Raw genomic sequence first — 121,911 nt, forward strand, 5'->3', positions numbered from 1 at the left:
AACCTTTTCAATAAGGTTCCATATAGAACCATCTACAACACATTGTTCTATATAGAACCCTTTTCAATAAGGTTTCAAATAGAACCATCTACAGTACATTGTTCTATAGAGAACCCTTTTCAATAATGTTCCATATAGAATCATCTACAGTACATTGTTCTATACAGAAACATTTTTAATAAGGTTCCATATGGAACCATCTACAGCACATTCTGAAGAACTGTTTCACCATGCAAAGAACACTTTAGTCATGCATAGGGTTCTCTGAGTGTTCATGGTTCTATAAAGAACCACTTTCTTTACTAAAGAACCCTTGAAGAACTTGAAGAATGTATATGTATAGATCCAGTTAGGATGATGCTGGTTGGTGGAGAATGAGCTTCTGATTTACTACATTAGTGGTAAAGTGGGGGGGGCAGCGGGGGTCTATTGTGTATTGTGTAAATGTAATTTTTGGCTGAACTGTGGCTTTAAGTCTACAGCAAACAAGACACAGAGCCCAAAGCCACCAGAACCCCGCCTCCGTCCCACAATGCCTCTGTGCTCCAAATCCCTGGGTACACACGGGGCCGCCCCTGCGCTCCTGGGCTGGGAGCAGCCCTCAGAAAGCCGCTGAGAAGATCTGCGAATGGCTCGGGTTACGGCAGACCTGCTGCTCTGTGCGAGCTGACAAAAGGTGAGCTGGAGTGGAGTAGAGGAATAAAAACAAAGCCTAACTCCACCCCCCCTACACACACACCCCTCCACAGCAGGCCTGTCCATGTGTTCTTCATAAAAACTTAATACACTCTCTGATGAACACATCTGCAGATGGATTCCACGGATTCTTCTCCGTGGCTGTGCGTGATTGGCCTGCCGTAATCAGACGGGGACGCTGCAGCGGCTCAGACCGCAGGGTGGCCAACGAGGCAGATAGCACGAATAATGTCACAGATAGGAATTTACCTTAAAAATGTAACCCGAGATGCTGCATCAGCACCGGAACTCGAACCATATGCCCCCCTTAATCCATTAACCAGCGCGGATCAGTGCGGCTTCGGCCCAGCGCTAATTACGAACAGCATCATTTCCACCAGGAAGATTTCCATGAGTATGATTACAGACGGAGCACGCTACAGTCAAATAACCCCACACACGTGTCCGTGTTTGAGAATTTTTATTATTTTTCTGCCGATGGTAGCAGCCCGGACAGCCTGGTGGATAAGAATCTGGGTCCTTCCACACATAAAATGTGCCATTACTTTTGCACAGGCCAGTTCGAATGTGTTAAATTCAGTAAATAACAGTAATTGTGTATTAAAATGTGCAGAAGTGTGTCTCTGTAGAGGACGTGTAACTTATTTTCACTACAAAACGGGGTTATAATGGATCAAAAGTGCCATAAAATGGATTTTTAGAAGTGAAGACTTTGAACTTGTGCAACAGCTACAAATATTGCGTTCAGAAATATCACTTATTTATCATTTATCATTTATCATTTATCAGTTATTTATCAAAGCCAATCTTATGGTGGGGGTTAAACCAGAAAAATATTTGGTTTTAGGGTTGCATTTATACTCAGTTCAGTCAGTAAAATTCAATATTTAGATGTGATTTAGAACCTGATTAGTGCGGTGTGGGGAGTGAGGAGGGAGTGTGCGGTGTGGAGAGTGAGGAGGAGGGAGTGTGCAGTGTAGGGAGTGAGGAGGGAGTGTGCGGTGTGGGGAGTGAGGAGGAGGGAGTGTGGATGTGGGAAGTGAGGAGGGAGTGTGCGGTGTGGGGAGTGACGAGGGTGTGTGTGGTGTGGGGAGTGAGTAGGAGGGAGTGTGCGGTGTGGGGAGTGAGTGTGCTGTTGCCGAGTGAGGAGGAGGGAGTGTGAAGTGTGGGGAGTGAGGAGGAGGGAGTGTGCAGTGTAGGGAGTGAGGTGGGAGTGTGCAGTGTGAGGAGTGATGAGAAGGGAGTATGCAGTGTGGAAGTGAGGAGGGAGTGTGCGGTGTGGGGAGTGACGAGGGTGTGTGTGGTGTGGGGAGTGAGTAGACGGAAGTGTGCAGTGTGAGGAGTGATGAGAAGGGAGTATGCAGTGTGGAAGTAAGGAGGGAGTGTGCGGTGTGGGGAGTGACTAGGGTGTGTGTGGTGTGGGGAGTGAGTAGAAGGGAGTGTGCGGTGTGGGGAGTGAGGAGGAGGGAGTGTGCATTTGGGGAGTGGGGAGTGAGGAGGAGGGAGTGTGCATGTGGGGAGTGAGGAGGAGGGAGTGTGCATGTGGGGAGGGAGGAGGGAGTGTGCGGTGTGGGGAGTGAGGAGGGTGTGTGTGGTGTGGGGAGTGAGGAGGAGGGAGTGTGCGGTGTGGGGAGTGAGGAGGAGGGAGTGTGGGGAGTGAGGAGGAGGAGGACAAAGTGTGCGGTGTGGGGAGTGAGGAGAGAGTGTGTGGTGTGGGGAGTGAGGAGGAGGGAATGTGCGGTGTGGGGAGTGAAAAGGAGGAAGTGTGTGGTGTGGGGAGTGAGGAGGAGGGAGTGTGCATGTGGGGAGTGAGGAGGGAGTGTGCGGTGTGGGGAGTGAGGAGGAGGGAATGTGTGGTGTGGGGAGTGAGGAGGAGGGAGTGTGCGGTGTGGGTAGTGAGAAGGAGGGAGTGTGCATGTGGGGAGTGAGGAGGAAGTGTGTGGTGTGGGGAGTGAGGAGGAGGGAGTGAGGAGGAGGGAGTGTGCGGTGTGGGGAGTGAGGAGGAGGGAATGTGCGTTGTCAGGAGTGAGGAGGGAGTGTGCAGTGTAGGGAGTGAGGAGGGAGTGTGCGGTGTGGGGAGTGAGGAGGAGGGAGTGTGTGGTGTGGGGAGTGAGGAGGTGGGAGTGAGGAGGAGGGAGTGTGCGGTGTGGGGAGTGAAGAGGGAGTGTGCAGTGTGGGGAGTGAGGAGGAGGGAGTGTGCGGTGTGGGGAGTGAGGAGGGAGTGTGCGGTGTGGGGAGTGAGGAGGAGGGAGTGTGCGGTGTAGGGAGTGAGCAGGAGGGAGTGTGCGGTGTGGGGAGTGAAGAGGGAGTGTGTGGTGTGGGAAGTGAGGAGGAGGGAGTGTGCGCTGTGGGGAGTGAGGAAGAGGGAGTGTGCGGTGTAGGGAGTGAGCAGGAGGGAGTGTGCGGTGTGGGGAGTGAGGAGGGAGTGTGTGGTGTGGCAAGTGAGGAGGAGGGAGTGTGCGCTGTGGGGAGTGAGGAGGAGGGAGTGAGGAGGAGGGAGTGTGCATGTGGGGAGTGAGGAGGAGGGAGTGTGCAGTGTGGGCAGTGAGGAGGAGGGAGTGTGCAGTGTGGGCAGTGAGGAGGAGGGAGTGTGCGGTGTGGGGAGTAAGGAGGAGGGAGTGAGGAGGAGGGAGTGTGCGGTGTGGGAAGTGAGGAGGAGGGAGTGAGGAGGAGGGAGTGTGCGGTGTGGGGAGTGAGGAGGAGGGAGTGTGCGGTGTGGGGAGTGAGGAGGGAGTGTGTGGTGTGGGAAGTGAGGAGGAGGGAGTGTGCGGTGTGGGGAGTGAGGAGGAGGGAGTGTGTGGTGTGGGGAGTGAGGAGGAGGGAGTGAGGAGGAGGGAGTGTGCGGTGTGGGGAGTGAGGAGGAGGGAGTGTGCAGTGTGGGCAGTGAGGAGGAGGGAGTGTGCGGTGTGGGGAGTGAGGAGGAGGGAGTGTGCATGTGGGGAGTGAGGAAGAGGGAGTGTGCGGTGTAGGGAGTGAGCAGGAGGGAGTGTGCGGTGTGGGGAGTGAGGAGGGAGTGTGTGGTGTGGCAAGTGAGGAGGAGGGAGTGTGCGCTGTGGGGAGTGAGGAGGAGGGAGTGTGCGCTGTGGGGAGTGAGGAGGAGGGAGTGAGGAGGAGGGAGTGTGCATGTGGGGAGTGAGGAGGAGGGAGTGTGCAGTGTGGGCAGTGAGGAGGAGGGAGTGTGCGGTGTGGGGAGTGAGGAGGAGGGAGTGTGCGGTGTGGGGAGTAAGGAGGAGGGAGTGAGGAGGAGGGAGTGTGCGGTGTGGGAAGTGAGGAGGAGGGAGTGAGGAGGAGGGAGTGTGCAGTGTGGGGAGTGAGGAGGGAGTGTGCGGTGTGGGGAGTGAGGAGGAGGGAGTGTGCGGTGTGGGGAGTGAGGAAGAGGGGGTGTGCAGTGTAGGGAGTGAGGAGGAGGGAGTGTGCGGTGTGGGGAGTGAGGAGGGAGTGTGTGGTGTGGGAAGTGAGGAGGAGGGAGTGTGCGCTGTGGGGAGTGAGGAGGAGGGAGTGTGTGGTGTGGGGAGTGAGGAGGAGGGAGTGAGGAGGAGGGAGTGTGCGGTGTGGGGAGTGAGGAGGAGGGAGTGTGCAGTGTGGGCAGTGAGGAGGAGGGAGTGTGCAGTGTGGGCAGTGAGGAGGAGAGAGTGTGCGGTGTGGGGAGTGAGGAGGAGGGAGTGTGCTGTGTGGGGAGTGAGGAGTGGGGAGTGAGGAGGAGGGAGTGTGCGGTGTGGGGAGTGAGGAGGAGGGAGTGTGCGGTGTGGGGAGTGAGGAGGAGGGAGTGAGGAGGAGGGAGTGTGCGGTGTGGGGAGTGAGGAGGAGGGAGTGTGCGGTGTGGGGAGTGAGGAGGAGGGAGTGTGCGGTGTGGGAAGTGAGGAGGAGGGAGTGAGGAGGAGGGAGTGAGGAGGAGGGAGTGTGCGGTGTGGGGAGTGAGGAGGAGGGAGTGTGCGGTGTGGGGAGTGAGGAAGAGGGGGTGTGCAGTGTAGGGAGTGAGGAGGAGGGAGTGTGCGGTGTGGGGAGTGAGGAGGGAGTGTGTGGTGTGGGAAGTGAGGAGGAGGGAGTGTGCGCTGTGGGGAGTGAGGAGGAGGGAGTGAGGAGGAGGGAGTGAGGAGGAGGGAGTGTGCGGTGTGGGGAGTGAGGAGGAGGGAGTGAGGAGGAGAGAGTGTGCGGTGTGGGGAGTGAGGAGGAGGGAGTGTGCAGTGTGGGCAGTGAGGAGGAGGGAGTGTGCAGTGTGGGCAGTGAGGAGGAGAGAGTGTGAGGAGGAGGGAGTGAGGAGGAGGGAGTGTGCGGTGTGGGAAGTGAGGAGGAGGGAGTGAGGAGGAGGGAGTGTGCGGTGTGGGGAGTGAGGAGGAGGGAGTGAAGAGGAGGGAGTGAGGAGGAGGGAGTGTGCGGTGTGGGGAGTGAGGAGGAGGGAGTGTGCAGTGTGGGAAGTGAGGAGGAGGGAGTGTGTGGTGTGGGGAGTGAGGAGGAGGGAGTGTGTGGTGTGGGGAGTGAGGAGGAGGGAGTGAGGAGGAGGGAGTGTGCGGTGTGGGGGGTGAGGAGGAGGGAGTGATCCTCCTGCTGTTTAAACCTGACTGCAGGCTAATTTATGTATTTGACCCTCTGCTCACAACTATACATCTCACAGTGTGAACCAAGGAGCTCCGGCAGCTCAGAGAGCACCGACTAGAACCTCTCAGACCAAACCAGCACCGCACACCTAACAATGACGGTTCTTTAAGGGTTCTTTAGTAAAGAAAATAGTTCTATATAGTTCCACGAACACTCAAAGAACCCTCCACATGATTAAATGGTTCTCTGCATGGTGAAATGGATCTTCAGATTGATGGGGTATGTGCTGTATATGGTTCTACATAGAACCTTTTTAAATGATCCTATATAGCACCAAAGAAAGGTTCTTCCCTTTTACAACACATTCTCCCTCAATCTAAAGAACCATTTCACCATGCAGAGAACCATTTAATGATGTGGAGGGTTCTTTGAGTGTTCATGGATCTATATAGAACTATTTTCTTTACTAAAGAACCCTTAAAGAACCGTCATTTTTAGGTGTGTATAGCTTCATCTTACAGCTCAGCAGCTTCATACTTAACTAGATTTTACTGTGTTATAATATATATATATATATATATATATATATATATATATATATATATATATATATATTACAATATACAGTGGGGTCCGAAAGTCTGAGACTATATTAAAAATATGGGATTCTGTTTCTTTTTAAACGTGGAAATAAACAATAAAGAGTTTCCGGATTCTGAAGAAGCGACATTTTGCTGTAGTGTGTAAATGACTGTTTTTATAGTAAAGACAGGCAATTAAATACCTTCACTTGTGAGGAGATGTTCTAGCATGAAGGTGTGAAAGGGTGCCGATAATTATGACAGAAACATGTTTAAACTCTGTTCACTTAAGTGGTGACACACATGACTGAGAGTCATATCAGCACTGCTGCCAAAACTCATCTAATCAACCTGACAGATTAAAACGCTGCTGTCCTGTTCTTCTCCCAATACAGAGCCCCCCCACCCCCATTCTTCAACCCTTACACTGCCTCCCAGTCCGTTCCAGAATAGGCTTTAAGGTGCTGTTACTGCTCTAGAAATGTCTTAATGGTGCAGGAGCAGCATATTTATCCGATCTGCTGCAGCGATATGAGCCGAGCAGAACTCTCAGATCATTAGAAGTTCATTCAGGTGAGCTGTTAGTATTAATATTAGTACTAGTATTGATATTGGTATTAGTATTAGTATTAGTATTAGTATTAGTTTACTTCATTTAAGCTAAAATAAGTGAGAGTGCTTTTAGTTTACTTTTTATTTACTTATCAGAGATACAAGCAACAAAATTATGCTTAAGTAAACTATATACACAGAGAAGCATACAGAAAGTATATTTGGCCGATACTTCATCATGAAATTTATATATAATGTAAAGGGTAACAAGCATTTTCAAATTATGTCAAAAACTGAAAAACATCAAAAATGGAGATACAAGGTTTTCTTCCAACAACAGCAATATTTATATACATATGTATGTATGTATATTTATAATACATATAAATATACATATCACTGTTGTCGGAAGAAAACCTTTTATCCCCGAAATGATAACTGTACAGGAGAAGGAAAAAACATACTTTACTTTCAATGTAAGTCAATGGAACCAGACTTTTTACAAGTCATTTTGGGTCATTTCTTTTAGTCCATTCATCATGAAATTTACACACATACATAAGTATAAAGTATAATTACAAGTACAGGCCACAAGTATATACAACTATATATATGTATTTTGTATATTGTATATTGCTGCCATTTTGGTCATTTTCAGTTTTTGATATAATTTGAAAATAGCTGTGGTCTTACACATTGTGTGCACATTTCATGATGAATGGACCAACAGAAATGACCCAATATTATTTGAAAAAAGTCTGGTTCCATTGACTTACATTGAAAGTAAAGTAGGTTTTTATACATAATTGCTGTCGTCGGAAGAAAACGCTGTAAAGCTCAGAAGAAAATCTCCATTTTTGTCATTTTCAGTTTTTGACATAATTTGAAAATACTTGTTACCCTTTAAATTATATGTAAATTTCATGACGAATGGACTAAAAGAAACAACCCAAAATGAATGGTTCCATTGACTTAGATTAAAAAGTAAAGTAAAGTAGGTTTATTCCTTTTCCTTTTCAATTTGGAGACCAATTTAGTCTCAAGAAGTACTGAAATATTACACTTACAAGTAGACTACTAGTACTCTGTTATTAGTATACATACTACATAAAGTACACTTGGGAAATATACTTGAACATTACTTTGTTAAGCATACTTTGTTTTTGTAAGTGCAGTCAGTCAGTCCTGCCGAAGGTAAAGCTTAAACATGGAGAAGCAGCGTTTCGTTACTGTGCTGCTCTTAAATGGACCCAGTGGACAGAGAGCATTAGAAGAGCCCCGACACTGGAATCAGCCTGAAAACGATCCTGTTAGAACAGCTTTCAGCTCCGTTTAAACACTGTTAGCTCTACTGCACTTCTCTCCCCTAACGCCGCTCTATTATCCACATTTCATCTTTAATTTGATTTTAGATTTGATGTTTATGTCTTCTCTTTGAAATCTGTTGCTTACAATCATGTTTTTAATTCCTATTCTCCTGTATCTTTCATGACCGCAGTGTATGAAGGTCCTGTATAAATAGAGCAGGTTCATAATTCAAACCTGTCAGGAACACATACAGATTTGGGGTAAACAAAACAACATACAGGAGAAACATAGAGCAAAGCCTCCCGTACGGTCTGTTTGTGTTGGCCGTGTTTTTGTATTTCAGGTCTGGACTCTTCACAGACTCTTCACTGTGTAAACTGTGTCCTTTCCACCATTATTGAACTCAACACTGATTCATTTACACATGCAGAACTGCGCAAAAGTCTTAGACCAGCCAAAAAAATATGGTTTAAAAATATTTATCTGGGCAGTGAGTGTGTTTCTGCTTGTAAACATTAGGCTGAATACATTAGAGTAAATACAAATAAACATAAATGCAGAAAAAAGTAACAAGGATGACTAATTTTGAAAATTTTTATTTTTATTAATATGGTTGGTAAGCGTGATTTAGCCTCTAAAACACTGCGTAACATTAGAATAAATACTAACAAACATCAATAGAGTAAAAAGTGAGCTGAGTGTGTTGAAGTTATTGCTATATAGCAAGTAGAACGTGTTGTTTTCGATATGTATTGTACCAAAAGAAAACTATTTGTATAGCATTAGTAAATAAACACTAATACAGTATAAAGTGAGAATGTGCAAGTAAACACTTTGGGGCCTCAGAGCATCACAGCTTCTAGCATTTTCTCAAGGTTTAGTTGTAGCTGAAAACAGCTTGAAAACAGCTTGACCTTAATTTTTTAACCCAAAACATTTTTGTGAATATTTGCATGAGAAATAATAGACAACATATAATCTCAAAACCTTTTATCTCCAAAACTGTAACTTTACAAGAAACTGTTAAAAGCATTCTTAACATTAAACAGAAGTTGATGGAACCAGATTGTATTCTAAGTAATTTGGACTATTTCTGTTGGTTTGTTTATCATGAAATTTTAACACAATATAAAGGCCATCTGGAGTTTTCAAATTCTGGAAAAAAAAATAAATAAATAAAAAGGCTACAAAAATGGAGATACAGTGATTTCACCCAACAGTGATGAAATGCTGAGTTTATTTAACTGAGCAAATCCTCAACCTCGTCCTCATTTGGCATGAAAATAGCTTTTCTCATTAATTTTTAAACTCATTAATAGCTATTAGCTTAATGTAGCGTCACGTTTTGCACTGCTTTGAGCATTAGGCATGGATTTTCTCACAGGCTCGCTGTACACAGCATTTCTATTAGCCTGCACTGCTAATGTTTATAAGCCCAAATCATTAACACTTTCATCTGATACTTAGAATAAAAAGTTACAGAACAAAATAAACCTTTTGTGGCTGGACCAATGGGTCGCTGCTTAAGCTACTGCAAGCTTTCACTTAAGGCTATGATGGCTAACTAAGCTAACTTAGCGACTAGTTTCTAGCTAATGCTAAAGGGATGTGTTAGCATGTTATGGCAAAGTTTTGGGTTCCATAATTTGTTTTGCTATTTAAAAAATAATGAATGTAAGTTGATTCCTTAGATATGACAAAAAAGTTTTGATGTGTTTTTGTTATTTAAAATTGCTTAAATAATAGAAATATTTGGAAAAAAAAATATATATATATATATTATAAATATATATATATATATATATTTTTTTTTTTTTCTAAGGGGGGTTGTTGGTAAATTGTGCAATTGTGGAAAGCACCATAAAATAAAAAAAAAAATCAGCATTAAATCAACTTATCAACTTCCTTTTATTGAAAACAAGACCAAACAAATCCAATCTATACTCAGTGAAATGTACAACCCAATATTTACAAATATTGGAAAGTAATAAAATTGTTATATGGTAATAATAACATTAGAATAAGATTTCCAGGTCATGTGATGTCCTGAATTAGTTGTCCTTTCAAAGAAAAAGATTTTAAATAGCAAAACACAGATTTTTTTATTACTGCCTTTTAGTAAAATTGAGATAAAGTAATTGTTGCCATAGCAACACCATGCAATAGAGGGTTAATAATTAAATTACTTTTTAACAGATCCTTTTAGCATGATTAGCACATACTACCGCCATAAACTTTCAACATCGTGGTTGTATCTCCACATAGTAAGTTTACGGGAGAAGGAAAAACGCTCTTAACTCTCAATGTAAGTGGATGTAAATAGGCTGTATTCTAAGTCACTTTGGAGCATTTATGCTGCTCCATTCGTCTTGAAATAAAAAAAATGTAAAAATTAAAAGACAAAAATGGAGGTTGCTGCAATATACATATTTTATATTTTATACTCCATTGTTTTAGCTGTATATACTGTATTTATGTACTTCAGTTCTTGACTGTGTCTCCAATTGCACATCCTTTATATTACTTGTTGGTGTGTTGTCTGTTTTATGTTTATATAAATAATATATATGTTGCTGTTGTCGGGAAGAAAGCTCCAAAATGGTAACTTTACAGGAGAAGGAAAAAACATACTTTATTTTGAATGTAAGTCAATGGAACCAAATTTTTTTCCAAGCCATTTTGAGTTGTTTCTTTCAGTCCTTTCATCATGAAATTCACATACAATATAAAGGGCAAAAGGTATTTTCAAATTATGCCAAAAACTGAAAAATGACAAAAATGGAGATACAAGGTTTTCTTCCAACAGCAGCGATATATATATATATATATATATATATATATATATATATATATATATAGTATTATATACTATATGTAAATAGTATATATAGTATGGCTTCTTTATGTAATATTTATTTTATTGGATTTTTTGAAGTTTGATACCTCCACCGAGACAAATTCCTCGCACGCCTGGTACTCTGCGAATAAATATTCTGATTCCGATTCTGTGATTGAGCATGTCCTGCAGTGGGCAGCTGCCTACTGGACGTTCTCTAAAACTTCTGTAAAGTGATCTAACTCGGGCCTGTCAGAGGGTCGTCAGCAGAATGGAGATGGAGAAGGCGTAGCAGCAGGAGAACGTCTGCGTATCAGAACGTTCTCATCGGTCTGAGACGCTGGAGTCGGTGTCATGTTCAAAAAAAATAAGAACTGCTGAGGGTTTTAGTCTCACGTGGACAAAGAAGGAGCATCAGCACACTGCAAATGCGCGAGAGCAGCTCAGACGCCATTGTCTAATCAATCCGGGGAAGCCTCTTACACAAGCCGCTCTGCGGGCTCTGCTCGGGTTTCAGATTGATTCAGCCTGATGCTGCTGGATTACGAGCAGCAGCCACTCAGTCTAGACACCATTACTGTTACACTCAGACAGGACAAAGCCCAGACTGACACTGACTGAGATCTGTCTGTGCGTCCTTCTCATCTGTTCACGAGCGTCAAAGAGAGCCTAGATCCTACCCTAGAGGATCGTCGGCCTACGCTGCCTTCAAAACCTTCAGCAGACTCAGTCTAGAGAAGATACCTGTGGATGTGACGGCTTCACGACCTCAGTTTACTCCTGATACCCGAACACGAGCACACATTTCTGATAATGTATGATGTTATGGCTTTATGGTGGGCCTTTATAGCTTAGCTACAAATGCTAAAACTAATCTCAAACCTGTTATGGTGACGCTAAATTTAGGGCTAAGGTTAGAAAAGTCAACATTTTCAGCAGATCATCAAAATAAAGTGTAAAGCTCACACTAATGCAGGGTAAAATATACAGCAGAAGCTACTTGGAAAGCACACCAGTTACTTCACACTGGAAAATGTTGAACTAAAGCAAAGCTACCTTAAGAAATCTGGTCTGGTTAACTAAAGCTACTTAAAGTAGTTCAAACAGTCTCACTTTATTTGGATCGTCCACTTAAGTTCCCTATAGATTCTCTACAGACGTTCAAATTGTTAATAAACTGTCTTGATTGTAAACAGTGGTGGGATTAGGGTTAGGATTTGGACCAGGGTTAGGGCTAGGAGCAGGGTGGGGGTTGGGTTTAGGTTTTAGGTTGAGGTTAAGGTTAGGGTTAGGATTAGAGCAGGTTTAGAGTTTAGTAGATATTTAGCTGGATGTAACTTGAAAGTAAATTAAGTATCTACAAAGCATCTAAAGTGGACGTTCCAAATAAAGGGTTACAGTTTAAACTACTTTGTTAAAAAATGATCATTGATAATGTTCAAGAGATTATAACAAAAAAATATACCATACAATTGAGTTTGTTACAAAAAGTGCCTATTTGTTTACAAGTCTCTTTAATAGCTATTAGCTTTATCTAGCATTATGTTTGGCTCTGCTTTGAGTATTAGCCGTGGATTATCAGACATGCTAGTTGTACACAGCATTTCTTTTAGCCTACATTGCTAAAGCCTACATCATTAACACTTTTATCCAAAAAAGTTACCGAACAAAATGAACCTTTTGTGGCTGGACTTACGGGACGCTGCTTAAGCAACTACAAACTTTCGATTAAGGCTATGATGGCTAACTAAGCTAACTTAGTGACTGGTTTCTAGCTAATGCTATTGGGATGTGTTAGCGTGTTATTGCAAAGTTTTTGCTTCCATAATTTGTTTTGCTATTTAAAAAATACTGAATAGTTTCAATAGATTTCAACAAAAATGTGTGATAATGTAATCTATTAATAATCAAATAACCTTTTAACAGATTTACTTACACTTAGCACATATTATCAGGAGTTCAGCAGCTCAGTCTTATCTCCAAAATAGTAAGTTTACAGGAAAAGAGAAAATTCTGAATGTATAAGTGAATGTATTCAAAGTCATTTTGGAGCATTTCTGTTGCTGCATTTGTCATTAAATTTCGACACACTGTACAAAGCAGCAAGTACAATTTTCCAAATATGTTGACATTTAAAAATATTTATATGTGCTACTCCATTCTTTTATCTGTAAATACTGTACATATATATATATATATATATATATATATATATATATATATATATATATATATATATATATATATATACACTGGTCATACATAAACAAAGACAATCCCACTATTTGTGGGAAGTGCAAGGAATGTCAGATTTTATGGCCCAAAATTGTTTGTAATTTCACATTTAACTACACAACAAGTGGCAAAAAGAAGTAATTAAATTACTATGCAAATGTGAAGGTGGTGGAACTTTCAGCAAGATACTGCAAAAGTAGTTAAACTATTAGTTTGCTCACTCATAGTTCACTACTGCCCAGCAAAATAACATGGATACCCCTGTCAAATTACATGTTTTGTTGATTTTATATGTAGAAATAAGTTAACACTTCTCCTACATGGAGCAAACTTCAATATGGCATTTTTCTGCAAACTTTAGCGCACACTTTGAATATAAAATGTGCCACAACTTTTGCACAGGTCACATTTAGTTTTTTTTCCTAACATGTTCAGTTCGCGAACTGTTCATTAAAGTATGCAGCACTGTGTTCACTGTTGACTTATATTCACATAGAAAGTCGGCAACAACATGGAATTTGACCAGGGGTGCCTAAACATTTGCACATGACTCTATGTACTGTACTGTGCCCTTCATTCATTTAATTTCCAGTCAAAGTGGCCAATAAGTAAAAGTTATACATTTTTCAGCATCAGAGAAAAAAAACAGAAGAATATATTTAACAGAAAAATACTGTAAATTTGACAAAAAAACTCAACAGCTAAATCTAATCTCAGCTGTGTGAGTCAGTGAGTCACTCTTTACCTTCTTTGTTTGATGTGTCCGTCTCCTTTTCTCAGTGAGGTTCTTCTTGACAGCTACACATCCTTTCAGACCCACAGCGCTGAGTCGTCTTCTCACAGTGGAAGGATGGACAGAAACACCTGTGGATGTTTTCAGATCTGAAGCAGCTTGATTTTCTCCTCTCTCTCAGAGATGAAAGCTTTAAGTGCTGTTTATCTGATGGGGGCAGTTTTGGTGTCTACCAGGTCTTCCAGGTGGTTGTTAGGAGGCACATTTTCTCTGTAGTGTTTAACAACTGCTGTTTTGTCACATCTAATCTCTTTAGATACCTCTGCTGAAAAATAAAGAACTTGTTCTTCAAGGCTTTATAGACTTACAATGAAATAAATGAAGCGACTCTGACTGTATAATAACACAAAAGTTATTCTCAGTGCACGAGCACATATTTCTGATTATGTAAGTTTGGTCATGCTATACTGGGATGGTCCCCTATAGTTTATCTACAAATCGCTGCTGTCGGAACAAAACCTTGTATCTCCAAAATGAGAACTTTACAGGAGAAGAAAAAAACCTTCTTGACTTTTAATGTAAGTCAATGGAACCAGACTTTTTTCCCCAAGTCATTTTGGGTTGTTTCTTTTGGTCCATTCATCATGAAATTCACACACAATGTAAAGGACAACATGCATTTTCAGATTATGTCAAAAACTGAAAAATGGAGATACAAGGTTTTCTTCCGTCAGCAGCAAAATGCTCAAATTATTAATAAACTATCTGGTGAAACTTCATAGGTTTAGTTTTTTGGACTAAGATTAAGGTTATGTTCATGGTTAGGGATAGAATTTGGTTGGTATAGTGTAGTGGGTAACACCTCTGCCTCCTACACTGTAGACTAGGGTTCAATGCCCCACCTGGGTAAACACCCTACACTATACCAATAAGGGTCCTTGGGCAAGACTCCTAACACTACCTTCACCCACCTGTGTAAAATGATCAAATTTGGTAAGAACGTCTGCCAAATGCCGTGAATGTAAATGAAACAGTTGACTGTAATTTACATTTAGACAAAGATGAAAAGCTACAAAGCATCGATGGCAGATCAACAAAATAAAGTGTTACTGGGCATTTTGTACTACAGCAGCATTCAAACAGTTGAAGTCATTAGCAAAACTAACAATTTTTGTTATTTTATATCTAATAATGTGGATTTAAATATTACAGTTCAGCAAAAGGCATTTTTCCTAAAATTGTGTGTACAAGAATTTATTAAATGAGAAAACATGTACTGTTATTGTCTATTTGACTTAAATATTGTCAAGTAGTTTTCCTTGATTTTAGATCTACACTGTCAAAATATGATGAATTCTGGATATTGATTTTATTAGAACTTCATTCTTGATGCTCTACAGCTTTTTCAGAGTCTTCTACTGCTCTGTTCATTATTCTTAATGCATTTAACATTTCTACATTTTTATTTAAGGCTTCATACTGATTATCTGAAACCTCTGACGTTGTTCAGGATGTACAGATTACAATAATTGAAACGTTTACCCGCAAAAAGATTCATTTTATATTGTTGAAAACATGGATTCCAATTGGTTCTCCAGTATTTCACTGACATTAGATCTACATGTTTACCATTAACGTGTGCATAAACACTGAGTTCAGAGCAGTTAGTGGCCTCCTGATGACCAGTCAAGTGAAGAGTCTGCTAAAGATTTATTTTTATTTTCAGCCAGTACGGATTATAGCTGACCACCGGCCGACCTGTCTGTGTGTGTTCCTCTGGTCAAATCCATCAGCCGGCGGAGACCCCGGATTCCTCTGGAGCTGCCTAAGCCTCTAAACTGCCTCCATTGTGCCTGCGGACTTTGAACTGTGAGGCAGTGGGTGTCTGAGCCTGTTCAGAGTGTTGGAGACAATAGCAGGGAAAAGCCCCTCGTCATTCTCAGGCTGAGTTAGATCCCTCAAAAAAAAAAAGCCTTCTACAGTCTGCAGAACACACATACAAACACACGCAAGACCCCACGCTCACCTGTCGCCCCACACTGCCAGCTCAGCTTCACCTGTCTATTCTGAGGGACAAGAGCGCTAATACAGTATCGCTAACACATTACCACTAATACAGTGTCACTAACACACTACCACTAATAGTGTCAGTAACACATTACTGCTAATACAGTGTCCTTAACACACTACCACTGATACAGTGTCACTAACACACTACCACTAATACAGTGTCACAAACACACTACCACTAATACAGTGTCACTAACATATTACTGCTAATACAGTGTCACTAACACACTACCACTAATACAGTGTCACAAACACACTACCACTAATACAGTGTCACTAACATATTACCACTAATACAGTGTCACTAACACACTACCACTAATACAGTGTCACTAACACACTACCACTAATACAGTGTCACTAACATATTACCACTAATACAGTGTCACAAACACACTACCACTAATACAGTGTCACTAACATATTACCACTAATACAGTGTCACTAACACACTACCACTAATACAGTCTCACTAACACACTACCACTAATACAGTGTCACAAACACACTACCACTAATACAGTGTCACTAACACACTACCACTAATACAGTGTCACTAACAGACTACCACTAATAGTGTCACTAACATACTACCACTAATACAGTGTCACTAACACATTACCACTAATACAGTGTCAATAACACATTATCACTAATACAGTGTTCTTAACACACTACCGCTAATACAGTGTCCTTAACACACAACCACTAATACAGTGTCACTAACACACTACCACTAATACAGTGTCCTTAACACACTACCACTAATACAGTGTCACTAACACACTACCACTAATACAGTGTCACTAACACACAACCACTAATACAGTGCCACTAACACACTACCACTAATAGTGTCACTAACATACTACCACTAATACATTGTCACTAACACATTACCACTAATACAGTGTCAATAACACACTACCGCTAATACAGTGTCCTTAACACACAACCACTAATACAGTGTCACTAACACACTACCACTAATACAGTGTCGCTAACACACTACCACTAATACAGTGTCACTAACACACTACCACTAATAGTGTCACTAACACACTACCACTAATACAGTGTCACTAACACACTACCACTAATACAGTGTCAATAACACATTATCACTAATACAGTGTCCTTAACACACTACCACTAATAGTGTCACTAACACACTACCACTAATACAGTGTCCTTAACACACAACCACTAATACAGTGTCACTAACACACAACCACTAATACAGTGTCCTTAACACACTACCACTAATACAGTGTCACTAACACACTACCACTAATACAGTGTCACTAACACACTACCACTAATACAGTGTCCTTAACACACTACCACTAATACAGTGTCACTAACACACTACCACTAATACAGTGTCACTAACACACTACCACTAATACAGTGTCACTAACACACTACCACTAATACAGTGTCACTAACACTAATACAGTGTCCTTAACACACTACCACTAATACAGTGTCACTAACACACTACCACTAATACAGTGTCACTAACACACAACCACTAATACAGTGTCACTAACACACTACCACTAATACAGTGTCACTAACACACAACCACTAATACAGTGTCAATAACACACTACCACTAATACAGTGTCACTAACGCACTACCACTAATAGTGTCACTAACACACAACCACTAATACAGTGTCAATAACACACTACCACTAATACAGTGTCACTAACGCACTACCACTAATACAGTGTCACTAACACACAACCACTAATACAGTGTCAATAACACACTACCACTAATACAGTGTCACTAACGCACTACCACTAATAGTGTCACTAACACACAACCACTAATACAGTGTCAATAACACACTACCACTAATACAGTGTCACTAACGCACTACCACTAATAGTGTCACTAACACACTACCACTAATACAGTGTCAATAACACACTACCGCTAATACAGTGTCCTTAACACACAACCACTAATACAGTGTCACTAACACACTACCACTAATACAGTGTCGCTAACACACTACCACTAATACAGTGTCACTAACACACTACCACTAATAGTGTCACTAACACACTACCACTAATACAGTGTCACTAACACACTACCACTAATACAGTGTCAATAACACATTATCACTAATACAGTGTCCTTAACACACTACCACTAATAGTGTCACTAACACACTACCACTAATACAGTGTCCTTAACACACAACCACTAATACAGTGTCACTAACACACAACCACTAATACAGTGTCCTTAACACACTACCACTAATACAGTGTCACTAACACACTACCACTAATACAGTGTCACTAACACACTACCACTAATACAGTGTCCTTAACACACTACCACTAATACAGTGTCACTAACACACTACCACTAATACAGTGTCACTAACACACTACCACTAATACAGTGTCACTAACACACTACCACTAATACAGTGTCACTAACACTAATACAGTGTCCTTAACACACTACCACTAATACAGTGTCACTAACACACTACCACTAATACAGTGTCACTAACACACAACCACTAATACAGTGTCACTAACACACTACCACTAATACAGTGTCACTAACACACAACCACTAATACAGTGTCAATAACACACTACCACTAATACAGTGTCACTAACGCACTACCACTAATAGTGTCACTAACACACAACCACTAATACAGTGTCAATAACACACTACCACTAATACAGTGTCACTAACGCACTACCACTAATAGTGTCACTAACACACTACCACTAATACAGTGTCAATAACACATTATCACTAATACAGTGTCCTTAACACACAACCACTAATACAGTGTCACAAACACACTACCACTAATACAGTGTCACTAACACACTACCACTAATACAGTGTCACTAACACACAACCACTAATACAGTGTCACAAACACATTACCACTAATACAGTGTCCTTAACACACAACCACTAATACAGTGTCACTAACACACTACCACTAATACAGTGCCCTTAACACACTACCACTAATAGTGTCGCTAACACACTACCACTAATACAGTGTCACTAACACACTACCACTAATAGTGTCGCTAACACACTACTACTAATATAGTGTCTCTAACACACTACCACTAATACAGTGTCAATAACACATTATCACTAATACAGTGTCAATAACACATCATCATTAATACAGTGTCAATAACACATTATCATTAATACAGTGTCAATAACACATTATCACTAATACAGTGTCACTAACACACTACCACTAATACAGTGTCAATAACACATTATCACTAATACAGTGTCACTAACACACTACCACTAATATAGTGTCACAAACACACTACCACTAATACAGTGTCAATAACACACTACCACTAATACAGTGTCACTAACACATTATCACTAATACAGTGTCACTAACACACTACCACTAATATAGTGTCACAAACACACTACCACTAATACAGTGTCAATAACACATTATCACTAATACAGTGTCACTAACACACTACCACTAATATAGTGTCACAAACACACTACCACTAATACAGTGTCAATAACACACTACCACTAATACAGTGTCACTAACACACTACCACTAATACAGTGTCACTAACACACTGTTACTCACTTACTATCTACCATAACAAACTAATACAGTGTTGCTAACATACTATGGCTAATACAGTGCATTATCATGTATTACAGTGTGTGGAGTCAATATGGTTCAGTTATGTTCCCTGACTAAAGGTACTGAGATGCACTCTTGAAGGTTCCACGCAGTGACGACGTGGGTGCTGCCCCTTTTTTACTGCCTTTTTCCTCTGAGAGTGTCGTCTGCATTGTTAGCTAACATCATGCTTGTTAGTTAATTGGCCTGAGCTGCGGAGCGTGTGTGATTTTTGGGTTTGGGGGAACTGAAATTGTCTTTTTGTCCCGGTCCTGTAGATTCGATGCGACGGCCCTGATCTAGAAGGACTGATGTGAAGCTTAGCCATAGGAGCTGGGCTGTTTTAAGGGATCAATGAGCTCATGTTCTCAAAGCTCTGCAGACAGCCGTCCACATGTGGCTGATGGATGGAGGGTCCATGGGACATTAGGAGGAGAATCATGGAGAAATTTGTTGCTGGCTCATGTGGACCCACATAATGCTTCCAGATGAGGGGTTGATTTGGCTTCCCATTCAAACGCAGACTGATCTGATCATTTTGTCTGACAGGATCAGTTAAAGGTGTAATTATGTTTGAGAAATGATGAAGCATCAGTATTCAAAGTATAATACATAATTTGCAGAAATGAGTTGAAGGCATTTAAACGTCTCCAACTATCTGAATTACATCCTACACTCTCAGAAATAAAGGTACTAAACTGTCACTGGGTCAGTGCCCCTCTTGTCACTGGGGTGGAACCCTCAAGGGTTCCTCTCAGTACCTTTAGTCAGGGAACATAACTGAACCATAATCCACTGAAATGATATGTTCTAAGCTGTACTGACTCCACACACCCCGTCTCGTCTCCAGGCTTTTATTTTACTGTTCTGTTTAAAACATTCGGTTATGAAAAGGTACAAATACGAACTTTTCACCTGGAAAAACTTATTTAAGGTTCACAATCAGACCTTAAAACCACTGTTGAACCTTGGAGGGAACAGTTACATTGTTTGTACCTTGACGAACGAAAAATGAACCAGCACAGAACCTTTATTTTTAACAGTGTATGAAAATTAGCATCTATATCAAAATCACTGAGGCTCCTCCAAAGCTGATCAGTCCTTCAGCTCCCACCCAGCTTCAACTTTTCCCCTCCACAAACCAGCTGTAACAGTCTAAATCAGAGGTCACTAATAGGCGGACTGCGGTCTGAGTCCGGACCCAGACGCTGTCCCACTCTGGAGAAATCTTTAATTTTGATGGGGTGGTCCTATTTTAACCGGCGTAGCTTTTCTAGCCTTTACAGTAGCTTTAGTGGCCCGGGAAACTCACAGACCAATCGCATGCGTTGTACATATCACACGTGACGCTACTCAGCCAATCAAATCTGTGCACTACGATGAGCACTGAGACTCGAGTGAGTGACCCACACACAGGGGAGGGACGAGGTGAGAAACAGCAGTCGGAGAAGAAAGTGAGTCAGAGGGAACTTATTTCACATGTCGTGATCTAAAAAGAGAAAACTGACAAAAAATGTTGAAATATGACTGAACTGTACTTTATTTGATTTGATATTCAGTTGTTGACTGTATAAGATGTTGATATACCTACTAGACTGCTTCAGTAAACAGTATACGGTACTGAATCATGATGTAAGTTAGACGTTATGATGTTCTGGACCTTCGCTTGAGGAGATTTTCTCTAACTCTTATTGAATTTTAATTAAAGACCCCTGATCTAAATGTACCTGATCCTTCCCAACAGTCAATTAAACCTACGATAACCATGTACATTTATATTTGTGCCTTTTCCAGCAGTTTTGTGGAAACAAAACTTCCAACTAATTAATCAGTCCTTTGGATAACAGTGATAGCATTAAGTTTAAGTTAGCCGGTTATACATACACAACATTCACACCAGGCGCTACACATCAGCATCAGATAAGCATATGAGAATTTAAAATTTAATAACAATTAAAAGACTTTACTGCTGTTTGTGTTGGATAAAAGCTCATAAAAGTTGCTTCCAGACAAAGTTAGTACAGCGCAGGAGCTGCTCAGCGATTCAGGCCTATAAGACCATCACATTTTACACATTTATTTTCTTAAATGGGTCATTCTACAGAAATGTCCATTTTTGTGTCCCTAGTGTTTACAGATATATTACACTTCGAAAACATGTTAGGGTTACAATTGATTTATATTTTAAAATAAAACAATAAGTTATTTTAACAATTACACCTTCTTGAGCCTCAATTTAGCAATATTGGTTCTTAAATCAATCATATAGAATTCCAAGCACCACAGAAGAGCTCGTCCTCACAGTCATGTGTGAAGGCTGAGGCCATATTTTGAAGAAAAACACATGTTTTTCTGCTATTTTAACTGCAATAATCTATGGAATATATAAATTAAATGACATAAAGAAAACAAATGCCAAATAAATATTATAAAATATATAATGAAAGTTGTTGTCCCCAGGAGTCGTGTCACTGGTGTTACCGCGTAACAAAAAATCTCTTATTTTGAAATAAAAGTCACACTGATGACATCACTTGACTTCCTGTTACCTGTTTTCTGAGGATCTATGAAGAAAAGCACATGGTGAGTCCACTGTGTCTTTCAGTTATCAGAGGTTTTCTCATTTAGCTCATGATTTAATATGAAGCTTTTAGCTGAAGTCACTGGTGTGACCAACTTTATTCTAAGGTAACTGAAAAAATAGAATACAAATGGATTAAATTACATATTTTGGTGGATATTCCATGATTGACAACATGTGGTTTGATGCTCTGTAGCAGTCATTTGGTAAGATGCATTGTTCATTAAAATGTCTCTGGTGTTTCCTTTATTATGTGGAACACCAATGAGGATCAGTAACACCAGTGACTCCTATGGAGAGATAGAAAAGTGGACGTTTCTGTAGAATGACCCAAATACTGTTTAGGAAGCTATAGAGAGTTGTGTTTAACTGTTATCTTCAACTGAAAGGAACAGCAGCAATGTTCCTGAGTCTAATTGCATGTTTAACCATCTGAAAGTAGTTAAAAATAATATATTTTTCCCCTTAAACATTATCCTTAGCTCAACTAAAATCACCTCTTACAGATCATGTCTTGCTTATAATAATTAACTAATTTTTCATTAAAAAATAATTTTCAAACTGTTTTTTTCTGTATATTGGTAATAACTAGACATTCAACACATTTGTTGTATTTATTCTTATTTAGACTTTTTCAACATTGTTCATTTTCTGTAATGGGGGCTAAAAAGGTTCCATACACCAAAAATGATTATTTTCCTGTGCATTTAAATTTTGAAACAGGTCAGTTTGACCTGCAACATAACAGGAGAGTGAAACTTTGACCTGATTTCTATGGAGTTATGCTTCACTCATGCACACAGATAAAAAAGAACAGACTTATATGGACATAAATTGTGCATCTAACACAGCCAGAGTGGAAAGAAACACTAATTACAATTGATATGTATCTGTTTCATCACACGGATGACTTTGTAAATTGAATTGGCTGATAGGATAAACAACAGTGTATAGATTGCTGAGACAAACATTTTAACGAACACAGAGAGTAATATGAACAGAGAAAGAGTGATTAAGTGCTTTACAGAGAGTGCAATCGCTTCAGAAAATCAAAAACAATAATCAGAGAAGTGCCAAGTCTAGAAATAAAGAGCTTCAATATCAAAAGCATGAGTGTATCTAGTCTAGTCTGGACGTACAGATGGCCAAATTTGTAGTAGTAGCACAGTAGATCAGACCTGTATTGTGGTCCTCAGCCAGTGAGTGATTTTTAGACAAATAGCAGCACTTTAAAATCAATTCTGGCAGCCAGTGTTTCGGTCCAGAGTGCTGGATTTACACATCAAATTACAGGCTTATTACATCTTATGGCTTATTACTCTGTAACTACACTGGCTACAGTACAAAGTGGCTATTTTTAGGTTAAATAAATGTGTAATAAAACTGGTGAATTCCACCAATTGTGACATATGTCTGTGTAACCAAATGATTAAGATGTAAACAGAGTCATTCAGAGTGGTTTGGTGTGAAACGCTCTGTTCTAGAGAAACTTACAGAGTCAGAACTGTTCACAGTGGTGGTGATAGGAACCAGACGTCCACCTCTAAAAGCTCCCTCACAGAAAGTTACTACATGAAATGGTTATGAATTCACTGCCTGATGACTGAGACACTGTTTTATGATAGTTTAGAGAACTTAAACTCCATTCATGGTGGAGGGATACATGCAGGGCGCTGTGAGGCAAAATAGTCCCCAAAGAAAACTTATTATTTCAGATTTTCCACTATTTTCCATCATCAACATTCCATATAAACTCAGAAGACTCGTGTAGGTTCACTGGTGGTTCTGGATAGTTAATAAAATGTCTATATTGGTGTAGTAGTCATGGCGACCCCTGGTTCCTATCACCACCACTGTAAAGACATCTGAACCATTTCACACTAAACCTCTCTGAATCACTCAGTTTACACCTCACACACTGAATTATGGAGACATTTTGAAAGGTCAGTGTGATCCCCTTTACAGGTTTAGTGTCCCAGTGGTCCACTAAGAGTAAGACTCTGTTAATTGCTGCACTAAAAGTAAATTGTAAAGTCATTAGCTGGCCGTACGCTGTTCTGCTGTTTGTTGGCATTGTGATTTCAGGTTCTCTATGGTTATTTACATTTCATCAGAATGACGATCTTTAGAAACTATTCCACAAATATCTGGACTTTATTAGCGCCAGAGACGTTACCACACTAATGTAATGCCTCAGATGGTGTGTTCAGCATTTATAAGCTACTGTACACAGTAATAACTCCCTCACAGCAGTAATTACCTGAAATCTTCACTTAAGATTACAGAATTAATGAGTGTAATTTAGAAACTCACAGATCAAACGTCTCCCTCGTATTCCCAGCCTTGTGCACAAGACACTGAAGATCCGCTGTGTCAAACCGCTGTTCTTGAAGAAAAGAGCAGGATTGAACTGGCTGTTGGTTTAAGAATTAAATTACCCAACACGTCGCTGAATCAATCTTTCAACAAATCGCCTCCTTAGTCTCTCTGAGTGCAGGAGATTTCTCAAGATCTGCTTTTAATGGGAGAATAAAACTTAAATTAACTCTTATATCAGCCTTAAAATAACATTAAACTATCCTTTAAACCAGCCGTAAAGCTACATGAACCTAACCTCAAAACTAACCTCAAACTAACCCTTACATGGACCCTAAAGTAACTTTAAACCTTAAAATGACCCTTAAACTAGTACTAAAATAACCCTAAACTGACATTGAACTAACCTTAAAACTAACCCTTAACCATTAACACATTAAAATCCCAGGTTTATTACATACTAAGGCTAATTATTCAGTAACTACAAGGACTTCAGTGCAAACTGGTTGAGCTATTCTTAGGTTATAGAAGTGTGTAATAAACTTTGGGCCTGCTGGTGGTCTCTTGCCATTTAGGGGGCTTCAGCAAACTGTTAGGCTACTTCTAACTTAACCAAAAAACAAACCCTAAACCTTAAACCTTAAACTAACATTAAATTTGTCTTTGAAATATTTTAAATATAACCCAAATTTAATTGTTAAACTAAGCCCTAAAACCACCACACAGTAACCCTAAATTAGCATGACCTCTTTACATAAATCTAATCCTAATCTAACTTTAAAGTTAACCGTTAATCCCTAAAGTAACTGTAATGTCCAATTAATAAACCCTAAACTGACCTTAAACTAATCTTAAATTAAACTTCAACCTTATAGTAAACTAGCTCTAATCTAATTACTAAACTAACCCTTAGTCTAATCCTTAAATAAACTGACATTAAACTCATGTTAAACTGAGCTTTAAACTTAAAATAACCCTTAAACCTGACCTTAATTAACCCAAACTAACCGTAATCTAACATCTAAACTAAGCGTTAAACTGTCTAACTCTGAAACTAACCCTTAGACTAATCCTTAACACTAACAAACTAACCCTAAACCGACCTTAAGATGAAGGGATAGTTCAGCCAAATTTCAAATTTACCCAAATGCAGTCAATCAGGCCGAGTCTTTTGGTGTTTTGCTTCTTTAGTTTTAGCGCTGGAGCTACAAGGCTAATGTAGCTAACAAGTACTGGAAGATTATACCCCACTAATTAGCATGGTGCTAACTGCACACCTAAATTATCACATAGATTAAAAAACGTATCCAGTTAAAGCCTAAAGATAACAGCGTAAAGTTAAAGAAGGAAACCTCAGACACCAAACGTGTCTCAGCTGATTGATTTGTGTGCATGTAAATGAGGTGAGTAACTAAATGAAAATGAACTGACGGGAGGTCACGTCCAGGCCCAACTTACACCTCTGATACTGCCTGGACGCCTGAGGCACCGTCCGTCACCAGCAGACGACACAAAGTCTCTGAGAAAAGAGAAAAGAAAAGAGAAAAAAGAAAACCGTCCCAGATTCTTGGGATCCTCCAAACTCCTCCCTTCCTCTGCCTGGGTGGTAAAGACGCACCTGAGCCTGAAGTGCAGCGGGAGAGTGAGGTGTGATTAGCCGGCGGCTAGCCGCTCCCTTCTGAGGGTGAACGGCTCACGTAAACAGCACAGACACACACCTGAATGGAGCTCGCCAACATCATCCGAGAGAGAGAGAGAGAGAGAGAGAGAGAAAGAAAGAGAGAGAGAGGGAGAGGAAGGGAGAGAGATAGAGAGATGGAGAGAAAGGGAGAGAGAGAGGAGAGGGGGAGGGGGGGGAGAGGGTGAGAGAGAGAGAGAGAGAGGGAGGGAGAGAGAGGTCAGGCATGAGTTCACTCAGCGCATCACCGAGGCTCTCCCTTCTCCACACAGGCCTTGTTCAAAGGCTTCGTTCTTTCAGTGATTTCTTTTCATTACAAGCCGCAAAGCTTTGATACCCGTCATTAAACCTGTCAGTGGTGATGACACAGCGGAGCGTTTCTACACTCCTGTCAGGCAGGTAGCAGCAGGTCAGACTCCAACGCTCAGAATAGCAGCTCCAGTTGACCCACTTTAATTCACTGTAACTCTAGATGTCGTGTATCTGCGCACTTCAGAAACCCGCTCACTTCTGAAAGTGCACCAGAACCAGTTAACACTCTTCCATACCTGAGAAAAGGTTCTACACTTCTCAGAGGGCACGTAGAACACAGTTAGTACACACGGGAAAAACAATGGAGGGAAATGACGGATCAAACAACAGAGGGACGTATGAAGGGAGTCATGGAAAGAGCGACAGAGAGAATAACAGAGGGGTGGGATGGAAGGACTTATGCAGGGAATGATAATTCTAATAATAAAGGCAATGATGGAAATTATGAAGGGAAAGATAGAATCAATGGAGAGAATTCTAGGAGATTATAGAGGAATGGTAGAGGAAATGATGGGGAAATGCTGGAGTGAATGATAGAGGGAATGATAGAGGGAGTGATAGAGGGAGTGATAGAGAAATGCTGGAGTGAATGATAGAGGGAATGATAGAGAAATGCTGGAGTGAATGATAGAGGGAGTGATAGAGGGAATAATAGAGAAATGCTGGTGTGAAAGAGGGAGTGATAGAGGGAATGATAGGGGGAATGATAGAGAAATGCTGGAATGAATGATAGAGGGAATGAGAGAGAAATGCTGGAGTGAATGATAGAGGGAATGATAGAGGGAATGAGAGAGAAATGCTGGAGTGAATGATAGAGGGAATGATAGAGGGAATGAGAGAGAAATGCTGGAGTGAATGATAGAGGGAATGAGAGAGGGAATGATAGAGAAATAGTAGAGTGAATAATAGAGGGAATGATAAAGGGAGTGATAGAGTGAATGATAGAGGGAATGATAGAAGGAGTGATAGAGTGAATGATAGAGGGAATGATAGAGGGAATTAGAGAGAAATGCTGGAGTGAATGATAGAGAAATAGTAGAGTAATTAATAGAGGGAATGATAGAGGGAGTGATAGAGTGAATAATAGAGGTAATGATAGAGGGAATGATAGAGAAATGTTGGAGTGAATGATAGCGTGAATGATGGAATGATAGAGGGAATGATAGAGGGAGTGATAGAGTGAATGATAGAGGGAATGATAGAGGGAATTAGAGAGAAATGCTGGAGTGAATGATAGAGGGAGTGATAGAGAAATGCTGGAGTGAATGATAAAGGGAATAATAGAGAAATGCTGGAGTGAATGATAGAGGGAATAATAGAGAAATGTTGGAGTGAATGATAGAGGGAATGAGAGAGAAATGCTGGAGTGAATGATAGAGGGAATGATAGAGGGAATGATAGAGAAATAGTAGAGTGAATAATAGAGGGAATGATAGAGTGAATGATAGAGGGAATGATGGAGAAATAGTAGAGTGAATAATAGAGGGAATGATAGATGGAATGACAGAGAAATAGTAGAGTGAATAATAGAGGGAATGATAGAGGGAATGATAGAGTGAATGATAGAGGGAATGATAGAGAAATAGTAGAGTGAATAATAGAGGGAATGATAGAGGGAATGAGAGAGAAATACTGGAGTGAATGATAGAAGGAATGATAGAGAAATAGTAGAGTGAATAATAGAGGGAGTGATAGAGGGAGTGATAGAGAAATGCTGGAGTGAATGATAGAGGGAATGATAGAGAAATGCTGGAGTGAATGAGAGAGGGAATGATAGAGGGAATGATAGAGAAATGCTGGAGTGAATGATAGAGGGAATTATAGAGGGAATGAGAGAGGGAATGATAGAGGGAATGATAGAGAAATGCTGGAGTGAATGAGAGAGGGAATGATAGAGGGAATGATAGAGAAATGCTGGAGTGAATGATAGAGGGAATGAGAGAGGGAATGATAGAGGGAATGATAGAGAAATGCTGGAGGGAATGATAGAGGGAATGATAGAGAAATGCTGGAGTGAATGATAGAGGGAATGATAGCAGGAATGCTGGAGGGAATGATAGAGGGAATGATAGAGAAATGCTGGAGTGAATGATAGAGGGAATGATAGCAGGAATGATAGAGGTCAGTTTGACCAAAGCCTGCTGTCTGACCTTCAGCTATCTGCTGGTTCCTCCACCCTGAATCACCTTTAGGTTTAGGGGTTTAATCATTTGCAGAAAGCCTAAGCGGAGCCTCCAGGCTGTGGGTTTATCTCGGTTTCTGACCCTTTGATGTCCTCCAGATTAACCGTGAGCGTGGAGCTGGACGGGGGGTGGAGGGGGGTTTGTGGAAGGTTCTGGAAAGTTCTCCTCACCTCCAGACCCCTCTCAGCCCAATAAAAGTGCGCAGGGGTAAACAATTTACAGCACTGCACTGAGGCTTCAGCCGACCTGCTGCGTTTTTCTTAGAGACGGTGACGTTCGCAGACGCTTCCTCAGATAAAGAATGTGGTCAGAGCCATAAAAGAGAGGAGAAAATGTTCAGGACTTTTTTTTGCAGAAAATTTCTAAACACTACTTAGAAATTATAGCATAAAAAGCGTCTTTACACAAACAAAATGATTCCAAACGTTTTAGAGAGACGTTAATGATGCCGGATTTGAATTTTCCAGTGTTGTTATCGGTAGTGTTGTTGTTGTTGGTGGTGAAGGTGGTGTTAGTGTTACTGTTGATGTTGGTGTTGGTGGAGTTGGTGTCACTGGTGTGGTTGGTGGTGTGGCGATGGTTTTAGTAGTGTTGTTGGTGGCATGGTTAGTGTTGGTGTTGTTGGTATTACTGATGGTGGTGTTGTGGTTTTGGTAGTGTTGTTGGTGGCATGGTTAGTGTTGGTGTTGTTGGTATTACTGGGGCTGTGGTGGTTTTGGTAGTGTTGGTGGCATGGTTAGTGTTGGTGTTGTTGGTATTACTGGTGTTGGTGGTATTGTGGTTATGGTGGTGTTGTTGGTGGCATGGTTGGTGTTGGTGTTGTTGGTATTACTGGTGTTGGTGGTATTGTGGTGGTTTTGGTAGTGTTGTTCGTGGCATGGTTAGTGTTGGTGTTGTTGGTATTACTGGTGTTGGTGGTATTGTGGTGGTTTTGGTAGTGTTGTTGGTGGCATGGTTAGTGTTGGTGTTGTTGGTATTACTGGGGCTGTGGTGGTTTTGGTAGTGTTGTTGGTGGCATGGTTAGTGTTGGTGTTGTTGGTATTACTGGGGCTGTGGTGGTTTTGGTAGTGTTGGTGGCATGGTTAGTGTTGGTGTTGTTGGTATTACTGGTGTTGGTGTTATTGTGGTTATGGTGGTGTTGTTGGTGGCATGGTTGGTGTTGGTGTTGTTGGTATTACTGGTGTTGGTGGTATTGTGGTGGTTTTGGTAGTGTTGTTGGTGGCATGGTTAGTGTTGGTGTTGTTGGTATTACTGGGGCTGTGGTGGTTTTGGTAGTGTTGTTGGTGGCATGGTTAGTGTTGGTGTTGTTGGTATTACTGGAGCTGTGGTGGTTTTGGTAGTGTTGGTGGCATGGTTAGTGTTGGTGTTGTTGGTATTACTGGGGCTGTGGTGGTTTTGGTAGTGTTGGTGGCATGGTTGGTGTTGGTGGTGTTGGTATTACTGATGTTGGTATTGTTGGTGGTGATGGTGTTGGTGGTGTACTCTGTCACGTCACTCAGAAATGATGAGCATAATGCAAGGACTGATGGAAAGGATGACGAAAGGAACAATGGAGGATTGTTGTTGAGTCTGAATCGGGTTTAGTATTTTCATTTTCATTATTTTTGTGTAATTTCTACTTTTTGGTTTCTGATTTCAGTTTCCTGTAGCTTTAAGACGGCATTGGTAGCTTTAGTTTTTCTAAGAAGGAAGAGTTGTAGTTTTTATTTAGTTTCAGTTTTAATTTTAGTTTTCAGTGTTATGTTGAATATTTTGTAAGAAAGCAAGATGTAGGTCATTTCAGAGCTCTGCTGTTTTACCAGTGTTAAATTAGCACAGCAGTAGCTTTGCTCAAAGACCTCTTTATCTTTAAGGTGTTTAAGGTTTGACATACAAACTTAGGATCTTTCTAGATACTTTTAGACCTAAAAATGAGAAAAACTAAAGTTTCTTCTCTGTAATACTATTTTGTTTCAGTCTGTGTTGCAGTGAAAAGTAAAAGTTTGACTTTGTTTTTGAAAACTGTAACAAACTTTTCACTGCTAGTTCTATTTTCATAATAATTTTTATTAACACTAATAACTCTGGTCTGATTGTGTATTTTACAGGTAATTTAGTCCACTTTGCTGTTGTGTATCATTTACATTTCTCTCTACATTTATTTTGTCAACATTATAAGGCAATAAAGCAACAGCTTAACTGACTGAGCTCTAAAAGAGGCGGAATTACATTGTATGGATAGGAAAATATTTTCCTATTTGTAGATGTTTTTCACTTGTTTTAAGTCATTTTATGTCTGCAATTTAAAAACTGTCTTATTATATTGGCAGATGTTTGATGACACTGTTTAGGTAGTACAAATAGTACAAGTTTAGATGCTTTGTTGATTTTTAACATACAACTATTCATCTTACTTGTCTTTAAGTCAAATCCAGGTCCTAATCTTAACCCTAATCTTAGCCTTAAACCAAAACCTAAACCTGATCTTCACTCTGGCCCAATTCTGTTGAGAATCTGTGAGTTCCATCAGTTTGTAAACATCTGTAGATAATCTACTGGGGCAATCCAAATAAGCCGGTTCTTTTGCTAGTTTCAAGAAATAATGCTAAAATTATAAAAAAAAATAGGCATATCTGAAAAAATATGACTGGATATAAGTGAAAAACATGTCAAAATAAGTTAAAGAGTCTTATATTGTTCTTACTGCAACCTCATAATAAGAACTAGATTTAGGTTGTTTTTTCTTGCCAAGACATTCTCTATTTCTCTGCTTTTGTGTAACAGATTTATTTCGGGATTCAGTGAAAGCTTTATTCCTTTTTTATGATTTCTCTGAATTTGTATGTCCACCCTGCAGTCCAGCAGGGGATCTGTTCAGATGATGCATGTACAGGATCACATGGGAGTGCACGTGAGTTAGAAGTCCATGGTATCTTCTCCAGAATCCAGCTGCTGGTCCAGCAGTGAGCCCAGGAGGCTCGTGGTGACGGACGCTCGGTTTCAGGCTGTGCTGCAGAAAGCCTTAAAACGCAAGAAAATAAATCAGCGCTCGGCTCCGGCCTGAGTGGACCTGCATTCAGTTTACTCTGCTGATCCTGATTCACTGAGTCAAAGGGGACACGGCTTTCAGCTCCAAACACTCCAAGTGTACAAACACTTCAGCTACTTTAAGGTCACCCATTGCTAACACAGCTATAATCTCCACAGAAAAGCACTGACCAATAGAATGAGACGCTCTGGAGCAGCAGCACATGAGCCTAAGGTCAACTCGCCCAATACCCAGCATGGTCTAGAGGGGTATAAAGCCCCCCAGCACTGGGCTGTGTAGCAGTGGAACTGGGTTCTCTAAAGTGATGGAGCTCCATCCGATACCTTTGGGATGAGTTGGAGTGATCCAGAACTGACCAGTACCTGACCTCACTAATGCTCAATCAAATCCTCACAGCAATGTTTCAACATCTAGTGCAAAGCTTTCCCTGAAGAGCAAAAGCTGTTACTGCAGCAAAAGGGGACAAACTCACTATTAAAATAATTCATAATTAATTTTTTACATGACCATTTTCTGACCTCTCTTAATGCTGTACAATTAAACAGGCTGTTTTTGTTACTGTGACTTTAAGACTGATATATGTCTGGTATATGTAAATGAGCTCTGTTCTGATTGGCTGTGACTCATTTAAAAAGCAGTCTAGGCTAAAACACTCCTTATAACGTCAGTGTGAGTGGGCGGGGCTAAACTGCTGTAGGCGGAATAAGCAGATATACACCTATCAGGCATAACATTATGATCACCTCCTTGTTTCTACGCTCATTGTCCATTTTATCAGCTCCACTGACCATATAGTTTCGCTTTGTAGTTCTACAGTTACAGACTGTAGTCCATCTGTTTCTCTGCATACTTTGTTAGCCCCCTTTTACCCTGTTCTTCAGTGGTCAGGACCCCCATGGACCCTCACAGAGCAGGTACTATTTGGGTGGTGGGTCATTCTCAGTACTGCAGTAACACTGATGTGGTGGTGGTGTGTTAGTGTGTGTTGTGCTGGTACGAGTGGATCAGACACAGCAGTGCTGCTGGAGTTTTGAAACACTGTGTCCACTCACTGTCCACTCTATTAGACACTCCTACCTTGTCGGTCCACCTTGTAGATGTAAAGTCAGAGACGATAGCTCATCTGCTGCTGCACAGTTTGTGTTGGTCATCCTCTAGTCCTTCATCAGTGGTCACAGGACGCTGCCCACAGAACGCTGTTGGCTGGATATTTTTGGTTGGTGGACTATTCTCAGTCCAGCAGTGACACTGAGGTGTTTAAAAACTCCAGCAGCACTGCTGTGTCTGATCCACTCAGACCAGCACAACACACACTAACACACCACCACCACGTCAGTGTTACTGCAGTGCTGAGAATGACCCACCACCCAAATAGTACCTGCTCTGTGAGGGTCCACGGGTGTCCTGACCACTGAAGAACAGGGTAAAAGGGGGCTAACAAAGTATCAGAGAAACAGATGGACTACAGTCTGTAACTGTAGAACTACAAAGTGCACCTATATAGTAAGTGGAGCTGATAAAATGGACAATGAGCGTAGAAACAAGGAGGTGGTCAGAATGTTATGCCTGATTGGTGTATACTAGAGTGAATGGTACAATTTAAAACTTTAACAATGTTTACATACTACATCAAACTTTTGCATTTCAAAAATACAAGGAAAATTCAGTTTTCCATGATGTGGACACTTCGGTATGCTAATTAAAAAAATGCTGAATGATCAGCTGTCTACAAACTAGTGCATGAAAATACTGATCTGCAACCAGATTCATGTAAAAAAGATTGGGAATTAATGATGTTTCAGGACAATGTTTTCAAAAATTATATTCAGTGAAACGAGAATGTTGCTAGCTGTTTATTACAAAGTTAATACTATTCTTTAAATTGATTATTTGGCTGAAAGTTAACCCAGTCCTTCTCTCTCTTACCCCAAATGGAGTTGATCAGCCAAACCTTGTATGGTGTCTGTTTGTTTATCTATAAACATGGACAAAAGAACGTTTCAGAGCTAAAAACAGCAGCTAGATAACAGTGTATCATACAGGATCAGAAACCATATAATCAAGACTATTAGAGATACTGAACAACTCCACAGTCTGAGATGAGTGAGATGATTTAGCTATGCAGTTAGCACCATGCTAATTGGTGTACATAAGCTTCTATTACATGCTAGCAGTGGGGAACCTTCAGGGCCTACTAGGCCTTCAGAGAAGGACAAAAAGTTTCTGTAAAATAAAAAATATCCATTTGTACAGAATCACCATGCTTTGCAAGTACTATAGCACATGCATTGATAAACAAAAGGCTTGAAGTCTTGAAATATAAATTGTCCAATCAGGATTGTTTCCTCTGTCGTATCTAGGTAGATACAGCCAAGCAAGCTCTCCCATTGGTTAGGACTTCAGGAGCTGGACTGGAAGATAAATGCTGTGTTTGAGTGGTGGGAAAACTGGAAAATACCAGATCCCCCATTTGTAAATAGCTCAGAATTCTAGATTATACACATATTTAAAAGATGTCTAACGCAATCGTTCACCTTTCACATGAGTGAAAAACGACAGAAAAAGTAGTGAATGTGAAAAATTACATACCTGATGCGCTTCTATTAGATCTATCTGCTTTTTAACGGCATATAAAAAGCAGGATTGTGTTCTCTGGACCTCCATGCTGTCTTTCTCCATGTGGTGGGTGTTTCTAAGAACAAGCACCCAAACGGAGTGAAGATTTACTAGTTAACCATCTGGTATATACAACCTTCCGATGAGCACCTCAACACATCATAACCACCAAGATATTTAGAATCAACCAATCACGCTTTGATTTATAAGGAGTGGGTGAGGAAAAACATCACTTTAGTCCTCGTGGAGGTTCTAGATATGTCACTGACTGTGAAAACGATCTGTAGACTAAGCAGGTTCTGGTTAGTTGATAGGAATGTAAAACAGCAGCAGCAGCTCTATGCAGGACTCTTTACTGAAAGAGTAAAACTGATACATACAAGCTCAGATATATGAAAATGTCTGTTACAAGATTCAAATAAAGCGTCTGGGTCATTCTAAAGAAACGTCCACTTTTCTATCTCTCCATAGGAGTCATTGGTGTCACTGATCCTCACTGGTGTTACACATAATAAAGGAACACCAGAGACATTTTTAATGAAAAATGCATTTTACAGAATGGCTGCTACAGAGCATCAAACCACATGTTGTCAATCATGGAATATCCACTAAAATATGGAATTTGATCCATTTGTATTCTATTTTTTCAGTTACCTCAGAATAAAGTCGGTCACACCAGTGACTTCAGCTAAAAGCTTCATATGAAATCATGAGCTAAATGAGAAAATCTCTGATAACTGAAAGACACAGTGGACTCACCATGAGCTTTTCTTCATAGATCCTCAGAAAACAGGTAAAAGGAAGTCAAGTGATGTCATCAGTGTGACTTTTATTTCAAAATAAGAGATTTTTTTGTTACGCAGTAACACCAGTGACACGACTCCTGGGGACAACTTTCAGTAAATATTTTATAATATTAATTTGGCATTTGTTTTCTTTGTCATTTAACTTATATATTCCATAGTCATGTTTAGATTATTGTAGTTAAATTTGCAGAAAAATGTGTTTTTTTCTTCAAAATATGACACCCTTTACACACGCTCTTCCGTGGTGCTTGGAATTCTATATGATTGATTTAAAAACCAATATTGCTGAATTGAGGCTCAAGAAGGTGTAACTGTTAAAGTTACGTATTGTTTTATTTTAAAATATAAATAAATTGTAACTCTAACATGTTTAGGTGTAATATATCTGTAAACGCTAGGGACACAAAAATGGACATTTCTGTAGAATGACCAATAGAATGTCTTTTTTGAGCTTCAAATGTCCAGGTTTAATCTAGAACAGCCAGAAAATGTTCATGTGCACCAGCATTAGCTTTGCACTACTGTACTGTTAAAAAACAAATATTACTATTAGCAGAAATCTCATTGGGGTGCTAACAGAAATTAGCATCACAGAGGTGTTTTTACCACCTTCTTGATGTTTATGGCCCAAATTTAAGGCCGAGCTCTAATAGTCACAGTTCACAACTGCCTGCTAGCTAAATTAGCCTCATAGCACCGATGCTAAACCTAAAGAAGCAACCTAAAGGAAGGTTTTGGCTGAACTATCGCTTTAATATGGACGCAGATCTACCGGATCCAGTTTGAATGAGCTATTCTGTGTGCTGTTTCATTACTGGCTCTGTAGCTTCTCGCAGTATCGCTCACAGTGAAATCCTGCCACACATACTTTCACTCTGGACGCTGTTCTAAATAACCGCGCTCGCTTCGGGCGATGACCAAAAACTTCACCAAGTCCAGAAAATCAGCTCCGTATCACATCCCGGCCTTTTGCTTTCTGTAAACAGACATTTAAGCCGGGCTGAGATGACTGCAGGGATAAAAGTCAATCAACACACTCCCGGAGGATTAGTGGCCATCAGCGCGCCGGACTGGAGCTGCCCGTTATTTTCATAATGAAGCACATATTACATTCCCCCCTCATGTACACTGGCAGAGGCTTTGATGAGCAGCTATTTACCCGCCGTCATCTTCAGTACTGTTTGTTTTACTTTATTCAACCCCCCAACCCTTTTTTTTCATGTGAATAATAGAAGCCCGTGCGCCTGGGCTGCTGGGAAAATGGGCCGTTTCTGCAGATGCTTTGAATTTGCAGAGCTTTTCCTCGGCGGGGAGAGAGGGGAAAACCTGCCTGTATTTCCGGGGGATCGGGGGATTACTGCCCAGATTGGTGTCCTTCCTGGAGGTCCGTATGGGAACTGACCCCATCCACAACGGTCACACTCACAGATGGCACGATACCACTTTTTCTTTCGCCGATATCAATACTGATACCGACAGCTTGGGTATCGGCCGCCGCTGGCCCTAACCTGCTGTTAAAACTTCAAGCACTCTACAAACAACCCAGACAAGCCAAGCCCTCTACTACCAACACAGAGAAGTACATTTGAGCTAGAACACAGAAACTGGACATCTAAGGTTTTTGGACTGATTGAGACCTTTGGAAGTAATGTATGTGTAGTATGTGCAGGATGTGCCATGGGGAACCAACGAAAAACTCTTCAAAACATCAGTTCAAGCAGGGTGGAGGATCAGTGCAGGTTTGGGGATCTTTAAGGAGTCGGTGATGAATGGCGATTAGCACAGCTCTGGAAAACGTTTAATTGGGAAGAAATTAGTTCTACAGTAAGATAACGACCCCAAGCACGCTGCTGAGATCCAAACGTGCAAATCAACAAACAATCTGCTGGAGTTTGGAGAGAAATGGACTGACCAGCCCAGAGTCCAGACCTCAAGACCACTGAATGTGTCTGCTTACTTCAGAAAATGATCAACCAGCTTCTAAAACTGAACTTTGGAGGTGTGTCTGCAGATTCTTTGAGGAACTGAAAGTGAGTCTCCTGAAAAGAATGGAAGCTGTAAAGGCAAATGTTACTTTATGCTTATATATATATATATATATATATATATATATATATATATATATATATATATATATATATATATACACACACACACACACACACACATACATACACACACACATATATATACATACATACACACATATCATTGCTGTCGGAAGAAAATTTTCTCCATTTTCGTTTTTCAGTTTTTGACCTAATTTGAAAATACATGTTTTGCTTTATATTCTGTGTAAATTTCATGATGAATGGACTAAAAGAAATGACCCATTGACTTACATTAAAAGTAAAGTATGTTTTTTCCTTCTCCTGTAAAGTTAGCATTTTGGAGATACAAGGTTTTCTTCCGACAACAGCAAATTATATATATACCCCTTGAAAATTTACTAACTTGTATTTAAAGGCTGTTTTGAATGAAAATGAAATAAATGAAGGGTGGTCTCTTTTTTGCACAGTACTAAACGTGTGTACATATATATATATATATATATGTAAAGCTGATGACTCCTAAAAAAGCTGGTTCTTCAAAGGGTTCTTTAGTAAGGAAAACAGTTCTATGTAGAGCCATGAACACTCATAGAACCCTTTGCATAATTTAAGAGTTCTTTACATCAAAATGTGCATGAACGTGCTATACACAGTTCTACACAGAACCTTTCTAAAAAGGGTTCTTCTATTGCTACAAGCTTGACATTGTAACAACAGAAGAACCCTTTTTGGATCTACAGCACATTCTCCATCAGTCTGAAGAACGCTTTCTTTGAGTGCTCACGGTTTTACATAGAATGAATTTCCTTACTAAAGAACCATCTTTAAGAGTGTAGTTTGGAAGAAGTCAAGCCGATCCAGCAGTTGAGCAACTAAACAGGCGTGTAGCTTCTCAACCCTGTGAATGAGTCAAACAGCTCTTCATTGAGGACGGTGTTTGTATGAGGGTGGAGGAGTGAGTCACAGCGGAGCTGCACTTACATACACACTCCTCTCACTCCTGCTCTCCCACTGAGGGCACAGAGACGAGAACGCCAGTCGAGAAATGTCCAGCAATATGGCGCCATCTACTGGTAGCATTAAGAACTATGACAACACAAAGAGAAAAGGACGCTCATTTCTCAGCCCAATATTTTACTAAAACATTGTTCTTACACGTAATCTATATAATCTGTAAGTAATGCACATCATAGACAAAAAAAATAAACACAACAAAAAGAGACAAAAGGATGGAAACAACAAATAGGCACAGCACAAACACAAAACAAAAGTGCACCAACCACTTTCCATTTACAACATAATCACAGCACTGCCACCACCTGGAATGCCACAATCCATCGTTAAACATTAATCCTTCATTATAAACATTATAAATACCGCAAGAGAGACCAGTATCATGACAAAGTGCCCACAAGACAGCATCACCTCCACCGTAAGCATGGCAACACCAATAAGACAAGTACACAAAGAGCATATCTAACAGAAATATTCTCAAATTGAGTGCCTCTCCATAAAATTTTACCAAATAAATCTTTTCTTTTTCTTTTTAATTCTCAGAAAATCTGAAACGAGCATAAAAATTCAGGGGGTATAAATTCAGTTAGCGTCAAGTTTCGCCATTTCCTGCACGTAGATCCCTATGCTCTCGCTGTCAAACAGAACGAAGTAGACTGTTTTGATTGAGGATGACATGGTAGACACAAAGTAGCTGGAGATGGCCTTCAGGATGAGCTGGGCGGCCGTCTGCTTCGGGAAACCGTTCCTAAACAGAGAGAAACAGTTTGATTAGATCAGAAACAGCGACTCTGTAAAACAATCAGGGAACACGACAGCTGGCTTTAGTGTTAAATGTTGAGGCTGTACATCATATATACACCGATCAGGCATAACATTATGTCCATTATTGCCCATTTGATCAGATCCACTTACTATAGTTCTACAGTTACAGACTGTAGTCCATCTGTTTCTCTGCATACTTTGTTAGCCCCCTTTTACCCTGTTCTTCAGTGGTCAGGACCCCCATGGACCCTCACAGAGCAGGTACTATTTGGGTGGTGGATCATTCTCAGTACTACAGTAATGCTGATGTGGTGGTGGTGTGTTAGTGTGTGTTGTGCTGGTCTGAGTGGATCAGACACAGCAGCGCTGCTGGAGTTTATAAACACCTCAGTGTCACTGCTGGGCTGAGAATAGTCCACCAACCAAAAATATCCAGCCAACAGTGTCTTGTGGGCAGCGTCCTGTGACCACTGATGAAGGACTAGAGGATGACCAACACAAACTGTGCAGCAGCAGATGAGCTATCGTCTCTGACTTTACATCTACAAGGTGGACTGACAAGGTAGGAGTGTCCAATAGAGTGGACGGTGAGTGGACACAGAGTTTAAAAACTCCAGCAGCACTGCTGTGTCTGATCCACTCAGACCAGCGCAACACACACTAACACACCACCACCACGTCAGTGTTACTGCAGTGCTGAGAATGATCCACCACCCAAATAGTACCTGCTCTGTGAGGGTCCATGGGGGTCCTGACCACTGAAGAACAGGGTAAAAGGGGGCTAACAAAGTATCAGAGAAACAGATGGACTACAGTCTGTAACTGTAGAACTACAAAGTGCACCTATATAGTAAGTGGAGCTGATAAAATGGACAATGAGCGTAGAAACAAGGAGGTGGTCAGAATGTTATGCCTGACCGGTGTGTAGAAATATGGGCGATTGATTTGGAAGCTGTTTGCTAATTATATCGCCAGAGAGGGACAGAAATTGACTCCTACACACTTAAAAAAGATGGTTCTTCAAGGGTTCTTCAGTAAAGAATATGGTTCTATATAAAACCATTAACACTCAAAGAAGCCTTTGCACAATTAAAGGGTTCTTTGTATAGTGAAATGGTTCTTCAGATTGATGGAGAATGTGCTGTAGATGGTTCTATATAGAACCTTTTTAAAAAGGGTTCTAAATAGCACCAAAAACAGTTCTTCTATTATTACAACCATGAACACTTAAAATATACAGAACCGATTTGAAAATGGCTCTGCATAGCACCCAAAAGGTTTCTTCTGTTGTTACAATGTCAGGCTTATAAAAATAGAAGAACCCTTTTTGGTGCTATATTGAACCATATACACCACATTCTCCAATAATGTGAAGAACACTTTCAAAAACCTTTTAGGGTTCCTCAGATTGATGGAAAATGTGCATGAATGTGCTATAGACCCTTCTATATGGAAACTTTTTGGAAAACGTTCTATATAGCACCCAAAAGTGTTCTTCTATTGTTATAAGCCTGACATCGTAACAACAGAAGAACCCTTTTGGGTGCTAAACAGAACCATTTTAAAAACGGTTCTATATAGAACCATATACAATACATTCTCCATCAATCTAAAGAACCCTTTCACGATACAAAGAACCCTGTAATCATGCAAAGGGTTCTTTAAATGTTCATGGTCCTTCATAGAACCATTTTCTTTACTGAAGAACCTTTAAAGAACCATCATTTTTAAGAGCGTAGTTTAAAAGCTGCCCTCAGTTTTCCAGACAAATTGTCACGTTTCACCCATCAGCATCTTTTCTGCACTGAAAGATTCCAGTTAAATCATTTCTGCACTGTTTTTGTTCTGGTTCTGTAAAGTGAAGTTTGGAAGTTTTCTTAGCTAATTGTTCTCAGTGCTTTGTACTTTCCCTTGATGGCAATAAAACGGCATAATGGATGTTTTTCACAGTTCGGCTCTACTGCTACTTCTGGAAAAGAAAGCCTTGTGAGCTGATTCAAATCAGTTTTTCATTTATTGTGTGAAACTCACTAAGTTTCACTAAACGCTACCTTTATCTACAATATTTAAACAAAACAAACCAAACTTAAATACAACCAAAATTAAACCAACAACCAAAATAAACAACAAAACCAAAAAACCAACCAAACAACAGGACATCCTGGAGGACATCCACAGCACAAATACACAGCTGTTCAAAAGTTTGGAATCAGTGTTTTAAATCAAATACAAACAATTTGTTTTTTAGACAAATGTATTCAGTGATTCTAACGTCCAGCTCCTGTTCAACTTCACTAGTTTCAGATAATTGATGGGAAGTTTAGAGGGGAAACAAGGAACTGTTGGACGTCTCTAAGAGCTTTTTTGACAATTAACTGAGTAATTATATACACAATTTATAAAACAAAACATCTCATTTTACTTTGTATACACGTAATTTCACGTAGCCTTGCTGGTGATATCCAGTATAAATAAAAATAATGCATGGCCACACCATGTTAATGTGTGGGAACGAGATCCTAATGTAGGGCCATGACTTACTAAGTCGTGGCCATGATATAATTATCCCTTTCCCTCATCTTACTAAGTTGTGGCTACCCATTAAGATCTCATTCTCACGCCTTACTAACAAGATCATGTCTTATTAAGCTGTGGTCAAGGCTTAATTACCTCTTTACCACATCTTATTAAGTCGTGGCCAAGCATTAGGATCTTGTTCCCACACCTTACTTACTAACGAGAACATGTCTTATTAAGTTGTGGTCAAGGTTTAATTATCTCACTCCCCCACCTTACTAAGTCATGGCCACAACATAATTATCTCTTTCCCACACCTTACTAAGTCATGGCCACGCATTAGGATCTTGTGCCCACGCCTTACTTACTAACGAGATCATGTCTGTGGTCAAGGCTTAATTATCTCATTCCCATACTTTACTAACACATGGCAATAACATAATTATCTCTTTCCCACAACTTACTAAGTCGTGGGCACGCATTAGGATTCCGTTCCCATGCTTTACCTACTAACGAGATCATGTCTAATTAAGCTGTGGTCAAGGCTTAATTATCTCACTTCCACACCTTAATAAGTCATGGCCACAACTTAATTATCTTGCTCCCACGCCTTACTCAGTTGTGGCCATGCATTAGGATCTTGTTCCCCTGCCTTATTTAATCGTGGCCATGCATTATTTTTATTTATAAGGGATGTCACCAGCAGGGCTCTGTACAATTTAAAACAATGACGTTCATAGAGATCCTGCTGGTGTGGGTTTCCTCTTTTTCAGTGATCACCACAAAAGCAGCCTGTGTGCTAATAGCGCCCCCGTGTGAAGAATGTTCAAAAAACCTAAGACAGCGTAATTATTAGTTGATTTTAAAATATATTAAATATATTAAATAAATATTTAATATTACATAATACGTTTTAAATATGTAATTTTTAAAAAATAGTTTGGTTTTTAAAATAAAGAAATTGATTTTAATAGAGTAATCGTGACAGCCTCACGTGTCCAGAACGATGAACAGGGTATGATTTCTAAAATTTTAAATCAAAACTGAATATCCAGAATGCCCTGCGGCGATTAAATCTTTAGGCCATCTTCTTGACAAAAAATAATTGAAAATAAATTTTAACAGAACATAATGTATCATTTAACATAATAATAATAATAATAATAATAATAATAATAATAATAATAATCCTGGGAAAATGTTCCTAACCTGAATATAACATCTAAAAATACTTATTTGCGATTCAGTATATGATATTTGACACTACATAACACAAGTTAATATTATACAGAAAAAACAAAGACTTATTAATATGACGAGTGATTCCACACTTGTGAACAGTACTGCACCAATAAGGCAGTATCTCAGAGCTTTTACCTGCCGCTGCCGATGGAGGGGAAGGCGACGGATTTGAGTTTTTTCTCGTCAGCCAGAGCCAAGCAGTTCTTCACCGTTTTATCCAGAAGCTCTTCGCACTTGTCGGATCCCCACCCGGGACTGTTACAATGGATCACAAACTTAGCCGGGAGCCCGTAGCCTGAGGTCAGGACCGCTGAGGAAACAAGAACAGATTTCATTACAGAAAAACAATAAAACCCCCACAGTGCAGTGAGCACTGCTCCAGCTGAGGGGAATGAACCCCTGGCAAAGCACTAACGTTCTCTGATCTCCTGAGGACTTTTAGAGAAGCTCCAGATTCACTCCATTTCCCAAAAACAACAGATTAGCGCCGCTGAGATGTGAGATTAGACACTGATCGTTTCTCCAGAAGGAAAAGGATTCTGGAAGCCACACGAAGAGCAGCTCCGATCACTGAAACCTTCCCACAGGAACTCTGCATACAGTCAGATTTTGGGCGAGAATAAGAACTCAATTTGATAAAAAGACAAAAGTCAACTCGACTGCTGATATAAAAAAATCTCAATGATAATATTAAGACACAGCACATGCCCAAAAGCCTCTACTCTTCTGGGAAGGCTTTACACTAGATGTTGGAACATTGCTGTGAGGATTTGATTGAGCATTAGTGAGGTCAGGTACTGATGTTGGATGGTCAGTTCTGGATCACTCCAACTCATCCCAAAGGTACTGGATGGAGCTCCATCACTCCAGACAGCACAGTTCCACTGCTCCACAGACCAATGCTGGGGGGCTTTATACCCCTCTAGCCTACACTTGGCATTTGGCATGGTGACCTCAGGCTCATGTGGCTGCTCCAGTGTGTCTCATTCTATTGGGTATTGCAATGTAATGCAATATCAGCAATGGGTGACCTATGGGGGTAGTAACTGAATAAGGGCTGTCCGGATACCTTTTGTAGCGTACATGATATTTTTGGTTAACGGTCATCAACTGTATGTTCTTAACCATAATTCAATTCGATTTAAAAGGTAACTCAGACTGCATGGTGGTGGACAATGGTGTAGCCATGGCAACCAAAACAACCCCACAACAACAGGGTTCTGTAATCAAGATATTAGATAACAGACGTAAAGTTACCTTTAAAGTAACTTTGAATGCAACTTCAGTTCAAGTACGAGTTGTTGAAGTTGGTGAACACATCATGCAAACACAGTTAGCATTTGTTCAGTAACAGCTGGCTGTGAAATACAGATGAAACATCATTCAATCAACTTGTCCTTGGTATTGGACTGCACAAAAAAGGTGATGGCATGGCAAAATGGAGAATGGAGAAGTCTTCATCGTTATACCCTATAAAACATGCTAGTAAGTTTGTCCACTGCTGGTTGCTGAGGCTCGAAGAGACATTTGTTTGCGTAGGACGAACAGTAAACCACAATTTTTGATAAGCAATTTGGCTTCTCTAGTGTTGTACGTTCTCATATTTAGGAACCATACGCTGTCTGAACTCCTGAACACCAGAGGGCAGTGTGGAGCAGCATCTAATGTTCTGGTTAGAGTTTCTGGTCTGTTTAGTCTAGTAAAGGAAACAAAAAGACTACTGCAGCCATCTAAAGGCACACCAGACTAGAAGCTCTGCACTGCACAGCTGATCACTACAGCACATAGAAAAGCTCCGATAAACATCAAACTCAGCATCACTTTACCCTCTACTGTGCACAGTGTTACGACTCCCGGTCATAGTTACCTTTCTGTGTTTTCCCTTTTAACCTCTTCAACTCCTTGAGACCACCAGTGGTTCCAAAATGCACTTCGTCATATTCTTCATAACGTTCATATTTCATAAGCTACATTCTAAAGGTGGGGGTCATATGAGAGCTGTGACCGTCTTCTTTCCAGTCAAATAGATGGGTGATGTCATTTTAAACCCTTATAATAAAAGAAGCTGAACTCACAATGTTTTGTCTACTGAAAGTCGACCCATTTTTCCACAAATCTGGGCTATAAACTATAAACAGATGGCGTCTCTTCAGTGATCTGCTCTGTAAACATTATTTTTATAAAAAAAATACAAAGAGATTTTTGGCTTTCAGCAGTAAATTGTAAGCATATAGCAATATGTGTATGATCATGAAACAAAATAAATAAATAAATGAAATAAAAATGTACATTTACTTCATGCAGTTACTGAATAATTTGCCTCACGATTTGGTCATGTAAATTCAGATGGACAAACCAAAATATACCCTGGAGAATGAGAGGTTAAAAAAATGGCACGACCCCACAATTTGTCTAGGGCGCTGTGGGATCAGTAACATGTGGCATTAAATTCTGAACTGGTGAGAATGGATTAAAAGCTTGAGGAACAGACCAATATAGAGCTTTTGAAGCCACTTTATTAAAACAAACCGTAATAAAACTGGGGTGCTGTGATATCTAGTACCACGCTGGAAGAATCAAACTGTGGACAGCACCAAAGAAAAGAACAAAACCAAACCGAACCACGCTGCCTGCTCTGAAACAACAAGTATTTATCTAACCTAAAAGAAAGAAAACAAAAGCTAACTGCTCTAAACTTCCCTGGCCATTAATCAGAAGTACATGTGGTGGTTCCCTCTGACCTACGGAGCCAGACAGAGTAGACATCTACGTGGTATAAGTGTATAGGTGCCCCTCTTACCTGTTTGAAACCCCAGGTGGTACAAACAGTCTCTTGTATAACAAAGTTAAAAGTGTGCAGGTAAAATACCACCACTTTTTCACCTCCACAACAGTAGGGGGAGTCTGTACACCCTCCACCTCTGGGGCTCGTCCGGGATGTTGTTATCCCTTGTAATCTGGCATTTTAATGAGCTTTAAGGAACTCTGGCTGTTAGCATGAGCTAGATGCTAATGCTATCTTGTCTCATTTGATTTTAGAGCTTTTTAGTGTTTGAAGCTACTTGAGTTTGTTAGACGGATGATGGTGAAAGTAGCTGGTCACTCCAGTATTCCCATTTTGTGAAAGTTTTAAAAAGGCATTGTTTTAGATTCGTTGGTTGAGCTTGGTCTTGTTTGTGGGTCCATCTGACTGTCAGGTGAGGTGGAAGGTGTACAGACTCCCCACTGTTGTGGGGGTGAAAAAGTGGTGGTATTTTACCTGCACACTTCTAACTTTGTTTTACAAGAGATTGTTTGTACCACCTGGGGTTTCAAACAGGTGAGAGGGGCACCTATACACTCATACCACGTAGATGTCTACTCTGTCTGGCTCCGTAGGTCAGAGGGCACCGCCATATGTACTTCTGATTAATGGCCAGGGAAGTTTAGAGCAGTTAGCTTTTGTTTTCTTTCTTATAGATTAGATAAATACTTGTTGTTTCAGAGCAGGCAGCGTGGTTCGGTTTTGTTCTTTTCTTTGGTGCCGTCCACAGTTTGATTCTTCCAGTGTGGTACTAGATATCACAGCACCCCAGTTTTATTGTGGTTTGTTTTAATAAAGTGGCTTCAAAAGCTCTATATTGGTCTGTTCCTCAAGCTTCTAATCCGTTCTCACCAGTTCAGAATTTAATGCCACATGTTACTGATCCCACAGCACCCTAGACAAAACATGGGGTCATAACAGTTAATGGAGCGAAACTTCCAGCATCATTTAGGGAGTTTATCAGGTTTGGTATCTGATAACTAAATCTTCACAAACTCACAGTTTTCCACACTACAAAAAATAATATCTTAGAAAGTGAAAACCTATTAAATATGGTCAATAATCAATGTAGTCAATATATTTATATCTATGAGATTACTGTAAGAATTATTTAAGATCATTCAACTTATTTCTAGACATATCTTAATTGTTTTAAGTCATCTATCTTATGAGAGTGTCGTTCCAGTGGGAGACCATTTTAATTTTCTACCCTTCTGTTACCTTTAAATTTACAAACTTTTTTCATCCTTGGGGTCAATTTGTCCTCACGTCACCTGCTTCATGCACCAATACAGGTATGGGTGATACATGTATGGTAAAATGTAGATTTTTTTATGGTTTATACAGCAAAACAGCCTGGGGTCAGAGATGTGTACAAGATGTGTAGAGAACACTGAATTAAATATGAAGTAAAAAAAATGGTCTCAGTCATTTATTTAGAAATTAAAAATTGAATGTGGTCAAATTGATCCCAAAGATAATAGAAGGGTTAAGCATTATTTCTCAGAATAAACAAAATTACCTTTACTAATTCTCGAAACAAGTAAAATGATCTGCCACTTTCACTAGATATGATACAATACACTGTCAGATCTCTCTGAATTTTTTCTTGCATCATAGCAGCTCCATGGGAAAATGGGGAGCAGGGTGGGGTGACTTTCACAAACAATCAGACAAACACAAACATTACATAATCCACAACAATACACTTTACACCATCACCAGATTCCATTATACACCCTACAACCCCTACCTGAACAATATCTGTACATGTTACTACCTGAGCACTTATCTAAACAGTTCGCTCTCAGTTATCACGATTGATAAAATTACCTAAAACAAGGAAAAATGTATAGAAAAAAGTTGAATAATCTTATTCTCATGAGCTAAAAGGTGCAAAGTGAAATAAGCTACGATCTGACTAGACTAGTGACGCTGGATGAGGTGAAAACAGAGGACTGTCATTTGTCTGTTTATATTAAAGGATTTAGACTGATGACTTTCTCAGTGTCAATCAAAATAATCATTATTGTTCTTTATTGGACACAGCAGTAAATTCACACAGGACTCTATAGCTAACAAAATAACCAGACGAAAGTACGCTGAGAGCCCCTGCAGACGGTGGGTCCCGTGTGTCCCAGCACTTCTGCAGTACTTTCCCTAATTGGTTCTAGCTGTTCGTTTGTAGCGTAACTCCCTCTTACATCAGCCACCACAGCAAAGACCAACAAGCGCTGCGAGCTTAAAGCCCAACTTCATTAACAACGAACACTCCGCTGGAGCTGTGACAGCTGGACTCCTTACAGCTGCAGAAACAAGCCGAGCTCCAGATGTTTCCAGATGTTTCTTGGTCGAGCAGGAAGCCCACAATGTCCCTCTGCAGTTTAACACCATTCGTCTCATTAACTAATCATCAAGCTTATTTCATTTAACCTGTTAAATGTCCAGATCTGAAACGCTCAGTTTTCTCTGGTCTCTCTCTGAGAGGAAGCTTTTCAAACTGATCAAACCACACGGCCAAAACAGAGTTTAACATGAAAATTTCATGTAATCAGACACAAGCAGAACAGGTGCTGTTAGACATTAGCTATACAAATCTGCACCACTTCAGACCAATCAGAACAGGATCTGTGGCATTTTTTCTCATCATACTGAATGTAGCTGTTGGACATGAATGGGTTAAGAATAGAAGAATAAGGAAACGTTTAAATTACGCAGCATCCTTTCAGTTTTTCATCACATCATTAATCTCCTCGACATACACAAAACATCCTTTGTCCCACAGTCTATTCAAGCACTAAACAGATGTAGGTAGGGTTTCTAAGACAACACTGTAAACAAGTTTCAGTTTAATGGTGGTGATTGGCAAGAAAGAGCTGCTTTCACAAAAAGAAATAAAAAATAAATAACAAGAAGGAGCCGATTTCCCATGCCGTCCACACGCAATCTGAGCGTGCACAGAAACAATGAGCCGCAAATACTGACTGAGAGGCTATTTTGAGGTATTTCATGGTATGGTTTGGTAGTAATTAGTATAGTTTTGTTTTTAATGATATGGTTTGGTAGTAATTAGTATAGTTTTGTATTTCATGGTATGGTTTGGTAGGAATTACTATAGTTTTGTATTTCATGCTATGGTTTGGTAGGAATTCGTTTAGTTTTGTATTTCATGCTATGGTTTGGTAGGAATTAGTATAGTTTTGTATTTTATTGTATGGTTTGGTTGGAATTAGTATAGTTTTGTATTTTATTGTATGGTTTGGTTGGAACTAGTATAGTTTTGTATTTTATGGTATGGTTTGGTAGTAATTAGTGTAGTTTTGTATTTTATGATATGGTTTGGTAGTAATTAGTATAGTTTTGTTTTTTATGATATGGTTTGGTTGGAATTAATATAGTTTTGTATTTCATGCTATGGTTTGGTTGGAATTAGTATAGTTTTGTATTTTATGGTACGGTTTGGTTGGAATTAGTATAGATTTGTATTTTATGGTATGGTTTGGTAGCTTTTGCTGTTGGTTTAATAAAGCAGACTTTTTAGGATAAAACAGTGGCTGCTATGAGGTGCTTTAATTGTTTTTCAGTGCCAACATGTAAACACAGTATAACCGCTTTGTACGTTTTGTACGTGCATTTGTTTGTTTTATTTTTGCATTTAGTGAATAAAGTGCTTTTACAATACTGTGCAAAAGTAACAGGCACCTGAAAATGAAATTGCTGTTTATTTGGGCACTAAGAGTTTATTTATTATTTATTATACGTGATCTTGATCCTGTTCCTACTTCATTCAAGACGGTTTTTGATTGTGTTCACAATGATGTTTTAACTATTGTAAACTGTTCTCTGTCAACAGGTGTTTTTCCAGTCGCTTTTGAAACTGATCTGGTGAAGACTCTGCTAAAAAAGAGTGGCATGGATCCTTCCATACTAAATCATTTTAGACCAATTTCAAACCTACCTTTTTTAAGTAAAGTTGTTTTCAAACAATTACGCATTTCTAATTTCAAACTCAGCTCAGTTCACATTTTATTAGACATTCAAGCTCAGTGCTCACTTTTAAGAAGCATCTGAAAACGCCTCTCTTTAACTCAGCATTTAATTAAAACTTATCTTTTAATTTGATCTGTGATTTTCCTATGGTTCTAAATTAATATTTATAATTTCTTGGATAACTTTTTTATCACCTGTCTGTAAAGCAAATAATAATAATAATAATAATAATAATATCTAAATATCTAAGAAAAACATAATTCAATACAAATAACATTAACACAGTAAGTAGTGACTGTATGCATGTCAGCGTATTGGTTTAGCCATTTCCTGTCCTCTCCTCAAAGGAGCCCTGTATTAATTCTAGTTATCATACAATACCTGGTTTATCTAATCAATACTTTATTAAATTAAATCAGGTGCTGCTGATGGAGTTTAATAAATCTACACTCTTAAAAAAAGATGGTCTTCAAGGGTTCTTTAGTAAAGGCAAATGCGTTCTAAGACTTCTATATAGAACTGTTTCACACTTAAATGGTTCTTTGCATGGTGAAATGGTTCTTCAGATTGATGGAAAATGTGTTGTGTTGTATATGGTTCTACATAGCACCAAAAAGGATTCTACTACTGTTACAAGCCTGACATCATCAAAATAGAATGCATTTTGGTGCTATATTAAAACATTTTCAAAAGGGTTCTATATAGAACCCTGTACAACACATTCTCCAGCAACCTGAAGAACCATTTCCATAGAACTCACAGCACTCAAAGAACCCATTCGCCTGTACTAAAGAACCCTTGAAGACCATCTTTTCTGCAATATTTAATGACAGATGGTGACTTCACAAGCAAAACACACTCACTGCCCAGATACACCAATCAGGCATAACATTCTGACCACCACCTTGTTTCTATGCTCATTGTCCATTTTATCAGCTCCACTTACTATATAGGTGCACTTTGTAGTTCTACAGTTACAGACTGTAGTCCATCTGTTTCTCTGATACTTTGTTAGCCCCCTTTTACTCTGTTCTTCAGTGGTCAGGACCCCCATGGACCCTCACAGAGCAGGTACTATTTGGGTGGTGGATCATTCTCAGCAATGCTGTAACACTGACGTGGTGGTGGTGTGTTAGTGTGAGTGGATCAGACACAGCAGTGCTGCTGGAGATTTTAAACACTGTGTCCACTCACTGTCCACTCTATTAGACACTCCTACCTTGTCAGTCCACCTTGTAGATGTAAAGTCAGAGACGATAGCTCATCTGCTGCTGCACAGTTTGTGTTGGTCATCCTCTAGTCCTTCATCAGTGGTCACAGGACGCTGCCCACAGGACGCTGTTGGCTGGATATTTTTGGTTGGTGGACTATTCTCAGTCCAGCAGTGACACTGAGGTGTTTAAAAACTCCAGCAGCACTGCTGTGTCTGATCCACTCAGACCAGCACAACACACACTAACACACCACCACCACGTCAGTGTTCCTGCAGTGCTGAGAATGACCCACCACCCAAATAGTACCTGCTCTGTGAGGGTCCATGGGGGTCCTGACCACTGAAGAACAGGGTAAAAGGGGGCTAACAAAGTATCAGAGAAACAGATGGACTACAGTCTGTAACTGTAGAACTACAAAGTGCACCTATATAGTAAGTGGAGCTGATAAAATGGACAATGAGCGTAGAAACAAGGAGGTGGTCAGAATGTTATGCCTGATCAGTGTAAATGGTTTTAAACAATGAGCTTAGGGACCTAAAATGTTTGCAGAGCACTGTATCTGCACATGAGGAGAAACCAAAGACACATTTCTGCTGAGATGAATGATACAGTTAATCTAAATCTAATCTAATGTAACTAATCTGTAATTTAGTGGAACATGTTAGAGCAGCATGAGGTCCCACAGGACAAGATCTGACCTTCAGATGTAGAGCTGGAGTCTTTATTTCAGACCGAATCGCTCTGCTGTTACCGATCCAGTGTGTGTGTGTCTGTGTGTGTGTGTGTGTGTGTGTGTGTCTGTGTGTGTGTGTGTGTGTGTGTGTGTGTGTGTGTGTGTGTGTGTGTTAATGAGGCGGAGCACAGCTGCTTTTACACCATTACATCATCATCACGAAACCTAAACCACATTTCCACTGAGGGAAACGCTGGAGCCGCCATTAAAGTCTGGTACAGATCTGCGCCGCTCAGACCTCCTCCATCCTTTTTTGACACCTAATTTAAAAAGCTCATTATGTCACTTTATGTCCAGGATAAGTAGAGTAACAGCACATACTGTCCAGAAATGTTTATAAAACCGAGCAAAGCTCTCCTCGGTCAGCGAGTTGGAGGTTAACCTGCTCTACGAGAGCACCAAACACCTCAGACTGCAGCCTTTATCTACACGAGCAGGATGTTTTACAGCAGAATTAAATTGCACACCCACTACTGTCAAACTGCTCAGTCTGTGTGTGGAGACTTAACACACTGGATTATAAGGCAGACAGAGGCGTTCACTCTGGAGTCTGGAGATGCAGCGATATGGAATTTATTATTATTATTATTATTATTATTATTATTATTATTATTAATGGACATTTGACAGAGGGGTGGACTCGAGTCACAAATTTAATGACTGGAGACTCGACTCAACAAAATCAAGGAAGACATGCGACTCAATTTTGACTCAAACACCAGTGACTTGGACTCTGACTCTGACTTGGTGTGGACTCGAGTAACAAATTTGATGACTTGAGGCTCAAGTCGACAAAATCGAGGACGACTTGCAACTTGATTTTGACTTGAACACCAGTGACTCGGACTTGGTGTGGACTCGAGTCACAAATTTGATGACTTGAGACACAAATTAACAAAACTGAGGAAGACTTGCGATTTTGACTTGAACACCAGTGACTCACACTCTGACTCTGACTTGGTGTGATGAATTGAGACTTGACAAAAATCAAGAAAGACTTGCAACTCAACCTTGACTCGAACACCAGTGACTCGAACTCTGACTCGGTGTGGACTTGAGTCATGATGATGATGGATATGATGACTTGAGACTCAACTCAACAAAATTGAAGAAGATTTGTGACTCGATTTTGACTCGAACACCAGTGACTCGAAACACGTAGAGGCATCTGACTGCAGGCGGGATTTGCTTTCTGCCGTAAATTTAACACACAGCAAACTCAAACGTCCGTTACTGTGTTTATGCTGGGCTTATTTTATTTCGGAAGACCAGTGAAGCGTTTAGAGTTCAAATTCACCTCCACAAACTGGAAATAAGCGAAGCATCAATAAGCCCAGCTCAGCACTTAAACTCCATCTTACTGGAGAAACTTACCAGGTGAGCTGACCACTGTCCCCACAGTGTTAAAACAAAAGAAACACAGCTCTCTCTATTTAACCGACTTTAACAGCTTGAACAGGTAAAACCAGCGCAACATTCACCATGAAGCTATAGTTTGATTAGACAATCAGACAGTCAGCTCAGAGCTCACCTTTAATAAACATTTGAAAACGCAGCTCATTAACGCAGCGCTTAATTAAACCTCTACGTCTCTTTAGTGTTTATCTTTTAGTTTGATGTGTCATTGTCTCATAGGATTTCAAATTAATACTCATAGTTTCTCCTATTACTGTTAAGATTTACCATCTGTCTGTGAAGCACTTTGACCTGCCACCAGTATAAAAATTGCTCTATAAATAATGATATTATTATTATTATTATTTTTATTATTATTATTATTATTATTATTATTAATAATAATAATAATAATAATAATAATAATTCACAGTTACATGTCTTGTTTGTTTATTAGTGAATATAAGTTAACATCCTCTACACAGAACACACAAATATGGAAAATTTTAGTTTCTGTTTAAGTGCTAAGTTCAGCATATTGGGAAGAAAAAAAACAAACAAACAAATGCCATAACTTTAGCACAGGCCAAACTTTATGTTTTATGTTTTTCCCAGTGTATCAAATTGAACACATAAACAATAACTGTGCATTAAAATATGCAGAAGTGTGTCTCTGTAGAAGATGTGTAACTTATTTACACTTAAATCAACACATACATGTCATTTGACCAGGGCGCCCAAACTTTTGCATACATCTGTATTTCACCTCATACCTTTTTGCTAAAGTGCTTCAGCTGAGCTCTGCACTCTCTGCTGTGCAGCACCATCTAGTCCAGCTCCGACTGACTCTATTCGTCTTTTTATAAATAAGTGTTTCACCACCTTAATGAAGTGATGAGTGCAGACTGAGTGAAGTGTTGGGATGTATTTAGGGAAATGATTTGGGTGACTATTGACTTCTAGTGTTTGTTAGCATTAGGCTTGTAGATTGTAACTAAAGAAGGAAAATTTGTACACCAAACAAGGGGTGGGCAATATGACAAAAATATTATATCACATGCTATAAACATTGTTATTCTTATGATGATAATATTTATTTATTTTGCTGCTGTCGGATCAAAACCTCGTATCTCAAAATAGTAACTTTACAGGAGAAGGAAAAAACCTACTTTACTTTTAATGTAAGTCAATGGAACCAGATTTTTTTTCCAAGTCATTTTGGGTCGTTGCTTTCGGTCCGTTCATCATGAAATTTACACACAACATAAAGGGCAACAGACATTTTCAAAACATGTGAAAAAATAAAAAAATCGACAAAAATTAAGATTTTTGTTTCTACAGCAGCTGTGTGCATAATAATATTGTGCCTCATGCTGTGACGTAACAGTGAAAGCCAAAGGCAGATTTCCAGACAAAGATAAAAGTTATATCTAACGTGTAACATAAAATGTGTAAATAAATTTTTTTGCAAAATAATTTTACAAAAGCACCAGTGGTGAGAAGGGTCTTACCTCCAGCCACCTCTAGAGGGCCGTTCTTCTTGCGTAGCTCCAACACCGCTTCACCAAACTCCTTCCCTCCCTTCTTCTCCAGTGCACTGCCTACAAAAACCACATTCTGCCATCACTCCTGCGTCTCTCGTCTACAGGCTGATCAAATGAACGACTGATGGAGGGACTTTAAAATAAAGTCATGCAACAAACAAACCAAAATGTTTCCTATAAACATCCAACATATCAAATACTAGGTTGAGGGTGAAGTGGATAAGAAACATCTACGTCACTAGATGGTTCTTCAAGGGTTCTTCAGTAAAGAAAATGGTTCTCTATAGAACCACGAACACTCAAAGAAACTTTGCGTGATGAAAGTGTTCTTTGCATGGTGAAAGGGTTCTTCCGATTGATGGAGAACGTGCTGTAGATGGTTTTATATAAAACCGTTTGTTGTAATTGTAATTAATTGTAATTGTAATGACACCAACAATAGCAACTGTTACAATAGCAGAACCCGTTTTAAATAGGTTCTATATACATTCTCCTTCAACCTGAAAAACCATTTCACCATACAAAGACCAACTAATCATGTAGTGTTCTTTGACTGTTCATGGTTCTATATAGAACCATTTCCTTTACTAAAGAACCCTTTAAGAACCATCTTTAAATGTGTACTGTTCAAAAGTTTGGAATCAACATTTTCAATAGCATAAACTATTGTTCAAAAAATCTGCTTGAATATAAATGTATAAAATTATTCTAATCTGCTACTTCACGGGTTCCAGATAATCAGTATGAAACTAGGAAGCTGTAAACAGAAATAAATGTGTACAGAAAGATTAATGGAGCTGTTGAAGATTCTAAAATGACTGCAAAAGCTGTAAAACATCAAAAATGAAGGTGTAAAAAAATCTGATATCCAGAATTCATCATATTTCAAAAGTGGGGATTATATTTCAAGGCAGAACTTAATGTAAAATTAAAGTAGACGGATCATTAAAGAATCTTCTTTAACATTTAATAACTACTCACTCACTGAATTGTTGAAATACTGAATGAAACATCTTTAACAAATTGTCTATTTAAATCCATATAAATTATTATTGCATACAAAATATCTAAAAAAATTGGATACGGCAAGCGATTCCAAATTTTTGAGAGCCAGTGTAGGTCACAGGAAACAGTGCAGACGTGCATGCAGGTTAAAAGAAAATAAATCTTAACATTTAAGCCACAGAAGCCAACTCGAATGGGGTGGATGTATAAATTCAATGTTCTCACTGCTGTGGTGTTAGAAAGCAAAGCGTCAGGGCACAGCGCCAAATGTGAAGGGTGCAAATCAAGTTTAGGCAAATCTGGAGCTCTGAAACTTCCTAAAGACAGTAAGGAAGTAAGTGAGAAAAGACTCGACTGATTGATAGCTGTATGCTGGAGTGGAGCTGGATTAGTTTTATCTGCTAAGTAATAATTATAGAGAAAATGACCTTCTGTGATTCCCTGAATTTTGAGATTACTGAGTAAAAGCAGTTCTGCTTGAATTCACCTCATAGTAACATAATAACAAAACCTGCTAATAGATCTTTTCTAGAAAATCACTAAAATGGACCTGTTAGCACACTTTGTTTATCCTTAAGATCAAAACAAGACTGTAATCTAAACCTAAGCTAATAAGAAAGAAAATGAAAATTAAATTTACATTAGATTTTAGTCCTGTTTACATTTGTTAAATTAAAGTCAGCTGTACTAGCCTAATGCTATTCAATCTGGTATTAACTGGGATTAAGTGTTCGGACAACCTTAACGCTGACATGAACGTCCAGACTGTGATGTTTCGATACGGGCTATCTGGGTTAATCTGGGTAATTCTCACACACTGTAAGAGAAATAAATAAATAAATACATACATAATTTTAAATCTTTTCCAAAGCCTTTTTATTTAAATTTTCTCAAGCTAGTTTATACAAAAGCTCATTTTTTTTATCAAAAATAAAAATCAAATCTTACCTAAACATTTAAAGATGGTTCTTTAGTAAAGGCAATGGACTTTGAGTTCTATACAGAACCATTTGCATGCTTAAGTGGTTCTTTGCATGGTGAAAATGTTCTTCAGATTGTTGGAGAATGTGTTGTGCGATGTTCTATATAACACTAAAAAGGGTTCTTCTATTGTTAAAAGCTTGACATTGTAACAGCAGAACCCTTTTTGGTGCTTTATAGAGCCAACACATTCTCCTTGAATCTGAAGAACAATTTCACCATGCAAAGAACCATTTAAGCATTTAGTCATCGCTAATTCCCAACCACAGCCCTCGGCGCCCAAATTGGGAAGAGGGACTGTGTAAAACTCTACCAAAACATTTAAGCAATTTCAGCTTATAAGGATTTTTTTGTTTCTTTTATTTCAGTAAGCTGAACTTAAACTGTATTTTGCTGATGCAGATCAGATGCAGTAATTTAGGAGAATTTCTGATGAAACTAAGTTGAGAAAATCTTGAAAAATATATATTTAGACTTTTGAATTTTCAAGTTGACCTGATGTTTAATTCACAGCACAGAAATTTTACCCCATAAAACTCAGCAAGTCAAGTGACCCTAAGGGACTGATAACACTAATCCAGCTCAAATAGGGCTTTAATCAGAGCCACTGAACAAACACTGTTAAAGAAAGTGCTAAAAAATGCAAAACATCACAAAACTGAACTGCTGAGCTGCTGGAGGACGTTTCAATCACAGTGCTGTATTATAAACACTACAGAATGAAGGAAGCTACAAATGCAGAACAGGCAGCACGTTTGTCTATGAGTTATGAGCTTCATGCAGACATCTAATGAGCGCTACAGCTAGGCAGGCACTTTCTTTTCTCAGTGCACAGTGACCCGTACAGGCGGAGGAGACTCCTTTACCTACTTCCCCACCCGTGTAGAGGGAGGAGTTGGTCGGATGAACAACAGCGTCACTGTCGATGGTGGCAATATCAGCTTGCACAACTTGCAACTACAACAACGACAACAACAACAACAGGCAAACAACATGGTGTGAAATTTTGGAAATGACAGGCAGATGAAGGCAGTGGGCACAAAAAAAATGGAGGGAAGGGAAAAGAAGGCTGAAAGTCTCAATGGGAGAAAAGCCACAAACAATTCTGCTGTGTTTACTGTCAGAAAAGAGTGACGGGGTGACAGAAGACTGTTGAAGCGAGCCTGAGGAACAGTCAAAATCACAACACTGCCCAGATCTGACACAGCCCCCTTCTGAAAAGAGGTTTCATTTCAGGCTAAATCATTCAAATCGTCAGATTTCAGGAAAAGGTACCTACGGACTATTTCAGATTTGCTTAATATTTTGAGGAATTAATGTCACTGTATCCAACAGATCAGGTACAAATTCTTAGGCTTGTATCTTGAGACATTTCTGAGATATTGAGGCCTTAATAAGTGGATGTGGCCTTAAAGGAGCAATATGTAATACTGACAGCGAGTGTTTAAAATGGGTACTGCAGTCTAAATGCAAAATATTGAAGAGAGCTGCCCCCGCGTACTCCTCCCCAGACTCGAAGCTCATGTGGGTTGCCAGGTTGAGGATACTGAACCTATATAAACAGGCGCAACACTAAACTTTAACAATAGCAAGCGACAACAAGTCCTACACCGTAAGTTGATCAGCTAATGTACACGTTTTTCTGTTTGCCAATCATAAACCAGTCTGTTAATGTAAGCTAGATGCATAGCTAGCTATGTATGGCAGCCAAAGCCAAGTTTGTTGTCCCGAAAACAAAAGCCCACTGCTCCCAAAATATACACTGAAGTTGGAGTTACTACTTTCCAGGCCCCAAAAACATATCGCTCAATTGAACATACGCTAACATCAGATGAAACTCAATGCTAACCTGTTCAGGAGAAAATTAGCAAACTCAGCATCTGTCTCAAAGTCCTTCTGGGCTTGTGCTTTACTGCATCTCTGGTCATGGAGCTTTTTAGAAGGATGCCGGGGCTTTTTAGGTCGGGTAGAATCTAACGTTACCTCTGTTTATCCAGTTCATTTGCTGGCTTCCATGGCTGAAGCATGCTGTGTTTGCTGGCCAATTAGGTTCATATCTGGCAACCCAGGGTGTCAAAATGTTGCTGGGAAATGGGCAGTGGGTGGGATCACAGGCCAAAACACAAACAGACTTTTCCGCTCCGGAACAGAAATTATAAAGGAGAACATACTTGTTGTAGCGCTGCTGTCGGAGAAGCCAGTATTTCAACTCAGCATGTTCCCCTAATCTCTGATCACATATCGTGGTCTTTTTATGATTTAGTACAGTAAATATTACATATTGTTCCTTTAATTTTTGCCTTCTGTAGAAAAAGAAAACTTTGCTAAGTCATTTTTTAAAAGTTATTTTTTTTAAGTTTTGAAAAAAGTTTTTATTAAGTTTTATTTAAGTTTTTATTAATACTAGATGCATGAAAATACAAGTGCTTTTTTAGAGGGGCAATTAACTACCAAAATAGAAGATACTGAAATGCATGCAATTTTATGTCTAGACAGACAGACAGATAAATAGAGAGATAAACAATCAGATGGATAGATAGATAGATAGATAGATAGATAGATAGATAGACAGACAGATAGATAGACAGATAAACAGACAGATAGATAGATAGACAGATAGACAAACAGACAGACAGACAGACAGACAGATATCTGTATTTGGTCATCCTATTTTTATATCCATATCTATAAAAGGCAGGATAAAGCATTTCTAGACTTTCAATTTATGGTATTTAGTACTCAGAACAAGTCTACCATGCAAGAATTTACACTGTTGTAAAAAACACAGTTCAGTTAATAAATGTACCAAACATGAAGTTTATATCTTAAGCCAAACTCTATTTATTACAGTGTGAAACTCCTTAGTTTATTAAAAAAGACAGAAATTTAAAGTTTATTATAAAACTAATTCCTAGTTGTAAAAAGTGTTCTGTTTACACCTGTGAAAGACAAATCCTAATTGGCAAAACTGTAACATGAGATATACAATAGAGAAAAATATAGAAAAATGTAGAAAAATGTGAACTTTGAAAGGTCATGTGTTTTGAACATTTGATGCTAGACGCACAAAATTTTCTGTAGTTATTCTCTTGGTGTTTAACACGTTTGTCACTGTACTGCATGATTTTTTTGTGTGCACTAAAGCAAACTGGGCCTTCTTCATCTGAAGTTCACCATATCTTTAGAATTTTGGTCTTTATTACTCATAACAGCACTTTTTTGCCAGTTAGATTTTAGCCTTGTACAGTTATAAACAGCACAATTATCAGTATTTTAAATTTATCATTTTTTATACATTTCACAATTCAATAAACATAGTTTGTCAACTGCATAATACCAACTGCATATTTAGTGCATTTATTAAGTGAACTGTGTTCTTTCCACTGGAATGATTTTTTGTATGGTAGACTTTGTCAGACATGAGCAATATGCATTTAAAATGTAGACACTGACAGCTCAAAAAATTGGAAACGTTGATTGCCAGTTGCTAAAAGTATGCTGTAATATGAGTATATATATAATATATACTATATATACTATACAATATATACTAAAAACAGATCATTTTAAACCAATGTACAATCTCTGAAAATTTCATGCATCTAGCACCAATATGTCAGAAGTTATGACTGATCAAAATTTGCACATTTTTTTCCATAGCGCCCAAAAATTAAGGCCCACTTTTTAAAACCTGTATATCTCAGAAACGCATTATAGAATAAGCCTAAACTTTTGCACGCAATCTGTTGGGTACAACAACATTATTTCCTAAAAATATTAAGCAAATCTGAGATGGCCAGTCGTTAGGTAATTTAACTTGATGGATTAACTTGTTTTGGGATCATCAAATCTACAATATCCCCATTAAATTGTGAATTTCGTTTTCAAGTATTTATCAAATCCAGGCAGACAACATGTCTCCTACACTCAAACTCCCAGGTTGCGCCGAGTCAAAATGATCCCGTCATTGCACAAACTCAAGCGGTGCCATATTTTCCAGTCTGCTAACAGAGGCTGAAGGGTCAGTTCACCGCAATAAAAAAGGCATTACTTGCTTGTGCAATGTCAGCAAAAGCGAAACGCTCTGGGCAGAATCGGCAGGTTTTCTGGATCCGGGCCCGCGGTGCCGCTCACCTAGATCATCTTTAAGGTCAATGTCAGCATTGGTCGGATTGATTACCCCTTCCACGTCAAAGCCAGCCAAGTTACTGATCTCGCTGTGAATAAGATTGAGCTGCAGAAAGAGCATGCGGCGGGATGGGGGTGGGGGGGGCGTGGGGGGGGAGAGGGGGAGAGCATTGCGATTAGTCTGAACACAGCAAGTCCAGCAGTGAGCAGGATTAAGCACCACAAAACAAGCAGAATGCGCTAAAGCAGGAGGCAAAAAATGAGTCATTCTAAAGAAACGTCCACTTTTCTATCTCTCCATAGGAGTCATTGGTGTTACTGATCCTCATTGGTGTTACACATAATAAAGGAACACCAGAGACATTTTTAATTGTCTCATAACATTTAACTGCTACAGAACATGAAACCACATGTTGTCAATCATGGAATATCCACTAAAATATGGAATTTAATCCATTTGTGTTCTATTTTTTCACAATTACCTCAGAATAAAGTCGGTCACACCAGTGACTTCAGTTAAAGCTTCACATGAAATCATAAGCTGAATGAGAAAATCTCTGATAACTGAAAGACACAGTGAACTCACCATGTGCTTTTCTTCATAGATCCTCAGAAAACAGGTAAAAGGAAGTCAAGTGATGTCATCAGTGTGATTTTTATTTCAAAATAAGAGATTGTTTGTTACGCGGTAACACCAGTGACACGACTCCTGGGGACAACAACTTTCATTATATATTTTATAATATTTATTTGGCATTTGTTTTCTTTATGTCATTTAATTTATATATTCCATAGTCATGTATAGATTATTGTAGTTAAAATTGCAGAAAAACATGTTTTTTACTTTAAAATATGGCCTCAGCCTTCACACATGACTGTGAGGACGAGCTCTTCTGTGGTGCTTGGAATTCTAGATAATTGATTTAAAAACCAATATTGCTAAATTGAGGCTCAAGAAGGTGTAACTGTTAAAATAACTTATCGTTTTATTTTGAAATATAAATAAATCGTAACCCTAACATCTTTTTCAAATGTAATATATCTGTAAATGCTAGGGACACAAAAATGGACCTTTCTGTAGAATGACCCCAATGCACATTACAGCATGATTCCATTTAAATCACATTAATTTTTTTTAAATTTCATACCAAAGACCAGTGTGATACATGGTGATTATAGACCTTAACCCTCACAGATGTTCTTGTTCTAAGCTTTATTATTCAATAATGGCATTGAAAACAAGGCAAAGGATATTACAGGTTTAATATTCATAGGTGTTTTGTGGGAAAAGGGGTTAAAAAGCACATAAATTCTAAATAAAGGATGTCTGGTTTTTACAGTAGCCCAAAGATACAGACAGGCAGACTAAATACGTATGGAAACAGATTTAGGTACAAATACGGTAAAGAAAAATGAGGGACTTCATGTGTAAGCATGTTAATTTTATGGATAAATACACAGGTGTGACTGGAAAATTATATTTTACTTAAAAAAAAAGATACAAGCAAGTTTGATGTTAATTTACATTAAATATGTAAACATACATATATATATACACACACACACATATATATATATATATATATATATATATATATATATATATATATATAAACACATACATGTATTATGTACACTCTTAAAAAAATGATGGTGTGAGGGTCCTTTTGTAAAGAAAATGGTTCTATATGGAACCATTAATACTGAATACTGTTCTTTTCATCATTAAATAGTTCTTCTTCAGGTTAGTGGAGAATGTGTTGTATCTGGTTCTACATAGAACCTGTTTGAAAAGGGTTCTATAAAGCACCAAAAAGGGTTATGATATTGATCTTGTAACAACAGAACCATATACAACACATTCTCCATCAATCTGAAGAACCCTTTCCCAATGCAAATAAACCTTTAACCATGCAAAGCATTCTTTGAGTGTTTGTGGTTCTATATAGAACCATTTTTTTTTTACTAAAGAAATTTTAAAGAAACCATCTTAAGTTAGTATTATTTCTCTTGCAATAAGAAACTGTCACAATATGTTAATGATGAACTTTGTATTTATATATTTAAGCTTAAAAATTATTTATGAGCATATATTTGCCTATTATACAACAGTTAGTTCCAGTCTTGCAAGCTGATTGGTTGAGAAGCATTCTATGGGGAAATAACATCACGGTTTTTTCACAAACACTGTATCACTCCGCTGAGAGGCCGTTGCTAAGCAACGTCTTTGACAGCTGTAGGAGACGCTCAAGCCATTTGAACGTTTTTACTTCTTACTTTGCCACAAACAGAAAACGGACACTTTTAAGATCACATTTGACCGACAGCCGATTTGGTCAGACTCTGAAGATGAGACGACACTAAATTCCCAAACTGTCATCACCACTGAGCAGCTTTTCAGTTGGCAGCTGAGACAGAAGAACAGCTAAACAACCTGGAATCAGCCAGAAATGAACCCAACACCATTCGCCAAACTAAATGGGCTGTAAGATGCTTTACAGACTGGCTGGAACAAAACAACATTAATACTGATCTGGCAAAAACTGACAAAACCGAGCTGAACTTGATATTGCAGCAGTTTTATGGCTCAGTCTGATTTGGTCAGACTCTGAAGATCAGACTACACGTTTGGCGAATGGTATTGGGTTCATTTCTGGCTGATTCCAGGTTGTTTAGCTGTTCTTCTGTCACAGCTGCCGACTGAAAAGCTGCTCAGTGGTGACAGTTTGGGAATTTAGTGTAAGGAGCCGGAGAACGAACTGCCGGCTGTGCAGTGAGTGGGCGGAGCTCGTTACTCTGACGTAGCGACAAGCTGCTCGTTAAGGAACTATAATTTGGTGAAGGAACTGCAAACATTAAAACATATTAAACGCCTGTCACGGCTCTGATGATCTACAGCGACCAAATAACAGCCGTGATGTTATTTCCAAAATCTGCAAAAACCAGTCAGATAGTGTGAGACACCCAGTCTTTTATCATCTGTTAAGACTTTAAAAGTCATGTAGTACCCAATACTTAAGGCTGATATGTGTAAATATGCTCTGCTCTGATCGGTTGCCCTGTATTGTGCCTCATTCAAAAAGTAGTGCAGGCTAAAACACTCTTTATAACTTCAGCGTGAGTGGACGGGGCTACACTGATGTAGGCCGAATAGGTAAAATGATGAGTTTGATGTTTCTCAGAGCTTTTCTAGTCGAAGCTGTTAAAAGCTGACGGAAGATTCTCGCAGCATCAACTTCTCACATGTAAAGCTGTAAATGTAAAGGTAAAAATGTAAACTTCCCTCTGGAGAATGATGTAACTAGCGAAATGACCGCTATGTGAATGAGGCTGATTACTGACCTGCCCCCCTTTTTCACTCTTTTTACTGGAAAGTGTATCTGCAAGCCAACCTCAAAAATCAAGACCAAACAGAGAAAAGAAGAAAGACGCTTTCTCTCCTTACTCAAAAACGCCTCTTAGATAAATATCACTAAAAGGGTTTAATCTTTAAGCAAACAGAAGCACTTAATCTGAGGATGAATGAGACGGCAGTGGCTGCTGTGATGCTTTAAACGAAACAGGGCTCCTTTGTTTCAACACTGCTATATTCTACACTGTGATTGCTCAACTCGGGATGATGAACCGAGTAAATATTAATTCACATGAAGAATTTATGTTGAAATGGATTAAATGATCATGATGAACCGTGATGGCTCTCAAACTATTCACTGGAACTAAATACGACAGCATCCAAAATCAGGGGTTCATCGTTTCTACACTGAAAACAGTAAAGCACTGAACTGATTACATCATTTTCACAAAAATAAAATATTACATTCATATATTTGTCTTAAACCCTTTCAAGAGAAAGAGTTCTTTTATATATAATTTGCCATTTTATTTACGCCTTTGAATTAACGTAATAATAATGCTGACAATACTTCGAAGGTGAAAATGAATGAGCACCATGAACTGAGAAAAATAGATCTACAGGACTTATTTCATTTTAAGCAGCTTAATAATATTAATTATAGGTTTTAAATTAAGTTGTGAGTTTATGAAAATACGTTATGGTTTCCCAAATGCATCTAAAGCTGAATTCCACAGGGCCTCTTTGCACTATAAAAGGTGGAAAACCTCGTTTTTAACATGCAAAGCTTGTGGGGGGTGGCTTTTGTTACTGTTTGCTATCTAGTGCAAATCAGAGGAGGACAGGTTCCCCTTTAGAGTCTTGGTTCCTCTCAAGGTTTCTTCCTCTTGCTTTTAAGGAGTTTTTCTTGCCACTGTCGCCACTCATTGGGACTCGGACCCGGATTAAAAATTAGTAAAGCTGCTTTGTGACAACACCTGTTGTAAAAAGCGCCATATGAATAAACTTTGACTCGACTTGGCTCTGGAACTCTCATCCAGCAGTCTGATGTTTCTCCAGCAGGGGGTGCTATTAGCACACAAGTTGCTTTAGTGCATTTAGAGAAGAAACAGCCATGAACCCACACCAGCAGGATCTTACAAATACACCACAGCTTCAAAATCAGCTACAAGTTCAGTGCTTCTTTATATCTATCCTCCTCCAGAGGGCAGTGTAGAGCTGCATCTTACAGTCTGGTCAGAGTTTCTAATCTGAATAGTCCAGCGAAGGAAACAGGAAGACTACTGCAGCCGTAGAAAGGCTACCGCACACCGGACGAGACGCTCCACATTACGCAGCACACAGAAAACCGTTTTGTTAAAAAATCAAACCCAACATCATTTTACTCTCTACTGTATAGATTTAATGGAATAAAACATTCAGCATCCTTTAGTGAGTATATCGCTGTTGTCGGATGAAAACCTTGTATCTCCGAATTGGTAACTTTACAGGAGAAGGAAAAAACCTACTTTACTTTTACTGTAAGTCAATGGAACCAGACTTTTCTCCAAGTCATTTTGGGTCGTTTCTTTTAGTCCATCCATCATGAAATTTACAGACAATGTAAAGGACAACAGGCATTTTCAAATTATGTCAAAAACTGAAAAACAATCAAAATGGAGATACGAGGGTTTCTTCCGATAACAGCGATATAATCAAAATGCATCAATCATGCTTTTTTGGAGCACTAGGATCATAACATATTATATAAACTAGGGATGCATCGTTATTTTTTTCCAGACCAAGTATGTATAAGTATGTTTTTGCCCCTCATAGATACCGATTCTGATACCATACAGACTAATCTACTTACACTGAAGCTGTTGTTAGTGTAAATGAGTGCAACATACCTTTACAGCTAAATCATTCAAATCTAGCTGACTTTAAATGAAGTGCATTAGCTAGCTATGCTACATTAGTGATCTTGGATCGAGTAGCACTGCAGTGGAGAAGAGAGTTTTACCGAGAGCTGTCAGTAAAGTAGGTTTCATAGTTTTGATCCTCATCTGTCTCTTTCAGCAGCAGCACAGCGACAGCAGAAATCACATCTGAGGCTAACGCGTCCGAGGAGCTCACGCTTCCAGTTTTCCATCGTGTTGGAATCGTTTGATTGGCTGGTTGAGCTGTAGCTGAATGTCCTCTAATGCTGGACAGACACTGTGTGATTTTAGAAATCTTGTTCTTCGGTGATTCACACTAAGTTTTAATATGCCATCGTGTTCGAACAAAGCTACGGTTTATATACTCACACTGTACGAAAATGCTCTGTCTGACTGACCTGCTACGGGAAACACAGCTTCTACAGACGCTCTGTCTACAGACGATCATCCATAAAGCTGATTCATTCAGATCAACACACTGAGAAACTGAGCTTTGCTAACTTGGAACATACTGTGCACTGAAACCAAATCCTCCAAATTTTTACCTCATAATTCTATTCAGTCAAACAGATTAAAGCAGCATATTAGTGAATTTTCATGAGTAGAATTAAATAAGCACGGTATCGATATCGATGCATCCCTAATACAAACTATAAGTGTCATGATTATAACTGTAATTATAATAATCATAATGCTATGACTGTAACTGAATGAGAGAATAAAACATGTTAATTTTTGGGGAATAATCAACTATTTAAAATAATTCTGAATCATACAAAAATAATCTAACTGAACTGTAGTTATATTTGATTGCTTATGTTGCACTGAATCCTAAATAAATAAGTAAAAAAATAAATTGCTATAATAATTGACTGACAGAATCCCAGCTGACCAAGACGCTACTGATCAGTCCACTGAGAGGGAACATGCCTACACAGAACAACCCCACCATTAATTTTTAAATAATTAAAGTGAGGTTTGATAAGTGCAGCCATACCTTCTGTCCCAGGAAGAGGCTCTTTGTGGAAAGAACGGTGAATCCGTCAGCCGGAGTGTCGGTGGTGCTGTCAGCACTCGCAGATTTACTCCCATCACCCTTCTGCTCAAACAACAACGGACAATAACAATCAACCCTGCTTCTGCTAATACTTATACACACACACACACACACACACACAGAAATCTGTATCGGTATATTCAACATTGAAGGGTTTAATGAGCAGTGACCTGTACCTTCGCTCTTGAAGACTTTTTGGTGCCCAGTTTCTTGGCTGTTCCTGATTTTTTTCCGGTTTTTGTTTTCTTGGCTGGTGGGGGGGTGATGACCGCCTCCAGTTTGCCCTTTGACCCTCTCTTCTTCGCCAGCAGCTCGGGGTGGATGTTGGGTAAAACTCCACCTGCTGCGATGGTCACGCCCTTCAGCAGCTGTGCGCACACACACACACACGCACGCACACGCACGCATACACGCACGCATACACGCACGCATACACGCACGCACACACGCACGCACACACGCACGCACGCACACACACACACACACACACACACGCACGCACACGCACGCATACACGCACGCATACACGCACGCACACACGCACGCACACACGCACGCACACACGCACGCACACGCACACACACACACACACAAGGAAACAGATTCATGTTCCATATTCAGTATCAGAGCAATCAACAAGTCTAGGCAAGTTCAGTTCTGCTGGAGAGCCATTGGCAGACAAGTGTGTATGACACGGTGTAGTGGATCACTGCTGAACAAAAGCTGGCATGTCCAAAATGGTAACTTTAATGTGTGTGTGTACATATACACATACATACACACACATATATATGGTATATATACTGAGAATAGTCCACCAGCCAAAAATATCCAGCCAACAGCGTCCTGTGACCACTGATGAAGGACTAGAGGATGACCAACACAAACTGTGCAGCAGCAGATGAGCTATTGTCTCTGACTTTACATCTACAAGGTGGACTGACGAGGCAGGAGTGTCTAATAGAGTGGACAGTGTTTAAAAACTCCAGCAGCACTGCTGTGTCTGATCCACTCAGACCAGCACAACACACACTAACACACCACCACCACGTCAGTGTTACTGCAGTGCTGAGAATAATCCATCACCCAAATAATACCCAAATAATACCTGCTCTGTGGGGGTCCATGGGGGTCCTGACCACTGAAGAACAGGGTAACAAAGTATGCAGTGAAACAGATGGACTACAGTCTGTAATTGTAGAATTACAAAGTGAAACTATATGGTCAGTGGTTATGTACAGGTTTGCCCTGGTCAAAGTTTTTGTTATTTTGTTGATTTGCTGAATTGAACATAACAGAAAAGAAAAGAAAAACATAAAATGAGGCCTGTGCAAAAGTTATGGCACATTTTATACGTTACATCTTTTTCTTCCCAACATGTTAAACAGCAAATAAATGGAAAAATGGCATATTTAAGTTCTCTGTAGAGCAGGCATGCCAAACCAGAGACCTTCCTGGCCAAAGTGCTGTGGAGATCAGCTTTTACCCTCATCTAAAATTTTGAATTCAGTTCATGAAGGCACTGCTAACTAGCTGATGAGCTTAATCAGGCGTGTTTAAAGGACTGAAGCCTGACACACGTGTTGTAGAGAATGTGTTACTTATTTTCACTTAAAACATTAACAAGACGTAGTGTGACCGGAGGTGTTCAAACTTCTGCACATAACTGTACATGCCTCTTCCGTCTTTTTACACTGGCTGAGCCGTTCACGTCTTTTCCGCACTGAAACTCAGACTAGTGCTCAATAACTAGCAGCTGAATGCAGTGATATCTCGGACTGAACGAAGCGAGAGCTCAGGCTCAATTTTCTTTTTCTTCCAAAAACATGAGCTATAGCTGCAGCGCCATGTGAAACAGGAAAACACTTCTTATCACAGCTAAGCTCCTTTAAGACTGACCTTTGAATAAGAGAGTGGAAATAAAGTGCAGTGTTTTAGAGGATTATTTGGGCAGAGTTCTCTCTCTCTCTCTCTCTCTCTCTCTCTCTCTCTCTCTCTCTCTCTCTCTCTCTCTCTCTCTCAGAGAAATCAAACCACTCCCACAGTCCATTAACCAACAAATAATCTCTGTTCGCTGCACATGCCGGAGCTCCTGAGTGTAAAGCCGAGCCTGCGGTCTTTAATTTTACCTGATTGAGCTCCTCGTCGTTGGCCACAGCCAGCAGGATGTGTCTGGGAGTAACACGGCCTTTCTTATTGTCCCGCGCTGCGTTTCCCGCCAACTCCAGAATTTCAGCTGAAACAGTTACAGCAAAACTGATTCAGTACAATTACTTTTAATAATAACAATAATTCTCAAACATATTGAATTAATTATTAATATTGTTGAGTTTTATTTCGTTGTTGTCAGAAGAAAACTTTACAGGAAAAGTAACCTGCTTTACTTTTACTGTAAGTCATTGGAACAAGGCTTTTTTCCAAGTAATTTTGGGCCGTTTCTTTTGGTCCACTGTGAAATTTACACACAATGTAAAGAACAACAAGTATTTTCAAATTCAGTTAAAAACTGAAAAACGACAAAAATGGAGATACAAGGTTTTCTTCTGACAGCAGCGATACACATACATATATACACATATATGTGTGTGTATGTGTTTTTTACCTATGGTTCTGGTGGGTCCAGATTTAAACTATAGAGAATATTTGATCTCACATTAAACACAAACCAGCTCAGTAATGTTTTTCAGCTGTTTGAAGCCGTCAGTGCTGAGTGGATCAATACTGACTCTTATTTCTGTAAAAGACTGTCTGCATATTTACACATTAAACTGCAACATTTCATATCAAAATGAAAAGCTCTCCCATATTAAGATGCTATACATTTTTTAATAATTTGTTGTTAAGATCATTTTTTTACACAATATATATTTACAAAGTATATATTCAAATTGTTATTAATCCCATAAACGGCCAAGATTCGCTGTCAGTCCTATGACTTAAAAATTACTGTCAGTTTGCATTGCTTATTTACTGAATAATAAGTCGCTGTAAGAGGCTTGGGAATTAAAGAGGATGTTAATAATAATAATAATAATAATAATAATATGTTCGGCATTTTTAACATGGTCTATTTCAAATTAGGGCCCAACTGACATATCACATCGCAATCACAATCAGAATCACTTTATTTTGCCAAGTATGTTGCACATACAAAGATTTTTTTTTTTTTAATATTATAATTTAATAATGATGTTATCTGTATTACGTAAGTAATCAGCAGTTAATTTGCCTGCTTTCAGGGTCTGTGATACTCCTCAGGCTGTCTCATCCACTGGCTCTGCTGAGTCAATGGACTCCATCTCCCAGGATTCCATGCGAGGCCACATGACACCTACATCTACGCTCTCCACCAATCACAACTCACTTCATCGTTCTGGGTCACCTGAGTACTGACTGTTTTCACTTGTTGCCAATTTTAGTTTCATCATAAACACTGGACTGTTTCTTTCATGTGTTGTGCAGTGTTGCTGTTGTGTTCACAGTGCATACTGAGCATGTTTCTCCTCGTCTGAGAGCATCGTGGTTTTGACCTGCTCTGTTGTTTTGCTTCTGCCTTTTGTTTCTGGTTGCTATTTTGGGATTGCCTATTTCGGCTCTTCGACCTGGATCCGTTTTTTGCTACTCTTTGGCTTTAACCTTATGCATCTCTCTCGGTTTTGACTTGGGCCTGTTTTTGCACTAAGATTAGACTAGATTAGATTAGATAAAATGATCCTTTATTAGTCCCACAGTGGGGAAATTCTCAGTGCTACTGCAGCAAAGGGAGCGCAAGGCACTCAAGAAAATAAAAGAAGTAACAAGAAGAGAATTAACCAGCAAGTAATTAACCTTTTTAACTACTTAACAAGGTTTTTACAGTTTGTTATTTGTTACTTTATAGACAATACATATAATACTAAAAGTAAAAAATAAGATAAATATAAACTCTATCCTTCACAAAAATTAATAATATATAGGATTATATATAAATAAAAGCTAAAATATTTTACTATGTTTTAGGAAAACGCTGTTGTCATTAAAGTCATCTTATTTACTTTTATCTGTGAGCGTCTGTCTTGTTTTTGGAGAGTTAAGACGCGACACCAGCAGGATTCAAACTCACAATCTCCAGACATTAGTGAGTTTGATCATACCAGGCAGGACGGCACTGTTTAACTACAACTATTGGTGTAAAGAACTAAATTTTAAACTACAAATATAAAACTCTGTACATATTAATGATATTATGAATTATCTGAGTTTTTGGAATGATGACAAAAGCAGCCGATTCCTCACCGGTCAGATACTCCAGAACCGCAGCCATGTAAACTGGAGCGCCCACGCCGATCCTGTATTTGGGGAGGCCTCTCTTAATGTAGCGCAGCATTCGGCCCACGGGGAAGATCACCCCAGCTTTAGTGGACCTGGACGTCTTCGTGGTCTTCTTCTTTCCTCCTCGGCTAGACATTCTGCTACAGCCAGTGTGAGGTCCTGCACAGATGGATCCATTATTAATCACACGCTCACTTATTTATCTCCTGCAGAATCATATTTTAAAGTAAGACTGGAAGGATGTTCATTATTAACGTGCTGCGCAGGGTAACAGTTATGGAAATGACCAAAGATCAGAATTATACCTGATGTTGGCATGAAAACATGATGAATATTATTATTATTATTACTATTATTATTATCTGTAGTAGGGCACAAAAACTAAAAACTGAAATGTAATTTTCTTTCTAAGTTTCAGGTTTGAAAGTGGACAGTAAACCATGTATGAATCTGTTAAACCTGTAAATTACTCAAATTCGCTGGAATAAATAGTCTGTAGCCTTTAATCTGTGTTAGTGTTAATTCTGCATTATAGTCTTTAATCTGTGTTACACTATTTGTTCGGTGTTACAGTCTGTAATCTGTGTTACAGTATTTATTCTGTATTAATCTGTAAACAGTCCTTAATCTTTGTTAGTGTTCATTCTGTATTGCAGTTTTTAATCTGTTACAGTATTTATTCTACATTACACTCTGTAATCTGAGTTAGTGTTTATTCTGCATTTCAGTATTTAATGTTTTACAGTATTTATTCTATATTATACCATGTAATGTGTTACTGTTTATTCTGTATTACAGTCTGTAATCTGTTACAGCGTTTAATTTGTATTACAGCCTGTATACGATTACAATGTTTATTCTATATTAGAGTTTTTAGTATATTATACCATTTATTTTATATTACACTGTTTAATATTTATTCTGCATTATAGTGTTTATTCTATATTACAGTTTCCAGACCCAGATCAAGTTTAAAGCTAAACTACAAACAATTTCCCATAGTGGTTTGCCTTTAGCCCTGCAATTAATTCCAAGACTAGTCTTGATCCGTGTCCAGGTAACCAATCCTCAGTCTGCACTGTGTTTGTTGTATGTTACCCTGTTGCTGTGGTTACTGTGTGTACAGCATGTTCACTAATGTGTTTACTGTGTGTTAATCTGTAGTGCAGTGTGTACAGCATGTTCACTGTAATGCTGTGTTTACTGTGTGTTAGTCTATAGTGCAGTGTACAGTATGTTCACTGTAATGCTGTGGTTACTGTGTTAGTCTGTAGTGCAGTGTGTACAGTATGTTCACTGTAATGCTGTGGTTACTGTGTTAGTCTGTAGTGCAGTGTGTACAGTATGTTCACTGTAATGCTGTGGTTACTGTGTTAGTCTGTAGTGCAGTGTGTACAGTATGTTCACTGTAATGCTGTAATGTGTTTACTGTGTGTTAGTCTGTAGTGCAGTGTGTACAGTATGTTCACTGTAATGCTGTGGTTACTGTGTGTTAGTCTGTAGTGCAGTGTGTACAGTATGTTCACTGTAATGCTGTGGTTACTGTGTTAGTCTGTAGTGCAGTGTGTACAGTATGTTCACTGCACTGTGGTGGTGTTTCAGTGTTCAGGCCTGAGTGCTGTGGGTGCTGATCTGTAGCCCGGACTGTCTCTGTAGGCCTCAGCTGGTCTGGTTGTGCGGTGCTGCAGGTTAGACAGAGCAGATAAACCCTTAAACCCCCAAATAAGCTCTGTGTGGTTCCTGTTCGGTTCTTTAAGCTGGTCTCGGCCCTGTCTGGTTCTCCTGCTGAGCCCGAACAGCAGAGCAGACAGAGCACCGCGCTCAGACTAAACAAACCCAAACACAGCAGAAACACACAGACCACACATTACTCACAGCTCAGCTGGGTCAGAGTTCGGCTCTTGCTCGGGTCAGTGTTCGGGTCGGTCCGGCTCGGTTCTGCTGGAGGAGAAACAGACCCGCCGTGCCTTCTGTTCCCACAATCCCCACCGCTGAATGTGTTTCGTGGGGAAACAGAGAGCGGAGCACAAACGGGCCCAGGCTTAAAGGGGAACGGCGGAGGGAAAAGTGAAGAACTGCGCCATCTGCTGGTAGCGCCCAAATCTCCATACAATTCTATGTATGAAGTCTGTGTGTATGTAGATATGTATGCTATGTATATCTATGGTATGTATGCATGTATTTATTTATCTAGTTATTTATTTATTTGTGCGTTTATTGTGTTTTTTATTTTATTTTTCTCTTTGTTAAATAGTTAACAGTGTGCTTGACTGGTCTGTTCAGTTTGTTAATGTCATACATGTATGACTTACCAAGACGATTTTTGTATGTGTAACATATTTGGTAAATTCAGATTCTAAATAAAAGCGCTTTTTCTTCTGGTGAAAAACTATAGTTTTGCTTTCTACTGTCAATTAATCATTTAGAACCCTTATATATTGTCACGTATAACTAAACATGGACGTGTTATGTTGTACACCATGCAGCCTAATGCTTATCACCTCCAATTCATTGTTAAAGATGAGACACGTCACGTTTCTTTTGATGTATGAAAAAACAACACTTTTTTTAGATTGTAAAGATGTTTATATTTACAGTCAGTAGTTTTTTTTTTTTTTAAAGTCTGACTATTTCTGTCTGGGTAATATAACAACTGTATAGGATGAGACATATTTGAAAATGCTTATTTTCTTGTACTAACTAACTAACTAACTAACTAAATAAATAAATAAATAGAACGAAATAATTGTTGTTTTTTTTATCACAAAGCAATACCGAGGCTAACATTTTAATGCCAGAACTAACTCTTTTGCGGCGATCTTCGCGATTTCTACTCTGAAAACCAGTAAACGTGAACATAGATTATATCTGAAATCCATATCATTAGTAATCAATAAGTGAAGCGTCTCCCTAAGAGCGTCACTCTGTGTCTGTGAGAGGGCGGAAGGAAAAGTAGTTCCTATCTCATATTCATTCATTACAATAATTTTTACACTTTTTTAGCTTAAAATACAGATCCTGTCCCAAAAAAGACAGCTATACAATTTACTGATTACGGAAAACACTTAAATGGTTTAATTGCCAAAAAGAAACGTGAGGCTCGGCTGTATCCATCCGCCAACGGACTGCAGCACAACCGTCAAGACAGGGTGCAGCAGCAGTGGCAGGAGTATGAGCTCCTCAGCAAAACGTACAAATATATTAGTTAAATATAGACATAAACGAAAAATATATATACCTGCCCGAATGTAAAGGAGCAGAGTACATACTAGACAACTCTAGAAGATATTAGGACTTGCCAGAAACGTATTTTGACCAAAAAAAAAAAATCAAAGAAAAGTGAATACCGTTAGCTAAAATGCTAACCTGAGGTAAAACTAAAACGGGAGAATTCAGGCGCAGAAAGAAACTATTAATAATGAAAGTGTCTAGAAATTCGAAATAATCCATTATATAAAAAAGGGCAACGATAAAAAGGAAAAGATTGTAAAACACAGGTAAGTTTGGTGACCATTTTATCACAGCTAACAAAAATAGCCTATTTTTTGCGATTAGCTAAGTTAGCCACAGCTAACAGTGACCGTTATGAATGGATACATTTGAACGCTCAGAGGGGGCGGAGCCTGAGAAGCCTCCCTGTTGGTGACGTGGACAATAGCAAGCTGATTTATGCAGAACCCTTAAAGTAACGTGATTTATTTTTAATGAAATTAATATACATTTTAATGAAATTAATATACATTTCTCATATTTCACGGCCTCAAAATATTAGTTTGTGGCTTTCATAGTATTATGTGGCCTTAGTTTAGTAACTCGTGTTCTGTATAGTAACGTTAAATTGTGGCGTGCATTTAGTAAGTTGTGGCGTTAAGATAGTAATTTGTGGCCTCAGTATAGTAATTTGTGGCTTCAGTGTAGTAAAGTGTGGCCTCAATATAGTAAGTTAGGGTCTCAAAAAAGTAATTTCCAGCCTCAATATAGTAATTCATTGTCTCCTTATAGTAAATTATGGTGTCAATATAGCACATTTTGGCCTCAATATGTTAGTTTGTGGTTTCAATATAGTAATTTGTGGTCAAAATATAGTAATTTGTGGCCTCAATAAATTAATCTTCCTAAATACATTAATCTTTGGCCTCAGTACAGTAAATTGTGGCCTCAATGTAGTAAGTGTGGCCTCAGTAAAGTAATTCATGGCCCCAGTTTATTAATTTGTGGCATCTATACGTATATTAATTTGTGGCCAAGCCCTATTAAAAATAATAAGATAATATCTTTTAAAATTACATTTAAGCACCTGCCATGAGATCTGTTGCAGTACAAATGCAATAAATTCTGTATTTTAAAACAGTGTATATTTAGTTATACAGCATTGTCCTGCTTTTAAACGCTGTTATATTTCACTGAACTGCTGTTATAATACACTGACAACTACCTAAGGTAGCTTTCATGGGGATGATAGTTTTTATGCATTACTGTCAAAACTAGCCTAAGATAACAGGCAGTGTGACAGCATTATAAACAATAAAAACATGTAGAATGCAAATAAACAACAGATAAAACAGTTAAAATCAAAAATTTTTAATTGAAATAAATAAAACAGACTAAATATATATTTTAAAATTTATATTCTCATTAGAACTACAGAATATAGAATGTAGAAGACTACAGAATCTGTCACCTGGATGGCATCACTGTCATGAGTTTCAACTGTATTTTAATTTTCGTATTTATATATAATTTATATTGTATCTGTAGCTAATTTGCTTGGACTCTTGTAGAATGACTGTTTCAAAAAAGCTGTAGAATAAAATGATTATTTTAATGCAATGAAAAAGTTCACTATAGAGAAATGAACAGAGATTGAAAAATGTTTTGAACACAGCCAGCAGATGGCGTAGGTCTGCTTTCCCTCCCCATTAATAATTGCAGTGTGCACCAGGCATAACATTATGAGCACCTCTTTGTTTCTACGCTCATTTTCCATTTTATCAGCTCCACTTACTATATAGGTGCACTTTGTAGCTCTACAGTTACAGACTGTAGTCCATCTGTTTCTCTGCATACTTTGCCACTGCAGGTTGTGCTGACTTTTTGCATTCCAGGAAAAATATGCAGTGTAGAAGAGAATTATGAGTGCAGGTTTACAATTTGATACTTTGATACTGAAAACTGAATACTTGTTTGTTTGTTTATTCTTTAATAGTTCCTAGCGACAACCAAATATGCAGCTTTTTAAAACAACGGTTTCTGGCCAGCTGACACGAGCAGCATCAGTTCAACATTTCATCTGCTGGGTCTCAGAACAGGAGTTGTGGATGTGAGCTTGGAGTCAAAATCAGGGTCATGATTAGAGATGTAAGTAAAATCAGCTTTTATTGTTTTTAGCTTAGTGTCTTAACCAGAAAGGTAATGTCATGTTTTTGGTCTTCTTTATGTTCTCTTTGGTTTCCCCAACACTTACACCTGCTCAGGGGTTTACTAACTACTGAGCACAACATACAAACCAGTTTGTGTGGAGCAGTCTTTCTTTAATTTAGGAATGCGTAAGCCTGAACTTAGTAAGCACTTGTATTATAACCAGCCTACATTTGAACTCATGTACAGCTGATGCAACTGGCTCTGGTTCCTTTTGTGCAGGCCAAAGTGGGACATTATATACAGTCGTATGTAAAAGTTTGGGCACCCCTTTTACCCTGTTCTTCAGTGGTCAGGACCCCCCTGGACCACCACAGAGCAGGTACTATTTGGATGGTGGATCATTCTCAGCACTGCAGTGACACTGATGTGGTGGTGATGTGTTAGTGTGTGTTGTGCTGGTCTGAGTGGATCAGACACAGCAGTGCTGCTGGAGTTTTTAAACACCTCAGTGTCCACTTACTGTCCACTCTATTAGACATTGTCAGTCCACCTTGTAGATGTAAAGTCAGAGGCGATAGCTCATCTGCTGCTGCGCAGTTTGTGTTGGTCATCCTCTAGTCCTTCATCAGTGGTCACAGGACGCTGCCCATAGGACACTGTTGGCTGGATATTTTTGGTTGGTGGACTATTCTCAGTCCAGCAGTGACACTGAGGTGTTTAAAAACTCCAGCAGCACTGCTGTGTCTGATCCACTCGTACCAGCGCAACACACACTAACACACCACCACCACGTCAGTGTTACTGCAGTGCTGAGAATGATCCACCACCCAAATAGTACCTGCTCTGTGAGGGTCCATGGGGGTCCTGACCACTGAAGAACAGGGTAAAAGGGGGCTAACAAAGTATGCAGAGAAACAGATGGACTACAGTCTGTAACTGTAGAACTACAGAGTGCACCTATATAGTAAGTGGAGCTGATAAAATGGACAATGAGCGTAGAAACAAGGAGGTGGTCATAATGTTATGCCTGATTGGTGTATTACACAGCGCTGCTGCAGTTATATTTATCATTATGATTATTTACATTACAATATGTTACAGTATGCTTTTCTGAGCATATTGTGGATATTCTCAGTACTTCACTGCATATTTGATTACAAAGAGAGCATAATTAGTCCTGTTAAATTATTTTTAGAGCAGCACAGTGTGTAAAATGTTAAATACAAATAATTGAATTTATAGTTTTTAATAGTATTTTTAAATCTAGGATTACTTTGACTGTTTTAACTTATCAGACATCAGAGAAAATGAATATTGTAACATATCGTGTATCGCAAAAACCTCTTAACATATATTGAAATGACATTTTTCCATATCCTTCACCTCTAATGGAAAGTAATATTGATGTAGTACAACTGCAGCATTAAAACCAGCAGTGCAGTACGAAAAACTGCATATTTTTAAAACTGAAAAACTGATTTTGTTCTTTTTTTTAAGGGTTCTCCAAGAAACCTGTTGCTGGTGAAGAGTGTGAAGTTGGAGCTAGTGGCATTCTTACTGGACAGGTAAGTTAACATGATCAGAATAAAATGGTCATTTCTGTGAGTCAGTGGGCGGATTGACGTGAAGAATCAGGCAGCTTACAGCTTATCGACATAGACAGTTAAAGGCACTGATTTCGGGTGAACCTCTATAGGTTATGTGACATGTTAGATAACTGCAGTGTTTGAACTCTGGCCAATTTGCACTAACATACAGATACGTTTTTCAAGTAGACAACCAAGCACTTTTGTAATTCACTGGATAAGAGCGTCTGCAAGATGGTGTAAATACTTACTACTTTCATGAATTGATGTCACTGTACCTAATTGACAGTGTGCAACATTTTAGGTTTGAATCTTGAATGTTTACAGTGTGGGGGTCACTGATGAATTGTGCAGTAACGTGCTACAGTCTGTAACTGCACACCTACAAACTAGTAGCTGCTGGCCAGTGAATGTAGCTACAAGGTTGGAGTATCTCATAAGCAGGCAACTCAGTATATCTCAGGATGCATTTAGGGCGTTTTCACACTTCAATATCTGAACTGGGCTCAGACTGCTGAGTCGTGGTTTTCTGTGCATATGTGAACACGCCAAACAAACTCACACCCCTCTAAATGTCTCTGAAAACGAACCGAACTCCAGCCTGTCGAGGTGGCTTCGGTTCGGTTTGTTTGTAGTTCGTTTTGTGGTTCGATTTTGCTTGGCTTTATGGTGAAGACTTCAAGGCTTACCGCACACACACAGCCACAGTCTTCCATTACTTCAGTGGGTAAAAACAGACCAAGGACCATTTATAAAGTTCTACTCAGGATAAAGCCTGGCTGTGATATGCGACAAGACAGCAGCCCTGACATATTTAAGTCATGAGTTTTAATCTGCTTTCACACTGAACGCAGAATGAATGAAAATTCACCACTGCTCTTTCAAATAGTCGGCTTTCTTGCAGACATGGATTTTCGCCGTGTGGAGCTCAGTGAGGAGCACAGGGTTATTTTTCCAATTTTGCGCGATGCACTTCAGCCAATCTTTTTAGTGTGGCCAATAGGAGAGCAGCAGGCGGATCTGGTGATTCCTGTCGATACCCGAAAGGTTAGATTTATCAGAGATTTATTGCGAGCACTGCGCACACCATGAGTGCTGTGAAGGGGGTCTGAGTTCTAACCCTCTAAACCTTTCAGGTTCACTTTAACAGAACTCAGTGTGGTTCATTTAAAAAGAACTATATGCGAAAACACTCTTATTTTTGTAGTTCGAAACTGTGTTGCACCGGTTTATGCTTAAAATCTTCACAAAGTCCTTCATAACACTAATTAGTTTCAAAGTATTCCTTCACTAAATTTGTTGCACTACAAATTCTGAAGTCAAGTCTTAGCTGGTAACAACTAACTAATGTGTATGTCACTTTAACACGACAATGTTGTGTTCAGAACCATCTGTAAACATGGAAATGCCACTGCAGGTGACTTTTTTCCAGCAAAAAATATGCAGTATAGAAGAGAATTATGAGTGCAGGTTTACAATTTGATACTTTGATACTGAAAACTGAATACTTGTTTGTTTGTTTATTCTTTAATAGTTCCTAGCGACAACCAAATATGCAGCTTTTTAAAACAACAGTTTCTGGCCAGCTGACACGAGCAGCATCAGTTCAACATTTCATCTGCTGGGTCTCAGAACAGGAGCTGTGGATGTGAGCTTGGAGTCAAAATCAGGGTCATGATTAGAGATGTAAGTAAAATCAGCTTTTATTGTTTTTAGCTTAGTGTCTTAACCAGAAAGGTAATGTCATGTTTTTGGTCTTCTTTATGTTCTCTTTGGTTTCCCCAACACTTAGACCTGCTCAGGGGTTTACTAACTACTGAGCACAACATACAAACCAGTTTGTGTGGAGCAGTCTTTCTTTAATTTAGGAATGCGTAAGCCTGAACTTAGTAAGCACTTGCATTATAACCAGCCTACATTTGAACTTATGTACAGCTGATGTAACTGGCTCTGGTTCCTTTTGTGCAGGCCAAAGTGGGACATTATATACAGTTGTACATAAAAGTTTGGGCGCCACAATGAAATTTCATGTTGTTTTGATTTTCTAAGTGAAAATAAGTAAACACATCCTGCACAGAAGGGGTGCAAAATCATGGTCCTGGAGGTCTACCACCCTGGAGATTTCAGATGCAACACACCAGGCTTTAATATTCAGATGCCCCTGAAGGCCTTGATTACCCGGATCAGGTGTGTTAGTTTAGGGTTGGAGCTAAACTCTGGAGGGTGGTGGATCTACAAGACCAGGTTTGGGCACCTCTGCTCTACAGAGAACACATGTCTGCATGTTTTAATGCACAATTACTGTTCCTGTTACACAGTAAGCGAATTTGCTGAATTTAAAGAGCTCATCTTAGAAAAATGTATTTCCCTTACTTTTTAGACATAAAGGAGTTTGAAGTAATATGTAGACTATGTTTAAATTTCAAAACATACCATTCACTACCCACTCCATACAGGCCACATATAGAAACTCCAAAAAAACAGCTTGTTTTGAATTAATTGTTTCTGTGATGTCACGAGAATCAAATCATTTACTTATTTTTATTTACTCAGCCAAAGGATAAAGAGAAGTTGGAAAATGGTTATGTACAAATTAATTATGACCATGTTTGGTACATTGCACCCACACAAATAAAATGTTAAAAATAAAATGCAAGAAAAGTGTTGGACATGTGCCTTTCAAAGCTGCACTCTGTATGCTTTGGGGATTTGGACCTCTCTGGTGGAAATGTGGAACTGCAAGCAACATGCAGAAGAATGTTTCGAAGCATGGTTTGTGCTTCGGCCCCCTTCCCCGAGCAGATTAATCTGATTTTTTACGAGCCCGTTTAAGGAGTTTTCAAAGAAAACTCAGTCAAAACCTGGAGAAGGATGCGTCTTCTAAGGATGTGAGTGAATTATTTATTATTGTTATCGTATCATTTGAAGATCATTTGAGGCCTAAACATCAAGCCAGACCTTCTTTTTGAGGCTGTGCGTGTGACGTTAATACATAAAGACATACAACGTGGTGTGAAAAACTCCAGACCCGACGCCTCTGACTTTTAAAGGATTATTTCAGGCTTTACAGGGCGATTCGCAGCAGCACACACACACCATATTTTAGCCTGTTTTATTCTCCTCACTCAGTAACGACATTTCCTTCAGTTTTGACAAGAAAATCTTTGTACTGTTTTATTTTTTCCAGATATGTTATATTCAGCAAATAAATGGAAATTGTGTTCTAAATATTTGCAGAAAACACCACATTTAAGTTTATACCTGGTAGAGAGTGCGGGAGTATTCAAACTGTATTGTTGCACTTTAGTTGCATACACACTTTTGTAAATATGTGAAGTCATATGGATGAAAAGTCAATAAAACTGCTCTTCTAATGCAATTTTTAAGTTGTGAAAGTGAAATAAACCTGCAGTCTCTTGCAGCAAGCTCCTTTACTGACACTAATGCAGTGTCAGCAATATTTTGATTCTGAGATATTGAAAAAGCTACGTAATAACAGCACAAAAAAACAATTTAAACATACATTTAAACAAGAAATTCAAAATTTTACATGACGTTAAAGAAGTTTGCATTAATTATGAAATACAATAGTGGTGAATGAGCTGTGATGTGACACAGTGGACCTGATATAAAGAACCGAATGCTGACCTTTAAAAAGAGGCCAACGGGAGTTGTGGCCAAATCTAAAGCCTAGAGCTAAAGATGACAAACCACAGGACTGCATGAATAAAGGTCTCATTTGTTAGTTTCGTTTTTTCTATTGCAGCTTAACTGCAGATTGTAAAAGATCTACATCTATGAAATTATGGAATCTGTGATTTAAACAAACGGAAAGCATTTCTTGCATGGATATTTTAGCAAACTGTTATAAAATTTATTCAGAATATTTTCTGAATAAAATTTAGACTGCTTTTTTTTTTCAAAACAAAACTTACATTGAGCAAACAATGAGCATAATTTTCTTAACTCAGCCCAAATAACCACAGACACCTTTTAATATACACTACCAGACCAAATTTTAAAAACACGTTAGTATGCATGTTTTTCATAATCTTAAAGACCTTTTTAACTGCCAGCTTATGCTTAAATGCTATGTACATATATATGCTATATACAGTAATATGGTCAAATAACGTGTTGTTGATTTTTTAAGTGAAAATACATTCTCTACAGAGAGTACACTTAAGCACATTTTAATGCACAATTACTGTTTATTTGCTGTTAATATAACATATGGGAAAAAAAAAAACATAAAGTGTTGCCTGTGCAAACATTATTAAATATTTTATGTTTTACTTTTTAGCAAATAAATATAGATTGTGCACTAAATTCAGAGCAAACTGGCATATTTAAATTTGTTCCCTGCACAGAAAATCAACAAAACATTTAATCTGACTGGTGGTGTTCAAACTTTTGCATACAATTAATGAATCGTTTAAGACATGTTTATGCATGAATTTATTTCCAAAAATGTATCTCATTCAAGCCTGTTGGAAAAGGCAAAAACGGACCACTATTAAGTATCTAAAACAGAGGACAACATTTGTTTTGGTCACTGCATAATTCTATGTGTTATTTTATAGTTATCTCCACTTATATTGTAAAATGAGTGAAGTAGCAAGCCAAAAATTTGGGAAAAACCCTTCTGTGAGTAAGTATGTCTACATTTCTGACTGCTATTGTAACTATAGATTCACCTCTAGATTTTTTTCGATTAAGGTGTTTGACATCTGTCTCAGTAATAGTTAAGTAATAGTAACTGATTAATAGTTCAGTAAACCAATACAGACATAATAGAGCTCAGACTTTTTCAGCTTTAATCAAACCTCAAACCAAAGTTTCAGTTCAAAAATCACCATCCAGAATTCACTCTGAGCAAACTGTTACCAGAATCAGTGAGTATACTTTAGACTTCACTCTTACACAGACCATCTAGATGAGACAGGAAACTGCACACATCCTTGAGCCTCGGCTCAAACCGCTACAGCTAAATAAATGAGAGCTGCAGGCTTGAATGTACAATAAAAACGTTCATATTTCACTGGCATGCATGATGATTGTAATGCTGACATTCACAAATGTGCATCACTATAAAAACAGGAAGTGAAATGAGAAAACTGAGCTGCCCAAAACGAGAATCTGTATTTATTAAAAGAATTTGATCAGAGCAAAAACTTGAAGTTTTGTTAAGATAAATAACACCCAAAAGCACAAGTATCTGTTTTAATCATCTAAAAAGATGATTCATACTGAAAGCACAGCAGTAAATTATTGACATTGCAATCAGTTGAAATGTTTATCGAGGAACTTTAAGATAATTTCAGCTTTCAGTTTAAATTCACAATTTGTTAAAACTGGTATTGTCTGCATCAAACGTATTATGTTCTTATTTTACTTTCCTAATATCATGTGTATATTATCTCGTCAGATATAATAATAAAGATTTTCACCGCACTGTCTATAAATACACAAAGAGGCTTTTTATAGGTTTCAATTTACATTGTGTCTGATTATATTTTGTGACTTTAATAGACCAAAATTTCACACATTCTTAATTCCCCACAATTTGTTGTTTTTCTAGAACTTAAAGTGGAGTTCAGAGTGAGTTAAAAAATTAAGGAATAAAATAGATATACTAGTGCTACAGCAAATAATTTAGATTATGTTTTAAAATGATAAATATGTTAATGATTTAAGTAGAATACATTTTAAATGTGCAGGTGAAAGTGTGGAACATTATATAAACACCAATAAATTCATTTTAAACTTTCAGACAGGTTAACAGATGAATACAGGACTTCTGTTTCGGCTGGATCATCATTCTGAATAAGAGGAGACAGAAAAAAGGGGGTCTTTTATACAGAGAAACAGAGAGGAGGCAGAAGGAAATGGTTTTGTGCTGAACTTTGTGTTTACTCACAGAAACTCGCTCACATTCAGAGGAAACATCGTCTGCAAAGAGTTTCGTACATTATATTAATCTGTTATATTCCAGAACAGACTGAGCAGTAGAAGAAGAAAACTGACAGAGCTACACTGATTATAAACTTCCAAAAATATAAAATGTAGTGTGTCGCAGATAAATGTATAAAATTATTCTAATCACTTCTAATAATTAGTAGGACACTAATAAGTTGTAAAGATATAAAGATATGTCCAGAATAAGAACTGAAATGGCTGTATAGCATCAAGCCTGAAGACAAAATATAATTAAAATCCAGAATGCATCTTATTGATTAAATCTCAAGGCAGATAAGTCAACCAAAAACTGTTGTAAATAATCACAGCATATTTATTTATCATTGAATAATTTGTTGTTCTCATAACTATTGCATTAAAGTTTAAAAAAACTTTTGGTGGTCAGTGTATAATGTTATATGAGCTCCTTATTACATAAAATAATAAAAAAATAGTAATGTGACAAAAAATTATAACTTTTTAACAGTAGTATAAAATCTTTAAAAGATGTGACCATATTCAGCTTTTTGTCTTGGGGGCACAAAGTGCAGTGTCTGTGGTAGAGTAAGGGCCATTTTGAAAATGTATTTTATAACATTACACCATATTTTGTTACTAAAATACCCAAAATATTAATTCTAAAAGGAAAATGTGATTTTAATAAGTTACATAGACTATGAAAATATGTTGCAGTACAACATACTGAGTGCGGAGGTGGGCTTAGAGTAACCTTCTGGTGGGCCAAATCAAACGCTCTTATTGACCAACTTTGGAACACAGAACACATTTTGGGCAGCCTTGTTCTGTATTCTACTACACTGTAAAAATTGATTTAATGTTTCAACTTACAAAAGTAATCTATATTTTACTCAATATTTTAAGGCAACCAGGTTACTTTCTTAAGGTTAAACAATGAATTATTTTTACAGTGCATATTGAGTCAAAGGATCACTTACACGCCCAGCAGTTTTTTTTTTTTTGGAAAATTTAGGGCCTAAAAAGTGTGAATGTGTTTGATGTAAAGGTGACCAACCTGATTTCTGCCTGAAGCTCACTTCAGCGTATGTAACGCTGTCTCTCTCACACGTAAGGACCTCTTCCTCCATTTTTTTCCTCCTCTCTGATTAAAAACATAGTAGAGATGACCTAATAAAATGACTGTAAGGTTTTACAGAAAAGCGAGAGCATTTCTGAGTAGAAACAACCCTAATTGTGTTGTATTAGTTTTTGACAGAGTTATACTAATTTTATACCTAACAGTACATCATTCTTATTTTGGGGAACCAGAAAAAGCAGAGCCTAAAAGTGACATAAAACTGACCCACCTGATTTCTGCCTGAAGCTCACTTCAGCATAAGTAACGCTGTCTCTCACACATAGAGTAGGGTGCTCCACTTCTGAATTCTCTGATTAGAAAACACAGTGAAGACACAAAGATGATCTAATAAAACTACTGCATTGTCTTGTATAGTTGAATAATTCATTTAATATTTAATATAAAGTTCTTTAAGGAAGCCAGATAGCGAGTTGACAGGGTATTAAGTACTACTATCTAATAATGTGTTGCATCTCAGTGCACTTCAGAACAGCATGAAATCGTCAGGGCATGGATTCTATATCTACATAATTCTGTTGTTCAGTTTCTGGAAACTTTTGCTCCATCCTGAAGATGATCAGTAGGGTTGAGATCAGGGGACTGTGCAGGCCTCTGGAGCTGAAAATCTCCGTCATGTTCTCTGACCCATTCAGTAAAAATATGTGTCTTCTAACATGGTGCATTATCATTCAGGAAATGTTCAGGTGTGGATGAACTGTAGCCATGAAAGGGATTGAATTTGGTCAGCAACAGTGTTCAACTTCTTTCCCACTCAGTGGGCCAGCTATTATTCTCCTAGTTTTTGATCTTTGCTGACAATAACGGCACTAAACATGGTCTTGCGCTGTTGTAGCCCATTCAAGGAGAAGTCATCTATTGTGTTGTGACAATCTGCACACCAGTATTGATTTTGGATGTGCGTGTTGTGGTTTGCTTTTGCTCTGTTTGCTTGCACGTCATTCTCTTTTTATCGTTAAACAGCACAAGCTGTTTTTTGTCCACAAGGTAACCCGTCACAGGTAGCTTTTAGATATTCACGATGTCTTTGCTGAAGCAGCTGTATTTGAAAAACCCAGAACGACGCTGTTTGGGGCGTGCTAGAACCATCTAATTTGAACTATCAAGTCAAATTCAAATTCACTAAGGTCACCGATTTTGTCTATTCCAGTGCTTAATTGAACACAAACTCATACTTGAAACATGCTAGGTTTGCCTGATTTAAATGACATATTCAAGACATCTAATAAACATCTAATAAATATTAGTACCTGATAAACTAGCAACTTGATGTACATACTTGTAAGAGGATGATACAATTATAGGTGTAAATTTTCTTACTCTTAGTCCTTCTTCTCCAGCATACAGCACCAAGCGCCACTACAAGGATGAAGGAGAACCCACTGATGATTACAATTAGGTTTTTCCGAGGGTGGCTGGTTCCTGTCAGAGAATGCAGGGGGGTTACAGAAAGTACATCTATTATTCATTCTTTACATGCAAACTTCACTGAGAATATGTTAATGCATGTCGCTCTGTATACCCTCTGAGTCAGCTTCTAATGTAGTCCAGCGATTGTTTCTTGTAGTCTGTAGCAGAGTTTTTGACTCATCGGAGGTGTGATAGTGAGTAGTCGGAGTTGATGATCTGGCAGTGGTTGTGAAATGCTGGCTAACGTTGAGAGATAATGGAATAAGTGCTTTTAGTTTGGAGCCATCAAATACAGCACACATCCAGTTTCTCTGGCCCGTTGTAACGTTCCTCAGTTGATGTGGGTTTAGAAAGTTCTCTTTGGTGTCCATGTTGATCCAGTGCAATCGTATGAGTGGAAACTTATAGGAAACTTCACATTCTAACTTGACGTCTTCCCCCTCAGTTATCTGCTGAGGGTCAGCGCAAACTGTGGAGCAGACAGACAGATTTCAGTTTTTGTAAGTCAGCACTAAAGTAAGCATCATTTACAGTAGAATAAAAAATACATATTAGGGTACCTCTCACCACGACGAGTTCAAAGTAAGTTCTTTTGTGGAAACGTTGACATTCATATTGCCCCGAGTCGCCCCAGTCTATATTTGCGATGGTTAAAGAAAAGTCATTGTCGTTATTTCTGAAATGGAGCCGTTTTCCAAAGTGAGCAGGGTTCAGTCTGAGGTTAAAAGATTGATTTGAATTGTGGGGTCTCCAGTGCCAGGTGGCTTCTATGGATAAAGAGATCAGATCTTTGCAGAAGAAGAGGAGTGAATCTCCCTCACTGGCTCGGAACAAAACCGATTTATCATTTGATGACCCTGAAACAAACATATAAAGATTTGTTTTTTCTTACTATTATTATTCCTATTATGGTGCAATTATATAAATATATAAGTATTTTATAAGTGGTTACCATATTTCAGATCCAAACTGAATTGATTCATTTCATTGGGGCAGACATACTTTCCCTTATTTTGGTCTTGAAAGTTTTTTATAAATAAATACTCTATCTTGTTTACTTTCACTCTCATTGTGTTGCTGAACTGAGGTCCTTTCCAATGAGCCTGTCCAGTGCTGAAGGGGCAGCTTAAAGAAACATCGTTCCCTGGAGAAATTTCAGAAACATTTTCTGAAGAAAGATACAAACAAATTAATTTAAGTAAATATGATTCTCTTTTTAGTCATACTATCCCAGTAATTGGCAATATTTAAACTTACCCTTGGAGCCTGTAGGTTCACCAATGCAAAAAATCAAACAGACTAAGACCCTCACCGACATTGTAAAAGACAGAGGTATGTGAATCATCTAGCAATTACAAGAACACCAGTCTCATATTTCCTGTTATGAGACGTGTAAAGAGGAGGTTTCCATCCGAGCATGGTCAGACTCACACTAACATCAGACTGAAGGTGCAAACAAACGCAAACCACAGCAAGCCAGGCAGGCATCGGTTCACTGGCAGTCGATGTAACTGTGTATATTAGAACAAAGTGTATTGTGTGTGCATCTGTATGAAAGTATGAAAAAATAAATGTGTATATGTGTATGTGCATATATATATATATATATATATATATACATACATACATGTGTAATGTATATGTGTGTGTGTGTGTAGTGTGTGTGTGTGTGTGTGTGTGTGTATATATATATATATACATATATATATATATATATATATATATGTATATATATATACGCACACACACACACACACACATATGTATGTAAATGTCTATATATATACATATTCCAATTTTTAGGGCTGAAACCAGAGATATGTTGCACAATTTCATGGTAACATTTTCAGTATTTGCAGTATTGTGCAGATGTTCTGGATGCAGAAATGAATGAAAGTTTAGATATCAATGTGACATTTAACAGTAATTTCACTTGTGGTCTCTGTTGTGGTACTTGAAAAGCTTATGTGACATCCCAGGCATGCACTAGAAAGTGCTGCCTTTGTGACACCTGTGATATATTTGAGCCTGACAGTGAAGATTTCCTGTGAAGAAAGGTCAGAGAAAGAGGTGGGAGCATTTGGCAGCATCTGCCATTTCTGGGGCGAGTGAGGTGTTTATCTTTGCAAGATGTTCCAGGACTCAGCTGAGTCACTTTACACAAGTTCAGAATCCCTTTCTCCTCAAACCAGACCAGATTACTTAGCATAAAGGGGCCAGACTTTACACTATCGATTACAAATTTTTCCTATTAAAATGAAATATTTATGTAATGTATTTAGTAATCAGTTTTGAACTTGGCTTGAAGTTGCCTCCAATCCTAATCTCTAAAACTGTTACATTCAGTAATTTTCCATTTCCTTAACACAAAGAGATAAAAGCACTTTCCCACTTTGAGAATGAATCAGAATGATGTGGCTCTGCAGATGATCTGTGAAAGATCTTTAATTAGGCAGGCCGAGAAAATAGTCTCTGACTTGACTCTTCTCTCTGAATCCCAGCTCTTAACGTCAGGTAAAAGATTTAGGGCTTTTCAATAAATTCATTCAAAAAAGCATTCATTTGTATTTCTGGCATTCAGATTTCTTAATGTCAGGAGGTAATAGGTTGTAGCAATGTGGGTTGTACAGTGTTATGGAAATTACCCACTCATATATGCAATGTTGGCCTCCAGATGAAAACTCAGAAAAATGCATTTCCAGAACTGCATGATTGCATTATCAAAGAGAATACAGCTGCAGTTCAACCAATATAAACACTCAGCAGCTCAGAAATTGAACCCAAAAAATGAATGAACTTGCAGCAAAGATGCAGTGTATCTAGTTTAAGCAAACAGGTAGCTTCTGGGGACTTTTTTCTCAGAATATTTCAGGTATACATGTAATATTTCACAGTGTGCTGAAAGTGCCTATATTTTGCTATTGACATTTTGGAGTATGAATAAACAATGGCCATTTAAGGTTATGCCAAAATGTTATTTAAAAATTAAATAAAAACATAGATTTGTTAAGGTTTTTTATTATGGCCCTTTTATTGGTTGAGTTTGACACCCCTTGCTTATAACAATTCTTGGGTTAGCAGATTAGATGAAGCAGAACAATATATCCACTTGTGACACTTCCTGTGTCTTTGTACGTGACCCAGTGAGAACATTTTTAATCAAACGCATGGCTTAGTTTTCTGGTTTATCAGTCTAGAAGTTGATGATGAACTGAGAGTGGTGGCTGAAAGACTGTGAAAGACTGAAAGAGCAGGGAAGCCCACCATACAGATTCCAGTTGTTGCCATGTAGGCATATCTTCTACAAAGTGACTATCAGATGTGCATAAATTACTCGCTAGCTTCATCCCCAAACAAGGCCCCCGTTTACTGTTAACGTGTTGGCTAACATAAACCAGCTCACACATACACCAGCGTGTTTTTGTAACATTAATTTTTAAAAGGGAAAGTAGAACTTTTACATTATGTGTTTGACAAGAGTTTGTTTATGTTTAGCTAACTGGTAGATATGCCCTTTGCTAGCTGGCTGCAGGTGCTGAACCAGCAGTAGCTTGGTATGTTGTGGTACACGGCGTGACTGTCCTGCACCAACAGTTAGTCAAGTCAAGTCAAGAGGCTTTTATTGTCATTCCATCTATGTACAAGTACACAGTGGAGTGAAATCACGTTCCTCCAGGAACAACACGGTGCAGCAAGGAACAAAAAGTACAAAGTGCGAACATGCAGACAGTGTGCAAACAAAAAATTGAGCTAGAAACAATACAATAAATACAATAAATTAAACAGACATTAGACACAGTAAACAGACACGACGGTGCAGCGCCGACACGGCACTCATTTCTGAGCATGAGGTTGTGGAATAAGGTGCAGAGGTATTAAACATGCTGTGATCTGTGAGTTTCAGAGGCGGTGCAATTCCCAAACCAGGCCATGTGCAGCTGCTCAGGATGCTCTCCACAGTGTTACACTCAGCATCCACTTTTTAGATTCGCAAGAAGCAGTACATCTGTATTAACCCTGTTTAAGACTTATGACATGACCTTTATTTAGAAACCCACTAGCTGAGTTCAGCTGATATATAACACAGTACTGTGTTGGCAACCCAGCCAGTTCTGCTTTCCTTTTTAAGAATTAATATTACAAAAATTTGTTGGTATGTGTATGGTTCATGTTATCCAAAATGTTAACAATAGATGGAACATTGCTTGGGGATGTTAACAGTGTCTTTTAGTTAGCTTAATTCTGCAGCCCTCCTCAATAGCATATTAGCAGGTGAGGTAATGACAGAGCAATATTCAATTCAATATTCAAGGTTATTTTTGATTGTTTTAAGTGAGAAGATTTATTAAATGTGTCTTATTTCGTGGTCCTAATTACACACTAAAGAGACAAACGTGGACTTCAGATAAACTTTTGTCACTGTGGCTTTTAAACCCTGTGCGTCACAAGCATTGGGCTTGTGCACAACGTATGTGATTAGCAACAGCCATAATGAATTGATTATGTTAATTTCAGATGCTTTGTAAACACATTTTGCATCGTGTCTTCTCACATACAAACATCTGGCCCTCAGTTTCTCTGCCAGGAAACATTAAGAATGGTTTGATGACTGTGAGATCCAAATGACTGTGAGATCCAAATGACTGTGAGATCCAAGAATTGATTAATTAACAGCACAAGGATGTCCCAGACAAAATCTGTCTGAACCTGACTGTAGCTGACAAAATTCTGTTTGAGGCCGACTGTAGCCCGAAAAACAATTCTGTCTCAACTCGACTGTAGCCTGACAAAATTCTGTCTGAATCAGAGTGTAGCCCCAAAATATTCTTTTTGAACGTGACTGTAACCTGGCAAAATTCTGTCTGAACACAACTGGAGCCGGATAAAAATCTGTCTTTACCCGATTACAGCCCAACAAAGTTCTATTTGAACCAGACTGGGACTGACAAAATTCTGTCTGAACCAGGCTGGAGCGAGGTGTTAATCTAGGTATTGCTTGAAGAGGTGAGTTTTCAGATCATAGTGAAAAGAACTGAGTGACTGTGCAGTGCAGAAATCAGATGGAAAGTTGTTTCACCACTAAGGGGCACTGAAGGACACTAAAGCAGAAACTGAGCCCAGAATTCAAAGACTTAATCTAGTATGAAGGTGTGTAATGAAGGACCAAGATGCAGAGGTTGCGAGCCCCTTGAAGCTTGGAATGGAAGAACAAGATCTGTATATCTGGTTCTTCCTTCGACTCATTCATACTTCATTCACATAAGAGTGAGAATATTTAGACAAAGTTCAGGTATCTTTGTTTTTTTTGGTCCCAACTAAAAAAGTGCTTTGCATGTTTGCTCTTGGTCTCTTTTGTTCTTTCTCGTTTAGTAGTCCAATCAGGTCCTTGGGCCCTGAAACAGGATTTTCACTTTTAATAACAAACAGTGTAATTTGCACTGCAGTGGATGCCATATGAGTGCAAAACACACACACACACCTAATATACACATACATACTTTGTTGATCTGTTTACTCTGTGCAGATAACTATTCTAAAATATTTTTTTTTCTTGCAGCCTTTCCTCAGACCAGGGTAAGACCAAGCCAGTTATCCGGTAACATTGATAGAAATATTAAGTAATGGGGTTAGCTGTTAGGCTAGTTAAGCGCTGCTGCACACAGAGAGATGATGCAGCATGTCTTCATTCACAGAGCCGCTCTGTTTTATCTTGCAGTGACAGAACATTACAGTTCCTGCCCCAGCCCATTCGCCTCCTGTCCCAGATCTTGTCCCACACTGTCCTACTCCACCCCCCTCATTACCCACCTCCTGTTCTACTCCAACCCCCTCCTTACCCTCAGACCAACAGTCCACGTTTGTTCACACCATGCATGAAAATGTCAAGATGAATAACATTCAGTTCAATAAAAATTACGAATCTTTGGGTTGGTAGGATGGTCCTCCATGCCCCCCATCACTCAGTGCGATGCTAGCCAATACGGGTACATGCTAGCCTTCACTACCCGTTTGAAGCATCGTGTGATAGTAGGAAACTTAGCTAACAAGTGGAATTGGCAGTAACTAAATTGGAGAGAACTGTAGAAGCCTTGGCTCAAACCACTGAAGCTGAATAAATGAGACTACAGACTTCACTGAACAGTAACATCTTCCATATTTCAGAGGCAAACATGATCACTGTAATCATGACTAATGTAAAAGTAGAAAAAAACAGTCAAAAAATGAATGCGATAAAGAAAAACTTCAGTTAGGATAATAAATAGGATATTATTTGAGGTGTTTTGTTAAGATTAAGAGAACAAACACAATTTTTGTTTTAATAACTGTTTGTTTTCTAAAAAGACAAACGATTCTGACAACACAGCCAATAAAATGCATTTATTTACACTGCATTTCTAAAATGTCCTACCAAAAATTAAGATTATTTCAGCACATGCGTGTTTAAATGAACTGTATATTCTTAACATCCTTATTGTGAGCATGCATAGTAGAGAGATAGAATGCTCTGTTTATAAATGCACAAAGAGTTTGCATTGATCTGATTATTTTCTTGCAATAAGAGACAAATATTTCCATACTTTCTACTGTAGTTGCAGTGGCCACTAAACTACAACTGTGTCTTTCTGAAATCTGGGCTCTAAAAGCACACAAATAAACAAACCTTAAATGTATACCAAAACCATAGCAAAGAGAAAAAATTGTACATTTATTCACATAAATCGTCAGGCATTCAGGGGAAGCATCATCTGCAAAGAATTTCATACATTATATCATTATATCTGTAACATATTCCAGAAGACGCTCAACACATTGATGTTCATATCTGAAATGTTACATTTTCTTTGAGCTCTGAGCACAAATCTGAAGACATTTTTCAAATTAATCAAGCCATATCGCTAAAAAGGGATTTTTTTGTCAATAATTTTAGTCTTTGGTAACAGGAGATTACAGATTTTAACAGAAACAGTAGAAAATATCCAAATTTAGCATTTATAGTCAAAAAAGGTTTCTATATGTACAAGTGTCATATCTATATAAACTAACAGAAGCATCTTTAAACTAACATTAGACATAAAATAAATTGCTGAGGGAGATTTACTGCAGTGGTTTCAGTATACTTTCTGGATGTTCACTTAGTCTACAGCCCTATTCAGATTGGATTAGTTTTACATGAGAAGGTGGGTAATGTAATTTTACCACCGTTTCTCAGTAATTTTAGTCCCGTCTGAATTGGCCATGTCAGCCATTTTTATGGGCTTCTTCGAGGTGCTCAAAGAAGTATTTACTTATGTTTTCTGTAGCTAAAATCAGTCTGATATGTACTGAACCACCTGAAGTGAATGAGTCATAACTTTAAAATATAAAATTATTTAAATTTTTTACATTAAACTATTTTATGTGGTGATGTTGACTAATGACACAGTGTATTCACGTAAGACAGCATGACAGATGATTAGGCTGAACAGAGTAATAGCTAAATTAAACATTTTAATGTATTATCTACTCGTTTGTGGAGTGAAGGCAGTGAGTAAATTGAGTGGCCGCTCCCAATTCTGTCATTTACACAGAGATTTCTTATCCTGTGTGAATTGGTCATAAACACTGCAGACATCCTGTGGTAAAATTACATTACCCTACCTCAAAATGGAAAACTAATCTCGTCTGAATCGTACTTATGTTAAATCTTTTTTTAAACACAACCATACATTGAATCTCTTCGTCCTAAATGTCTCACACCCACTACACCCCACAAACCTCTCTATTCCAGCTAAGTAAGTTAGCTAAACAGGAAGCAGTATCAAGTCAAAGTCAGCTTTGTTGTCTTTCTCCACCACAGATGTGGTAAGAGATAATACAGTTTCTCTAGAACACGGTGCTCTACAACACAGACGACCAGCAGACAACAGATAAACAGACAATAAACTATGTAAAATAATACACCATACCTCAGACTATACTATACAATATACAATGAAGTCTAAAACCATTAAACCTGTACAGACTAGACAGTGAAAGAGTACAGTGAGGAGAGAGAAAAACAGACCAGCTACTGGTCTACGGCACCAGTGACTGCTGCCTGTGATAATGATTATGATAATCCTTAGCAACAGAACCAAAGACATTGGCAACACATTATTTATTGACTTTAAACTCATTACAACCAACTATTCCAAGTATGCCACTATAGCTGCAACACATTTAATAAAGCTTCTCAGCCTCTAAAGTGGTTTGAGCCCCTGTAAATCTGTAGAAATAATAAGTATTATGTATGGAAGCCCACAAACAGAAGCTGAATCCCAGCAAGACCAAACTGCTGTACATTGCTAGAGCTACAGGTCCTCACCATGATCCTGCCATCTCATTCAAGAGCTCCTTGGTCATTTCATCTGAAGATGCACAGAGTCCTTAGTGTGATTCTGGATAGTTAGTTATTGTTCTCAGCTCATATTGCAAACCTGACTTGGTTATGCAGGTTCTTCAAGGCTTGACTACTGCAGCTCGCTTCTGGTCATTCTTCCTACCAAGCCATCAGGTCCATCTTCTTCAGTCTTCACTCATGTCACTCCACTGCTGTGTTCCCTTCACTGGCTTCCTGGAGCTGCACCAGATTTAAAACCTTGTTGCTTGCCTTAAGTCTTTCTATTTATCAGCACAGATTCTTGGTTCTAGCAGTGTTTTAGCTGATGGTAGTTTGGACTAAAATACGTTTTCTGAGTGAACAACAAAGCGCTTTTGTACTTTGCTCTGAATAAGAGCACCTGCTAAATGCTGTAAAGGTAAATGTAAATGTGGGAGTTTATTTTCTATTTTGCTCAACTTACTCGACTTACTGCGGCCCCACACCGTCTACTCAGGCACAATTTACTTCTTCTTTTAACACCATTCTATAAGCGTTTGGGAACTGAAAGGTCTAATTACTGTAGTTTTGAAAGTGAAATGTTTTCCTATTCTTGCTTAAAATAGGATTTCAGCTGCACAACAGTTCATGGTCTCCTTTGTTGTATTTGTCGTTTCATAATGCACCAAATGTTTTTAGTGGTGACAGGTCTGGACTGCAGGCAGGCCAGTTTAGCACCCGGACTCTTGTAATACAGAGCCACACTGTTGTAGTACGTGCAGAATGAGGTTGTCTTGCTGACATAAGCAAGGCCTTCCCTGAAAAAGACGCCATCTGGATGGCAGTATATGTTGCTCCAAAACCTGTATGTATCGTTTAGCATTAATGGTGCCTTCAAAGATTGCTATTGCACCCCTATATCATCACAGAGGTTGGCTTTTTATCTGTGTGCTGGTAACAAGTCAGATGGTCCCTCTCCTCTTTAGCCCAGAGGGTGAGCATCCATGATTTCCAAAAGATTTTGATTCACAGGACCACAGGACAGTTTTCCACTTCACCTCAGTCCATCTTAATTATGCTTGTGCCCAGAGAAGGCGGCGGCGTTTCTGGATCCTGTTTATATATTGTCTTCTTTGCCAGAAGATCAAGGCCAGTCAATATTGGTTTTTGGCCTTGTCCCTTGCGTATAGAGATTTCTCAGGATTCTCTGAATCCTGTATTTGTACTTTTTCAATTAAATAAAGGGTTTAAATGATTTGCACATCATTACATTCTGTTTTTGTTTATTTTCTTTGGAAACAGGGCTATATATATTTATATGTATATACACATACTAAATACAGTTCAAAATAAATTCAAACCAAATGCAGAAGAGAGACTTTGTTACCTTAACATAAAATGCACTTGCAATTAATGAGAACATATTGTCACTGGTTGGTTCAGTTTTTGAGTACACTGGCTTCTACAGCAAATTGGCGGTACTACTCAATCAAAAATGCAACGAAACAGGTATACTGCATACTATGCCACTGTCCTACAGACAGTGCTTGTTGCAACCAAAGCACAGACAAAATATAAGTTACATTTAGTGCATATTCTTCATCCCTACAAATATGTATTACCAGCAAATACTTATTTTTATTATCACTTGGTTAGTGGTTTCTGTGATTGTGCACTCTTGAAAGATTTTTGCTTGTATGATGAAACATTTTAGATGCTACACTATAACTTTTTGTGTCACTAATAAGCAAAAAAAATTGAAAGTAAACTGGACCTCCCAGGAAAACAGTAGCTTCCCTACTCATGATTGCTCGCTCTGTACATGTAACGCTCTGTAGACTCATCCATGTTGTGAGGGGTCAGAGTTGAACTTGTGCTGTTGAAAAAAAAACTCCAGCAGCACTGCTGTGTCTGATCCACTCAGACCAGCGCAACACACACTAACACACCACCACCACGTCAGTGTTAGTGCAGTGCTGAGAATGATCCACCACCCAAATAGTACCTGCTCTGTGAGGGTCCATGGGGGTCCTGACCACTGAAGAACAGGGTAGAAGGGGGCTAACAAAGTATCAGAGAAACAGATGGACTACAGTCTGTAACTGTAGAACTACAAAGTGCACCTATATAGTAAGTGGAGCTGATAAAATGGGCAGTGAGCGTAGAAACAAGGAGGTGGTCAGAATGTTATGCTTGATCGGTGTATATACTTTCTGTTACGGTTTCAGCATCTGTGGGTTTTACACGCCCATCCATGGTGTCTCATAGATGTGTCCAAATGTCTGCTGAGGAATGTTTACTTTTTACATCTGTTTTCTACATTTGCCTCTGAATCTGCATCAGTTTTAGTTTTGATTTTCTATCCTTCAGTCAAGTCCCTTCTGATTCTGAATGTTTTATTCCGATTTTGATGGAATGTTTTACTTTCAGTAACCCATAACAGTGAGGAACAAGGCAGATGAACCAAATCACCCAACAATACAGTATACATCATTAAGGTCAGAAGACTTCTCAGAGGTGCACACGCCCACTTACAGTTGCTAAGCCATGATTGGACAATCAGTATGTAGAGGAGGAGTGTAGTGAAAGGCTTACTATGATTGGTTTAGTTTAGTATATTACTTGAAAATTGAAGTCCATTTTTCTTCCACAAGTAACAAGTAATGAAATATTTGTACAGAAAGTAGTGAAGTAAAAATAGGGCTTTTTACTTTGGGTTAGATAGAAACTTAACAAAATTTTGTCTGAAACTGGACCAAACTGACCCAACATCACCCAAAGTGATGAATGAAACTTCCTTGTAATGAAGCACCAATTAGCAGCATTAATAGCCATCAGACCATGGTCACAAAAAAAATAAATAATATTAAACATTATAGTAAAATAATCAACTGCCCAAAGTTTAACTTTAAACTTCAAATTCTGTGTTAACAAATTTCAACAAGAGCTTCTTTCAAACAACATAAATATAAAACTGCACTGAACTCTCCTCTCCTGAACGGATTCGCTGTTCTGTTTCTTGTGTATTCATTTTCATAATTCTAGCCTTGTGGATGTCTAAATTTCGTCAGCGACTTGAGAGAGTGACTCCAGAGTGCCAGATTAAAAACTATTTTAATGTAGTGAACGTAGAGAGGCAGAACAAGGTAAAGAGCACCACTAAAGCAGGGAAAATGTAGCAGTAAAATCTTTTAAAAGTGGGAGGCAACTGTGAGAACCTGAAAGTGACATTTGAAACTGACATGATCCTGACACATAATCAGCAAATTGGGTCCAAACCCAGAGTGAGCAGTCAGGTCCCATCAACTTTGGACAAATTTTTGAAGCTCTAATATGTAATCAGGAGCAGAGTCATGTAGGGTCTTGTAAGAAATCCAGTTAGACACGGTAACTGGTGCAAATCTTTAAGTACTATATGGTGCCCCACTGAGGTACATGTAATTAATCATGCAGCTGCATTTTGCACAAGTTGCACTTTATATGTAATTTTGGTAACACTTTACATTAAGGGTCGCTAATCAATCATTAAATATATAATAATCAACTATTAGTTTCCCATTATTGTTTCCTGCTTATTACATTGTTAATTAACTAATAAGTATTTTTCTTCATATAAAGAAGTAACGTGATAACTTACTAGCACCTATGTGTTAATCCCGCTAATTATCTGTTAATTAACTTTCCATCACCACCATATATTCAGTTGCTTCACTTTTCTCACTTTGGTTCATTAAAGATGCTTATGGTCACATCTGACCGTAAGATGAGCGCACACAAATTCATGGACAGTTTTGTTATTCATCACGTTCATCTTGGCATATCTGTACTCATATCTGGTAGGAGTGCATGTAAATTTGGGCATAAATGCTGGACATGTGGCTAATTAACCAAAACTATTATCAACATAATCTGTAATTGCAAAAATAAGAACAATAGAAAATTTCAATAATAGTAATTTGTGTGCATGACAGTCCAGGACAAAAGTGGATGTACTTACTTTACATGCACATTGATATAAACAAGTGCTGCAACTATTTCATGTTCCATTTAAAGACACATTACACTGTGCTTTTGTTTCATACTACTGACTCACAAACACAGCTTCGGTCATACACTGCAATAATACAGCGTTTATTTTAGGGAATTAACTACACTAAACAATCACTCTACTATGTTAACAACACTGAGTATTTTGTTTTATTTCACATTTTATTTTTTTCCAGTTGTTTTCATTTTAATACTATTAAGTTTGGTCAGCAGGGGAGGAGTGCACTCACTGCTGGACATCAAACTCCACCCACGAGCACGGCCATTAGCTTTCATGCCAACACTGCCGTTTTATTGGCTGGCTACTGAAACACCTGCATGAATTAGTGTGTGCTTCATGTAAATGATATGTAAATGAGGTGCTGGTCAGCTGGTTTCATGCACTGAAGCTGATTTATCATTTATGCTCAAATCTCCACTTGTTTCCACATCGTACAAAATTGTTATGAATCAGACGCAGAACAGTTCATACCGTATAAAAGGCAAGAAAAAGGTGTTCTTTTTACGCGACTTTGATGATTAATGGGCCCTTTTCACAAGATTCGTGATTACTTCCGGTTTAAGCATTAGCAGGGTAAAACTCACTTCCTTTCCATAGAGCTACTGCAGACGCGCTGTCAGAGTGTTTAGTAGTGAACTGTAGCGCTCAAACACTGAGCTACAGCTGTACTGTAGTGTTCCTGCTCGGCTGTGACAGTGAGAGTGAGAAGTGGACGGAGGCTCTGATTGAGCTGTAAACAGAGCTAAAATGCTGTGTGTTGATTTTACTGCAGTTCTGCTTCACATCAGGCCGTCTCTGTGTCTGTGAACAACACGCCAGCGATTCGGTAATCTTCTGTTTTCAAAAGAAAGAAGAACTTTTATATGTAGCATGAATGTTATAGACTCTGTTTAGATTAAGCTAGCCATACTGGCTAGAAGCTACTGCTAACCAAACTAGCCCGGCTAACATAAAGCAGCTTTTTCAGATGTTTTTTTCAGCTAGGAGTCTCGTTTTTGACTGAGCAGTGAAAGGTGGATGTTTTCTGAAGTGCTGCTTCAAACATTGCCTTGAAACTATAAGAATAATGCTGTTTGGCTGATCGCTAACACAGCTAGCCAGCTAGCTTTAAAGTTTGATGCTCATATGAAGCTGGTGTTCCTCAAACCGCTAATGGTAGACTAGCTAGTTAGCCTGCTAGCCTACCGTAAGCTAATACAGTTTAAACGATGTCTATCAAACAGACTTACATGTAAAAGTTTTTGTTTGTGTTTATGTCAGAAGTCACTGCACCCTGTAGCTAAATGTGCCACAGAACCTGCTCCACGTTAGCCGACTGGTGGCAGCAGCTAATGAAAGCTAACTAGCTTCCTTATTTTGGGAACACAGCTACAGTTAGAAATGGCTTCTAGCGTTGCTAGCTAGCTACAGCTAAACAACGTCTACCAAATTCATACTACACAGAAGAACTTTAATTTATGGTATATGGTTTTGATGGGCTCTTTTTAAAAGCCAAGCCACTCTGTCCTCATTGGCTGCAGTGCAGGAGGCATGGTAATGAAACAGCTGAGTTCATTGTGAATGTAACCATGGAGATAAGATCAATACTTTGGGGACGAGGACCTCTAGTGACAAGACACAGGAACAGCAGGCACAAATGTGGTGTCATCTCATCAGAGCTATGCTACATGGCCAAAAGACTATAAGCACCTAAACATCACATCCATGCATGCATGCCAAATATCTTATTCCAAAATTATAGGCGTTAATATGGAGTTTCAGTTCATCCCAAAGGTGCTGAACGGGGTTGAGGTCAGGGCTCTGTACAGACCAGTTCTTCCATTCCAGACTCATCAAACCATTTCTTTGTGAAGCTCATTTGGCATTGTTCTGCAGAAATGAAAGGGCCTTCCACAAACTGTTCCTCAAAGCTGAAAGCACACAGTTCCCTGACAAAGTTTGATGTCGTAGACCTCAAGAAGAACATTGTGAGCAGTGCTGCGCAACATACAGAGCACAGCGAAGCTGAAGCGGAGATTTTCTAACAGCGTGACGGTGCCGTGTTACAAATACAGACATCAGACCTCCATAATTTTATTTTTCATACAGATTCATTTCTACCACAAAAAATAAAAGCTTAACAGAGCAAGACCACTTGCTGTGGGGTTGTTTACATTGTCATGGGTGCACCACCATCTCTGAAATGTGTTTCTAGATTTTCACTCCATTTGAATTGTGGAGTTATTTCGAACCTGATCAATTTGAACCTGACTTTGGTTATTATATCTTTAGAATCATTGAGGTATTTTTAATATTTACAGTCGAGGTAACACCCGGTTTGCAAGAACTGAGTGCAGCATATTCCGAGAAATCTCTCAGAAATCTCCACCCTGAAGAGTGTTTTCAAACATTTCAGTTTTCAGTGAATAAAACTGCCATTTTGGTGTGGACTGGAGGCCAAAAAGCAGAGAAAATAAATTTTCAAAAATATTTGGATACGTCTGGACGGAGCTGTAAATTATATTTTAGATTATCCATCTCTGTTAGTGCATGTGAGGAGGTTTGGGTCGGGCATGGTGTTCAAATTTAGCGGCACCAGTTGGGCCTTTTTGGGTCAGCTCTGCTAGTCATGGATGCAGGTTGAGTTTGGGCTTCAATTTTATGCTTGTACCGACCTCTAAGGTGGCATCCTATGACAGTGACACACTGAGCTTTCCGTACCACTCTGTGGAGATTACATCACTGTACACTTATTTTTCCACATACTTTGTAGTGCAATCACTTTGAAGATGAATCATTTGACATCAAATAATGTTTTTAGAATATTCGTAAAAAATCTGAATCTGCATGAATTTCTGTTTTTGATCATATAAGTGATCAATTCTTGTTCACTTCTGTGTCAAATTGGGTTTTTATAAAACATGAAAAGTGTGGTTACCAACACTAGATGTCACTAAAGGAATGAAAGAGGAAGAAGGTTCTGATGATGAATCAGGAGCTAGAAATCCCATGGGGCCACTGATTATAGTTTTTTATTATTAATCTTATAATTGATGATCAGAAATGTACCGCAGCTTACTGAAACAAACCACATTCAACCAAACTGAAGTTTCACTGGGAAGATTAACATGAAGTAAGAAAAGAATGTGAATCAGTTACAATATGAAAACTGAAAGTACTTGCTATATGCAACAGAAGACTTTATTAATTAATCAGATTCAGACAATGCAGATTCCAAATCAAAGACCTACTTTAAATGGATCATCCAAGTCAAGGGTGTCCAGTCTTATCCGCGAAGGGCTGGTGTGGCTGCAGGTTTTCATTCCAAACAAGCTGGATCACATTTGCTTCTGCTTGTTTAATCTGTTGGTCTCAGTCTTCAAACAGTGGTTCACATGTTCTCCTGCTTTGTCGGAATGAAACCTGGAGCCACATTAGCCCTTTTCAGATAAAACTGGACAGATTGATCTGAGTAGTTTAGTAGTCTAACTGATAAATCCTGGCATGTGTCATTGGAGGGCACTGCTGCCCTGTTGCAGCTTTATGTTGGAGGAAGTGATGTAAACCTTGATGTAGACTGTCTCTTTTCAGCCTCATTACTGATGGTAGTGCAATTGTTAGCAAGTTAGTGAATATATTAGGCTAATATTACACTCATAGGGTCAGTTTCCTGGTCAGAGATTAGGCCTAGTATTGAAATACATTTTACTTTCATCAGAGAACCTCATTCAGAAGGAAACGTAGTCCAGCACTAGGTTTAAAACTTGTCTGCAAAACCAATCCATAATGTTTTTGAGGCAAAATCTGCATACAACAGAAACATTTCATATAGATGACATAATTTCATGAGGGAAATCTTGGAGCAATGTGGCTAATGTTAATCAGGCACATTAAAAAATGAAATAGCAGTGAATGAATTATGATTGGATGTGTATGTGTATGTTTGAACACCCACGGTCAAATTAATCTACATATCTCTAAATTTAAATATGGCATTTTCTGCAAATTTTAGTACATAATTTCTGTTTATTTGCAGAGTTAATACAACATAAAGTACAAAATGTGCCATTACTTTTGCGCGAACCATATTTTATGTGTATTTTCCAGTTTGTTAAATGCAGCAAATAAACAGTAACTGTGCATTAAAATGTGCAGACCTGTGTTCTCTGTAGAGGATGCTTTAACTTATTTTCACTTCAGCAAAACCTGGAAACTTTTGTATATGGCTGTATGTGATGACAGATTTGTAACCGTACTCTACCATCCAATTACGAAATATTAGGATCTTTTTTAAAAAATTTTTATTACAGAAAAAATATAGCTGGAAGTCTAAAATGGCTAGAATAAATTATTGAATTCACACTGAACAAATTAGCATAACCTGTTAGCATAATTTCCTAAATGCTACCTGAACATGACCTGGAAAGGTGTGTACATTGATACTATAATGTTGTGTAATAGAAGAATATAGTTAAGCAATAGAACACGAGAGGGGTGTGTTATTGCGAAATAACGTCACGGCTGTGATTTGGTCGTCGTAGATCATCACAGCCGTGATGTTATTGGTGATAACACACTCCTCGAGTGTTCTACTGCTTTTATACCACAGTTAAATAAATAAAGTAATAAATTAATAAACTGGGCCGTGAACGCGGCGTTTAATATGTTTTAATGTTCGCAGTTCCTTCACCAAATTATAGTTCCTTAACACGCAGCTAGTTGCACAGCCAGCAGTTCGTTCTGCAGCTCCACACAGACCAACTGTCAGTTTGGGAATTTAGTGTCGTCTCATCTTCAGAGTCTGACCAAATCGGCTGTCGGTCAAATGTGATCTTAAAAGTATCCATTTTCTGTTTGTGGCAAAGTGAGAAGTAAAAACGTTCAAATGGCTTGAGCCATTTACAGCTGCCAAAGTCATTGCTTAGCAACAGCGTCTCAGCGGAGTGATACAGTGTTTGTGAATAAACCCGTGATGTTATGGTGAAATAACAGCACGGTTAGAACGCTTCTCAACCAATCAGCTTGCGTGGCCGGAACTAACTGTTGTACAATGTAGTATATAATATAAATGCATATAAACCAGTTTCTAGCTTTAAGCACTGAGTGCTGCTTAATAGAGACCAAATTGGAGTTTCAGTATTAAAACACCCATCCAGAGTTCAAATAAACCATTTGGGGATTTTTCTCTTACCATGGCCACCTACAGCAGACAGGAAACAGCACTCATCCTCTAAAAATATCATTCATTTGAAGAACTATTTAAAAAGAAAGATCTTTCTGAGGGGTGGCTGAACATTGTTTAAGCCTTTATCTTACTGATAAAAAGACTCAACTGATAAAGTGAAATTAGCACTGTAACGTGCTGAAGGAGTTCCGTTAATGCCTTAAACTGATAAAGGAGGTTTTGCACTCTATCAGATTGCAGTGTTTCTGAACACACTCTCAGAATGGAGCAACGAAAAAACAACACATCTGTGTAAAAAGTAAAAGCAGTGTGTTGCTTTTAACTAGTAGCGTCAAACGGTTCTTATTCTGACCCTTTCTATTCGTAGTCTCACTCTGAAGACCAACTGCTCATGTTGTATGTTGCTATGACTCTGCAACTGTAGCCTTCTTGCTAAAATACAGCTTTTATATGGCAAGTTCTATTATGGCTCTCTTGATAAAAACCAAAGTTATTTCCAGCTACTCAGTTTGTTGAATCTGTAGTATAATTTATAAGCAAAACACAGCAATATCAGTAATATCAGTAACGTTAGTGTGGAAGCCGCCTTCAGCAGACTACACCGCGAGAGAACTATGAATAAATTAACCAGCAACAAACTAACAAAAGCAGCAGCTTGGTGGAGCGCTGTAAAAGACTCATTGCCAATTATTGCAAACGCTTGATTGCAGTTGTTGCTGTCCCTGGTTTAGGTGGGATACACAGATTTGTTTTATCCCTCTGTGGCAAACCTGTAACTGTGGTTACAATAATGTGTCTGTGCTTTGTGAATACATTTTTATTTATTCAGAGAGGTGACAAATCTTTAAATCCCAAGTATCAGCCCCCATCCAGAGATATGCCGTCAAACACACTAATACCTGCCTGGTATGCAATAGAAAAAGAAAATCCTTTTTTGGTTTTTTGCCACAAAACGATACCCAGCCCTATATATGATATATAGACCTATTGACTGTATAAATCATATATATGATATAACTCTTTGGTTGGAAGATGCAGAGACTGTTGCTCTCACTGGACATTGGTGATGATAATTAGAAACTGTGTTCACTCTGTGGAGATCATATCATAATAATACAAATGTGATTCATCACAAGTAAATACAAAAATGCAATTAACCAGAGTTAATTGTTTGGCAGCCCTACTTAGCACAATATTAGAGCAGTACAAAAAATAGACTGTAATAAATAAACAGTGAAATAATTTGATGAGTACAGACATTAAACAATACAGTCATATGTGAAAGTTTTGGCACCTCTGGTCATGTATTTGATGATTTTCTAAGTGATAATAAGTTAATAATAAGCACATCCTCTACAGAGAACACACTTCTACTCATTTTAATGCATAATTACTATTTATTTGCTGAATTTAGCATTTTGGGGAAAAAAATTAACATAAAATGTGGCCTGTGCAAAAGTCATGGCACATTTTGAATGTTTTATTTTTTCAGTATGTTAAACTCAAATAGAAATTGTGCATTAAATTGTGGAGAAAATAATGTCATATTTGTAGATGAGTAAGTCTTAACTTAGTTTCACTCAGAAGAAATCATTTGACTGGGCATGTTCAAACTTTTGCAGACCATTATGAAAAAATAGAAATGCAGTTTCTGTCCAGTGTGGTAAAGATGCATACGCTTAGCTACTCGCTGAACCCTGGCTGTGTGGCTGCGACAGGAAGAGCTGAGCATGCATCGGCTCAAACCGCTAAAGCTGAATAAGTGTGAACTACAGACTACTGTTTATTTATTCCAGCCTACTTTTGTGTTGCCTACTTGACTTCCACAGGGTGAACAGCTAAAACTGAATAATTGTGAAATACAGACTAAACAGCGAAATATAGAATTCTCAAATTTATATAAGAATGAAAAGCAGAAAAATACAACACAAATAATAATGTTACGTTTTAATAATACTTGATTTTTTATAAGCAAAACAAGGCAAGTTAAGTAAACTTAGTAGATTTCACATCTTTTCACACAGAGATAATTCCATAAGAAGAAAATATAAGACATAAATTAGATGTAGTCAGAAGCAAAAGTTTGAGCACCCCTAGTCAAATGCCCATATTTTGTTGATTTGAAAATAACACATCTTCCACAGAGAACACACTTCTGCACATTTTAGTGCACAGTTACTGTTTATTTACTGAATTTAATTGGTGGAAAAACCCAAAACATAAAATGTGGTCTGTGCAAAAATTATGGTACATTTAATATTTCATGTTTGATTTTTTTCCAATATGTTAAACTCAGCAAATGAATAGAAATTATGCACTAATGAAGTTTGCAGAAAAATGTCATATTTAAGTGTGTTCCCTGAAGAGGATGTGTTAACTTTTTTCCACTCACAAAATCAACAATATAATTTGTTGTAACATAATTTGACAATGATGTTCAAAATCTTGCATACAACTGTATATACAAAATCAAGGAGAAGTGCAAAGTGCTAAGGCATGGGAAAGAATAACTGGTCAGATTTGGGATCTATCCGAGTTCATCTGGCAGCTGGTTCCAGCTTTGGGCAGCAGTAGAACTCTGTTCTGCCTCGCTGCTTGGTTCTAGTTGTCTGCATTCTCAGTCTGAGTGGTCTGAGAGGCCTGCTAGGTTTATGTTCTTCTAGTAGTTCAGAGATGTATTTTGGTTGTAAGTCACTGAGTAATTTATAGACACAGCAGCATTTTGTAATCAATTCTGTAACTGAGAGCCAGTGTGGGATCTTAATGCTGCAGTAATATATTCAGTTTACTTTGTCTTAGTGATCATTTGAGCTGCTGTGTTTTGGATAAGCTGTAGCTGTTTATATAAGACAAACCTTTCTGAAAGAACAGAAACTAGAATGCATTCATTTGCACCGCATACAAATAATTAGAGTCACCAGCAGGTACTTGTAAATCTGTTAGTGTTCAAATGCATTATATATTTAATTTTCCAATATAGCAATTATACTTTGTTTTGGTCTAAAATAGTGGAGACTTCCCTGGTTTATTAATGCGCACAGAAAGAAGACATCGTTGGCTCTGACATTTTTTTTTTTCATTTTTGCATTAATAAACCACAGTTTCCCAACTTCTTGTTTTACTTTTCTAGAACAGGCAATGTTGGTCACTGTGCCTGTCTGAAATCACTGACAGGGCTTAAAGAAAAGAAAGAAAGAAAGAAAGAAAAACACTGGTGTAATTAATTTAAAGTTTACCCTAATTTAACAGATGAATAGATGATTTCATTTTCCTCGACAAGGCCAGAATTCTGAGTAAGAGGAAACAGAAAAAGGGTCTTTTATGCCAAGAAACACAGAAACTTGAGTAAAAGGGTTATTCCACACCAACACAGCTCACGTCACAGATTTACACAGACATTCAAGCAAAAAAAAACTATTTTATGCCATACAAAATTAAAAACGGTGCTACAAGTAGTTATTGAAGTTATAGTTATAAAACGTTTAAAGTTTTATCAAATTAGATTCCAAATTTGGCTATTAAATGTTATATTTACTGCTCAAGAATATTAAGAATATTCCACCATAAACAAACTGATGTCATATTAATAAACAGTGCACCCAACAGGTTTATTTATTGGAGGGTATGCTTTACATGGCTGAGCATGGAATCTTTCATGTTTGAAGTTCCATAAATTTGTTATTGATTTATTTACGACTCATCTGTATTTTTTCCCATATGCTACTGGGACATTTTAGTTCATGGTGTATAATGATGGAGAATATGTTGTATACGGTTCTATAGAGCACCTTTTTGAAAATGGTTCTATATAGCACCAGAAAGGGTTCTACTGTTGTTACAAGCTTGACATCATAACAATAGCCAGGGGTGGCACCATGGATTTTGGGCCCCGTGAAAAGATATCACATTGGGCCCCTCCCCCTCAGGCATGCCAACCTGAAAATATAACGCTGTGCAGACATGCATGCAACGTTCTGCATACAGTGGAATTCACTATTTGATGCAAGACTAATACCCTCTATAAGAAATGTGCTAAAGGCCCAAATACAGAGGGTCCCTGGATGTTTACCTTTTGCCAAAAACAAGAAAAGAAAAAGTAGGCAATAGTTTTATTGGTGCATACAATATTATATTATTGATGATAGGTTAATAATTTAAAATTGGATTAAAAATCAGATGTTCTAATCATTTTTAGGGCCCATATCAGTCACAGGCCCTTAGAATCATCCTAAACCCCCCCTCCCCCACTCATAAAGCCCCCCTGACAATAGCAGAACCCTATTTTTTGTGCCATATAGAACTGTTGTCTTTACTAAAGACTCCTTGAAGAACCATCACTTTTTACTAGTGACCTAGTAAAGTTTTTGCTTGAATCCTTTATGGATTTATGGTTTGAGCAGATGGGCGCTGAAAACATTGGTGTGAAAGAGCCCCAAATAGAAATGAGGAAGGAAATGGATTTTTGCCTAACTTTGCGTTTACTCACAGAAATTGATGAGAACTCAGCAAATGCAACTGCAGGAGTTTCTGAAGAAACAGGACACCATTTATATATTTTAGTCAGCCAGTCAGAGTTTTGCTTTCACTTCCAACAGTTCTTACTTTGGAAAATGTGGGACATAAAATGTACAGTACTGTGCAAAAGTTTTAGCACCAGAGGAAACTAGATTTAAAATCTGGTCAATAAGAGTTTCTTTGCTCAGAAAAATTCTCTCTCTCTCTCTCTCTCTCTCTCTCTATATATATATATATATATATATACACACACACAAATAACATTGAAAAAGTTATTTCATATTTAATAGCAGTTATTATATGTATGTAGATGTGTTGGTTTAACCATTTCCTGCCCTCTCCTCAAAGTGGCCCAGTATTATTCGTAGTTGTCATCCAGTACCTGCTTCATCTAATCAATACTTCATTATGTTAAATCAGGTGCTGCTGATGGAATTTAGTAATGTTTGGAGGCGTCCTGGACAAATCTGGAACTAAACTCATACTTTTTTAAAAACAAGCAATTATTGTTACATTTTACCGTATGTATGTTTATTTGCTTTTATTCTAATGATATATAGTGATTTTACAAGCAGAAACACACTTATTGTTCATATAAATGGCTTTAAACAATCTGCTCACATGCCTGAATCTTTTGCACGGTACTGTAGACGTGTTTGATATAAAGGTGACCCACCTGATTTCTGCCTGACGTTCACTGCTGCATATGTAATGCTGTCATTCACACTTGTAAATGACTCCATCCTCTCTGATTAGAAAACACAGTAAGGAAATAAAGTCATTCCTCAGTAATAAAACATAATAAACAGCTCTGAGTGCAAACAAACCTCATCATCTCAGTCAGAGATTTTATTTCAAGAAATAATGTAATTTTGCCCAAAAGGTAGCACACAAAATTTTAGACATGGTGGGTGTGGCCTAAAGTTTTACCTTAAAATGAGTGCTTTTGGAAAGCATGCAAACTTTGATAAGTCATAACTTTTAAAATATTTATGATAGATGCCTGAAATCTTATATTATTCTATAGTTTAATGCATGTTTAACTCCCAAAACAGATACAGATCAGTCGAATAGAAACATGCATGTCTACCAATTTATGGCTTACTGAAAATCTGAAGAAGAAATGCACTGGAGCAAATTTGGCCACCCCTATCGTCACACTGAAGTACATCTGGTTTTTCAGATTTTGGTATTTATTGCTCGTAATACAGTACACTTTTTAAAACTAGCTATATGTCTTACTGTAATAAGTTATTATAAGTCATTTATTGTAATTTTTTATAAAAATAATCACATGTATTGCTCATGTCTGGCAAAGTCTGCCATGAATTAGTTCACCAATAATTTATACATTTTTCAACAGACGTTTCCTGTTTTTGTAGTTACACCTTAACCAAAATAAAAATTCAGACATCTACCATCAGTAGTTCAAAAGTAATGACCTGAATACTGCAGCTCTGTCCTGGCTGATCTCTGTGGGCCATCAGGCTCCTCAGCTGATCCAGAATGCAGCAGTACAGCTCGTCTTCATGCTCACTGATGTCACAAAATGCTTTCACCTGCTTCCTGTAGCTGCATCAGATTTAAAACCCTACTGGCTACAAAGCTAAAAATGGACCGAACTTGGTCTTTGAGCTTCAAGTACAGCTCAATCTGCCATCCTTCAAGACATATAGCAGACCAGCATCCAGACTCTTCTCTATCTTCTCTAATATTCATAAAGCTTCTCAAAGGTGGAGAGCTGATCTGGGTTCAAATTCTTCTCTTATAAGACAGCCTTACTGACAGAAACAGATCTTAGATCAGCTCTCCTAATCTGAGATGCTTTATGAATACGAACCCGGGTGGTGGAACAAACTTTCCCTCAATGTCGTCAAAGACCAGTCAATTCAAAAAGCATTTAAAATTAACACTAATCTGGCACTTAATGAAATGTCTGACTCTTTAGACACCAAGTCAAAGATACATTCTCTGATTGGACAACAAAGCACTTTTGTAAGTCGCTCTGTATAAGAGCTTCTGCTAAATGCTGTAGTGAATTTTGTGATACTGTCATATTCATTTAATATTTAAACCATTTTAAAAAAGTGAGATACTGAAGATGTTGTATGTAAAGGTATATGTTTGATAAATTTGATAATGATAATAATTTTTCCATACTTTTAGCCTTTTTTCTCCAGCATACAGCACCAATCAGGACTAGGAGGAGGAAGGAGAACACAGTGCAGACACTGATCAAGGTGAAATCTTTAGGAGGAAGACCAGGACCTGTCAGAGAATGCAGAGGGGTTACATAAATGATGTCTTTGCAGATTTCACAGTGAATATGGTCATTAAAGTCACTTTGTATACTCGGTCAGTGTCTGTTGTAATCGGGTGACCTTTAAGGTCTTTTCTTATAGTCTGTAGCAGTTTTAAACTCACCCATGTTGTCATAGTGAGGAGCTGGAGTTGATCTCGTCGTGGTGGTGAGGTGCTGGTTAATGTTGAGAGTTAATGGAAAAAGTGCTTTTAGTTTGGAGTCATTAAACACAGCACACGTCCAGGTTCCCTGACCCATAGTAACTCTCCTCAGCTGATGTGGGTTTGGAAAGTTCTCTTGGGTTTCCATGTTGATCCAGTACAGTCGTGTGTTCGGCAGGTGATGAGAAACATTACACTGTAACGTGACGTCGTCCCCCTCAGTTAGCTGCTGAGGGTCGGCATGAACTGTGGAGCAGAGAGAGACATTTCAGTTCAGTTTAGTGTGTAACGTCAGCACTGACCTGTTTGAGCAATCAGCAATAAGGTTAAACAGAAAGGACGGTTAGGTACCTCTCACCACCACAAGTTCAAAGAAAGTCTTGTGTTGAGATGAACGTTGACATTCGTATCTCCCAGAGTCGCCCCAGTTTATACTTGAGATGTTTAAAGAAAAGTCATTGTCCTTATTTCTGAAATGGAGCCGTTTCCCAAAGTGAGTAGAGTTCAGTCCAAGGGTGAGAGTTTTATCTGAATGGTGGGGTCTCCAGAACCAGGCAGCCCTTAAGGGTGTAGAGAGCAGATTTTTGCAGAAGAGGAAGAGTGAATCTCCCTCACTGGTTCGAAACAAAACCGACTCGTCATTTGATGATGCTGAAATAAACATACAAAGTATTTTGCAGGCATTATTATTATTATTATTATTATTATTATGTAAATATGTACATAGCTATATAACTGTTTACCATCTTTCAGTTCAAATTTTGTATGGTTATTGTGGCAGACATACTCTCCCTTATTCTGAACTTGAAAGTTTTTTATAAGTAGATATTCTGTCCTGTTTAAATTGACTCTCATTGTGTTGCTGGATTGAGGTCCTTCCCAACGATCCTGTCCAGTGCTGGAGGGGCAGCTTAAAGAAACATCATCCCCTGGAGCAATTTGAGTAACTGCTCCTAAAGAGAGACAGAAACAAATGTACTGAAGTAAATACTGCTCTCCTTTTCACTCACTCTATCCCATCAAATGACAGTCATTTATTAACTCACCACCGGAGCCTGTAGATTCACCAACACAAACAATCAGACAGACTAAGAGCCTCGCAGACATTCTGAAAGACAGAGATACGCGAGTCATGCTGCAGTTAGAGGAACATCAGTCTCATATTTCCTGCTATGAGGCATGCAAAGAGGAGGTTTCTGTCCGAGCATGGTCAGACTCTACCAACATCAGACTGAAGGCGCAAACAAACACAAACCACTGAGATGAAAAAACCCAGTGAGCCAGGCAGACATTGGTTCACTGGCAGATGATGTAACTGTAAATTAGAACAATTATAAATATAGTTTCTTTTCTGGGGATTCAGCATCTGTGGGTTTCAAATGGTGTGGTGTCCTCAGTGGTCATGTGTCTCATAGAAGTGTCCAAGTCGATGTCTTTGCATTTTTTCTCCCTTTGCTTCTGAATTCAGGCCTGTTGTCGTGAATTTGCATCTGGTTATTTTTGACTTTCTGTCCATTCTCCATCTATGCAGTACCAAAGTCTGGTTCTCTAATGTTTTCTGTAGCAGGCAGTTGGATGTTGTTTATAATGCTTATCAGAGAGTAGCACAGCCATCTTAGTGCTAGCGCTGTCGTCAGGAGATTGAAAGCTTGATCCCCGGCGATGCCACAGCTATTCATGGTTGGGAGTCCAAGAGCAGTAAACACAAGCAGTTAGAGTTCTCCTCCAAGCGTGTTGAGCTGTCCAGGGATGTCATGTTAGTGGCAGATTGAAAAGATTTGGTGGCACTTACATGTTTTAGAGTACACCTTAGCCATCATCTTCCCAGTTTAGTAGCATCATGTGATGGGGAGAGCTCACTAACAGGTGGAGTAAATTAGGTTCAAATAAAAAAAATGTCATTAATTCACAAGGAGTTCTTGTTTAGGACATTTAAAGCCCTCAGTGGTGTAAGGACTGTGTCTGTTGAACATCATTATATGCTTCGTTCAGCTGAGACAGGCTTACTTCTAGGGTTGCTAGCATTCAATAAGCCTGGACTGTCCAGGTATTTGGTTAACTGTCCACAAAATGAATTAATGTCCACAGATCAAGCATTTTCATATGTTAGTGTTTCTTATGAAGTTTAAACTGCTCCTTTTTTTCCAGTCAGTTTTTATACAAACAGTGGGATTGATTAGTTCAGATTAACCTCAATGTAGAGACACCTGTTTGGGAAAGGTGCACTGCTGGTAACGTTTTTAAGCAGCACTACAATCAAATAGCTAAATAAGATCAGGTCCTGTAGATGAACTGATGTCTGTCTACCTTAGACTACATTGTGAGCAGAGCTACCTCTCCGCTAAATTTAGTACAAATCAAGCCACTGATTAGGAGTCCTGGAGTTTACAGGGCTGAGGTGGCAAATCTACTCACAGCTCAGTGGGTGGAAGATCATTTTATTGTATAGTTTTCCAGAAAGTATTTGCAGTACGAGCCTGATCACAATTAAAAACATATTTGTTCAAGCTAACATGCACCTGCAGCACTGAGGCTCATTTTCTCTTCTATAATTTCTGTTTCTTAATTTGAACTGTACTGGTTTAGCTTTGAAATGCTTTGTTTATCTTCCTGTATCATTTAAAAAATGCAATACAAATAAAGTTCATGATTATTATTATTATTATTGAAGCACATGCAGACTCAGTAATCACAGAGCAATTCATATGAAAAAACAAACCACCAGGCTGAGATCAAAACCAGAAAACTCTGATCGACAATCAGCAGTGAAATTTTTCACCTGTGCACAGGTAAAGGTAGTGAGGGGAAAAGAAGGGGCGGGGCCTCTGGAGGTCAGCTGAGTGGCAAGCAGCCAATCAGAAGTGCTACATGGCGCAGATAAACAGTCTAGTAAATATAATTTAAATTATTTTTATCTTTGATGTGGTCATTTGTGGTTTTAATGTTGAAGAGGCTCGTTTATATTTATTTAAATGAGGTCTGTTGGACTTCCTGTCTAACCCACTGAGAGTGGCAGTGGAGTCCCTAGCAGAGCTAACAAGAGCTAGCCTGCTAGGGAGCATGCTACTTAGGCTAATGAGTTAGCTTTCTGAGTAAACAGGCTTCTCAAAGTGAACATTTCTTCAAGTAGGATGTTCCTGGATCTGTATCACATCTGGAGCAACTTTCCTTTTAACCAGCTACTGCCATCTGCTGTCAGTGTGGCTGCTGCTCCTCCCTGAGACACTTGAAACTCTCAGTAATCTGTAGTTAGCCAAATTTAGCTGAGCCATTGAAGAAGTTCCTCCAAACATGCTATTTTACCGTGAGGTAAAGCAAATGTTACTCATTTTAGTTCTTAGAAGTGGACCATTTCTCAGAACTAAATCTTGATGTATCTTGATTTGTGGAAAATACTGAAGCTGCATACTAGTCAGGCTAGTGAGTTTGGACAGTGAGTTTGGACAGTTGGAGGTATTTGCCAAATCTGTTTAGGTCACTCATTGCTGATACAGCTTTAATCTCTGTAGAAAAGCACTGTCCAGTAGAATGAGACACGCTGGAGCAGCAGCACATGAACCTAAGGTCTCCATGCCCAAAGCCAAGCGTGGGCTAGAGGGGTATAAAGCCCCCCAGCATTGGGAACTGGAACTGCATTCTCTGGAGTGATGGAGCTCCATCCAATATCTTTGGGATGAGTTGGAGTGATCCAGAACTGACCATTCAACATCAGTACCTGACCTCACTAATGCTCAATCAAATCCTCACAGCAATGTTCAACGTCTAGTGTAAAGCCTATTTACCTACCTGTTTAAAATTTAGTTTTTAATCACTGAGCTGAGTCGCCAGAGGGGGTCGCTAAAGATCAGCATTTGGAAAAACAATCGTTTCAGTTCCCAAACCTCTATCAGTGACGTTAAAGAGTAAAAGGCGATATTTTTACTGTGAAGCTGAAGAGGAACAGACTGTAACTGTGCTCTCCTGTGAGGGGAAAGGGGAGGGGCAGGCCCTCTGAAGGTCAGCTGACTGGTGAGTGGCGAATCATTAGACCCGTGTGATGCAGATAACAAATCTAGACAATTTCATTTAAATTTTTATCCTCATGTATCTTCATACATTCAGCATCATCTTGCTGTCTTATTTTGTAAACTTTGTTCTCACATCTCTCCCGTTTAGAAAGAACTGCACTGGCTGCCTGAATCTTATAGGACAGATTTTTGACAGCAGCTCAACAAAATTCTATCCCAATCCAACTGTAGCCCAACAAATGTCCTGTACAAACTTCACCGTACCTTTACTATATTGTGTCCTAACTTAACTGCTGAGTTAAGTGCACTGTTTAAAGTGATGTAATAAAACATAGAGGTTAAGTGGAGAGACTGAAGAGAAATACAAGCACAAGGAATTCCCAGATCATAAAGAATGTGATTCTTCACTGTTTCCTCTTGTTTCCTCTTGTCTGAATTCAGGGCTGTAATTTTTAATTCTAATCAGGATATTTTTGAAATTCTATCTTTATTCCATCTATGCAGTCGGATCCAATGACAGTTTCTGAGTCTTTCACAACCTGTGATAGTGTGGGGCCATGAGGAGGATGGATATATGTGTGGAATCTTTCTATTAGGAATAATTCTTGTTCAGTAAAGTCTGTTAGAGTACTTAATGTCCTAATCTGACTGTAGCTTTACAAAATTCTGTCCTAACTTGGCTGCTGAATTAAGTGAAAAACTAGTGTTTATAGTGATAAAACATAGAGGTTCAGCACAGACGACTGAAGAGGAATCACATAGTGGGTCAGAAGTGAAGTGTGAATGAGTGCAATATGGTATAAATCTAGGTGTTGCCTGAACAGGTGAGTTTTCTGACCGTAGTGGAAAGAACTGAGTGACCGTGCTGTCCAGAATTCATATGGGAAGCTGTTCCACTAAGGGGCGCTAAAGGACACTAAAGCAGAAAGACTGAGTCTTACAGGCATGTTTAGATTTTAAGGAAGGACAAATCAAGAGCCCAGAATTCAGAGACCTAACCTGGCTTGCAGGTGTGTAGTTAAAAACGAAGGTGCAGAGGTAGAGAGACCCTTGAAGATTAGAATGGGAGAACCAGAGCTGTATATCTGATTCTCGCTTCCACAGGAAGAAACTAGAGTGAGAATATTTAAATAATATAACAGAGAAAGACGGAATGTTACAACAAAATATGACGAAGTTCAGTCATCTTTGTTTTATTGTTTCAATTAAAATGTGTTTTATATATTTACTCTTGGTCTCTTCTGTTTTTTCTCATTTAATACACCAATCAGGACCTTCGGCCTTTAAACACAGTTTTCATTTTAATAATAAACAGTGTGATCTGCACTTCATATGAATGCTTAACACACACACACAGACACACACACACACACACACACACACACACACCCCTAATATACACACACACTCCTTGTTGATCAGTTTACTGTGATGCAGTAATGTCACCGTTGTCAGATTGGTGCAGATCACTATTATAAAATACTGTATTTTCATACAATCTTCCCTCAAGACAGTTATCCTGTAATGATGATAGAAGTAATAGGTAGTGCTGTTAGCTGTTAGGCTAACTGAGCACTGCTGCACACACAGACGATGCAGCACGTCTTCATTCACAGAGCTGCTCTGTTTTATCTGACAGTGATGTCACAGTTCTGTCCCACTCCATTCCCCTCCTGACCCACCTTTTGTCCCACTCCATCCAAAAAGCAAACAAATAAACAAACAAACCTTAAATTTATACTGGTTACCCTATCAAAGGTGAGGTAAATTATGTACATGAGTTAATAATTCATTTCAAATGTTCAGTTTAGAGGGTAAAATACTGGCATCATTAATCTAAACTTCTTGAAAAATAATGGTTGTATATACGTCGTCACCTTCAGCCCAGAGGAGATTCTGAACAAGAGACAGAAACGAGACTTTCATTATAGAGAAGCACAGACAGACAAATAGAAATAGAGGAAACGTAAGTTGGGTTTTTGCTGATTTTGCATTTACTTACAGAAATCGTCAGGCATTCAGGGGAAGCATCATCTGCAAAGAGTTTCATACATTATATCATTATATCTGTAACATATTCCAGAAGACGCTCAACACATTGATGTTCATATCTGAAATGTTAAATCAATATGTCAGTAAAAATGCTGCTGTGTTCTGTAAAAAAAGAGTTTCTTAAGTATTGAGGCCCTTAAAGAAATGTTTACTTTTCTCTGTGGCTAAAATCAAGCCGATATGTACTTTACTACCTCAAGTGTACAACTAAGACCATTAAAACCTAAAATTATTTTATTTGCATAAAATTATTTTATGTATGGATGTTGACAAATGACACTGTATTCACTTAAACACAGTAACAGCTAAATTAAATGTTTTGATGTGTTTTGTACTCGTTTCTAGAGTCAGCAGTGAGTAAATTGAGTCACCTCTGTCATTTATATCAAGATTTCTTATCTGATTTTTCAGATTTTGGTATTTATTGCTCGTAATACAGGCAGCACAGTGGCGCAGTGGGTGGCACTGTCACCTCACAGCAAGAAGGGCCTGGGTTAGATTCCCGGCCGGGCGACCGGGGTCCTTTCTGAGTGGAGTGCATGTTCTCCCCGTGTCTGTGTGGGTTTCCTCCGGGTTCTCCAGTTTCCTCCCACAGTCCAAAGACATGCAGTCAGGCCGATTGGACATGCTAAATTGCCCCAAGGTGTGAATGTGTGTGTGATTGTATATGTATGTCTGTCTGTCTGCCCTGCGATGGACTGGCGACCTGTCCTGCCTTCCGCCCAGTGACAGCTGGGATAGGCTCCAGCACCCCACCGCAACCCAGAAGGATAAGCGGTTTAGATGATGTGTGTGTGTGTGTGTGTGTGTGTGTGTGTGTGTGCTCGTAATACAATACACTTTTTTCAACAAGCTGTATGTCTATAATAAAAGTTAATTATTATAATCCATTTATTGTAATTTTTTTATTTATGTATTACTCATGTCTGGCAAAGTCTACTATGAATTCATTTACCAATAATTTATACATTTTCCAACAGACCTTCACTGTTTTGGTAGTTAAACACACCGTAAACAAAAGAAATTCATGCATCTACCATCAGTTGTTCAAAAGTAATGACCTGGATACTGCAACTCTCTCCTGGCTGATCTGTGTGGGCCATCAGGCTCTTCAGCTGATCCAGAATGCAGCAGCTCAGCTCGTCTTTAATCTTCCTAAGTTCACTCATGTCACTAAACTGCTGCGCTCCCTTCACTGGCTTCCTGTAGCTGCATCAGATTTAAAATGACTGTGATGACTGCAAAACCAAAAATGGACCCGTTTCTCCCGACCTGATGGGCAAAACTTGTTCAAGTACAACTCGGCTTGAACGGCCCTCCTTCAGGATGCATGGAGACTCTTCTCTGTCTTCTCTAATATTCATAACGTTTCTCAGAGCTGGAGAGCTGATCTGGGGTCACAGTCTTCTCTTATGAGACGACCTTGCTGACAGGAACAGGTCCTAAATCAACTCTCCTAATCTGAGACACTTTATGAGTACAAACCCAGATGGTGGAACAAACTTTCCCTCACTGTCTATAAAGACCCGTCACTTCAAAAAGCATTTCAAATCAACACTAATTCAACACTTGATGAAATGTCTTGTTTCTATGTAACTGTCTCTTTAGACACCAGGTCAAAGATGCATTCTCTGATTGGACCACAAAGCACTTTTGTAAGTCGCTCTGTAAAAAAGCTTCTGCTAAATGCTGTAGTGAATTTTGTGAGACTGTCATGTTTATTTAATATTTAAACCATTTTAAAAAGTGAGATACTGAAGATGTTGTATGTACAGACATTGTGTAAGATGAAATGTTTGTGATAAATTTTTTCTTACTTTTAGTCTTTTTTCTCCAGCACACAGCACCAATCAGGACTAGGAGGAGGAAGCAGAATACAGCGCAGACACTGATCAAGATGAGATCTTTATGAGGAAGACCAGGACCTGCCAGAGAATGCAGGGGGTTATAGAAATGATATATATGCACATTTCACAGTGAATTTTGTAATGAGTGTTACTCTGTTTACCCTGTGAGTTAGTACCTGATGTAGTCCTGTGACCTTCAAAGATGTGTCCTGTAGTCTGTAGCAGAGTTTTGGACTCACCCATGTTGTCATGGTGAGTGGTCGGAGTTGATCTCGTCGTGGTGGTGAGGTGCTGGTTAATGTTGAGAGTTAATGGAAAAAGTCCTTTCAGTTTGGAGCCATTAAACACAGCACAAGTCCAGTTTCTCTGACCCATAGTAACGTTCCTCAGCTGATGTGGGTTTGGAAAGTTCTCTTTGGTTTCCATGTTGATCCAGTACAGTCGTGTGTTCGGCAGGTGATGAGAAACATTACACTGTAACGTGACGTCGTCCCCCTCAGTTAACTGCTGAGGGTCAGCATGAACTGTGGAGCAGAGAGAGACATTTCAGTTCAGTTTTGTGTGTAACGTCAGCACTGACCTGTTTGAGTTATCAGGCTTTGAAGGAAGGACTTTTAAGGTCAAATAGAAAATACACGTTAGGTTACCTCTCACCACTATGAGTTCAAAGGAACTTTGTTCAGGTTTAGATGGATCCTGGGAACGTTGGCATTCATATCTCCCAGAGTCGCTCCAGTTTACATTTGAGATGTTTAAAGAAAAGTCATTGTCCTCATTTCTGAAATGGAGCCGTTTTCCAAAGTGAGTAGAGTCCGGTTGAAGGTTGATACGTTGATCTGACTGGTGGGGGCTCCAGTACCAGGTGGCCTTTAGCTTTAAAAAAAACAGTTTTTTGCAGAAGAGGAAGAGTTTATCTCCCTCACTGTCTCGAAACAAAATCAACTTGTCATTTAATGATCCTGCAATAAAGAAAGCATTATTATTATTAGTATTATTACTATGTAAATATGTACGTAGCTATATAACTGTTTACCTTCTTTCAGTTCCAATTTTGTACTTGCATTGTGGCAGACATACTCTCCCTTATTCTGAAAGTTTTTTATAAGTAGATATTCTGTCCTGTTTAAATTGACTCTCATTGTGTTGCTGGATTGAGGTCCTTCCCAAAGAGCCTGTCCAGTGCTGGAGGAGCAGCTTAAAGAAACATCATCCCCTGGAGCAATTTGAGTAACTGCCCCTAAAGAAACACAGAAATAGATTTATTAAAGTAAATATAACTCTCCCTTACTTTTTTCATTCTATCCCATCAAATGACAGTCATTTATTAACTCACCACTGAAGACTGTAGATTCACCAACACAAACAATCAGACAGATTAAGAGCCTCGCAGACATTCTGAAAGACAGAGATATCCGAGTCATGCTGCAGTTAGAGGAACATCAGTCTCATATTTCCTGTTATGAGGCGTGTAAAGAGGAGCTTTCTGTCCGAGCATGGTCAGACTCACACTGACATCAGACTGAAGACGCAAACAAACACAAACCACGGAGATAAAAAAAACACAGCAAGCCAGGCAGACATTGGTTCACTGGTAGTTGATGTAACTGTGTAAATTAGAACAATTATAAATATAGTTTCTTTTGTGGGGATTCAGCATCTGTGGGTTTTACACGCTCGTTAGTGGTGTCTTCACTGGTCATGTGTCTCACAGAAATGTCCATTTATCTGCTGAGGCGTCTTTATTTTTTGCATCTAGCTTTTCCATTCGCTTCTGAATCCAGGCCTGTAGCTGTGAATTTGCATCTGGGGGTTATTTTTTAAATTTCCATCCATTCTCCGTCTAGGCAATCATGATTCAGTGACAGATTCTCACTGAATCTTTTTATTAGACCAAAGTCTGGTTCTCTTGAGTTTTCAGTAGCAGGCAGTTGGATGTATTTGCCGAGTTTATAATGCTTATCAGGGAGTAGCACAGCTGTCTAAGCGCTAGCTCTGTCATCAAGAGATTGAAAGCTTGATCCCCGGCGATGCCACAGCCATCCATGGTTGGGAGTCCAAGAGCAGTAAACACAAGCAGTTAGCGTTCTCCTCCAAGCGTGTTGAGCTGTCCAGGGATGTTGCATTAGTGATTAGTAACATTTTTTGGCAGCACTACAATCAAACAGCTAAATAAGATCAGGTCCTGTAGATGGACTGATATCTGTCTACCTTAGACTACATTGTGAGCAGAGCTACCTCTGTGCTGAATTTAGTACAAATCGAGCCACTGATTGTGTGTCCTGGAGTTTACAGGGCTGAAGTGGCAAATCTACTCACATCTGCTCAAAGTGATCAACAATCAGTGAAGGCAAATTTTTCACCCATGCACAGCTTAAGGTGATGAGGAAAAGAGAAGGGGTGGGGCCTCTGAAGGTCAGCTGAGCGGCGAGTTGCCAATCAGATAAACGGTCTAGAGTTCAAAATTTTTGCTGCTCCTTGTTCGTTATTCATTTAAATGAAGACTCTTTGACTTCCTGTCTAACCTGCTGAGAGAGGCAGTGGAGTGCCTAGCAGAGCTAACAAGAGCTACCCTGCTAGGGAGCATGCTACTTAGGCTTCTCAAAGTGAACATTTCTTCAAGTAGGACGTTCCTGGATCTGTATCACTACTGGAGCAACTTTCCTTTTAACCAGCTACTGCCATCTGCTGTCAGTGTGGCTGCTGCTCCTCCTGAGACACTTACAATTACAGTTCATAAATGAAGGAGCATCTCAGTAATCTGTAGTTAGCCACATTTAGCTGAGCCCTTGAACAAGTCCCTCCAAACTTGCTATTTTACAGTGAGGTACAGCAAGTGTTACTCATTTTAGTATTACAACCCCGTTTCCAAAAAAGTTGGGATGTTGTGCAAAATGTAAATAACAACAGAATGCAATGATGTGCAAATCATATAAACTCCATATTTGATTGAAAATAGTACAAAGACAACATCAAATGTTGAAACTGAGAAGTTTTATCATTTTAGCAAAGAACTTGAGGATTTCTTTGTCTACGGTAAATAATATCATTAAAAGATTCAGAGAATCTGGAGTAATCTCTGTATGTAAGGGACAAGGCCAAAAACCGTTGTTGGCTGGTTGTGATCTTCAGGTCTCCCAGCGGCACTGCATTAAAGCAGGCATGATTCTGTAGTGGAAATCACTGCATGGGCTCAGAAATACTAACAAAAAAACACTGTCTGTGAAAACAGTTCGTCGCTGCATCCAGAAATGCAAGTTAAAACTCTTCCATACAAAGAAGA

General features: G+C 38.8%; 3 protein-coding genes across 5 annotated transcripts; all 3 read right to left on the bottom strand.

Moving 5' to 3' along the window:
• Positions 1-37,915: 37,915 nt before the first annotated feature.
• On the bottom strand, positions 37,916-72,817 carry LOC118820065 (core histone macro-H2A.1). 2 transcript variants are annotated; one of them, XM_036588185.1, is made up of 9 exons: positions 72,644-72,817; positions 70,733-70,927; positions 68,587-68,693; positions 66,634-66,825; positions 66,398-66,499; positions 60,136-60,235; positions 53,983-54,072; positions 42,472-42,646; positions 37,916-38,560 (listed from the first exon to the last, which is right to left on the bottom strand). In XM_036588185.1, the coding sequence occupies exons 2-9, from the start codon at positions 70,902-70,904 to the stop codon at positions 38,395-38,397; spliced, it is 1,104 nt and encodes a 367-aa protein (XP_036444078.1). In that variant the 5' UTR covers positions 70,905-70,927; positions 72,644-72,817; the 3' UTR covers positions 37,916-38,394. The 2 variants fall into 2 exon arrangements, with proteins under 2 accessions (XP_036444078.1, XP_036444079.1); XM_036588186.1 differs by lacking the exon at positions 60,136-60,235 and adding an exon at positions 56,868-56,958 and having other exon boundaries at positions 72,644-72,815.
• Positions 72,818-83,120: 10,303 nt separating this feature from the next.
• Positions 83,121-87,511, bottom strand: LOC118820386. The gene is made up of 9 exons (XM_036588701.1): positions 87,455-87,511; positions 87,150-87,365; positions 86,758-87,054; positions 86,310-86,666; positions 86,108-86,209; positions 84,999-85,079; positions 84,707-84,793; positions 83,636-83,667; positions 83,121-83,537 (listed from the first exon to the last, which is right to left on the bottom strand). The coding sequence occupies exons 2-9, from the start codon at positions 87,265-87,267 to the stop codon at positions 83,472-83,474; spliced, it is 1,140 nt and encodes a 379-aa protein (XP_036444594.1). The 5' UTR covers positions 87,268-87,365; positions 87,455-87,511; the 3' UTR covers positions 83,121-83,471.
• Positions 87,512-106,184: 18,673 nt separating this feature from the next.
• On the bottom strand, positions 106,185-120,032 carry LOC118820636. Of its 2 annotated transcripts, none has more exons than XM_036589022.1 (8): positions 119,965-120,032; positions 111,469-111,678; positions 111,077-111,376; positions 110,687-110,971; positions 110,423-110,530; positions 108,939-109,010; positions 108,234-108,274; positions 106,185-107,036 (listed from the first exon to the last, which is right to left on the bottom strand). In XM_036589022.1, exons 1-8 carry the CDS (start codon positions 120,023-120,025, stop codon positions 106,980-106,982), a joined length of 1,134 nt encoding a protein of 377 aa, XP_036444915.1. In that variant the 5' UTR covers positions 120,026-120,032; the 3' UTR covers positions 106,185-106,979. The 2 variants fall into 2 exon arrangements, with proteins under 2 accessions (XP_036444915.1, XP_036444914.1); XM_036589021.1 differs by lacking the exon at positions 119,965-120,032 and adding an exon at positions 111,772-111,855.
• Positions 120,033-121,911: the final 1,879 nt, after the last annotated feature.

The sequence above is a fragment of the Colossoma macropomum genome, unplaced genomic scaffold (genome assembly GCF_904425465.1).
Source record: "Colossoma macropomum unplaced genomic scaffold, Colossoma_macropomum, whole genome shotgun sequence".
NCBI lineage: Eukaryota > Metazoa > Chordata > Actinopteri > Characiformes > Serrasalmidae > Colossoma > Colossoma macropomum.

Excerpts from the sequence above, each read along its gene's own strand:
- LOC118820065 (XM_036588185.1), bottom strand. The coding sequence starts at position 70,904 with ATGTCTAGCCGAGGAGGAAAGAAGAAGACCACGAAGACGTCCAGGTCC. Across the intron at positions 60,236-66,397 it reads GCCTCTTCCTGGGACAGAAG|CTCAATCTTATTCACAGCGA; the intron begins GTATGGCTGCAC and ends CTCTTTCTGCAG. Across the intron at positions 38,561-42,471 it reads CCCTCCATCGGCAGCGGCAG|GAACGGTTTCCCGAAGCAGA; the intron begins GTAAAAGCTCTG and ends CTCTCTGTTTAG.
- LOC118820386 (XM_036588701.1), bottom strand. The coding sequence starts at position 87,267 with ATGAGAGTGAAAGTAAACAAGATAGAGTATTTATTTATAAAAAACTTT. Across the intron at positions 86,667-86,757 it reads TGAACTCGTCGTGGTGAGAG|TTTGCGCTGACCCTCAGCAG; the intron begins GTACCCTAATAT and ends TCTGCTCCACAG. Across the intron at positions 84,794-84,998 it reads GAGCTTCAGGCAGAAATCAG|AGAGGAGGAAAAAAATGGAG; the intron begins GTGGGTCAGTTT and ends GTTTTTAATCAG.
- LOC118820636 (XM_036589022.1), bottom strand. The coding sequence starts at position 120,025 with ATGTCTGCGAGGCTCTTAATCTGTCTGATTGTTTGTGTTGGTGAATCT. Across the intron at positions 111,679-119,964 it reads TGAATCTACAGTCTTCAGTG|GAGCAGTTACTCAAATTGCT; the intron begins GTGAGTTAATAA and ends GTCTCTCTTTAG. Across the intron at positions 111,377-111,468 it reads AAAATTTGAACTGAAAGATG|CATCATCAAATGACGAGTCG; the intron begins GTAAACAGTTAT and ends TGTTTATTTCAG.